The sequence below is a fragment of the Watersipora subatra genome, chromosome 4 (assembly GCF_963576615.1).
Source record: "Watersipora subatra chromosome 4, tzWatSuba1.1, whole genome shotgun sequence".
Lineage (NCBI taxonomy): Eukaryota > Metazoa > Bryozoa > Gymnolaemata > Cheilostomatida > Watersiporidae > Watersipora > Watersipora subatra.
In genome coordinates this window covers 2,079,656-2,223,834 of record NC_088711.1, presented here as the reverse complement: position 1 = coordinate 2,223,834, position 144,179 = coordinate 2,079,656, and the positions used below count along the sequence as shown (strand labels likewise).

General features: G+C 38.9%; 7 protein-coding genes across 7 annotated transcripts; 3 read left to right on the top strand and 4 right to left on the bottom strand.

Moving 5' to 3' along the window:
* Nucleotides 1-30,230: 30,230 nt before the first annotated feature.
* On the bottom strand, nt 30,231-42,116 carry LOC137394601 (leucine-rich repeat-containing protein 56-like). Its single transcript, XM_068081336.1, has 12 exons — nt 42,005-42,116; nt 40,647-40,822; nt 39,986-40,134; nt 39,472-39,651; nt 38,857-38,971; nt 36,481-36,682; nt 36,109-36,258; nt 35,422-35,573; nt 35,170-35,264; nt 34,456-34,676; nt 30,742-30,877; nt 30,231-30,580 (listed from the first exon to the last, which is right to left on the bottom strand). Exons 2-12 carry the CDS (start codon nt 40,788-40,790, stop codon nt 30,382-30,384), a joined length of 1,743 nt encoding a protein of 580 aa, XP_067937437.1. The 5' UTR covers nt 40,791-40,822; nt 42,005-42,116; the 3' UTR covers nt 30,231-30,381.
* A 204-nt stretch (nt 42,117-42,320) lies between these two features.
* On the top strand, nt 42,321-68,788 carry LOC137395178 (xylose isomerase-like). Its single transcript, XM_068082005.1, has 14 exons — nt 42,321-42,479; nt 51,496-51,572; nt 56,721-56,793; nt 58,727-58,868; nt 60,597-60,734; nt 61,745-61,854; nt 62,307-62,402; nt 63,924-64,007; nt 64,348-64,403; nt 64,716-64,786; nt 65,042-65,147; nt 66,893-66,995; nt 67,468-67,622; nt 68,648-68,788. The coding sequence occupies exons 1-14, from the start codon at nt 42,389-42,391 to the stop codon at nt 68,729-68,731; spliced, it is 1,386 nt and encodes a 461-aa protein (XP_067938106.1). The 5' UTR covers nt 42,321-42,388; the 3' UTR covers nt 68,732-68,788.
* A 91-nt stretch (nt 68,789-68,879) lies between these two features.
* On the bottom strand, nt 68,880-76,025 carry LOC137395179 (uncharacterized). Its single transcript, XM_068082006.1, has 6 exons — nt 75,873-76,025; nt 73,394-73,517; nt 71,830-71,915; nt 70,803-70,925; nt 70,507-70,678; nt 68,880-69,468 (listed from the first exon to the last, which is right to left on the bottom strand). The coding sequence occupies exons 1-6, from the start codon at nt 75,957-75,959 to the stop codon at nt 69,332-69,334; spliced, it is 729 nt and encodes a 242-aa protein (XP_067938107.1). The 5' UTR covers nt 75,960-76,025; the 3' UTR covers nt 68,880-69,331.
* A 2,442-nt stretch (nt 76,026-78,467) lies between these two features.
* On the top strand, nt 78,468-97,002 carry LOC137395172 (PH and SEC7 domain-containing protein 1-like). The gene is made up of 12 exons (XM_068082000.1): nt 78,468-78,734; nt 81,705-82,312; nt 84,868-85,079; nt 91,400-91,467; nt 92,470-92,603; nt 93,847-93,921; nt 94,047-94,131; nt 94,289-94,367; nt 94,614-94,830; nt 95,181-95,325; nt 95,446-95,589; nt 96,654-97,002. Exons 2-12 carry the CDS (start codon nt 81,735-81,737, stop codon nt 96,831-96,833), a joined length of 1,917 nt encoding a protein of 638 aa, XP_067938101.1. The 5' UTR covers nt 78,468-78,734; nt 81,705-81,734; the 3' UTR covers nt 96,834-97,002.
* Nucleotides 97,003-97,464: 462 nt separating this feature from the next.
* LOC137393416 (uncharacterized) lies at nt 97,465-106,507 on the bottom strand. Its single transcript, XM_068079965.1, has 5 exons — nt 106,437-106,507; nt 105,663-105,833; nt 105,313-105,474; nt 103,531-103,607; nt 97,465-97,622 (listed from the first exon to the last, which is right to left on the bottom strand). Exons 2-5 carry the CDS (start codon nt 105,809-105,811, stop codon nt 97,555-97,557), a joined length of 456 nt encoding a protein of 151 aa, XP_067936066.1. The 5' UTR covers nt 105,812-105,833; nt 106,437-106,507; the 3' UTR covers nt 97,465-97,554.
* Nucleotides 106,508-107,102: 595 nt separating this feature from the next.
* LOC137395003 (zinc finger SWIM domain-containing protein 8-like) lies at nt 107,103-140,540 on the top strand. The gene is made up of 29 exons (XM_068081786.1): nt 107,103-107,213; nt 107,322-107,474; nt 107,581-107,731; nt 108,577-108,671; nt 109,136-109,317; nt 111,998-112,190; nt 113,426-113,546; nt 116,744-116,939; nt 122,400-122,630; nt 123,237-123,476; nt 123,628-123,813; nt 125,794-126,075; nt 127,140-127,263; nt 127,371-127,555; nt 128,283-128,469; nt 128,594-128,844; nt 128,964-129,184; nt 129,627-129,727; nt 129,863-130,115; nt 130,788-130,923; nt 131,034-131,178; nt 133,717-133,961; nt 134,277-134,492; nt 135,535-135,786; nt 135,956-136,117; nt 136,338-136,503; nt 136,618-136,810; nt 136,899-136,986; nt 140,025-140,540. Exons 1-29 carry the CDS (start codon nt 107,186-107,188, stop codon nt 140,148-140,150), a joined length of 5,109 nt encoding a protein of 1,702 aa, XP_067937887.1. The 5' UTR covers nt 107,103-107,185; the 3' UTR covers nt 140,151-140,540.
* A 106-nt stretch (nt 140,541-140,646) lies between these two features.
* On the bottom strand, nt 140,647-143,580 carry LOC137395004 (UPAR/Ly6 domain-containing protein crok-like). The gene is made up of 4 exons (XM_068081787.1): nt 143,447-143,580; nt 142,250-142,411; nt 141,180-141,230; nt 140,647-140,988 (listed from the first exon to the last, which is right to left on the bottom strand). The coding sequence occupies exons 1-4, from the start codon at nt 143,496-143,498 to the stop codon at nt 140,825-140,827; spliced, it is 429 nt and encodes a 142-aa protein (XP_067937888.1). The 5' UTR covers nt 143,499-143,580; the 3' UTR covers nt 140,647-140,824.
* Nucleotides 143,581-144,179: the final 599 nt, after the last annotated feature.

Below are 144,179 nucleotides of genomic sequence, written 5' to 3'. Positions count from 1 at the left end.
CCAAGTCAGAACCACCTGGCCTAATCACACTTATGTGATGGAAAGACAAGGCCAAACCTCGACTCAACACGAGTTGAGGTTAATACCCTATCATGCTTGCCCGAAAAACCTTGGACGTGCTCTAGCAACGTTTGAGCCTCGAAAGGGGCCAAATATGAATGGGGCCAGGAGGACTCGGCTATCATGAAAATACCATATACCACAAATGAGTCCAGCTATTAAGCTCGACGAAATGGGAAAGGCAACTCCACAGGCCAACACAGAAAATGAAAACTTGCACGATGGTTCGAACTCCGAACCTTCTGCAACACACTCCCAAAGCAAAACTGGTGAGGAGATAAACCCCTCTTTCCTAGAAAGCTCCGATGAGTTAGATGCAGACCTGGACTCCGAACACCTAGCGATGTCCTCCCAGGCCAAAGAAATTCCCATCACTACCACATAAAAGCCAAGCCATCATCCATCCCGTATTAGATAGAAACCGGAACGATACGGTGATTGGATTTACCAAACAACAGAAGATGCAAGAGAATACAGAGTTCCAGCAATAACCGGAGCCACCCGCTTAAAAACAGACAAGCCACAAACCAGACGACCCAGGATCCTAGCCACTAGACCACTAGACCACTAGATCATCAGTTATCCGCTGCCAATATACAATCGATTAGTCAAGAAATTACCCGTCGTAAACATTATGTTGAGCAGCTTGAGGTGTGGGCCCACCTGGTTACTCCACCCTTTTGTTTTAATTAAACACAGTCTTTAATAGAGGGGAGTGTGTGGTAGACGCCGGGCCATGACTTTCTGTTTATGCATTATTCTTATAAGTACTCCTATATATCTTGCATGTCGTGTTTGCTTTTTTTATTGTATATCATATCGTTAATAATATGTTCGTTCATACTCTATCGCTATTGTGTTTTGCCTTCATTTATATTGTATCGCTATTGTATTGTTAGTTTATTATAATCATGCCAACGCACTAGCGACTCCATTTACTTTTATTGTTAGTCCGTTTTTCTTACTATTATCTGGAACGAGTAAACTAATGTACAGTATATAAAGAGAGCGCGCTCGATAAGAGAGCAGAGCAGTATTCGCAAGCTCCTCAACTAAAGGATTTTCTTTTTTTTTAAACGAATGAAAAACCATACTAGTTCTTTCTTCTTTATACAAAATTCTTGGTCGTGCCTAAGTAAAGGCTGGCAAATTCCTTTACAGAATGTCTTCAAGACCAAATGGTTTGTCAACAACATCACATAAATCAAGGTGAGCGAGGTCATGCGGTGAAAACCTGGCACGTGTTGGCTGTGTGGCGTCATCACGAGCATACGGAGATGCCAACAGCATGTCTTACAGCACTTCACCATCTTGGTGTGTCCCTGTCGATGGCAGCAAGTCCCACACAATCAGGTCATGTCACATCGGAGGGTACATATAAGTGGCGAGTGAAAAGGTGCCATCTACCTCGATGGCCAGTACAAATGAACGATCTTCTTGAAAGTGAGAAAATAGCTTGCCAACCTTCAGCTCAAGCCCTGTACCCCATCCTGACTATGGCTTGCTGGCTCTAAAAAGAGCCGGAAGTCAAATCGGTCAGAGTGGATAGGCGTGGGCCTAGGGCTTTGGCATAGCCAAAGCCAACTTGACGGTTTAGAGTCATCTATGTCTTCCCGCACCATTCTGGATGAATTGAGCAGCCGGATTGGCCCGTGCATAGCCCTGCTACCAAGCGTATCAGACAGGACCCTACTCCGACAAGGCCTGAGTCACGCTTGGACTGACTTATTCGAATATTAGGATAACCACCCGCTGGCCAGCCAGTGTAGCGCCGCTAGGAGGAGCTAGTCTGGCAGCTTTTGAAGATTAGGCGATGCTGGCAGGAGCTGGCCATGTGAACCTTTGCCCTGATCAGATTTAAGAGGCTGGGAGAAGGCAACCGAGTCTTTAAAAAATCAGCGGTTCGTTGCTTCGAGTACGAGCTCGGTGGCACCCCCTCTGGGCCTAGCTAATATCTCCTCCTAAAGGTGAGTGGGTGGCCCTCAGGGCCCTCACTGGGGGAAAGTGTGGGGGCTGATCGCCAGGCTCAGGGCCGAGTGAAGGAGGAAGACAGAAGATCCTGGGACCGATGCCAGGACCAAGCCAAACTCCGACTCAGCAGACAACACAGCCCTCGTTAGAGCCTCCGGTCGGCCAAATGGTCAGTTACTGAGTTGGCCCTACAACCAATGGGCGGGGCTTGCCTTCTCACAAAGACTATATAAGAGGATGCAGAAGCGACAGATGGGAGAGCACATGGAAGCCTCACATCGTACAGTTTACTGTTTGTTTATTGCATCTGCTAAATTGTACCCTAATATATATTTGAGAAATATATACTTATTGCTTTATACTCAAGTGGTTTGATTCTTGTGGAGCAGTTAAGAAACACGGCATTTTCCTTTACAATACTTCAGTATTTTGCAGGTTAATTTATAGGCATCCATTAATAGATCAGAGTGGCTCTGCTAGACTTGCTCAAAATCCAACTCATCCGCTTCTTAAATTGAGTGATAAGAGTGAAGAGTAACTCAGCTATTGTAGCTGACTTAGCAACTAACAAGCTATTGTCAGAGTTGGGGACACCTTTAAACATAATATGGAAACAGCAATACCTGACCTTCCATATGAATAGCTCTATTAGATGTTTGGAATTTCAGTATATAGTCTGAATACTTTATTCTATTGCATCACTTGTACTTAAAAAAACAGTTTTAAACCCATATAAACAAATCTCATTGTCTGCCTGTCTGTCCAGTTTTAGCGATAAAGTTTTGATAATGAAAATCCACTTCGCAGGAGATTTGATCATGAAACTTCCAGTTCTGTAAGCATCGAGCTTATTCATTAAACTATGGCGTTAAACTGAGCATAGCAAACGATAATGATGAAGATATTCATAACCTTGGTTAAATTAGTCATTAACAACATTGCCTCACACGTACCGACTACCAGCAGCTGGACTCACTAGGTGAATACTCGACGTTGCACGGGTAATAAAAGCACCTTACAAACAGCTGCATGTAATGTAGTGTGAAAGTGATGAGTAGGTAATGAAATGTAATGTTTATAAGTTGTGTTTTTATTGCCTGTTCAACGCAAAGCAGCTAGTACAAACACACAGAATGCCATCTGTGTTCAGCCATATCTGCAATTATCCATTTTACATTGACACTTAGCATCTTTCCATCCTTGCTCAAAGAACCTGTATTTTAAGGACCATTTTTTTTAACATTCTCAGAGATAGACCTGCATAAGTTACTTATAATATAAGCATGAAATTACTTTATCGAATCTCATCACTTACTGAATGAATCACGAGCTTTCAAACAGTCAAAGTAGAGATCGAGGCTTTGCAGAGGAGGCGGGTCCTCTCTATCCCATTGCGTGTAATTTCGAACTATCTCCATTAGGTCAAGGCTGCATCCTGATTCAACTGTGCACATCAAAGCGGTGATGGGTAAACTTTGTTGTAAGTGAGTCCATCGAGGTGGTATTTTTGCTAGCGCCTCGCAGTCAATGCGACAGCCATAGGATAGTATGATCAGACAACTGCTGAAGAGCAGCAACAACAGTGTGCGTATCATAGTTTTACAGATAAGTTGCTTCACAACAAGCACAAACCCTTCTCTCTTGCATTCGCCAAGCTTCTGATAGAAACTGATCAATAATAGTTATTATATTCACTGCCCCAACTGGTTTTAAAATGAAGTGCTTTGTTTGTGCTAATAACTTCTGTTCACATTTACACCCATTGAGCTCAGTCATTTGATACAGCCTAAATATACTTGGGGCGTACCTTCATTCTTCTAAGCTTGTGCTGGCTGATCATGTGCATTAGACATTTGTTCAGTTTGAAAAAGCTTTACAAAGATCATCAACTCCACTGACGCATCTCATTACTTGTACAGTCATAGTATAATTATCAATTTCTCTTATGTAAAATCATGTAAAAGTCGTACAACTTATTAAACCTTAGGACTAATCACAATACAAACCAGCCAAGTCAGGGCTATCTGCAGGGAATGAAACAGATAGAGAGAACTTGCCAAGAATAATTTATAATTATAAATCATTTTGCTACACACTATATTATACATTGAAGCACTGGCTCTGAATCTAGCATGTTTCTACATGTAATATACATGTATAAGCAATAGCCAAGCACAAACTTTTGTACCAGTCTCAAAAAATGCTAAGGGTATACACATACCTCTAGCAGTCTATATTTTAGCCCAAGTCTGCACATGTTACTAATGCAAGGCTTTCACTTGTCAGATCAGCAATTGTGTTACTCTCTTCAAATTCAATATTTTCTGTGCTAGCAGGAAGTATATTTTTTTCCGTTGTGGAAGCCAATACTGTAAGCGAGGCCAGAAGGTTCTTGAGCGCACAGAAACATAATAATTAGTGGAAATATATCTCTTGAATATTCCATTGCGATCTCCAAATTTAACTTTTTCCCGAAGTTTGATGAGCACAAGAAAGCGTTTCTGGGTAGCTGAGCGATCGTGGTTGTAAGCATGAAAGAAGTCGCTCATGGCATTCCTGTTGTCAACAAAACTCTGAGAGATCACGACGATGACACGGTGAGTTTTAGAGAAAGCTTGTGCCATCTCCTCAGCAGTTGATGCACCTATTGTAAAGTCTCGATCTGGTACGCATGTTCTGTAGCCTGATCTCTCAAGCCCCGCTAGCAAGGTGTTGATAACCCAACTCTCATCTTCTCGGCAGTACATCAAATACGCATCGTGTTCTTTTCCCTCATCTTCAATTTGCTTATCGAATGGATGCCAGTTGAGCTTTTCAAAGAGCAGTACTTTAATTTCAAACTCATAGATGTAGCACGCAATGGATACCATGATAACTGTAACTACTGTAAAACTCAGACCTAATATGGTACCGAGGTAGAATAGTATGCCTTGACACACGAAGTCCTTTTCCTCCATCTGGACAATGGGATAGACTGTAACATAAAAAACAATAGACAGCAAGTTGATGGAAATTATTACTAATGTCTATTGTGAAGTGTCGTAGTCAACAGGATGATACTATACTGACAGTTGTTCCACTTAAAATGATGCTATTAAGTTAGGAGTCATCCCAGACAATAAAATGCTGTTAAATTGGGAGTTATCTTATCCAATAAGATGCTATCACGTATTGAGATCCTAGCCAATATATGTCTAAGGTCTAAGAGAAGACAACCGGAGACATAATTTCATCAGATACATTAGATGCTTTGAAGTAAGTGGTTGTTGGGTGATGCTTCTGTCACCGACTTCATGTAATTCCTAGTTCATGCGCGGTCTTTACTTACGGCAACTCTGACAGGGGCAATAACAACAATAATGATCATATTGACAATGGGTGATTGTGATAGCTATAGTGACTGCAATAGTCATCACACAAATAACAACAATAATACCCGGAACAATGGCAGCAAAGATGTCAAAATAGTCACTGCTATAAAAATGGTTGCAAAGATGATAATAGATGAAAATATTGATGATCTAATATATTAAATGCCAGCAAAAGGGTTCTCGGGCTCCACGTTTGATGTCTAATAATAACTCTATTATAAAACCTTTTATTTAAAGATTAAGTGAATGCCCAGCGTTGCACGGTTAATAAAAATGTTGTTAGTGGCAGGTAATGTAGTTACCATTGACTACCATTCATGAGACGATAAAACTTACGTTGGTGCTGGCAATGCATAGTGATAGCATTTTGAATCACTTTGCTGTTCTTCTGCAGCCAAGACTTCATCCAGAATGCAGTGCAATCACATTTCAGCTTGTTGCCAGATATGGATAGATTTGTATATTTACGGTCTTGTATTGACATTGGCAGATATTCAATGTTGTTGTATGCCAGATACAAATGTGATACGTTTTTTAGACATCTCAAGAATGTATCAGTTTCAGAGGTATATTTAGCAGTCAGTTCATTGTGCTGTAGATTCAGCTTGTTGGTGTGTTGTAACCATTTATAACCTGGTTCATTGCAAGGAGGATATGATACAATTCGGTTCTGGTCAAGACTAACTATTAGCTGGCCCTCGTCACTTGGTACTGGAAGATACTTTGGGAAAGTCTTCATATGTCTATAAGTGCAATCAACAATTATATCTGAGGTAGAAGCGCCTCTGTAACAATTACAATCAGGATGGCAGGTTAGGCTCAAACTTAAGCATACAAAGTTTGTTGCTGGCATCGGCAGAAAAGGACTTATCGGGTAATCAGGGTCCAAAATATGGTTGACTTTACATGTCCAGGTTAAAAAGTTATTTGCACTCAGAAGAAGTACATGAGGGTAAGAGGAGTTTTTAATCAACGCCTTGGCTTCTTCTTTGCCAATAAATTCTCTGAGATAATAGAGGCTACAGTCACAGTCCATGGTATAGTCGAGATTTATTTGCAGAAAGCTAAGGAATGCAGCAAGTTGTCTTTTATTTTCCCTCTAAAAATATATTAGAGTTGGCCAGTAGTTACAGTTACATAAAGTGAAATAGTATAACCTCTTCACAGGATAAAATAATATCAAAAGAATTCTATGTAATTTAACATGAGTATTCTATAGCAAAAAAACCTAAGGCATGCATAAACAGACAGAATGAACCAACTGCTGTCCATTGATATATTTTACATGTACTTGATGGTACTTACGATGACCACGAGTTATTGAACTTAATTGTTTTCACTTTATTGCCCGCGAGACTAAAAGTGGTTTGAGCGGTTTGGTGCATGCCCCCAACTTTAATTCGGCTGTAGGGTTGACCATAGTAGGCCAGGGGCTCAACCATGGCCATCTTAATCGGATCGAATTGAGCGACAGTGTTCATAAGGTTTCTCAAAGATATCTCATTCATTCGACAATCGCATGCATATAAGTTGGGCAGAGTGAAACAGTCTGCTGGAAGATCCTTCAATCTGTTCCACCTAAGGTCAACCATAACCAAGCTGAGAGAATATATTGGCAAAGTCTGGTGTTCTATGTGGGAAATATTATTGTCATGAATATATAGTCACGCGATGTCTGAACCTCACTGATCAGCCTCTACACCTTCGAACTGGCGCCACAGTCAACACCTATATGATTATAGAGGCCCACCAAGTGGATAAGGAATCGCCCTTGTCTGGCCTTTGTTTTGTGACCCGAAGACAAAAACACCAGAGGTAGGTGTGCTAACCAGTTGGAGGATCTATTCTCGGCAGCTAAGAAAAATTGTACAGAGCTATGACAAGCTGAATGTCTAGCAAAGTTGCTGATGTGCTACCAGAGTACATTCAGCACAGGTGACGAAGATGTGGACTGGACTTCAGAAGTGGAACACTCTTCCACTGAAAAAGGGAACCTGGCCAATATGCCATCCCCCTCACTTGCTCGGACCAAGAAAGGCAAGGCAGAACAACAGGTTTCAAGGAATCTTCTTGACAGTGTTCTAATTGAACCCGCCAAAGGCGTGTGAAGTTTTTCGGTGGTGTTGAGATGAAAGAAATATGGGAAGTAGTGGTTCTGTGTTGGCTACCGCCAGCTAAACGTGGTCGGGGAACAAGATGCCTACCCCCTTGCCTGGATCAATGACAGCCTCGACACCTTCTCTAGCAGCACATTCTTCTGCACACTAGATTTGGCCAGTTACTACTGGCAGGTGCTGTTAGACGTCAATGTCAAAGAGAACTCAGCATTTGCTGCTGGCTGTGGTCTGTGGAAGTGGAAGGTTTCGCCATTTTGACTGACCTCCGCATCGGCCACCTTTCAGAGGCTGATGGAGTGTGTACTGTACAACTTATGGTGGCGGACACTATTGCTCGACTTAGATGATATAATATTCATCGCGCTGGATTTTGACACTCACCTACGCTGGCTGGAGGATGTGTTCTAGCAACTGAAGAGAGCCGGATTCAAACTCAAGCCAGCAAAGTGCAAGCTTGGCTGGCTTGAATTTGAGCAAGTGTAAGCTACTGACTTTGAGAAAACGAGAGTGGTCCAAGAATGGCGGACTCCTAAAGGGCTCATGGAGCTGCAAGGCTTCTTGGACACAGTAGACTACTGATTTTAGTACATTACGAGCTTTGCTGCTACAGCGCGGCCTTTGCGACGGTTGAAGGGAAAAGGCAAGAAGTAGAAGTGGGGTGAGAAGGAACAGATGGACTTTGCAAAACTGAAAGAACACATCTCTCCGGCACCTATTCTAGGATACCCCAGTCCTAGTCAGCCGTATATATTGAACACAAATGCGAGCGGATGTGGAGTGGGGACCGTGCTATCTCAGATTCAAGATGGAGCCAAGAGAGTGATTGCCTACTTCATTAAGACCTTGGCATCTACAAGGAGGAATTACTGCATCACCCGAAAAGAGTTGTTGGTGGTGGTCAAGGCTGTGAAACACTTTCGACCGAATCTCTACAGACGACAACTCCTGCTCTTCCCTGACCATGACTCACTCCGCTGGCTGTGCAGAAGAAAGGAGCCATCTAACCAGGTGGCCAGATGGCTGAAAATCTAAACCAAAGTCTAGTACACACTGGAACCCCAAAGCTGGTTGTACCATGGAAATGTTGATAAGCCATGCCGTGAGATTTGCAAGGACTGCCGGCAATGTGAGCTCATCGAGCTAAGAGACAGCGAACCAACCAAGAAAGAGCTTACCATGAAAAGTCAGGCCTTGTCGAGTAACCTTGAGAGAAACCCAACAGCAGTGTCAAGGGTCGCCAAAACCGAGCGTGAGGCAATCAATTGCATGGGCCAACCCACTGCTATTGTGGCAGCTTGGGGGTTGGCCCAGGACTGGCCAAGGCCATCCTGGGACTCCCTGACCCAAATTGGTTAAAGACTCGAGGTAAAGTTGATGAGGAACTAGCTCGAATGCAGGCTATGTGCTGGAGACCCGTGATCACCATGTACTGGGCATTCTCTTGGGCGGAGGAGCTAAATAAGGATCAACTAGAGCTGTGAGACCAGGAGCTCCGGCATTTACACAAGATCCGGCCATTTCTCCAAATATGACCAGATGGAGTGTTGGAAGCTGGGACATCTTTCCACAACCAGTCTCGAATGTGTGCAGGCAACAGCGACCATAACAATTTACAGCGACAGTAAGGAGACTGGTCTAGAGCTGCAAAGTTAGCTGTTAAGAGAAAGGCAGAGGCTGTAAATGGAGGCCCCTGGCAGAAGGTAGCAGTAGACTTAGTGGGGCCACTGCCAATCACACTTAAGAGTAACGGATGGATGTTGGTGCTGACTGGCCGCTTCATCCGATGACAAGATGCTTTGGCCCTTCCGGAAGCCAAAGCGCCATTGGTGGCTAGTGTCTTGGAAAAAATTTTTTCTGTTACATAGGCTTGCCAGAGCAGATCCACACAGACCAAGGGCACAGTTTGAGAGTTAGCTAATTACCAAACTGTGATAGCTCTGGTGTGTGGAGAAGTTGCACACTACCCCTATCATCTTAAGGCTTATGGGGTGATCAAATGCAACAACCGGCAGCTGAGTGACTTACTCCAAACACTGTTACTAACCAGAGGTCAAGAGGAGTGGACACACTGTTTCCCTAATTCATGAGAGTGTAAAGGGGCACACCCTTCTTGGCAGCAGAAAAAACAGCCAACAAGCTGACGCTCGGACAAGAATTACAACTATCTGACCATATGGTGTACCATCCCTTACCCAATAGTTCTCGACCGACCCATGAGTACATGGTGGAGCTGCTCAAGCGGTTGGAGGAGGTCTATGCCATTCTTAGAGAAAAACAGATTGTCATAAGACACAAGAGAACAAGGAAGCGCCCCTGTCCTATCCCCTCTCTGTGCTCTTGGAGACTGAGTATGGCTGGTAAACAAGCGATGGAAGAGAGGAAACAACCCCAAGCTACAAGCAAGGTTTAGTGAGGGCCATGCCAAATTGTAAAAGCTTGGCCTAATTGCATGTGCCTGATAGAATGCCAAGGGCAATCCTGTATTCAAACTGAGAGTAGGTTAAAACCATACCATACCTACTTAAAAAAGTTCAGACAAGTGCCAGCCACTATCGAATTTTGCCAAGGTTCCAACATGAAAGGGGCCAGGGCTAGAAAGGAGGAGGTAGAAACTGAGCTAAAAACAGGACCAAAGCTGACCAGCTCAAAACCAAAGACTACAAGAAATCCAGAATCTAACCAAAAAATTGAAAATCGGCTAAAGGAGCTTTGAAGAAAATTGGAAAACAAATGGCTCAGCTTCCGAAACAAGCAGTCTGGTTTTGAAGTCCAGATAAGCCAGCACCAAGAATCGTTTGGCACAACCCTCAACTAGCCCTGACCATTTGGCAGCCTGACCAATATCCAGAATGGGCATGGTTATCTACGATAACAGTCAATCTCAAGCGATCTTAAGCAATGCTAGCGGAGAAATACAGTGGCCAAGGATAAGAACAAGCCCCAACGATAAGTGGCAATAGGCGATTTGCACTCAGAAACAATAAAGAGCAAGTACTATTCGAAATGCTTATCGCGATTTATCAGTTGAAAATTTACAGCTTTTCTATGAACCTGTCCTCATGGCTCAGCAAGGTAAGACTAGCAATTCTCTTGAATATATGTTGAACTGTTTGGCGCCCTGGGGCACTTGGAGGCGGAATGTTTGGGGGCTATCTGGACTCGGATGAGGTGCCTGTGGCCATGTATCAGAGCACAGACATGGCAGATTCGAACGTGGCAGTGGGTCCTCCAACAACGGAAAAGAAGAGTGTCTTGGTCAGGCTGCTTTTGTAAGTGACCCTGTTCCTAGTGGCAGAGAGACTTATGCCGAGTCACACCTGGTTGGCACTCGACGTCTACTGACCAGCCAAGGACAGCCAAGATTATACCTTACAAGGTTTTAGCAAAAGCTACGAGCCAGCCAACTAAAAGTGAATCTTTTCCACTCGAGATAAACGTTTTTCCACTCCAACCTCAACTGGCCACAGGAATTCAACAAGGCCAAGCTCATTAAAATGGCTCGAATCTCTTGTATACTCGATGCCAGACCGACTAAGGAGCCGACCTTGACTTGAACTTTGGCTATGACTAAAATACTGATAGTAGAACTGAAAAGGATCCTTGAACAGTTGGCCAAGGAGAACTGTGGTGGATGCCGGGGCCATGACTTTCTGTTAACGCATTATTCTTATAAGTACTCCTATATATTGTGCATGTTGTGTTTGCTCTTTTTATTGTATATCGTACCGTTAATAATTTGTTCGTTTATACTGTATCGCTATTGTGTTTTGCCTTCGTTTATATTGCATCGCTATTGTACTGTTAATTTATTATAACCATGCCAACGCACTAGCGACTCCATTTATTCTTTTTGTTAGTCGGTTTTTTTACCCGGTTCCATTATCTGAAACAGGTAAAATTAATGCATATAAAGGGAGTGAGCTCGATAAGAGAGCAGAGCAGTAGTCGCAAGCTCCTTGACTAATGAATTTTTCTTCATCAATAAAACTAACAAAAAACCATACTTATTCTCTCTTCTTTGTGCAACATTTTAGATCATGCCTAAGTAAAGGCTGGCAAATTTCTTTACACTGGCAGCAATAGTAGGATTGTGCTGAACCCGGCAGGCACCATCTGAAAAGCTAGAAATCTGACTCCGGCAGACCTCTTGCCCTGCTTGCAAAAGCAGCCTCGGTAGAGGAAAACCGGAGTAGTACGGCAAACACCGGGGGTTCCAAATCTGGCCAAGGTAGCTTTATGGCTATCCCCCACATTCGTAGAGAAACCCACTGTTGTAGAGTGAGCAGGTGATCCAGCACTTCCAGAGAAAGGTTGATGACTGGCACTACGCCAACCGTCCCCCACTCTGTGAGATGCTCAATACTTCCAATAAAGGTTTAAGGACTCCGCGTCCAGCCACGACCGTCTATAATGGTCCTCCTCACTCAGGGAAAAACTCAAAGGCATGTCCTAAAGGAGAGCAAGGAGTGTAGACCGGGACTCGGACTGACTAGCTGATGCCATAGGGCAACTTAACAGATTAACTCGGAGCTCAGAACGGGCCTCCCAGTTCAAAACGCTGAGTATAATGACGTCTGAGACCCAGAGTACTTCATTAGCAGATTTAGAGAAATCGCGACTGCAAATAGATAGGCCGAGGGGGCCAGCACATTGCATTTCAGAGAAGCTTTGAAGGAAGAGACAGAGTCCTGCAAAAGGGCAGTCAGGGTGGCAACCATCTTTGAAGCTATCTGAGCCCGATTTGGACTATCTCCCGACAAGCCTGAGTAGAGTTGTGTAGTTTGAAAAAAGGAGCCCAAACCTCCCTACAGGAACACGCGACTGAAATTGAATGGCTAGTCCAAATAGCCTACACTGAGCTGCCCGATCCTTTCAGAAGCAACATCACCAAGGAGTACTTCTCAAACTCCCTAAACCACCCCGCCCTACAGCGGGACCTCCTAGCAGTACCCACGGAGACTATCGCAGATGCAGTACGGGCTGGAAGAGAATTTTTCCAGATCAAATCTGGAGAAAAACCGACCCTGGGCAGAGCCGTCCGAGCAGTGGCAGAAAATGTAGAAGACTTAGAAGCTAATAGGGAACACAGTGCAGTACGCGGTATCAAACAAGATTTCTTGAATGTACTTCTATCCACAGTAAAGCAGCTGGCAGAACAGATCAAGCATCTGCAGAACAAGCCAACAAGCCTCCAGAAAGTAAACCTGCTATCAGTTGGGGATGTGGAGGCACTGGACACCTTCAAAAGGAGTGCCCTAATGAAAAGAAAAAGAAATCGGGAAATGTATGAAAGCTGCAGCAGTAGCACCCACTACTAGCAGCAATAAGGCTCCTGCAGTAACCAGAAAGTAACACTTTCTAGCCACTGCGCCTAGAAGAGTCAGGCATGAGTCACGCCAAGATGAATACTATGCCTTTTCCTCAGGTCTCTTGGCGCCCTGTCCCGCAGAGGACAGCTTTCCACCACCACCCAAAGAAACCCGCCCACGCAGGTTCCTCTACCTGCATGAACGAAGCAACCTCAGGCAGCTTCCTTCAAGCACAGGGAACCTGCTAAAGCACGCTTGCTGGAACGCCCACATTCTACCAGTTACTTTCTCCTAAGAAAAATCAAAAGTCGAGGAGTGCACTTTTTGTTAGATACCGGATACACCACTAACCTGCTGGGAAAACAGGTGTTCGACCGACTTCTTCAGAGTGTAAGAGACCAACTGGAGAAGAGTGACACCCATGGCCTGCTCGCTGATTGAACCAGGTTGCTCGTTACGGCGTAATCCGGCTCCCTGTAAAGCTCCGCAAAGTGAAAACCGAAGTATTCATAGTCAGCCAGATTAGCAAAGACGCTATTCTTGGCATGCCCTTCTTTATGGCACACCAATGCTCGATGGAGTTTGAACGACCCATGGTGAAGGTAGATGGGAATCCATTAATTTGTACCGACCGAACAGGGAAACTCCTCTAGAACAAAGTCCAGGTGATTAGGGACCTGGTGGTGCCGGCTAGGGCAGAGGTTGCGGTCCGTTGTAGATTGACTACACAGAATTTCTGTTCACTAGGTATAATAGAAAGGTATCCCGAAGGCCCGTCTCTAGCCACAAGCCTGAATGAGCCCGGAGCAAACAAGAAGGTGTTGGTTAGGTGTTTCAACCCGAACTCCCAGCCCCTGACCCTCTATTCGGGAACCACCATGGGCACATACACCAGTGTAGAAGTACCTCCTTCCATTGCCGGCCTCCCTCCTTTCAAGAGAGGCGCTGCCGTGCCAATCACTCGAGCCGAGACAGAACCACGGATCCCCCTAGCATCTCTAGGAACTATACCATGCCGCAAGACTTTTGTGCCAGAACGCAAAGCAGGCTTAAGAAGCTGGCTACCTTACTGACCAAGTATGGATCGGTGTTTAGCACTGGAGACGGCGATATGGGTAAAACATCATTCGTGGAGCACTCCATACCCGTGAAAGACGGGACCCGACCTATTCATCAACCCCCTAATTGCCTAGGACCTGAAAAGGCAGCGTAGGCCAAGAAACAGGTACAGGACTTGTTGGCCAGAGAGTTGATTGAGCCAGCTAGAGGAGCATGGAGCTCTCCTATTGTGTTAGTGAAGAAAAAGGATGAAAAATGGCAGTTTTGTGCGGATTACCGAAGGCTCAATTTGGTAACGGAACAAGATGCTTATTCCCTTCCCAGGATAGACAAAAGTCTGGACCCTGTAGCCGAAAGCCGATATTTCAGTACCCTCGATCTCGTCAGCGGATACTGGCAGGTTCTGTTGGACGAAGATGCCAGGGAAAAATCGGTCCTCATCACTTGCTCTGGATTGTGGAAATGGAGAGTCCTTCCTTTCGGACTGACCTCCATCACAGCCACCTTTCAGCGATTGATGGAGAAAGTGTTGCAGGGGCTCCACTGGGGGACCTTACTATTATACCTGGATGACGTGATTGTTATCGCACCTGATTTTGAGACCCACCTAAAGCGACTGGAGGAAGTGTTCCAGTGACTATGGCAAGCCGGACTCAAGCTCAAGCCAATGAAGTGCGAACTGTTACAGTCCCAAGTAAGGTACCTGAGTCACATAGTAAGTAGGGAAGAGGTTGTGACAGACCCAGCCAAAGTAGAGGTGGTCGAGTGGTGACCCACCCCGTGTGGAGTCCGGGAACTGCAAGGTCTTTTGGGTACTGTCGAGTACTACCGGCAGTACATTCCGGGGTTTGCCACCAATGCGAAGCCCCTCCACTGGCTGGTGGGGAAGGAAGACCCCTGGCAATGGACGGGTAAGGAGCAGGCAGCGTTTGACACCCTTCGCTACAGCCTTACTACAGCACCCGTGCTGGGGTATCCTGATCCAGAGAACACCTGTATTCTGGACATGGTTGCCAGCAGGTGCGGCGTGGGAGCTGTGCTATCACTGCAACAGGGCGACCAAGAATAAGTGATTGCTTATTACAGCAAAACATTCAAATCCTTGGAGCGAAATTACTGCGTGACATGCAGAGAGCTGTTGGCAGTGGTCAAAGCGGTAAAACACTTCTGCTCCTACTTATACGGATAGGAATTTGGACTTCACACTAACTTTGCTTTCCTGTGATGGCTCTACCGCAAAGAGGAGCCTTCCCACCAGGTGGCACATTGGCTAGAGGGACTAGCTGAGTTCAAATACGTGCTGGAACACTGTGCGTGGTTGAAGTATGGTAACGCAGATAGCTTAAGCTGACAGGCCTGCAAAGACTGTCGACAGTGTGCCCAAATAGAGCACCGCGATGGGGGTCCAACTCAGCTGGAGTTTGCCACCAATGCGAAACATTGGTGGCAAACTCTTCTTGGTCCAACTCTTCTGTCTTCTAGGTCCAACTCAGCTGGAGTTGAACCAAAAAGACTCGAAGAAGGCTAGAGTGGTCAGGAGAAACTATGCTCTGTCAGAGATTGCCAGGCACGCACGCGAGGCGGCCGGTCAGCGGTGCGACACTCTGTCTCAACTGAGACAGCCAAGGTCAACCCGGGACCAGTCAAAGCCATCCTGGGTTTCCCTGATATCGAGCGGATGATGACCCCAGGCACTACTAGTCGCCACCAGGAACCACATAAGAGTTGGGCGGATGTCGCCAGGACTGCGCGCCAAATGACTGGCCAGACGAGCCAGCGCCCTGCCCCGCGAGGGCACGGGCAGGCCCGAGGTCGATCGAGACCACCCTGGGATCCGAGGCATCAGCTCAGCTAACCAACCAGTTGGCTCAGCTGTGAAGGGAGGGCAAGAGTACTGTGGCCATAATGTACCAAGCAATTCGGAGCCACATCGAAGTGCCTTTGGAACAACTGGAGTTGGAGAGCCTGGAGCTCAAGATTTTGCATAGCTGGAGAGAATCCCTGAGAATCAGGCAGGATGGCGTGATGAAAGCCAGAGTGGCCCCTTATGGTCAAGCCCGGTGGTGTGGTGTGGTGTGCCGTGTGCCCGCCGGCTATGAGGGAGCCGGTTACCTAGCAGACACACGTCATGACCCATTCTGGGGTGGGAAGGATGGCAGGACTCCGGCTCACATGGTACTGGCTCAGGCTGACACCTGCTGTCCGCACGTTGGTATACAGCTGTGAGGTGTGCCAGGCCGCCAAGCATGGTGGGACTAAATCTGCATGAAGCGGGCACCGGTTGTACGCTGGCCGACCCTGGCACAAGGTCGCCATCGACTTGGTGGGCTTCCTCCCCACCACTCTGAGAGGCAATTAGTAGATCTTAGTGCTCTTGGATCATTTTACTCGATGGCAGGGTGCCATTGCCATCCCGGAGGCCATGGCTACTGTGGTGGCCAGTAGCTTTGATGAAAGGGTGTTCTGCTACCTGGGGCTTCCAGAGCAAATCCATACAGACCAAAGCACTCAATTTGAGAGCCACCTGATCGAAGAACTCTGCCAGCTCTAGAAGGTGAGCAAGACGCGCACTACTTCCTACCATTCCCAGACAAATGAGATTATAGAAAGAAAAAATAGAGGCTTAGGCCATGAGAGCTATGTTGTTAGCACGAGGACAGGAGGAATTAAATGAACTTCTGCCCTAGCTCATGTGGGCATAGCAAGGCACCCCCACACCGTGACAGGTGAGACAGCAAATTTTATTATGTTTGGCAGGGAGTTGCGTCTGCCTGATCAGTTGGAATGCCAACCCCCTCCCATGGAGATTAAATCTGCCAGCGAATACGTGCTGCAGAGACAGCAGAGGCTGGAAAAGGAGCACGAGGCTCTCAGGGAGGCACAGATGGAAACTCGGCAAGCAGACCCAGAAGAATGACCGCTGTTCGCACCTGGGGATTGGGTGTGGTTTGCAAACAGGCTGCGGCGAAGGGGGCAAACGCTAAGCTACAAGCTAAATTCGTGAGCCCTTACCAAGTCAGAACTGCCTGGCCTAACCACACCTATGTGATGGAAAGACAAGGCCAGACCTTGACTCAACACGAGTCTAGGTTAAAACCCTATCATGCTTGCCCGAAAAACCTTGGACGTGCTCCAGCAACGTTTGAGCCTCGAAAGGGGCCAAATATGAAAGGGGCCAGGATGACTCGGCTATCATGAAAATACCAACTACCACAAATGAGTCCAGCTATTAAGCTCGATGAAATGGGAAAGGCAACTCCACAGGCCAACACAGAAAATGAAAACTTGCACGATGGTTCGAACTCCGAACCTCCTGCAACACACCCCAAAGCAAAACTGGAGAGGAGATAAACCCCTCTTCTCTAAAAAGCCCCGGGGAGTTAGATGCAGACCTTGACTCCGGACACCTAGCGATGTCCTTTCAGGCCAAAGAAAATCCCATCACTACCACAGAAAAGCCAAACAACCGTTCATCCCGTATTAGACAGAAGCCGGAACGATACGGTGATTGGATTTACCAAACAACAGAAGATGCAAGAGAATACGGAGTTCTAGTAATAACCGGAGCCACCCGCCTAAAAACAGACAAGCCACAAACCAGACGACCCAGGATCCTAGCCACTAGACCACTAGATCATCAGTTATCCGCTGCCAATATACAATCGATTAGTCAAGAAATTACCCGCCTTGAACGTTATGTTGAGCAGCTTGAGATGTGGGCTCGCCTGGTTACTCCACCCTTTTGTTTTAATTAAACACAGTCTCTAATAGAGAGGAGTGTGTGGTAGACGCCGGGCCATGACTTTCTGTTTACGCATTATTCTTATAAGTACTCCTACATATCTTGCATGTCATGTTTGCTCTTTTTATTGTATATTGTATCATTAATAATATGTTCGTTTATACTCTATCGCTATTGTGTTTTGCCTTTGTTTATATTGTATCGCTATTGTATTGTTAGTTTATTATAACCATGCCAACGTACTAGCGACTCCATTTATTTTTATTGTTAGTCGGTTTTTCTCACTCGGTTCCATTATCTGGAACGGGTAAACTAATGTATATAAAGGAAGAGTGCTTGATAAGAGAGCAGAGCAGTAGTTGCAAGCTCCTCAACTAAAAGACTTTCTTTTTTTTTAAACGAACGAAAAACCATACTAGTTCTTTCTTCTTTATACAACATTCTAGGTCGTGCCAAAGTAAAGGCCGGCAAATTCCTTTACAAAATGTCTTCAAGATCAAACGGTTTGTCAGCAATGCCACATAAATCAAGGTGAGCGAGGTCATGCGGTGAAAACCTGGCACGTGTTGGCTGTGTGGCACCATCACAAGCATACGGAGATGCTGACAGCATGTCTTACAGCACTTCACCAGCTTTGTGTGTCCCTGTCGGTGGCAGCAAGCCTCACACAATCAGGTCATGTCACATCGGAGGGCACATAGAAGTGGCGAGTGAAAAAGTGCCATCTACCTCGATGGCCAGTACAAATGAACGATCTTCTTGAAAGTGAGAAAATAGCTTGCCGACCTTCAGCTTAAGCCCTGTACCCCATCCTGACTATGGCTTGCTGGCTCCAAAAGGAGCCGGAAGTCAAATCGATCAGAGTGGATAAGCATGGGCCTAGGGCTTTGGCATAGCCAAAGCCAACTTGACGATTTAGAGTCATCTCTGTCTTCCCGTGCCATTCTGGATGAATTGAGCAGCCGGATTGGCCCGTGCATAGCCGTGCTACCAAGCGCATCAGACAGGACCCTACTCCGACAAGGCCTGAGTCACGCTTGGACCGACTTATTCGAATATTAGGATGCCCACCGCTGGCCAGCCAGTGCAACGCCGCCAGGAGGAGCTAGTCCAGCAGCTTTTGAAGATTAGGCGATGCTGGCAGGAGCTGGCCATGCGAACCTTTGCCCTGATCAGATTTAAGAGACTGGGAGAATGCAACCGAGTCTTTAAAAAATCGGAGGTTCGTCGCTTCGAGTACGGAGCTCGGTTGCACTAGGTAATATCTCCTTCTGAAGGTGAGTGGGTGGCCCTCAGGGCCCTCACTGGAGGAAAGTGTGGGGGCTGATCGTCAGGCTCAGGGCCGAGTGAAGGAGGAAGACAGAAAATTCTAGGACCAATGCCAGGACCAAGCCAAACTCCGACTCAGCAGACAACACGGCCCTTGTTAGAGCCTCCGGTCGGTCAAATGGTCAGTTACTGAGTTGGCTCTACAACCAATGAGCGAGGCTTGCCTTCTCACAAAGACTATATAAGAGGATGCAGAAGCGACAGATGGGAGAGCACATGGAAGCCTCACATCGTACAGTTTACTGTTTGTTTATTGCATCTGTTAAATTTTACTCTTATATATATTTGAGAAATATATACTTATTGCTTTATACTCAAGTGGTTTGATTCTTGTGGAGCAGTTAAGGAACACGGCATTTTCCTTTACAATACTTCAGTATTTTGCAGGTTAATTTATAGGCATCCATTAATAGATTAGAGCGGCTCTGCTAGACTTGCTCAAAATCCAACTCATCCGCTTCTTAAATTGAGTGATAAGAGTGTAGAGTAACTCAGCTATTGTAGCTGACTTAGCAACTAATAAGCTATTGTCAGAGTTGGGGACACCTTTAAACATAATATGGAAACAGCAATACCTGACCTTCCATATGAATAGCTCTATTAGATGTTTGGAATTTCAGTATATAGTCTGAACACTTTATTCTATTGCATCACTTGTACTTAAAAAAACATTTTTAAACCCACATAAACAAATCTCATTGTCTGCCTGTCTGTCCAGTTTTAGCAATAAAGTTTTGATAATGAAAATCCACTTCGCAGGAGATTTGATCGTGAAACTTCCAGCTCTGTAAGCATCGAGCTTATTCATTAAACTATGGCGTTAAACTGAGCATAGCAAACGATAATGATGAAGATATTCATAACCTTGGTTAAAATAGTCATTAACAACATTGCCTCACACGTACCGACTACCAGCAGCTGGACTCACTAGGTGAATACTCGACGTTGCACGGGTAATAAAAGCACCTTACAAACAGCTGCATGTAATGTAGTGTGAAAGTGATGAGTAGGTAATGAAATGTAATATTTATAAGTTGTGTTTTTATTGCCTGTTCAACGCAAGGCAGCTAGTACAAACACACAGAATGCCATCTGTGTTCAGCCATATCTGCAATTATCCATTTTACATTGACACTTAGCATCTTTCCATCCTTGCTCAAAGAACCTGTATTTTAAGGACCATTTTTTTTAACTTTCTGAGATAGACCTTCATAAGTTACTTACAATATAAGCATGGAATTAGTTTATTGAATCTCGTCACTTACTGAATGAATCACGAGCTTTCAAACAGTCAAAGTAGAGATCCAAATTTTGCAGAGGAGATGAGTCCTCTCTATCCCATTGCGTGTAATTTCGAACTATTTCCATTAGGTCGGGGGCTGCATCCTGATTTAACTGTGCACATCAAAGCGGCGATGGGTAAACTTTGTTGAAAGTGAGTCCATCGAGGTGGTATTTTTGCTAGCACCTTGCAGTCAATGTGACAGCCATAGGATAGTGCGATCAGACAACTGCTGAAGAGCAGCAACAACAGTGTGCGTGTCATAGCTTTACAGATAAGTTGCTTGACAACAATCACCAAGCCTTCTTTCTTGCATTCGCCAAACCTGATAGAAACCAATAATTTATTGTTATTATATTCACTACCTCCAACTGGTTTTAAAATGAAGTGCTTTGTTTGTGCTAATAACTTCTGTTCACATTTACACCCGTTGAGCTCAGTCATTTAATAGAACTTACAGGTAAATATACTTAGTGCATACCTTCATTCTTCTAAGCTTGTGCTGCTGATCATGTGCATTAGACATTTGTTCAGTTTGAAAAAGCTTTACAAACATTAACTCCACTGACGTATCTCATTACTTGTACAGTCATAGTATAATTATCAATTTCTCTTATGTAAAATCATGTGAAAATCATACAACTTATTAAGTCTTAAGACTAATCACAATATAAACCAGCCAAGTCAGGGCTATCTGCAGGGAATGAAATTGATAGAGAGAACTTGCCAATGATAAATTATAATTATAAATCATATTTTGCTACACACTATATTATACATTGAAGTGCTGGCTCTGAATCTAGCATGTTTCTACATATAACATACATGTATAAGCGACAACCAAGCACAAATTTTGGTACCTAGTCTAAGAGCATACACATGCCTCTAGCAGTCTATAGTTTAGTGCGTGTCTCCACGTGTTACTAATGCAAGGCTTTCACTTGTCAGATCAGCAATTGTGTTACTCTCTTCGGATTCAATATTTTCTGTGCTAGCAGGAAGTTGTATTTTCTTCAGTCGTGGAAGCCAATACTGTAAGCGAGGCCAAAAGGTTCTTGAGCGCACAGAAACGTAATAATTTGTGGAAATATATCTCTTGAATATTTCATTGCGATCTCCAAATTTAACCTTTTCCCGAAGTTTGATGAGCACAAGAAAGCGTTTCTGGGTAGCTGAGCGATCGTGGTTGTAGGCATGAAAAAAGTCGCTCATGGCATTCCTGTTGTCAACAAAACTCTGAGAGATCACGACGATGACACGGTGAGTTTTAGAGAAAGCTTGTGCCATCTCTTCAGCAGTTGATGCACCTATTGTAAAGTCTCGATCTGGTACGCATGTTCTGTAGCCTGATTTCTCGAGCCCCGCTAGCAAGGTGTTGATAACCCAACTCTCGTCTTCTCGGCTGTACATCAGATATGCATCATGTTCTTTTCCCTCATCTTCAATTTGTTTATCAAATGGATGCCAGTTGAGCTTTTCAAAGAGCAGTACTTTAATCTCAAACTCATAGATGTAGCAGGCAATGGACACCATGATAACTGCAACCACTGTAAAACCTAGACCTAATATGGTACCGAGGTAGAGTAGTATACCTTGACACACAAAGTCCTTTTCCTCCATCTGGACAATGGGATAGACTGTAACACAGAGAACAATTAACAGCAGAGTCATGGAAATTATTACTATTGTCTATTGGGAGGTGTCGCACTCAACAAGATGATACTATACTTGAAGTTGTCCCACCTAAAATGATGCTTTTAATTTGGGAGTCATCCCACCCAATAAAATGCTGTTAAATTGGGAGTTATCTTATCCAATAAGATGCTATCACGTAGTGAGATCCTAGCCAATATATGTCTAAGGTCTAAGAGAAGACAACCAGAAACATAATTTCATCGGATACATTAGATGCTTTGAAGTAAGTGGTTGTTGGGTGATGCTTCTGTCACCGACTTCATGTAATTCCTAGTTCATGCGCGGTCTTTACTTACGGCAACTCTGACAGGGGCAATAACAACAATAATGATCATATTGACAATGGGTGATTGTGATAGCTATAGTGACTGCAATAACCATCACACAAATAACAACAATAATACCCGGAACAATGGCAGCAAAGATGTCAAAATAGTCACTGCTATAAAAATGGTTGCAAAAATGATAATAAATGAAAATATTGATGATCTAAAATGATAAATGCCAGCAAAAGGGCTCAACGTTTGATGTCTAATAATAAACCTATTATAAAACCCTCTTTTATTTAAAGACTAGGTGAATGCCCAGTGTTGCACGGGTAATAAAAAAGTTGTTAGTGGCAGGTAATGTAGTTGCCATTGACTACCATTCATGAGACGAGAAAACTTACGTTGGTGCTGGCAATGCATAGAGATAGCATTTTGAATCACTTTGCTGTTCTTCTGCAGCCAAGACTTCATCCAGAATGCAGTGCAATCGCATTTCAGCTTGTTGCCAGATATGGATAGATTTGTATATTTACGGTCTTGTATTGACATTGGCAGATATTCGATGTTGTTGTATGCCAGATACAAATGTGATACGTTCTTGAGACATCTCAAGAATGTATCAGTTTCAGAGGTATATTTAGCAGTCAGTTCATTGTGTTGTAGATTCAGCTTGTTGGTGTGTTGTAACCATTTATAACCTGGTTCGTTGCAAGGAGGATATGATACAATTTGGTTCTGCTCAAGACTAACTATTAGCTGGCCCTCGTCACTTGGTACCGGAAGATACTTTGGGAAAGTCTTCATATGTCTATAAGTGCAATCAACAATTATGTCTGAGGTAGAAGCGCCTCTGTAACAATTACAATCAGGATGGCAGGTTAGGTTGGAACTAAAGCATACAAAGTTTTTTGCTGGCATATGCAGAAAAGGACGAATCGGGAAATCAGGGTCCAAAATATGGTTAACTTTACATGTCCAAGTTAAAAAGTTATTTGCACTCAGAAGAAGTACATGAGGGTAGGAGGAGTTCTTAATCATCGCCTTGGCTTCTTCTCTGCCAATAAATTCTTTGAGATAGAAGAGGCTACAGTCACAGTCCATGGCATAGTCAAGATTTATTTGCAGAAAGCTAAGGAATGCAGCAAGTTGTCTCTTATTTTCTCTAAGAATATATTAGAGTTGGCCAGTCGTTACAGCTACATAAAGTGAAATAGTGTAACCTCTTCACAGGATAAAATAATGTCAAATGAATTCTATGTAATTTAACATGAGTATTCTATAGCAAAAAAACCTAAGGCATGCATAAACAGACAGAATGAACCAACTGCTGTCCATTGATATATTTTACATGTACTTGATGGTACTTACGATGACCACGAGTTATTGAACTTAATTGTTTTCACTTTATTGCCCGCGAGACTAAAAGTGGTTTGAGCGGTTTGGTGCATGCCCCCAACTTTAATTCGGCTGTAGGGTTGACCATAGTAGGCCAGGGGCTCAACCATGGCCATCTTAATCGGATCAAATTGAGCGACAGTGTTCATAAGGTTTTTCAAAGATATCTCATTCATTCGACAATCGCATGCATATAAGTTGGGCAGAGTGAAACAGTCTGCTGGAAGATCCTTCAATCTGTTCCACCTAAGGTCAACCATAACCAAGCTGAGAGAATATATTGGCAAAGTCTGGTGTTCCATGTGGGAAATATTATTGTCATGAATATAACGTTTCTCAAGAGACTTGAGCTTGCTAAATAATCCGGCACCCAAACTTTGTATAGCATTTCTATCTAGGTCAAGAACCTTCAGTCTGACAAGGTCATCAAATAAGCCAGTTTGTACTTCCTTTAATTTGCAATCAGCCGCATGAAGAACTTCAAGAGACTCAAGCCTGTCAAAAATTCCATGTTGGAACTTTACGATGTCATTTCTAGAGAGGTCAAGTATCTGAAGAGTAGATAACTCTGTAGAAGAAGGTGTAAAACAGTCTGAGGGAATGTTTCGTAGTGCATTCCGACCAAGTATGATTACATTTAGTGGTCGATGGAATGGACAAAAGTTGCTTACATTTAGTCCAATGTTGTTGACAATTGCATATGAACGAGAAAATATTCCACGTAATTCCAGGTGATTTTTATCATTTGGAAGTTCCTGGTTGAGACGGGACTCTGACATATTCAGAGGTAGTTTCTTGTTTTTCTGGTCCCATGGGAAACTTAGATTTGACTCAGTATCTTGAGGGTAAACTCCTCCTAAGGAAAGAGTTTGAAGATGTGGAAAGATTAGTTGAAGCAGAGATGGTTGGTAAGTAATTGTACCATGGTCACAATAAACTCTATTCGCTGTGATACTTTCGCTGTAACACTGTACTTGTAAGCTTCCCACGCTCTTCATTGACACATTTTCATATGGCAGAATATTGTGTAAACTGAGTTTGATAGTAGAATTTAAAATATTGATCGATATGAACCCAACGTCAGACAAGCCGGGTAATGGATTGCTTGTTGTTTCTTGTACAAATAAAGGCTGTGAGGTGAGAATCATCTCTACTTCAAGGAGAGAGTATAACTCTCCGACATGGCTGATATCTGTCCAAGATGTGTTGCAGTCTCGTAGCCGTAGTGCAAGAATAATAGAAAGATTAGCAGAATTAGTGGCATCAAAATCTACAATGGTAAAAGGAAGTTTAGTCACGTATGTCTTCAGTTTTTTAGGTTATAACACTGATCCTACATAGGAAAAACAGCTATACGTGATAATGTAGTCGCGCCTTCCAATATTCAGCTCAACAGAGCAGAGGTTATCTTAAATCCGAAAAATTTAGTAGACATTAAATTGGTTAAGTAATAGACTGCCACTACTATTGCAACTAGTACACTGTTACTATAACAACTAGTACACTGTTACTATAGCTACTAGTATACTGCTACTATAACAACTAGTACACCGTTACTATAACAACTAGTACACTGTTACTATAACAACTAGTACGCTGTTACTATAACAACTAGTACACTGTTACTATAGCAACTTGTACACTGTTACTATAACAACTAGTACACTGTTACTATAACAACTAGTACACTGTTACTATAACAACTAGTACACTGATACTATAACAACTAGTACACTGTTACTATAACAACTAGTACACTGTTACTATAACAACTAGTATGCTGTTACTATAACAACTAGTGCACTGTTACTATAACAACCAGTACACTGATACTATAACAACTAGTACACTGTTACTATAACAACACATACACTGTTACTATAACAACTAGTACACTGTTACTATAACAACTAGTACGCTGTTACTATAACAACTAGTACACTGTTACTATAGCAACTTGTACACTGTTACTATAACAACTAGTACACTGTTACTATAACAACTAGTACACTGTTACTATAACAACTAGTACACTGATACTATAACAACTAGTACACTGTTACTATAACAACTAGTACACTGTTACTATAACAACTAGTATGCTGTTACTATAACAACTAGTACACTGTTACTATAGCAACTTGTACACTGTTACTATAACAACTAGTACACTGATACTATAACAACTAGTACACTGTTACTATAACAACTAGTGCACTGTTACTATAACAACCAGTACACTGATACTATAACAACTAGTACACTGTTACTATAACAACTAGTACACTGTTACTATAACAACTAGTACACTGATACTATAACAACTAGTACACTGATACTATAACAACTACTACACTGTTACTATAACAACGAGTACACTGTTACTATAACAACTAGTACACTGTTATTATAACAACTAGTACACTATTACTATAACAACTACTACGCTGTTACTATAACAACGAGTACACTGTTACTATAACAACTAGTACACTGTTACTATAACAACTACTACACTGTTACTATAACAACGAGTACACTGTTACTATAACAACTAGTACACTGTTACTATAACAACACATACACTGTTACTATAACAACACGTACACTGTTACTATAACAACTAGTACACTGTTACTATAACAACACGTACACTGTTACTATAACAACTAGTACGCTGTTACTATAACAACTATTACCGTTTGAATTCTTTGATTTTCAAGCCTCACTTGACGTTTACGCGACCCTTCCTTCACTATTACTCGACCCTTACTCAACAAACAGTGTTTTTATAGGGATTTTTTGCAAAGAAGCATTGACTAGCCTAAGCTCTCGAGAGACTCTGCTAGACTTAATCAAAATCCAACTCATCAGCTTCTATTGTAGCTGACTTATCAACTAACAAGCTCTTTTCAGGGTTGATGACACCTCTAAACGTAACATGAAAACGTCAATCACTGACCATCCATGCGATTAGCTCTATGAGTTGTTGTTTGACATTTTAGTACATGATCTAAACAATTTATTTCTGTTATTATCAACATTTCCTTGACACTCAGCACGTTTCCAACCCAAATAAGCTCAAATAACCTGTATTTTAAGGACCATTTTTTTAATTCTCAGAGATAGACCTGCCTAACTTGCCGAAAATATAAGCATAGAATTAGTTTATTGAATCTCGTCACTTACTGAATGAATCACGAGCTTTCAAACAGTCGAAGTAAAGATCCAAACTCTGCAGAGGAGACGAGTCATCCCGATCCCATCGCGTGTAATTTCGAACTATCTCCATTAGGTCAAGGCTGCATCCTGATTCAACTGTGCACATCAAAGCGGTGATAGGCACCCTTTGATTAGAGTGAGTCCAGCGGGGAGGTACTTTTGCCAGCGCCTCACAGTCAATGTGACCGCCATAGGATAGTGAGATCAGACAACTGCTGAGGAGCAGCAACAACAGATTTTGTATCATTCCACAACTCTATTGCAAGCTCATGTTGCTATCACTATTACTCTTTATAGAAGTACATCTCGTTGAAGTATTAGTAACACTAGTGATTGCAGTAAGGAAGCGTAGGCTGTCTGTGTGTCAATATCCAACCCTTAAAGATAAGGTCGCTTTTCTTACGATCACCAATCAAGTCTATCAGCGGTCATCTAGATGTATTTATTGCTACATCTTAGCAGGTTTTATCAAACACACTACAAGCGATACACAACAGATAACGCTGACACACTAGCTTGAAGAAAATGGTTGTAGAGTTGCTCTATTGGTACTTGCAAGGAACAAAGGAGACTTCCAAGTACCAGCTAGATGACATCAGTGCTGTATAAAGAGAGGGCACTAATAGGTAATAGCCGCAAAGAAGGCTCTATCTTTCTTTCCCCTTAATGATATACTATCGGTACTACCTATGCTCTTGGCTTCATCAACTTTTAGCAACTGCTGTGACCTCAGACATCAATGCAGCTTCGGGTCCACAACTCCCAACAACAAAAAGAGCTCGTTCACTGAAAATACGTACAATTGAGATCCTTTGCAAGCTGTGGACTGCCACTAATGATATTGGAGTTCACAGCGAAAGAGTCTAGTTCAGTTTCTAGCCCTAGTGGGGATATTTCATGACCCTATTACTATATTTTATGGCCCTAGATGAGATATTCTATTTTGTGAAACTAGGTGTCCAGTCATTAATAGATATTGTTTCTCATTCACCCTTAATCTTACTTGTCACACACAGACTTACACACACATGCACACGACAAACACGGTAACAAATAGTCACACAATATACATCTTTTTGGAGGCTAACAATCAACTAGTGCAGAGTTATATCATCTCTTCTTCTCGGTGTGTGATGAGAGAAGAAGATAAGAAGCCTACACAAGATTCTCCATTTTTGGTAACAAACTGCAGTGTGATTGCAGAATTTTTTGGGTGAAGTCTTGGCTACAGAAGAATAGCAAAATGATCGCAAGCGTTCTTACTACACACTGTCAGGATCAAGATGAGGTGTCTTCTCTCAACTTGTTAATTGACTCGCCCTTGAACTTTTTGCTTTCTCAACAACTACTATAACTAAAAAGAAAATCACTAGCTGTATTAGGGTATTGCTAGTGTATTGCCAGGATGATAAGAGTTTTGTAATCAGCACCTTTTTATCAGGGCTCGAGAGATCAAGCTACAAGCGTAAAACTTTACAATAGGTGCATCAGCTGCTGAAAAGATTACACTGGCTTTTTCTAAATCTCACCGTGTCATCGTTGTGATTTCTCAGTTTTGTCGACAACCCAAATGTCATGAGTGACGTCTTTCATGTCTACAACCACGATTGCTCAGCTAGCCAGAAACGCTTTCTTGTACACTAATGCTCCTAAATCTTATCAATTCATTCTGCTATGTGTATATCTGAATAGAAAACTTCTAGGTCTCACTGACCTTTGCAGGTCTCACTTACCTTTGCAGGTCTCACTTACCTTTGCAGGTCTCACTTACCTTTGAAGGTCTCACTTACCTTTGCAGGTCTCACTTACCTTTGCAGGTCTCACTTACCTTTGCAGGTCTCACTTACCTTTGCAGGTCTCACTTACCTTTGCATGTTTTTGTCAACCATGTAAGAAGCTGAACAATTGAGAGGCTTGTACAAGCCTCGCAATGGTATTACGCCTCATTCATTTAGTAAAACAGCAATGCAAAACCAACTTTAATTATATAGTACTGATGCCAGAAGGTGTCCTTTACGAGCACCGCTAAAAGCTTTAGAGACAGTTGTAATAAGGGGATCTCACACCATCCCTCAGACCTACAGGTAATAGCCTGAATACTGGAGAGAAAGAGAGGGAGAGAGTGAGAAAGAGAGTGAGAAAGAGAGTGAGAGTGGGAGAGAGAGTGGGAGAGAGAGTGGGAGAGAGAGTGGGAGAGAGAGAGTGGGAGAGAGAGTGGGAGAGAGAGTGGGAGAGAGAGAGTGGGAGAGAGAGAGTGGGAGAGAGAGAGTGGGAGAGAGAGAGTGGGAGAGAGAGAGAGTGGGAGAGAGAGAGTGGGAGAGAGAGAGTGGGAGAGAGAGAGTGGGAGAGAGAGAGTGGGAGAGAGAGAGTGGGAGAGAGAGTGGGACAGAGAGTGGGAGAGAGAGTGGGAGAGAGAGAGTGGGAGAGAGAGAGAGTGGGAGAGAGAGAGTGGGAGAGAGAGAGCGGGAGAGAAAGAGAGTGGGAGAAAGAGTGGGAGAGAGAGTGGGAGAGAGAGTGGGAGAGAGAGTGGGAGAGAGAGAGTGGGAGAGAGAGTGGGAGAGAGAGTGGGAGAGAGAGAGTGGGAGAGAGAGAGTGGGAGAGAGAGAGTGGGAGAGAGAGAGTGGGAGAGAGAGAGTGGGAGAGAGAGAGAGTGGGAGAGAGAGAGTGGGAGAGAGAGAGCGGGAGAGAAAGAGAGTGGGAGAAAGAGTGGGAGAGAGAGTGGGAGAGAGAGTGGGAGAGAGAGTGGGAGAGAGAGAGTGGGAGAGAGAGAGTGGGAGAGAGAGAGTGGGAGAGAGAGTGGGAGAGAGAGTGGGAGAGAGAGAGTGGGAGAGAGAGTGGGAGAGAGAGAGTGGGAGAGAGAGTGGGACAGAGAGTGGGAGAGAGAGTGGGAGAGAGAGAGTGGGAGAGAGAGAGAGTGGGAGAGAGAGAGTGGGAGAGAGAGTGGGACAGAGAGTGGGAGAGAGAGTGGGAGAGAGAGAGTGGGAGAGAGAGAGAGTGGGAGAGAGAGAGTGGGAGAGAGAGAGCGGGAGAGAAAGAGAGTGGGAGAGAGGAAAAGTGGGAGAGAGGGGGAGTGGGAGAGAGGGGGAGTGGGAGAGAGGGGGAGTGGGAGAGAGGAGGACTGGGAGAGAGGGGGAGTGGGAGAGAGGGAGAGAGAGAGACTAGACACACTCCGTGTTCCCAATTCTAGTCATCCAAATAGCGGATGAGCTTTATGGTTATGAACAATATAGTAACAACAGACTCACTCCTCTGTCCTGACACTCATTTATTTTTTGTGTTTTATAGTTTAAAATTAAATATATTAAATAGAGAAAAACTTTAAATAACAAATATTCCCATGCTAGGCCTGACAGTCACATTGTATGGCAAGGGAACCAAATTGAGCTTTCTGCTAAAGACGTGGCCTAGCTATAGATTCATACATGAGCGTAAAAAGTGGATACCAATTCCAGGCCTAAATTCAGAAGAGCCTATACATAATATGCTGTACACTTGGATGAAACATTTATCACAGCACTAAACTTCCTGTACAAAACAAGATTGCGAAGCGTCAAAAGATTTCACTTAGGAACTGTTGGTCTCGAGGGCAGGCAGCTTAGTTTGTGGTGCTTTAGGGCAGAGGATGAGAATACTGCTGCTCGCGCAGTTCTTGATGATCTGTCAATGACAGGCTTTTCAGGACTGTTAATGTCAGCACGCACTATGATTGGCTGGCCAGATGGAGGTAATGCTTTCGGCTCATTCTTATTCACAGGTGACCTACAATTAGTAAGGAATGCAATAGGCTTGTGAACATCTAGGGCATTCTAGGCGATTAACACGAAAGAACAATGAAAACACTTTCAACTGGTCAGAGGTGAAGAACACGATGTCCATTGTGACAGCTAGTAGTTTGTATTGCCAAGCAATGCAGATGCTACCTGAAACTCCTGGTGGCTGGCATCGGCCCTGAAATGGGACGAAACTCATCGTCTTCAGCAGTCACCGATGAGCCAGCTGTTTGAGACTCAGTGGGTATCTTATACCGTCTCATCCTAGAGCGTGAGGCTATTGCAACTACAACATGTCCGTCAAGACACTGATACTGCCCTTGGACAGCAACACCATGGTTGGTTGTACAGTATGGGTATACAGTACGGTGATGCAGTATAGTGATACAGTACAGCCATACAGTACAGTCATCAAGTACAGTCACACTGTGATACAGCTAGTTTATCAAGCGACATCGACTGCTAATAAAAGATAACAAAGATTTTATATACTCTAAGCAATACTATGTTGGAGCCAGTGAGAACTGTGAGTAGATGTTTTGTTCAGCAAGTTGATTATTATAAGTAGACAGCAATGATACTTCGTTACTATGCAAGCAGGAGGTTTCAAAAACTAAATGATAAAATTTAACAGAACAAATTTTTTCTATGGCAAGTTTAGGAAGTGATTCCCAGTTGGTCCAAGATTTGACCAGCTACATTTGTATCAAAAGAAACAATGACTAAATAGGCTGAATGAGTGTAAAAAATCTTGTGTGGCAATCATGCACCTGCAAGAACTTGTCAAGAGCCTTCAAGTAATAGTCACATTTCTGTAGAAACTAGTCACACATCTGCCAACATTTGTTACACCCCTGCAAGTGCATGTCATATGCTTACAGATGCTAGTTGCACCTGTAGGTACTAGTCAAAAATTCGTGGATACTAATCGTACACCTGCAGGTACTAGTCATACATTCGTGGATACTAATCGCACACCTGTGGGTACTAGTCATACATTCGTGGGTACTAATCGCACACCTGCCGGTACTAGTCATACATTCGTAGATACTAATCGCACACCTGCAGGTACTAGTCATACATTCGTGGATACTAATCGCACACCTTCAGGTACTAGTCATACATTCGTGGATACTAATCGCACACCTGCCGGTACTAGTCATACATTAGTGCAGGGGCGCTCAACAGGCGGCCCTGGGGCCGGATGCGGCCCTCAGCCTGATTTTATGCGGCCCCCCAGAGACTTTACCAATTTAAAATTTTTATACTGAATTTTCTGCCCAAGTTCAGGCCCTAACTTAGCAGAAATGTAGGCCAATTGTAACCACACTTTCTGACCATGTTAACAGCTATGCTATGACTCTTGGAAAACTCCTTCCCTTGCATCACTTTTTTCTTCCTGTCTGATATTACTGCACATGTGGGTAAAATCCCCAGTTTTTAGGGAATTTCCCTAACTGACCTGCTAACTGTTGGTTTATATATCGGTTCATTCATTTAAACACAAGCATGGCAAGTAAAAGGAAGATAGACAAAGAGGGCAGAGAATTTAATAACGATTGGAAATTAAGCTATTTTGTGAAACACCACTCTGTAAATCAGGCTGTCTGCGTAATTTGCAACCAAATTATAGCAGTTCTCAAAGAATATAATATTCGACGGCATTATACTACTCGCCATGCACAACAGTATGACCAGCGCAGTGGCCGAGAGAGAGCAGAGAAGTATGAAACACTGTCAAAAAATCTCGCATCACAGCAGCGCTTGTTCACCCGCTACACTGAAATCGGTGAAAAGGCTACAAAGTGTAGTTTGGTGATAGCTAACAAAATTGGCCAGAGGCAGCTGCCATTTCAACATGGAGAGTTTGCAAAAGAGGTAAGTTTATCTCTATTTCATCAATATGCTGAATATTACCGGTTCTTGTTTGGGTACCATTTATATGTGTATTATATTTGCATGCATTTTATGTTTTATTTAAATTTTATCAGCATATTCAACAGCACATGAAAGTATTGTTATTTACTATTGTATTGTAGGAACTGACAGCATTTGTGGAAGAGTTTTGCCCCGACAAGAAAGAAGCACTAGAGAGCATCTCTTTATCAAGACACACAGTAATTAGAAGGATTGAAACATTGAGTAAGGACATTGAGCGCAAACTCAAAGAGGTTGCAAGCAATTTTATCTACTTTAGCATTGCGCTTGATGAGAGTACAGATAATTCAGACATAGCATAACTTGCCATCATGGTCAGAGGTATTGATGATCAGTTCAGCATCACAGAGGATTTTCTCACAATGAGCAGCCTTCACGGCACCACAACTGGTCAAGACATATTCGACAACCTGCTCAAAGAACTTAAAGATTTCAATCTACCACCTGAGAAGTTATCAGGGATATGCACTGATGGTGCGCCGGCAATAACTGGAGAACACACAGGCTTAATTGGCTTGCTGTTGAAGTCCAGAGTGTGGAATGTCCCTCCTATCGTGTACCACTGCATCATTCACCAGGAAAATTTAGGAGCACAGCACCTTAAGATGGGACATGTCATGGAATTGGTTGTATCCAGAGTAAACTACATAAGGGCTCGAGCTTTGAGGCACCGCCAGTTCAAAGAGATGCTGAAGGAGATTGAAGCAGAATTTCAAGACGTGACATATTATTGTAAAGTGAGATGGCTCAGTAGTGCAAAAACACTTCGTCGGTTTCTCAGTCTTTCAGATCCCATCAATACTTTCATGAGAGGCAAAGGATGTAACCATGAAGAATTCAGAAATGTGGCATGGATAAATGATCTTGCTTTCCTGGCAGACATTACTGAGCATATGGCGGATCTCAACCGCAAACTGCAGGGAAAGCAGCAGCATGTATCATCTCTGTGGAGCCATATAACAGCTTTCCGGTGTAAATTAAATCTGTGGGTCGGTCAACTTCAAAATGGAAACTGCACACATTTTAAGAGCCTGCTGGAGCGACAACAGAGTGTTGAAAATCATGTCAGTGCAGAGCCATATGCAAAGCTCCTGTCTGGCCTTGCTGCTGAATTTGGCAGAAGGTTTGCTCAATTTGATGGCACTTGCATGAATATCAACATCTTTGAAGACCCATTCTCAGTCGACGCAGAAGAAGCACCTGCTCCTCTGCAAATGGAACTGATTGATATTCAAGCTGACAAAAGGCTGAGCCAGCATCACAACAGCCATGAACTTGTAGAATTTTACCGTGATTTTCTTCCAAAACAAAGATTTCCAGGCCTATACAAACATGCTTTACTCATGGGCAGTTTGTTTGGCTCGACTTATCTATGCGAGCAGTTCTTCAGCCGTATGAAGCATACCAAAAATAAATACAGGACAACTATCACTGATGAACACTTGACCCAGCAACTAAGACTGGCTTCCTCAGCTACCCAGCCTGACATTGATAGAATAGTCAGAGAAAAGCAATGCCAAGTATCACACTGAAATATCTAATTACATGTTTTAGTGTTTGTAACTGTCCATGAAATGTTCAATTTATGTACCTGTACATGTATATCTCATTTACTTTAGTTGTACAATTTATTTTACTAACCTAAATAAAGTTTACTGTAAATAGCACTGTAAATCTTAATTAATCAGTTCACGGAACTCTGTGTGCAAACAAGGAGTATAGCAACTTTGACCTAACTTATGTAGATGTAATCTCGGCCCCCTGCCTACAGATAATTTTTCATATTGGCCCTCACTATGAAAAGGTTGAGCACCCCTGCATTAGTGGATACTAATCGCACACTTGCAGGTACTAGTCATACACTCGTGGATACTAATCGCACACCTGCAGTTACTAGTCATACATTCGTGTATACTAATCGCACACCTGCAGGTACTAGTCTTGTAGCCTGAGGGTTTGCGGAGACACTAGTATCTGTTGGGGACAGTTGAGGCTCCTCATCACTAGGCTGAGTATCTTGCCGAGAGACAAAGCCTTGGTCCTCCTCATCCTGTTCTTCATTATCACTTGTTTCAGACACTGGGTCTTCATCATGGTCTATTGTCAGCACATTAGGGGCTCTTGACACCTCTAGTTTTTTGTGAACGCTGTCAATGGTATCCCACTTATCAGCAATTTATTTTCCCAGAATGCATAAATTAGAGTGAATTACTGGTTCATTGAAAACATTAGCTTTAAGTAGTTTAAAATCATTTTTATAGAAAGACAGCTCTATGAGTAAAAGAAAAAGAGGAAACTAATGCTACGCTATTTCAAATATTCCAAGTCGTTTCCTCGCTGCACATAAAAGAGCAAACAACTCAACCCTGTAAAAGCAATATATTCTAAGAGTTCATCTTCTGGAGCGGAAATGAGAGTTTATTTTTTCTGCTTTCGTCTAACTGGGCCTTGCCTTGACTAGTTCACCGTTGCATATAGGCCTCATCATCACCTCCTTTGTGTTGTTATATTTATTGTTCATTATTAGAAATTAAGTATACACTCTTATGTTAACAACCATGTGATGTGTTTATTACTTCAATTTGTTGTTCTACTTTCGTATTGATGAAATAAACAAACAAACAAGCGTTACTGGCATACCTTTCATTTCTCAGCCTCCATTCCTTCAATTCATCCAGCAGGCTATCTTCTTCATCTTCAGCTACTGGATATGAGTGCTCAGGCTTATGTTTAAACTAGGAAAAACCGATAACATGCTAAAAAGTGACTTAATTGTGGCAAGAGAATGCTATGGCAAGACAATGTAACGTTACCTTGTAACAAAGCCAATGCAAACTAATTGTAGCAATTAGGTTGACACCATTCAGTTGATGTATATCTAAAGTGACATACCTTTTCAAATATAGTATTTGTTTTGGAGTGATCATGCATCGGACCGGGAAGCCTTTTTCTTTGTCGAAGAGCACGTGCAGGGTTGCCACAAACAAGAGAGCCAGCAGTAAGATCTGACGCGTCGGTTACAGGATCAGCCACAGTTCCAGAATCTGATACAAAAACAGCGATTAAATACAAAGTCACAGTAGAAGCCTGTTGTTAGTCAAACATTGATCGGTTTAAAACGATAAGTTACGACAAATCTGCTCTGCCTATCAAGTTGACTTATAAATGACCATAAGACAAGTGGTCTAACTTATCCGCTACAACTCAACCTCAGCATTTCCTGGCTTCAGCAACTTTTGAATAAATAATCAATCGTAGGCTGAATAAAAAGTGGAAAGAATAATGAGAAATACTAGCAAAGTACACATGGGAGGGCAACTCACAGGATTAACAAATGGAAACTCGTACCTTACCTTGGCTTCCTTATAGCCTGCTTACACATTCATAGTACATATATATTTGCTTCCTGACCACAGCAATAAGCAGCCACAACCAATCACAGTACTCACACTAGCAACCACATCCAATCAGATTTTAATTATATGCAACCATAACAAAATAAAGGTAAAATATTTCTGCTGATGATCAGCCACAGTATGCTGTGACACGGGAAAGTTCAGCTCTACAAGTATGACTGACCAGAAGAAGCTGGTCTCTGTGAGGTCTTTGGTCGAGCCTCAGAAGATGTACCAATAATCCTAGCAGTGCCGAGACGTTTCATTGCTGAGGTAGGCCGGAGAGAGGTTCCTGGTCTATAACCAGTTGTAGGCCTGATCGGCACTGCTGTTGCTACAAGATGTGCAGTTAAATTCTATAACTCGGTGCGCATGTTAACTTCATGATCTGATATAAATCTCTGCATCTCGCAGATACTCACCACTTATACTAATTTAGTTGTGGCTTTGGCACACAGGCTACGTTAACTGAAGTTTTTTAATGCGGTTAATGCTAGGCTTGATGCGGTGATAAGAATGAAAACTAAACTGGTATGAATAAGAAGTAGAAGAAAGCCACCTATAGTCTCTGTATCCTCCGTGCTTTCCAGAGATCCTATTGTTCCATCTATTTGAAGTTCTTCTAGAAAATGCCAATCACTATCAAATGTTGCAGAGGGTGTGACAACCCTGCAGTCTTCAGCAACCATTGGCTGGTCATCTAATATTTGCAGGCTTGGTATTGTCTTTGATATGATCCTCCTGTAGTCATATCCTTGCTGAGAAAAAAATAAATGGGCCCTTAGTTATTTAAAGTTTCAACTACCGGTAATAAACACAGGATATGGTGAAGTTTTTGGAGTTTAATACTGTACAAGCAAGCACTTGCTCTGCTAAACAAACTATCACCATCTTCAAGAAAACATAGCATCCTGCCAAATGCTGGTAATTAAACCTGGAAGCAAATATATGAATAAAATCAAACAGCAGGTGAAATATGAGTCTTCACAAGAGGCAATTGCTCAACAATGGCAGTTTTATTTCTGCTGCAACACATTTCATATTCATAGCTGATACTCTGACTTGAGCTCACTTAAAAACTGTGCGTTAATTTTTAATCAGCTTATACATGTAAATATAATAAATGCCACTTTATATTTCAAAGGAATTACATTTATTGTGCTATGTATAAGCCTTAGCTCTCATTTTCAACCCATTTAACTCACTGTTCCATAGGATCAGAAACAGGAGCATTAACTAGAATTTTGGGTTAAAAATAAACAAAATTAGAGCGAATAACCAAACGACTGAGAGATTTGTTATGGCTAACCTAACGGCGCCGCATTGTCTATATTTTAGCTCGAGGGTGCTAGCTTTACATAATAACCACTAGAATACAGCAAATATATGGTATCTGCCCGTATAAGTTTTATAATTTGTTTTTGTCAGCGAGTTGCGTAAAGCCAAGGTGTATCCTGATGTGTACGCAAACCTCTACATTGATCAGGAGTGGTAAGAGGCAAAATATCTAGAATGCATGTGGTCATCGTTCATAATTGGACAAAGTGCTAGAATTATCTTCTCTATGCTGTTTCCATATCGATCTGTTTTTCATGTTTCATTTTATAACTCGCAAGAGGAGATTAAAACAAACTTAATCCTTAAATCCTTCAAACCCCTAATTTCAATTCAATGAACCACTTTCCAATTATTCTCTGTTGCTTCCTTATAAACTTTGAACTTGGTGAGTCTTTAATACTTGTTATAACTACAGATAAAGTTAATAGCTACATATTTATACATCTGTATGTCTAGTTGCCAATGCAGTGGTAAGTAGTGATAAGCCTTAATACTATGGCCAATAAGACAACAAGCGTGACAGCAAGCCAATACGATAACAAGCGTGTAACTAAAGACCAATAGAAGATTAAGGACAACAAAAAGTAATATTCAGCAAATTTGGCAGATTTATTTATGGGCCATCAGCATTTAGGAGGAGCACATGAGAGAAAGGAAAGGGGAGAACGAGGAGGAAGAGCGAGAAGAGAGAGCAAAGGGGAAAAGTGAGAAATGTAAATGAGAAGGGAGAGTGAGAAGGGAGAGTGAGAAGGGAGAGTGAGAAGGGAGAGTGAGAAGGAAGAGTGAGAAGGGAGAGTGAGAAGGGAGAGTGAGAAGGGAGAGTGAGAAGGGAGAGTGAGGAGAGCAACAAGGATATTAGCTAACCCTGTGTCAACAGTGGACTAAACAACGCTGAACAATTTTGGCTCATGGCTCCATATTCTGAATCCTGTGAAACTAAGAACACTGACGTTTCTATTTATACATAGTTTATGAAATCAATAATAAAATGTGAAAAGTAGCCCTGATCATCAAATGTTCTTGTTGTGTTTTCTCAGTTATTGACAAAGATATTTGACAGATCAATAGCGTAAACTGTATTACAGCCACAGCACTGGATACGTCAATCATGTATATTGCATATTTCGGCCATGTAGGCCTACATGTCATATGTCAGCATTGTATCATATATACTTTGATGATATACACTGTATATACCAGTCGAATACATTGTATATAACAGCAATGCATGCTGTGTAAATCAGTCATACACCATTACATACATTAGCCACATATACACATCACATATATCAACTATGTACATTTCATATATGTGTACCTTTTTAACCCTTACTGCTCTAGCAGCGCTCGTGAATATATGCTCAAATATTTATACGATGTACTGTGAAACTCTCATTTTGCAGTTTTCTTAATGAGTGTCACGAGGGGCAACCATCTTTGGAATTATCCTTTCCTTTCCTGAGTGACCCTAATCTTAGCTACATTTATTTAATGCTAGACAAAAATTGGATATATCAACAAAAAAATGGGCAGAGTTTAAAAAAGATTAAATTTAAAAGAGGTTTATCAGCGATTAAATAAATCTTATACTCACCGATGTTTGGCCTGGCTGAGGAGCCAGACATATTGGGTTTCCTTCCAAGGTAAGATTCTTCATATTTGAGCAAAGGGAGAGGAATTCAATCTGATACGCGTCACTAATATTGTTTCTACAAATACATAAGTCATTTTTTATTATTCATCATTAATAACTAATATCATTGAGTTTGGATTTTGGTTCTAGGTCTAGAAAATAAAGCATATGCAGCTTCAAAAACAATGATATAAATGTCAATTGGGCTGGAGATGACAATTCCACAAGTCTTTGTCAGATCCTTATTCAGACTAATAGCCCTGCTGTTAGAGGAATTATCTAGCAGCAATGAAGCACGTGCGAGTTACCAACCTAAATTTTGAGAGATAAAAACCACTCAAGAAATCAACTAGGTAACTTATAATGTCGTCACAGAAGATAAGCATGCAATATTGTTAAGAGGTCATTCACAGAAAATGACCCTACAAAAATAAACAAAAAATCATGCAACATTCACACAGCATTTACAGTTATAGATACTATTTATAATTATCCAACAACTTTAAACTATTCAAAGGTTTTTTAGAAAGCGTTTATTATAACATCAAGGCAAATGATGGCTAGTGGTATACCCACCCCTCTAGATCCAATATCTCTATACTGGTCATCATGCTAAGAGGGCTAAGCTCTGCAATATCATTATATGCTAAGTAGAGTTCCTTAAGATTTGGCATGGCAGTTACTCCATCCAGGTCTTCAAGATTGCACCGAGGCATCCATAAAATGCGCAAGACAGAAAAAGACGAGCCGATATCCCTGCATAAACCATAAACACTCAGAATGCTATTACAGAGATAACATTTGATGGAATTCATTGGATTGATTGGCTAGGTCAATTCATTCTGCATGCCTTGAATTCTACGGCTCTAGCTGATTGCCTTCTCCAGGTACAATATCTGATGAAAGACGAAGAATAAGGCTCTTTGTATGTAAACAATAACAAAATCCGCTCATTGCACTGATCAATCTTGTAAATTGTTGTTAGACCTTAAGTCCAGTAATACTAGTTATTAGGTAAATCACACAAGAGACTTGACCTTCACCGTGTAGTAGGTTAAGAGTCAGCAATGGATAGATCTTGGCAGCCTACCTTACAGAACTGATTATACTATTGTTCAATTTGAGTTGAGAAAGATTCGGAAGAAGAGCACCAAAATTGCCAAGGCTAGTTTCAGACGTATCAACCCTCATCTCCAGATATTTGACCTCTTCAAGATCCTCTATACCAGTCAGAGCTCGCTGAAATGAATGTGTCACAAGATCTAACATATCTACTGAATGCAATCAAACAAAATACACTTACCAGTATCTTAAGAGAATCGCTACAAATAGCCTGAGTTCTTGCATAACACTTGATTTTGCGTTAACATAAATTTTGGGTAGTTTGTTTAGCTAGTCGTAAATGTGTAAGCGTTTAGGTATACTCATACAGTGCGTGTGCCAGTATACTGCGAAAGGTAAGTTCATTAGATAACTTCATACAGATCATTATAAATGTGTATACTATTATAGATGTGTGTACTAGTATAGATGTGTGTACTAGTATAGATGTGTGTACCAGTATGAATGTGTGTACTAGTATAGATGAGTGTACCAGTATAGATGTGTGTACCAGTATGAATGTGTGTACTAGTATAGATGAGTGTACCAGTATAGATGTTTGTACCAGTATAGATGTTTGTACCAGTATAGATGTGAGTCCCAGTATAGATGTGCACCAGTATAAATGTACCAGGTAATTGTTCGCTTACAAGTTTTCTAGGAGAAAGAAATTCTTCAATAAGCAGTTCTGTCTCATCAACTGCAACTGGTGAAGGATTGATTTTGTCTAGATGATGCTCTGTGACATGCACACCAGCAGTGCTGGGTCGGTCTCTATATCTTGGCTCACTCATTACATCTTCAATGTTTAGCCACAGACGTGGAACTGCATAATAATAGGTATGCAATAAGGTGTGTATAAATAGCTATCTCTCTGAGTGTGGTAAAAGGAAAACCAAAAGTGCATGCTATGGAGGCAGTCATGCCGTGCTGCTAGTCAATAATGAAACTGATAGGTTTTTCAGTGCAAATAAAGCAAACCTGGTCAAAAGCTTTTGTTGTTGATAAATAATTAGAGATAAATAGTTTACTAAACATGAATAACCAATAAGAGTTGGAAAGCTTCATACCAATCAATCCTTCAGGAATGTCAGCTGTAGAATTACATAATTACTTCAAATGCTAACAGATCTAAAGGAATAATGTCTATATTTATGCTGTAGATAAATAGATTTTATCATGTCATGATAATTTTGTTTTATTTTTCTAAGGGTGCTTAATTAGTTTATCAAAATGTATTCAGGCCCAAATCATTTCTATGAAAATCTTATACTGACGCCGAAAGTGATAATCCAATTTCAAAATTAGCCCTGTCGAATGCCATATTAGAACAAATAAGCAGGTAGTTTAGGGGGTTAAAAAATGCTGTCATAAAATAGTGGTCTTTTCGTGGGATTAGACATGATTGCTAAACTTCAGCAAATAATAAAAGCAACAATAAAAAAGTACACATAACATTATTATTACATTTGACTAAAGTTTTGCATTACTTGACTATCATTGCGATAGTCAACACCCAGGCCTGCCAACCCAAGAGTGGGGCAATGCGTGAGATTTGGTTTTGGGGCAATTGATGTATGAATAATAGTATATATAAAATTGCGGAAATTGGGGCAAAAATCTCAAGCATTTTCATTTTTTCTTTGGGGTGATTGCGTGAGTCTCACGCCCAATGCGTGAGAGTTGGCAGGTATGTCAACACCTCAAAAAATTCGTTTTTGGTTCTGCATAGTAAGATTGGGTATGTAACAACTTAAATATTTCTAATTATTATACAAGGTTCCAATATACTATGCTAACTATTATAATTTAAATATTAGTAACTATTTACCAGTTGACCTTAAATTGTGTATATGTATATAAAATATACTCGAAGAGCAGCTAGTTACTCAAAGGCAGTGCCTACCTCAAAGGTATTTTGCCGTTTTAACAATTGAGCATTGATAATTTTGGTGTTAGAACTAGTTAAACTAAGTTGAAAATTATAAACATATCCTTTCCAACTCACTTTTATATTCCAGCTTTACAAAGGCTTTCCAACGCTGATAAAAGCGTCGGAAACTGCTGCAATATCTTACAGGTCTCAAGAAAAGGTTTCGTTAGCAACGCATGATGCCTTCGCCATATTTTGAGCGGTTCAGCAATATCCTGCTCCGCTAAGTAATATTAAAAACAATTAATAAAAAATAATTGAAAATTAAACAAAAAATTTGTTTGTATTAATTGTATAATATCTTTTCAGTAACAATCATTTTTTATTAAATCTCAATATATCAATACCGATAACAACACAAGACTCTACAGTTTTGTCTCGGCGTGCTTGAAGAAGTTTCTGCAACACGAACCGGATTCATATTAGTAATTGCGTTTCGTTTCTGCACTGTTGTAAACTATGGAAAGTCCTAGTAGTAAGAGACCTAAAAGAGGGTCTATTGCTATACCTACTGACGAAAACTCTTTAGCGTCTGCTGTGTTCTTTCCTGGTAAGCAATAATGTCTTAGTAAATCTTTTTGGATGAGCATTTTCGGTTATTTCTGACATTGAAGAAAGCAAGAGAGAAAAATCCAATGGCAAAGTTCAAGATATACATGTACATGAAACATGTAGTGAAAATAAATCTCTGAGATTGTTGTTAACAAATGCCAGATCTGTGAAAGGAAAGTTAAATGAGGTGCAAATTCTGGCTTCAGAGTGTGATATCTTATGCTTGACCGAAACCCATCTTGACCCCAGTTTTAATAACAACAGTTTTCATACAGATGTGATAGAGACAGACATGTGAGTGGAGTTATGATGGCTCTACTACCTAGTTTACAGCACCAACATGTGCAACTACGTTGGTCATTTTTCCTTATTGAATTTGTTTGTACTTATATCGAATGTTCTCTGAGTGGGTTCGTCTTTGTTGTTTTGTGTGTATATATTTTTCCTAGTTTAATTAAAGATGCAGTAGATTCACTCAATGAGCTATTGGATTTAATTTTTAATATTTTTGGACTTGAATTAATTTAATTAATAACAATAATCCGAAATCAACGAGTCAAGAGTTACCGGGGATCTTAATTTTCCATACATCAATTGGTCTGAGTACAGAGTTAAACTATCTTCTAACCAAAGATCGACTCACTATCATTTATAAACTGCATACTGCCCCATAACTTAAGTCAAATAGTAACTGAGCCTACCCATTACCTTGGTGATCCCTTGGCTTAATTTTAGCTGATAGGCCTAGTTTCATCTGTAACCTAAGCGTTGTAAATTCTGATCTCAGTAACTATTACATAGTAGAACTTAAACTGGAAGCACAATTCAGTTATCCGGGGAATGGAACTACCTCTTTTAGGATGTATAGTAAAGCTAACTTTCCTGCAATCAGTGAGGCCCTGAATCGCACCCTGAAAACAACAAAACAGGGGATTGAGGTAAAGCAAAACATTAATTTAATTAGGGATTTGTTTGAGAGTGATGTTAAACCTGCTATCAATCAGTTTATACCAACATGTAGATGCGTAGCAAAGAGTAAAATTTTGAATGAGCCTCCGTGGTTTAACAATCACACCAGAAAAGCAGTGAGATAACAGAGAAATATGTACGAGAAGTTTAAAAAATCGAAACTTGAAACCGATTTGGTTATATATAAAACTGCGAGGCTGAACAATAAGAAGCTATTTCGCAAATTAAAATTATTATTTTTATAAAGCTCTATATGAACCATTAAGCAGTGGGAATAGTAAATCCTTTTGAAAATTTTATAAGAGAAAGAGTGGTAAAAGCATTCAAAATTCAGTCACTTTTAAAAATATGTCTGCTATTCAATCATCAGAGATTTTTAACTCATACTTTCAAAGTGTTTTTTTCAAAGAACATTCAAGTGGATGTTCCAAGATCCAGTGGAATGTAGGGAGGATGCTAACCAAACAATACAAATTGCAAGAAAAGGAGTCAAAAATAGAGTTGAAATTTACCAGGCTTGAGGCCAAAATTGCTCGTTGGCTTCAAGCCTGGTAAAGTCCCAGGACCGGATCAACTGAAAAGGGAGGATTTGAATCTTGATGTTATAGTCACTGGTCAGATACTGGCTCTTATTTTTCAATAATGGAACGGATCAGGCAATTTTATGGTTCGTATAACGTAAAACTTTTTTAACATAAGCGTTCTCAGCACAAATTATTTATGTTGTAGGAGTGTCTACTGTAATAGTTTTTCTGTTCACTAGCAGTCTGAGAAACAGTGAAAAAACTTCATAGTTTTGATATAAATTTTAATTTTGCATAGCTTCTTCATAAGTTGAGTCCACAGCTCATTTGTCACTCACTAATTCGCACTAAAGGCGTTTTTTTCTATTATTACCAATGGCATCCTTCTGTAAAAGAGGTTTCATGCCATCACTGAGTTGCTCATGACCGGCATCACCGCATCCAGCTGCAACCTAACCATTTTCACCACAATTTCAAAACTTACGAGCCTGTTTTTTCATAACCTATTCACCTCACCATTGTCCAACATCAATAATGAAAATCAACCAAGTCAAGCACCATAGTTAACATATTTAGCCACACATGCGTTAGAACATCACAGAAAAAACTTTAGAAACAACATGGCACTGAACACGCTTAAACTATACACCACAAAGTTTAGAAAAGCACAAAATACAATCTAAAACACAATAACACAGCGCTTCCACAGAAGCGTAGTGGTGATCCTGCTGACTGCTCCATGTTCAATCAGTCATTACTTAGTGCAGCATACAAACACTGCCATCCATGTAATAACATATATATATCATATATATATCGTGGGGTGTCTAACACCTAGAACACGCATCCTGTAGTTCAGCATAAGCATGGCATCTCCAAAGATAACTTGTTGCTTGTATTCAAAAGTCCTACAATGCAGCCTGACACACAGACAGCCGGACACACAGACAGACGCATGCATATGGTAATGTTTGTTTTGGTAAAACTTTCCAATGTGAACCTTGACAGTGTCAAGCAAGTACCCGCAGGCAGGACATACAATATGTTGATAAATTCAAAGAGTTGATGGCTTTCAAAATGTTTGGAAATTTATTTTTAAGCAGGCAATCTATGTTTCAGCTATGTAATTGTTTTGCATTTTATATTATAGTTTACCAAAACTTAAATGGTTATACGCACAGCTTACAGGCAGGGTGCTATAAGTAAAGAAGGTAAAAATGCATCTAATATTTAAATGCGTGTTACAAATACAGTTCAACCTCAGTTCTCTAAAGTCTAAGATCTCGAACTTATTAAATTTTAACAAAAAATTTGAAACTGCTTGGATTGCAGGAAAACCCGATGGCCCGGCTCAACTGCTGACCAATGCTCTCTTTATCTAATCTTTAGTGGTCAACTGTTGGCTAGTTTTCAATATGTTAATGCTTCGATTTTATAATTGGAAAAGGTAAAAAATATTTTTTGTGTGTTTTTTTTTTCGGTCTTTCATGTGATATCTTATATTAGAATAAAGTACTTGCTATTGCTATTCTGCACAAAGTTTTAAGGAGACAGGCTGGGTTTGGAGTTGCTACAGTTATGGCAATGCAGTCTCTCTCCCACACTTCACTGTTAATATAGTCGATGAGGAATTGAGTGCTTCTTTCATATTACCTGTTCTTTAAATACACAGTTTATGGCGTAAATTTTATAAAAATGCTTGAAATTTTTAGTCTTGAAATTATTTACATTAGTAATGATGGGAAAGTCATTTTGGAATTCAAACATATTGTTCTTTGAACCGTCTTATTTGGAAGCTTGTAGTTGAAAAGCTAACTTGAATGTCTATCATATGAACACGAGGCATTGTGACGACCTTCACCTAGGCAAACCTTACTCTGAGTCTGTTATAGACGGAGTTTAGATTAGTGCTAAAACTAGACAGTCTTGTGTGTGAATATAACATTCAGATAGCGGAGAGAACCGTGTAGTTTGAAGGCCTTTGAAGTCATCCAGTATGAGACAGGCTTTACGCTTGGTTCCCTTATCGAATGCGAGACCCTGGTGGTAATCTCCGTGCAACAAAACACCTGCGGCGCTAGGCTCGGCTGCTAATGTTCACATAAAGCTGGTAATCGCATAAAAATGGCTGCTAGCCATGTCGGATCAAAAGTGCTGACCTTCACTTGTACAGTGCGTTTTGGGAAGGCTTTGTCTGCGGCTCTTCGCGAATGTTGAACAGCGCTGAACGCTTGCGTTGACCGCCGGCAACTACTCACAGTACTCGGCGTAGGTTCACATTTCACCGCTGATAGCCCTGCTGCGCTGTCGCCGGTGCTTACAGCGTATATGGGAACCAGTTTGCTTTAGGGATTGGCCTGATTTACCTGCAATGGTTTGTTTGTAAATGTAACGAGAGGCAAGTAGTGATAAGTAATAAAAACAGGTGATAACAGCTGCTTTCTGCCAAAATCATTAGCAGCTGTATTCCTTATTCCTCGAAGGTGCTACTCAATACTCTAGATAGGAGATGACCTTTTTGACATCGAAATTCATGGAGCGTATTAGTGGCATGATGTTAGCAACAAGTATAATGTAGAGTCATTTAGTATTGACAGTTCTGTGAATGTCTTGTAGCTAGCAGGGTCCTGCGGGATTTATATAATTGTGAATATGTTAAAGCCTTCCAGCCTTGTTAATTTTAAACCATATGGATGGACACTGGTCATCTTTCATAATTAAGAAAGCCCATGGATATGTTTTGTACAAGATCCCCCTGTTATATGCTGTCTTCTTCTCTCTCACTTTGCACCAGGACATAAATACTAGGACATAATTACTAGGAAATAATTACTAAGACATAATAACCAGGACATAATAATCAGGACATAGCAGGGTAAAACACTTTGTTGTTATACTATCGGCTGTAACACGCTCGGAACTTTCAAATTTTCAAGACGTAATTTCTGCCTAATTGAAGTCATTAGTCTTTAAAGTACATTTGTCCTTTTATTGTATTGCTCAATAACTCTTGATTGAACATAGACTACTTACCAATTTTCAGCTGACGTTAAGGCAAGTATGACAGAGTCGGTGTCTACATTCAAAATTTCGTGAACATTCTTCAACCAGACGACTTTGCCTTAGTCAAGAGTAACTTTTTTGTGAAGTGATTTATAGTCGTTTAGCACTCAAGCTACATGTACACTGTATAACTTAGTTCAATAAGAAACACCAAGTTTTGTCATTATTCTAAAGTCAACTTTCTGCTAGACTAAAAAATTTAATCCTTTTTGCAATGCATTATTACTGCACCGGTGTCTACAATGCATTAATACTGCACCAGTGTCTACAATGCATTAATACTGCACCGGTGTCCGCAATGAATTATTACTGCACCGGTGTCTACAATGCATTATTACTGCACCGGTGTATGCAATGCATTAATACTGCACCAGCGTCTGCAATGCATTATTACTGCACCGGTGTCTGCAATGCATTATTACTGCATCGGTGTCTGCAATGCATTATTACTGCTCCGGTGTCTGCAATGCATTATTACTGCACCGGTGTCGGTAATAAAATGTTGTCATTTCACTTAATTTTTTACTTATGCACTGCTAAAAAATTTAAGGGTATTCTCGTACTCCCTACGCATACCTCTTAACATATCGGCAAATACCTGCTGTTGAATGAGGTATACCGTAATCAATTCTGCCATGATTCTTCCATAATTAGTCCTACACGTATCTATAAACTTGGAGTTATCCCCCACTTGCGCCTTTAAATGATATGTGACCATCGCAGCAGTTACATTTTTATCAATGACCCTTGCACAAACCTAATACCTAGACCCATTCTTTCTAAAGGTAAGCGTTCAGTTACTATAATTGTCTACAAACATTACTGTTTGTTTATAAGGTCTCATCAAATCACGCCATACGTTTATGTTGCATCGATACTCGTGCACTTATCCGTTGTCAAAGTATTCTTTCTCCATTCACTTATCGCATACCCCAATCAAGTTACTAAACAAATACCTTTTTAGTGGTTATGATCTGCAATAAAATGTAACATTACTATGTACAGTATTGTACAGAGTTCTTACCTTCGAGACAGACATAGTGGCTAACGGTGGTGGTAGGAGAGAGACTTGACAGCAACGCATTCGGTACACTAGACTTTTGTGACGATACAAAACATTACATAAACTTTGAATTGAACTTAAATGATTTTAGCTTACTAAACACACATAAAGTTAAGTTTTAATCTTTTACAAATCTTAACTTTAGTTTTATCATTGTTTTAATTTAATATCATCTGTTTCCAGTTTTATGTTTTTGCCTCGCTTTCATTGTAACTTTTAACCAAACTTATTAAAAATAGTTTTAAACTGATTCTACGAAAAAGATCGAGCTATACTATTCCTGAAAGCTACATTTTGCAGACTTAGTGGCCGCATCAAAGTATTTCAAAATGGCATATCTCACTTTCAATTGTCAAGGTTACAAGATCGGAATCTGGATGCGTCATCTTATATGTAACATATGGTTGTCAGTGCCTCAAGTCTATTACGTGCTACTGTCTATCAATACAAACAATAGCATATCACTATTGCAATAGCTCATGTCAGCAAGGGTTAATATTATTTTACTTTTGTGTTATTATTATTTTATGAAACTTGTTCCAATATTACAGAAATAGCACTTCAAAATGTACCGTTTTTAGGTGCACTAAAGATATGATTCTGCCCAATTTTTTGTTATCCCACAGCCAAACACGAGCGAAGCGATTGTTTGAGAGCTTTATGATAAATGCATATGTGCACACAACTCACGAAAATTATTCATCAACACCATCACAAACCCTTGTACCGAAATCTCATCAACACATTTAAACCATAACTGTCACGAACAACTTTTATTCAATTCACTAGGTAAATCAGACACGCTAATTCCGATTTTGTACTCAAAATAAAGATTAGTCCACTAACATTTAAAGTCATTTAGGCTTTTTTAAAGCGTTTCAATATCCGTTTCGAAAACAACACAATCGGCATTACAAGTTCCACCCATAAATATGTGACGAAACCTAGCTTTTTCAGGAACGGAAGTTAAGAATGTTTAGTCCGGTTTAGAATAATAGAGATGGGTGTCTTAAAACCCATTATTATCTAAATCCAGCCTGTAAAATAATTTCAGTTTTTTATGAAACGTATATAAAATATTTAAAATTGCTCGTAGCTTGTTACATGACGTTTAAATAGGCTGGACGCCGAAAAAAATGAGCTCAAAAAGCGCGGTTTTATCACAAGCTAGCGTTGTTATCGCGCTTTTTTAAATATGCAATGTTAAATAGCTCATCTACCTTTCAGAAAATACTGATATTATTTTTAAGGCTGAATTTAGATATTAATGGATTTTAAAACACCCATCTCTATTATTCTAAATCGGTCTAAACATACCTACGTAACTTCTGTTCCTAAAAAGCTAGGTTACGTCACGTATTTATGGGCGGAGCTTGTTATGCCGATCGCGTTGTTTTCGAGACCGATATTAAAACGCTGTCAAAAAGCCTTCATTACTCTGAAAGTTAGTGGACTAATCTTTATTATGAATACAAAATTGAAATCAGCGTGTCTGATTTACTTAGTAAATACGATAAAAGTTGTTCGTGACAGTTATGGTTTAAATATTTTTCAATGGAGTCATTTAAGTATAATAACGATACAAAACACGTATAAACCTATTTAAATATTTTACCAAGTGTTTGAAATTTGTAGACAATATTCTAAACTTTACCCATCTGATCAGATAATACATAACTAGACAGATTAATTTGGCATAAAATCGATATTAAAACCTGACAAGCCTTTTTAAATCAAAATTAAGACCGGCCAACGAAACGCCGATAAAGCCTTGCAACCGAGAATAGAACCATTAAATCGTGCGTATTTCACGAGAAAAACGTGCACATTTCACCAGTCTATGACATTGTCTAATTGCCAAAGGTTTCTAATATCTTTCCATTTTTAATATCTTGCCAAAATATTTAATTATAAGAATAATTATTCGATTTTATAAAATTATAAGATTTAATTATAAAAATAATCATTCGAATTTATTTATCTGAAGGTTTCTGTAATAAATGAGACCATTTGAGGCGTAGACCGGTTTACAGATACGAAATTGCGGTACACAGTTTATCAGCCTATGTTTTTTTGTCCAATTACCGAAGGTTTCATTAAATTATTTAGAGCGTTAGCCAAAATTCTTTACATCTTATGTACAAGCTAGGGCCGAACTACAATGCCCCTTTATGACGAGAACATTTTTTTTATTTTGCTCCAGTTTGCATAAAACTTCCAGACACGTGGATTCTGATGCTCGCTTTTTGTGACAGATCGCTATCAAAACCATTCTACATTCAGCACAACCAACTTTCAAACAGTGTATATTACACAGCAGCTTGCCATTTTACTTCTAATATTGCATTTCAGAGATATAATAAAGATATTTCATTATTGATGTTGTTAAATTACATACAGTACAGTAGGTTAGGCCTACAGCTTTAATTAATATTTATTTTATTGTTGTAAAACATAGGTTTGAGATAGTAATAGATTAGGTGTGATTTTTATACAACCTTTTGTTTTGCATAATTGACTTTTTGAATTTAATTTCGAAACAACTTGTCAACTACCATGGACATACAACTTCCCAGAACACCACGTCGACGCAGTGGCCGTCCACGTGTCTCCCAATTATTACAGCTCAATAGGAGGATAAATAGAAGGTCCTCACAACAACCATCAACATCAAATGCTGATGTTCAACAACACGCTACTCAAATTAATAACAACTCATCTGATTCAGAGAATTCTTTAGTAGATGTTGTAGGCGATGTAAATGACATGGACTTACTTGGCAGCCCCTTTGTTTCCAGATGATGATGCTCCCTCAAATTTATTTTATATCATCTCGAATAACTCTCATTTACACTATACTATTTCTGCTGACAACTACTTTTTCAACAACCAGCACTACCCTTTCTTTTTTCCATTATCACTTTGGTCGTGGGCTGTATGACGGGAATTTCTAGTATATATAATATATGTCTTTATTAAGTATTGTGTACTCAGCTATTGAATCATATTATTGTTATCATTGCAACATTTTCTCAGAATAAGCACTGGCCAAGGGAGGCAAATCTATAATTGGTTTTGGCATAAATCCAAACATGGAAAAGCTTTGACTGTATAAAGTTTGAAAATTTTTGTATCACACTTTGTTCAACGTTTAATGTCACAGCAGAGCTGTTTATACTAACTGTGCCGACTTATTAGCCAAGTTCTGACAGTATTAAACTACGAAGCTAATGGACAGTATAGGCTATGAGCTTAGCCTGTTGCATCAATGATGTAGTGCTGCAAAATCGCGCAGTTTACCCTCTTTTACTAGTGCTGTCAGTGTTTTTAGCCTCAAATCTCTATTTGTAAGTTATGATTACGATGCTTACATAATGTAATAATTATGTTTGCAGATGTTTCCAAGATTAGTTACAAGCCTCAGGCGGCTGCCGCTGAGACTATGGTCTTTAAACACTACAACGCAGATGAGGTGGGTCCTGTTAGCCACAGGTTGAGCCTGGGTCACACTGAGCACCCTTTGAACCACAGTCAAACTATGCCAATGAGCAGCACCGACACAGGGGGGGGATCGCGGTCTCCTTATTACTGCCTAGTTTTAGCGCTCGTCCAGTCTCAGTCTGTAATGACAGGCTCAGTCTGTAATGACAGGCTCAGCATAAAGCGTGAGAGTTTAGAACTTTAGATAATCACAATGACGCTTGTTTAGGAATTGATAATTTGTGTTCGTAACCAGAATTTCTCTTTACATTTCATAGATCGTAGGTGCTACCTTTGTACCAAAACAGATCACTGCACTAACAGGGTCATTCAACTCATTCATTTCATAGATAGTAGGTGCTACCTTTGTACCAAAACAGATCACTGCACTAACAGGATCATTCAACTCATTCATTTCATAGATAGTAGGTGCTACCTTTGTACCAAAACCAATCACTGCACTAACGGGATCATTCAACTCATTCATTTCATAGATAGTAGGTGCTACCTTTGTACCAAAACAGATCACTGCACTAACAGGATCATTCAACTCATTCATTTCATAGATAGTAGGTGCTACCTTTGTACCAAAACCGATCACTGCACTAACAGGATCATTCAACTCATTCATTTCATAGATAGTAGGTGCTACCTTTGTGCCAAAACAGATCACTGCACTAACAGGATCATTCAACTCATTCATTTCATAGATAATAGGTGCTACCTTTGTACCAAAACAGATCACTGCACTAACAGGATCATTCAACTCATTCATTTCATAGATAGTAGGTGCTACCTTTGTACCAAAACAGATCACTGCACTAACGGGATCATTCAACTCATTCATTTCATAGATAGTAGGTGCTACCTTTGTGCCAAAACAGATCACTGCACTAACAGGATCATTCAACTCATTCATTTCATAGATAGTAGGTGCTACCTTTGTACCAAAACAGATCACTGCACTAACAGGATCATTCAACTCATTCATTTCATAGATAGTAGGTGCTACCTTTGTACCAAAACAGATCACTGCACTAACAGGATCATTCAACTCATTCATTTCATAGATAGTAGGTGCTACCTTTGTGCCAAAACAGATCACTGCACTAACAGGATCATTCAACTCATTCATTTCATAGATAGTAGGTGCTACCTTTGTACCAAAACAGATCACTGCACTAACAGGATCATTCAACTCATTCATTTCATAGATAGTAGGTGCTACCTTTGTACCAAAACCGATCACTGCACTAACGGGATCATTCAACTCATTCATTTCATAGATAGTAGGTGCTACCTTTGTGCCAAAACAGATCACTGCACTAACCGGATCATTCAACTCATTCATTTCATAGATAGTAGGTGCTACCTTTGTACCAAAACAGATCACTGCACTAACAGGATCATTCAACTCATTCATTTCATAGATAGTAGGTGCTACCTTTGTACCAAAACAGATCACTGCACTAACAGGATCATTCAACTCATTCATTTCATAGATAGTAGGTGCTACCTTTGTACCAAAACAGATCACTGCACTAACAGGATCATTCAACTCATTCATTTCATAGATAGTAGGTGCTACCTTTGTACCAAAACAGATCACTGCATTAACAGGATCATTCAACTCATTCATTTCATAGATAGTAGGTGCTACCTTTGTACCAAAACAGATCACTGCACTAACAGGATCATTCAACTCATTCATTTCATAGATAGTAGGTGCTACCTTTGTACCAAAACAGATCACTGCACTAACAGGATCATTCAACTCATTCATTTCATAGATAGTAGGTGCTACCTTTGTACCAAAACAGATCACTGCACTAACAGGATCATTCAACTCATTCATTTCATAGATAGTAGGTGCTACCTTTGTACCAAAACAGATCACTGCACTAACAGGATCATTCAACTCATTCATTTCATAGATAGTAGGTGCTACCTTTGTACCAAAACAGATCACTGCACTAACAGGATCATTCAACTCATTCATTTCATAGATAGTAGGTGCTACCTTTGTACCAAAACAGATCACTGCACTAACAGGATCATTCAACTCATTCATTTCATAGATAGTAGGTGCTACCTTTGTACCAAAACAGATCACTGCATTAACAGGATCATTCAACTCATTCATTTCATAGATAGTAGGTGCTACCTTTGTACCAAAACAGATCACTGCACTAACAGGATCATTCAACTCATTCATTTCATAGATAGTAGGTGCTACCTTTGTACCAAAACAGATCACTGCACTAACCGGATCATTCAACTCATTCATTTCATAGATAGTAGGTGCTACCTTTGTGCCAAAACAGATCACTGCACTAACAGGCAGAGCTGCTTTCAAATGACTTTTTTATGACTCAAATCATATCCGGCAAACTACAAATCAAATCAAATCCCCTACCGTTGTCGGCAGATTCAAAGCAAATCAAATCGAATCAGCTCAATAACGAATTCAAATCCTGAATCATTTGAGAATGATTTGAAATACTCTTTCAAATTGTTTGCTCAATTATTGCATAGTATGATCAATCTACAGTGTAGCTGTAGCGGCATAGTCTGTACTCTTCCTATCCATTGGACCTGAACCAGGGGGAAAGGGTAGGGGATTTGCCCCGTGCCCGTTTTGGGTTCTATGGATAGGAATAGTATAGCTGTATCTCTGTACCACTATATGTGTTATGTATGCTAAAATCATCACTAGATAAGGTTTTTTTCTGTGTTCTTCGAGGTATATTAAAACATCATGGCAAAGCACATCATACCATTGGCTGGATACATCAATGAATGAGTGGAGGGTTATGTAACAGTTTGTGGTCATGGCTGTGACTGCTTTTATTGAAGCTTTTAAGCAAGAATGTACAAATGTAAAAAAAACAACTTTCGATACTTTTTTAAAGTTACAAAATATAAGATACAAGTATAAGATAAAACCTGAAAATATTGGCAAGTGAAACACAGTTACTGAGGCTTGAACTTGAAGGAAATGAAACTAAGCATTGAGCCTATAATCAACAGTTACATTATATTAACACATTTACTTAAATACACTTGTTGCATTTTAGAAAAACTAGCTTGCGCAAGTTTTCAGATGTCAAGGAGCTCCTGTGTGGCCTCATGATGAAGCCACTTTTACTAAAAACCCGTTCTATGGGAGCTGATGAAGCTGGTACTAAAAGGACCCTCAGCGCCAGCTTGCTAAGCCTCAGTAACTGTGTCTCACCTTGCCAATAGCTTAGAGTGTTACAAGAAAATCTGCTTTTCGCCATATACTTTTCAATCTCCTGATGTACTGAATCTAGGTTACTTGTACTAGCTAAAGGTGCTCTATTCAAAAAATCAGCGAACGTATCTTCATTAACACATGTTTGTATTTGCTGAGTGCATGTGACTTCCTCTTTCTGTACATCGTCCTTTTTAATCGAAATCCCGTTTTAAGTATTATACTTCACTTAGTAAGTAAGTGACTGTGTATAAAATATTATTAATTATATTATTATACATATAATATAATTAATTATATAATAATAATGTATAGATAAATGTTAAAACTATGTATGATATATAAATATTACATTTATTATACTTACTTGGATAGAATGTTATTGTTATGCTATTTTTTTATAATTTAAAATAATAAATTAAATCAAAATGTTATTTAATATTATTCTAATAAATTTGATATAACAAATAAAATTTTAATTTATTTTATAAATTAAATCCTACCCAATTATAATATAATGCATATTTATATTCATGAACATTGTCATTACTGTGAATATTGAATGTGTCGGCGGCATGGAATAGTATTGTATAGAATATTATATATTATAATACTATATTCATTCATTCATGCCGTAGGCACAGCACAAGTAATTTTTATTTTGGCTAGTGATTGTGAGGTTAGAGTGGGATAGTCACAACCAATTACTAGCAATCAAATAATTGACATCAAAGTATTCAATGCCAGCACCACAACTACAAACATGCCTTTTCCACAACTTACCAGAGCTGCTCATGTTGATTTCTTTTACACACACGACACGCGGTCCTTTTCTTTTTTCTGTAGAGAGACACACACACGCGGTTGCTTAGCCTCGGTACTGATGGTGTGCATTTCTTGCCAAAGTTTGGGCTAACTTCGCAAATGTCGTGAAAATGTTTCGATCGGTTACAGAAGACAAGGCTATCAATAGCGATGTGATTTGAATTATTTTTCAAATCAAGTCTTCAAATCAGCCCGAAACTTCAAATCAACTCAAGTTACTTCCAAAGCTTTTCAAATCGAATCAAATCATCATTTGTGTCAAATCAGTACAAAATGATTTGCTTCAAATATTCAAATATTCAAATCACCATGATTTGAGAGCAGCTCTGCTAACAGGATCATTCAACTCATTCATTTCATAGATAGTAGGTGCTATCTTTGTGCCAAAACAGATCACTGCACTAACAGGATCATTCAACTCATTCTGCTATTAGTGTTTAGCACTAGGGAGACTTTTTATGATACATTTGTGAGATTTGCATGAATATTATCCAGTCAGTTTTACTCTTTTATGCCTAGTACTTTGTGCATCTACAGACCCATCATCAGACAGTCAACGTTCACATTGGTCAACTAGGGAAAGGTTTGACCAATTCCTATTGGTATCATTTGGTAGGAGTCAGTATATCCATCGTTTTTTTGACGTCATCACCCTGTTTGCACATGCACTCGTCCACGAAAAAGCCGCTATTTTTGTAGAAAACGATCGTCATTCTCTTGAATAATATTATTTTTCGGTGTTGTTTTGATACTAAAATAAAAAATTTGCAAGCAAAAGCATTGTTTGCAATAATTAATTGCGGAAGCTTCGTGTTTTTAACGATAAAAGCTGTCCATAAAGACAAAGCTGGACAAAGCCAATACTCGGGTTGAAGTCAAGTCAGTGGAGAGAGTTCATGGTGTACCAGGCTTTATAGACAGTTGGTTTGAGGAGGGGCTGGAGGTCTAGGGTTTGCTGATGATCCGCTTGCTGTTTCAGATTTTAAAAAAGGATGTAGTCTGCGCTTTGTTAATTCTTCAAATATGGCTTACTCTGTCAAAGTTATCAGCACTAGAAGAGTATCCTTTCTCTTTTGGTAGGTGATAAATGGCAAAACGATGGCTGAATGGCTAAGGTTTAGCGTCTGCTACTGGCACACATTCAGGGGCCAGGGTAAGTATAACACACCATTCAGGGGCCGGGGTAAGTCTAACACAACATTCAGAGGCCAGGGTAAGGCTAACACAACATTCAGAGGCCAGGGTGTCTAACAAACCGTTTAAGGGCCAGGGTAAGTCTAACACATCTAGGGATGGCGTTTGTGGTTTGGAGAGGTGTTATCGACTATCGTTGGAGTTGTCCCAGCGATAGCTATCGAATTATCAATGAGCAGACAGAGTTCACCGATAGTTATCGCGTGACTTGGCAGCTGGGAAAACTATCGTATTATCGTGCCTGAAAAGATCGAGGATTGTGGGAAGGGATAGGAAGGGCTGCAGAAAAAAATTTGCAGAAAAAATAAAAACTACAAGCAAAGTCGGATACCTCTAACTTCACGGGACCGAACAAAAGTGTTCGAGTTATCAGAGCACTGTCACAAGTTAATGTATTTATTAGTAGATAAATGTACACATATATACAAACTATATATAAATTAAATGCATAGATGGCTTGTTGCAAATTAAAAGGCTTCTACTCTAAAGTTTAAAAAACACGTCATCAGAAAGTATAGAGACTTTTTATCACTTGAGATTGGTTTGTTGCTTTAGGTGATGTGATTGCCAGGACGTTTTCAGATTAAAATTGGCTAAACTTGATCCGCTGTTGACATGCTCAAAAGAAAAGAAATCTTTTTGTTTTGAGCGTTTTAACCAAGATCAAGCTTGCCGATTTTTCTTAAAGTTGATTCGAAGGTTAGCTCACTTTTCCTTGCTTTCGGAGGGCCAGCGCTAAAGGGATAGCTGGTAAAATTTGATTTTTTGCAAACCTTTAGAAAAGTTGTTAATAAAAATATTTTGCCGATGGTGGTAATAATGATGCTTAAGAACTACTAAAAGTTGAGGTTTATCTCTATGGCCAGGAATAAAGTGATATTTTAAAGCGATAACAACCGTTGCAGTAGCCGTTGGGCAAAAAACTGTTCGAGTTAACCATGTGTTCGAGCTATCCGAGGGCGAGTTATCCGAGTTTGATTTTATCTGCAAAACTATCGGGTTATATTCTGTTTTATTATTCGATAACGATATATAAGTTTCGGATGTTTTGATAGGCTAAAAATAAGCAACATATTCATATCGAGAAGACAACTACCGACTATCGCAGTCGACTATTTAGCTATTGTGCAACCCTAAACACATTCCTTTAGTGGCCAGGGTAAGTCTAACACATCCTTTTAGTGGCCAGGCTAAGTCTAACACACCATTCACGGCCAGGGTAAGTCTAACACATCCCTATAGTGGCCAGGGTGAGTCTAAAACATCCCTAAAATGGTCAGGGTAAGTCTAAAACATCCCTATAGTGGTCAGGGTGAGTCTAAAACATCCCTATAGTGGTCAGGGTAAGTCTAACACATCCTTTTAGTGGCCAGGCTAAGTCTAGCACACCATTCACGGCCAGGGTAAGTCTAACACATCCCTATAGTGGCCAGGGTGAGTCTAAAACATCCCTAAAGTGGTCAGGGTGAGTCTAAAACATCCCTAAAGTGGTCAGGGTAAGTCTAACACAGCATTTAAGGGCCAGAGTAAGTTTAACACATTTTTGGGGCAGGTGAGTGCAACACATGACATTCAGATGCTAGGGTTAGTCTACGACAAGACATTCAAAGTGACAGGCTAAGGCAAGTGACAAGCTACATAAGTGTCACACATTTCCTGGTTTATCTAAAGCTATCACCCTAATTCTATCCTCACTCCAATACAATTATCAACATGGCTGAACATTATACATACGTAGGTATTTTCGGTTTCATAGTCAATGTTATACATGTTAGTTGGCTGATTGTATCTCAACTTTAAGAAGCATCTGTTCATTCGACATTTTTGTAAAGCTTTCCTTCTTTTATGGCAGAATAGTTTACAATGATTTTATTGGCTCTGCATGGTTGCAGGAGCTGACCCTTTTGGGCTTCCGACTATCTCACGGCCTTGGGATGATGGCTCCGACTCTTTGTTCAATGCCAAAAGGAGGATGCACGCTGCCTTTGAGTTTATGAGTAAGCTAGGAGTGAAGTACTGGTCCTTCCATGACAGGTAAATATCCACCCAGAATCTAGTACTAGCTCGTCTATAGCAGGTAAATATCTACTCTGAGTAAGGTTAATATTAGTTTTTCCTGTCCTATTCAACACCAAACACAAATGATTGTCATTTTAGCCATGTAATGGAATATAAAGTTGGCTAACTAGAACCTACCAGCATCCTACTAGCATGCATAAAACAGAAGTCAAAGTGTGCATTTTTGTTCGATGCATTTGTAGAGTCTTGCTGATGATGGCCTAATATTGATGACAAAAGTGAGTCCTACTGTCAACGTAATCAAATGAGTAATATTTTATGGGAGAAGTCAACAAGGTCTTTTGTTTTATCGTACCCGTTCAAATATTACAAAACAGCTCATACAAAATCTCTTATTTTACTGCAGCAAAAATATAAAGACAGCTCATGTTTTTAATTTTTTGGTAAAATTTGTGACTTATGTAGATTTTTTTGGACAGCAGTAAAAAAGGTCAGTCAGCAGTATTTTCGTGCGTGGCCACCTAAAGTACAGACCAAGAAAGGCAAATCTGAAATTCATTATGGCAAATGTAACAATGCTAAAGCAGATAATTACAGTAAAACCTCGGTTCTCGACCATAATCCGTTCCAAAACCCTGTTCGAAAAGCGATTTGTTCGAACACCGAAATCATTTTTCCCATTACAAATAATGTAAATCGTTTTAATCCGTTCCAACACCCTGAATGTTTACCTTTTTAGTATTTTATACGTTATTTTATGCATGAAATTGCACATTAAAATGCTGACCAACACATAAAAAGCAATGTATATCTCAGAAAATGTTAAGCAAAATGGCAAAGACACAAATAACATAAACATAAATGTAACCCAGGCTAATCGTACGTTCGCGTTATCGTAATCTTCCATACGAAAGATTACGCTAATATGAACATATAAAAATAAAAAAAGGATAAAGTAAAGAATTATGAATAGGACTTTTTAGGATACTGGATGTTCTTTTCTCTTAAAATATCTATCCAATGACACTTGCTTCTGCCTTCTTTTTAGCACTTTTCGGAAGTGGTTCATGATAGTGTCGTTTAAGTCATTGATGACTCTGGTGGCTTGCACTGACTTTCTTTGGAGGCATGATTAAGGGCTAAAACACTTCGTACACCTATATAAAACGTGAGAGCAAAACGCAGCACGTCCGCGTGCGACAACAGTTGGTCACGGAGAGAGCGATCTACACCCGTACGCCGCTCAGCATCCCACCCTCACGTACGCACTCACGCGTCGTACCGGCATTCGAACTCCGATTTTTGTTCGAACTACGAAGCAAGAATTTCTTGAATTTTTTGTTCGGACTCCGATTTGTTCGAACTGCGAGTCGTTCGAAAACCGAGGTTCCACTGTACTCTATAAAATTCTCATGTCACTCCTTTGATGCCATCTAGTATGGCAGCTACACACTTAGTTACGAGTGTGTAGCCACGCTACATTTACAGTTTAGTCTTATTCCTTCCTCCTTTCTGTGATACCGTGGTGATTCGTACCGTGTCCAACATTGGAGGGTCATGGTTGAGTATCTGATCTATACCTGAAATGGTCAGTGCCACCTACTCGATATGACACAGAAACAGGAGCCAATGCATGCTACTTTTGTTGGGAAAGCTACTGCTTGCAGTTATGGAATTTTCGCATGATCTGAATATTAAGCTGCTGTCAGCAGATGCCTTCTAGACTTTGCATGAATGTTACAGAGATATTGCTCCAGAGGGCTCCAGCCTTGAGGCCACCAACAAAAACTTAGATGAATTAGTAGATCTTGCTGAAGAGCTGATGGCCAGATACAACATAAAGTTGTTATGGAATACGTGTAACCTGTTTGCTCACCCAAGGTGAGTGCTGTAGAGCATCTGTAACCTGTTTGCTCACTCAAGGTGAGTGCTGTAGGAGCACCTGTAACCTGTTTGCTCACCCAAGGTGAGTGCTGTAGAGCATCTGTAACCTGTTTGCTCACCCAAGGTGAGTGCTGTAGAGCATCTGTAGCCTGTTTGCTCACCCAAGGTGAGTGCTGTAGAGCATCTGTAACCTGTTTGCTCACTCAAGGTGAGTGCTGTAGGAGCACCTGTAACCTGTTTGCTCACCCAAGGTGAGTGCTGTAGAGCATCTGTAACCTGTTTGCTCACCCAAGGTGAGTGCTGTAGAGCATCTGTAACCTGTTTGCTCACCCAAGGTGAGTGCTGTAGAGCACCTGTAACCTGTTTGTTCACTCAAGGTGAGCGCTGTAGAGCACCTGTAACCTGTTTGTTCACCCAAGGTGAGTGCTGTAGGAGCACCTGTAACCTGTTTGCTCACTCAAGGTGAGTGCTGTAGAGCACCTATAATCTGTTTGTTCACCCAAGGTGAGTGCTGTAGGAGCACCTGTAACCTGTTTGCTCACCCAAGGTGAGTGCTGTAGAGCATCTGTAACCTGTTTGCTCACCCAAGGTGAGTGCTGTAGAGCATCTGTAACCTGTTTGCTCACTCAAGGTGAGCGCTGTAGAGCACCTATAATCTGTTTGTTCACTCAAGGTGAGTGCTGTAGAGCACCTGTAACCTGTTTGTTCACCGAATTGAGCATTGTGAAACACATGCAACATCTTTAGCAAACAGATGAAAATATGAGTGTCTGGGTTCTTTGCTTTTACTCCTAGCCAACCGCTACCCCCTGACTATCTTACTAGTGTCAATATTGGTATTAGCACTGGTTTTAGTGTGTTTAGCACATGTCCTTTCATGGCGTAGGCATGCCATGTATTAATATGTGTCCTTCTCGAGTTGTCTGCTTATACATGTTTGTTAGCTTACCCGCTGAACCCCCATGCTCGTCTGCGCTTCAGCTGAGGTTTGCTGCCATTGGTTTCAGGTACATGAATGGTGCTTTGACAAATCCTGATGCGCATGTATTTGCTTATGCTGCTGCGCAGGTAAAGAAAGGCCTTGATGTAGCAAAGCGGCTAGGAGCAAAGAACTTTGGTTAGTGGTGTATATCGCTTGCCTTTCAGCTTGTCTATCGTAGCATCATAGCTGGTCACAGCAGCTAACCAAGGGATAAGATAAAGTTAACCAAAGAATAAGATAGAATTAACCAAGGGATAAGATAAAGCTAATCAAGGGATAAAATAGAGTTAACCAAAGGATAAGATAGAATTAACCAAGGGATAAGATAGAGCTAGCCAAGGGATAAAATAGAGCTAACCGAGGGATGAGATAGAGCTAAACAAAGGATAAGATAGAGCTAACCGAGGGATAAGATAGAGCTAACCAAGGAATAAGATAGAGAGGAATAAGACTGATAGAGAATTTTTTCTTTTAAGAAGTTGGATGAGCCTAACATATCACCTTTCTCGAAACTCATAGAATGAGGTCTGAGGTCATTGTCTGGTTTCTTTAAAAGTTTGCAACATCAGTCGTTAAATATTTGACAGTGTTTTGGGGAGGTAGGGAGGGCTACAGCACCCTCCTCAATACTGATATAAGGAAGGAGCTGGATCACATGGCTAACTTCTTCAAGATGGTTATTAGTAAGTATCAATCATTTCATTCCTTTTTATTCATTTTTCATGCAAAGAGTGTTATTGATGTTTAGAGTTTTCCAAGCTCTACTCTTTTCTACTTCATTGGTAGAACAATTAGCAAAGAATCGCTAGTCCTCCAGCATGGTTTATAGGTGCATGGTAACGGTATCACTAATCATTGCCATGAGGAGATCATTTTATTTGCAAGATAAACTGAACCGACAAGCCTTCATACCAAGAATCTTAAATATAACAGACAATTTTTTCAGCGTGTACATGAACTCTATGTATATGTGTTGAGCTATGTGCAAATGACAACAAGTGTGCACAACTCAAAACATAAACTCTGTGTATATGTGATGATTGGTGAAGTTAAATATGAGAGTATGAAGATGATTGGTGAAGTTAAATATGAGACTATGAAGATGATTGGTGAAGTTAAATATGAGAGTATGAAGATGATTGGTGAAGTTAAATATGAGAATATGAAGATGATTGGTGAAGTTAAATATGAGAGTATGAAGATGATTGGTGAAGTTAAATATGAGAGTATGAAGATGATTGGTGAAGTTAAATACAGTATGAAGATGATTGGTGAAGTTAAACATGAGAGTATGAAGATGATTGGTGAAGTTAAATATGAGACTATGAAGATGATTGGTGAAATTAAATATGGGACTATGAAGATGATTGGTGAAGTTAAATATGAGAGTATGAAGATGATTGGTGAAGTTAAATATGAGAGTATGAAGATGATTGGTGAAGTTAAATATGAGAGTATGAAGATGATTGGTGAAGTTAAATATGAGACTATGAAGATGATTGGTGAAGTTAAACATGAGAGTATGAAGATGATTGGTGAAGTTAAATATGAGACTATGAAGATGATTGGTGAAGTTAAATATGAGAGTATGAAGATGATTGGTGAAGTTAAATATGAGAGTATGAAGATGATTGGTGAAGTTAAATATGAGACTATGAAGATGATTGGTGAAGTTAAACATGAGAGTATGAAGATGATTGGTGAAGTTAAATATGAGACTATGAAGATGATTGGTGAAGTTAAATATGAGAGTATGAAGATGATTGGTGAAGTTAAATATGAGACTATGAAGATGATTGGTGAAGTTAAATATGAGACTATGAAGATGATTGGTGTAGTTAAATATGAGACTGAAGATGATTGGTGAAGTTAAACATGAGAGTATGAAGATGATTGGTGAAGTTAAACATGAGAGTATGAAGATGATTGGTGAAGTTAAATATGAGACTATGAAGATGATTGGTGAAGTTAAATACAGTATGAAAATATGAAGATTGCTGGTATATTCTGCCTTGACTGCTATATGCATGTGTGCAGGTAGATTATTTTCTGATTATCGTACGAGAGTACGCGGACGTACGAGAGTACGCGGACGTACGAGAGTATGCGGACGTACTTTCGTCCGCTGGATTTTGTCATACTGAGTTTAACTAAAAGTGAGGCGAAATTGTCAGATATCATTTCATCTCTGCTTTCCTGTTTAGGTTACAAGACCCAGATTGGCTTCGATGGGCAGCTGCTTATTGAGCCCAAAGCGAAGGAACCTACTAGACATCAGTATGATTATGGTATGCATTGTTCTGTTTTACAAAACATCTCTCACACTTTTATCATCTAGACCCATCAGTAGTTCAGTCTTGATTAGCATGTATTTGTGTGTGAGTCATATTGTAAAGTTTGTGTGCTGTTCATCACTGCCTCTTCGTGTGAGTGTCTTTCTGTTTCACACATTTTGTTGAGTTGAACTCTACCTGTTACTAAACGATCAATTGTACACATGAGTTAGTGTGCGGCACCAAGCAAGAACTAATATCTGTTAGCGTGTGTTGTTTGCCTCTTGACTTTGTTTGCTCCTGTCTTTTCTAATACTGCGTGCCCTTCTATACGTTAACATCTTATGTTCCTTAGATGCCATGACTGTTATTGCTTTTCTCAAAACCTACAACCTGGAAAAACACTTTAAGGTAAAATTATATTTCTATTCCATATGATATCTATTATGTTATTAGTTAGAGTGTGTGTAAACTAGTGATGATCTAGTGTAAATTAATATAGTGTAAATTAAACTAGTGTAATCTCTCTGATGTTTGTGGCTCTATTTCCTACCTTAGTCGTACGACATCTTGCATCTCTAAGTGTACACTGAAGGACTGTTGCAGAAACCTTGTATTTATCGAGCAATGATGTTCTTTGCTGACATAGAAGCTACCTAAAATAATCATAAGAGTTTTTTACCAGTGCCAAGCTTCCCCATATGTTAGAGTCAAATCTTTTAGATTAACGTGGAGCCAAATCACACAACCTTGGCAGGACATCCATTTGAGCACGACATCGCCTTTGCTGCTGCGTATGTATTTACAATAGCGTGACATTTGAATGTAATTTGTGCAACAATTGAATTGCAATGGTTAGTCAGGTGAATTCACTTGTTTGGTATCTACCTTCTCCGCCTCTTTATTGGCCTGTGAGGCTGTTTGAAAGGCATTGTATCAATAATCTCTTTAGCCATAGTAGTATATTTTCATTTATGCGATCTTAAAAGGGTCATAGTAAGCTTACAAGTTCTTGGTTATATTCTCTCTATTTTGTGGGATTCTTACAGATACAACATGCTTGGTTCTATCGATTCTAACACTGGCTCAGCTGATATGGGCTGGGATACTGACCAGTTTCCCATGGACATCCGAGCTACAACCGCAGTCATGCAGGTAACATAGCTTGGTACCTCTGCCTTAGTTTTTCTGCCTTAGTGTCTCTGCCTTAGTGTCTCTGCCTTAGTGTCTCTGCCCTGATCAGATTTACGCAGCTTTCAGTCTAACGTTTCACATGAATAAACTCTTTTTACTGCTTTCTTATTTAAAGTAATTCTTCACCGCTTGGCAGGTCAGCTTTTGGGGTTTCCAAACTTCAGAATGGAAACAGTTTTCATTAAAGAAATTTAATATAAATCAAAATAAAAGACTAAAATAAAAAAAATACATAAATCTGTCTCATACTCTGACCCAGTGAGATCCCTTCATGAGCATCATTGTGGGCATCACTGAGGCAGGTGTCATATGTCTATACCATTGCTAACTGAGGCAGGTGTCATATATGTCTGTACCATTTCTAATTGAGGCAGGTGTCATATATCTATACCATTGCTAATTGAGGCAGGTGTCATACATGGCTGTACTCTTGCTTAGTGAAGCAGGTGTCATATGTTTATACCATTACTAATTGAGGCAGGTATTTTAGAATATAGCGTTTACTAGCCTTCTAAAAATATTTAAGAATAAAGCTAGGTTTTAAATATTGGTTATTCGGTTTTGGTTGTAGTCGTTTTCTTAAATGTGAGCAATTTGTAATGTTAAATTTTAATATAAAATGATTCCAACTCATTAAATAGTGCTGCCTGTCAAAAAGGTTCCTATCAGCTGTATCCAACTACAGTCACATGAGGTGAATTATACAATAGTGCTGCCTGTCTAAAAGGTTCCTATCAGCTGTATCTAACTGCAGTCACATGAGGTGAATTATACAATAGTGCTCCCTGGTCACACTTGAACTTAACTGGAGTAGTCATGTATGCTGTCTGAGACAGCTGGCATCATCCTTTTTGTATCTCTGACCAGTGTAAAGTGTAATGACCAGTGTAATGCTGGAATCTTTTCAGAGACTGTCCTTCGAGGTGTGTCAGATGAATGCAACGGAATAATATATTCTTTTTGTGTCATCATCATCACCATCACACACTGTAACAGTCTGCATGTGGCTGTTTTCATTTTAGTCTAACCCAGCATCTCCAGCTCTCTTTCTTATCTATGTCATTAGTTCGTGTTCATATTCAATGTGTTCATACTTCTCCTGAAGGTGTCTTTAATTCCCAGTATAGTCCTTTGATTGCGCTTTCTTCTTTATATTGGGGGAAGAACAGCTCTTGGGCATTTCATCACTATCCATTCTCTCAACATATCTCAACCACCTCATATTTGTTCAGGTTACGTTGGTTATAAATGACCATCTTCCTGGTCTTTTGTCAATATTTCCGTATTAGCGATCTTATCCTTCTTTGACATACCTGTGATTGATCATAAATAATATATCGTGACACATACGTATAATTTGTGAGCTTTAGACATGTGTCCGCTATACAAAGCAGAACTGCCAGCACCGTAGACCGATACAGCTGCCTTGATCCACTTGTAAATGGTCATCAGCCTTCCACCTGCCTGCTTATGAATTTAACAAGTATTTCATAACTGATAAATGCTCAAGGATGGCAAGAAAGACACAAGCTGCTCTTTTGTTTGTAACCTATTACTTTATCATCTCCCCTAACATTTACAGGTCTTCCTTATTATTCTCTCGTCTGATAATCTCCTTTAGCCTGAGTTATGCCCACTGAATCACTCTGTGCACCTACAATCTATGTTTTTTCTTGTGTCATCTGAGCCATGTTTTATATTTTCAGACTGTCCTGGACATGAAAGGAATTGCTCCCGGAGGTCTGAACTTTGATGCAAAAGTGAGGCGCGAGTCAATAGCTATCAATGACATGTTCATAGCTCATATAGGTACGGTATGTTTTTCATACGGGTACCACACATTCATCACACATACTAGCATTCAATGTTCTCAACTCATAAAAGTATTGTGTGTTCTTTTCATAGATATGGTTCTCTTATAGCTCACATAAATAGGACGTTATCAGTATTCTCATATGTATTGCATATTCATTATAGATACTACACACTCATCGCTTATATGCTTATAGTATACCCTGGTAGGTGTAATATTGGCTCCGTATGTTTTACTGTTGTAATTCTCGCCATTCAAAGATCTCTCTATCCAACTGCAAAAAGTATTTTAATATGACTGGTTGGTGCAGGCTTTTATCATGCTGTACCTTTAGTAATCCTTCCTGTCCTTCCAGTTTGGTCACAAGATACTGTATGTATAACTATGGGTGCAAATTCTACGAAACCTTTTGCATGAATCTATCTTTTGAGGTGTGCATCCACCTTGTTTCTGTTACTCTGCATGTAGGTGCTATGGATGCATTTGCTCGGGGACTCCGCAATGCTGCTCGAATGCAGCATGAGGCTGTGCTGAGCAAAGCTAAGGCAGAGAGGTACAACTCCTTCAAGTCAGGAATTGGTGCCAAGATAGAGGCTGGTACAACAAGTCTCGAGGAACTGGCGGTATGTAGCTGTTAATTTTGTATTTTATGCAATTTAAATGCATTATAAATCAAATAGGTACTAGTTAAATGCAGTTACATTGTGATTGCAGATACTGTGACAGATTTAGATGTTTCAAAAACACTAGTATAAAAGTTGAGCAACTGTCGGGATATGTCAACTTGGTCTGATAGTTGTAATAGTTGATAAAATTGTTACGGCATTTTAGTGATGGCGGCTACTAACCATTCATTTTTTAGCTTTCAAGAGCCTGTAATCACATTTTCTCACGGCTGATTTAATAACCTGGTAAAAGCAAGCAATCTAATTTTACTTATGCAAGCTTTAAAGCCTAGAGTGAAGAGTAATACAAGGTCAAGCAATGTTTAATCATGTTGGTCTAACCAAGCGTGATAGCCATGTATAATAATAGATGTTTAGCTATAAAAAGGCTTCGAATAAAAGTTAGGAACGTTCTGACCTCTAGCCATGAATTTGTTAAGCAAATTTATGCACCACTATTTCACCAGTAAACCGCAACACGCATTCTAAAAGAGCTATGACTACTTTCTCAAGGGCAAAGCATTTCGATGCAGTTGAAATAACGAGTCATGAATGCGAGACCGTCATCAACTGTTGTAAGTTACATGTATTAGCTGGTGGGTCACTCGATTAGTGGGAATATCATTATTTATTGCCTTGTAAAAATAGAATCTTATTATGCCACACTTTAACATTGCTAAGTGATGCTATGCCAGAAATGTCTGTAGAAACAATAGTATAAGGATACGTTTCATTTCTAGCGTAGATCAACAGCACAAAAGTCACATTAGATCTGTGCTCAGCGGGTAAAACAGTATACCAATGTGTAAGCGTGTCAAGGCTTATGTGTAAGCGTGTCAAGGCTTATGTGTAGCAAAAATTGGTTAAGGACCTTTGTCATGTCAAAGTAGTGTGATAAAGTTAAGAGAGTATAGGATAGTTGTTTCTACTGACAGCGTGTCAGTGTAGATGCAATCAAACGGCTCTGAATACGTACCTTGTAGGACTATGTTACCAAGACTGGTGAACCTGAGCAGCGATCGGCAGCACAGGAGCACTACGAGGGAGTCTTCAATTATTACATATAGTCTGGAAACTAAAAGCCCCACGCTTCCTAACTTTTTTGGTGAAATCACCTTCGTGTATTGTTCAAATTTTCAATTAATTTTTGGTTTGGTTGTATGCAGTATTTTCTGACAAAACCAATATTTGATTCCGTAGAATTGTAGACATTAGTTAAAAAGTATAACTTGTATTTGATAGTCCAATAAAATACAAAATAAATGTCATAAGCAATGCTATACAGTACAAATGTAACTAATTCTGGAATGTTCTTGCGGCCAGGGTAAAATGTGTAACACAGTGCTACTAAGGCAACATTAATCTCAAACGAATGTGCATATTATGTAGTTAAGATAAAAAAATAGTATTTAATTCTTTGCTTTACCTTCGAGAAAGGAAGATATGAACCCTGAACAGAAGCGACACACTCAAACACTAAATATAAATTAGAAAGCATAGCAGATATCAGCAGTGGTTTAATAAAACACCTGTGAGTCAAAGCAGTGTGATAGCAGCATTTATGTACATGTAGCCACGTCGTTGTGTTCTACCCAACATAGAAGTACATATATGGAATTGACTTGGACTGGAATGTTTGACACTACGTCTGCGTAAGAGGGCATAACTTAGACTGAGCTGCTGTTCACCCCGTAAGAATCGAGAGGTAACGGTCTCGGTTTATTGTCCACTGCCAGAGATTCAAAGGAATAGGCTGTTGAGGGAGGCCGAGATGTCCCGATGCTGCCCGAGCGCACAGTCAAGCCTATAAAAAAGGAAGAATTTCAAAAAGTCCTAGGAAAGCCAGCACTAACACAAGATGGTTGTGTAACACTCATGCACAAGCAAGGATGGTGCTAGTCCTACTGAACGGATGTTAGGAACGAATTGCACTAAAGTTGGAGAAATTGATTGTGTCAGTTGCATAGTTACAGTAGCATTAAAAGAGTTTGCATGCAGATGATATAACTTTTAAGGTGAGGCACGAGTACATACGAAATAATTATATACAAGGCAACTGACCAATAACGGCACACGCAATTTCGGCACAAATATATTGGCCATCTTGCAAATTGCTGCAATAATCACTACTGCTTGGATTTCATCATACACCTGAGAGGTTTTACCTGACATCTAGTGAAGCATTGGTAAATGCAGTAGCTTGTTTCTGATCATAACAATTGTCTGATTAGAGAAATCTTTTTTCACAAACCTACAAAACTTGGGTGGTAGCCACCCAGAGAGCATGCATTTCAGAGCAAGCAAAATTTTTTAGGAAGGACATATTGCTAATGGACCCGCGACTACAATGACATGCGTTGCAGTAACAACAAGCAAATGATTAAAACAACGCATTCATAGTTTAGCCATTTGGATATATTCCCATTATCTTTGTGTCATGTTACAAAGAATTTCACTTAGGATCCTACCTTGTATTACAAAAGTATTATTTCTAGCTGAATACAACCTATTGAATCTTTTTATTAATTTGTGTATGTTTCCTTTGTATCTACACGCAATTGGTCACGTACTCGCTCCTAGTGTAACTATTACGGTGATATCAGCAAAACTTACTTTTTGCCAGTGGATTAATATATGACTTAGCACCTAACTGAATATATCCACCAAGCGGCTACATATTTGAGACTTGAACATAGGCTTATCATTTGAGAGCCACACCAACACCGTCAACACGGACCATCAACATGAAATGTCTTGAATACCAGCAACACATTAAATAATAGAACTCGAAAATTTAAAACCTGCTATTTTTAAAAGTGAAACTTGGGCCTTCAACACTTACCAAGGTCAAAACCCCAAAGTGCACGTTTGGTCTTCCTGAACATTCTAAACTCGTGCTCTTCGAGTTGCTGATAAAAAGAGAAGACACAGATAAGAGCCCAGAAGACAACTCCGTAGTCTAGCACACCGAACCATACACCGATTACCAGTCCTCGGCTCATGAAATAAATGTCCTGAAAATAAACGAAGACATGAGTCAGACATGCTTGTTTAGTATGAGAGGATGATTCTCAGAAAACTTGATGTACATCAACAGGACAGCTAAGGATGAGCAAAGACTGGTTAGATAATACTCACATATAATCTATAGAACTGCAGGAACCCGCAGACATAAGTAACAACCACAACTATGTATAGTTGGAATGTGAGATTGGTGATGAGCCAGGCCTTTATATAATTCTTTGACTTGATGTATTGGCCCTGCAGCGGATAGCAAAGGAACTTGAGATAGACAGCTGGTACATATACAACCATATATCAATGTTGAATGAATTATGCTACCTAACAAGCACCTGGGGCCGTCTGTCATGATAGATCATTAATCAATCAGATTTTAATCATCAGAAGAACACAAAAATGGTCATCATGGATGTTGACACTCTGCTATCATTTAGTCATATACTATAGTTCACCTCCATCTTACTAGCTTTACAAACTCTCCTACATTCCTGGGCACTCAACAGGAAAAAAACATGCATGGCTAAATATATAAACCTTGTCACAGTGGATCTAATGCTCTAAAGCTTAACACAATTATAGACACCAGACATCAACAAGGAGACGGAAGTAGCATACAGTATTACAAGTATTAAAGTTTATTATGCTAAATAATAGCGCAAACCTTTATTACTCTGAAGAAATGTTACTGATGAAAGAAGCAACGATTACAAAATAAAATTGAAGCTGAAAACAAAAACATGAGAGGACTTGAAGATGAGCCATATTGAAACCAGGCTGGCTGTCAATCCAAAATATTTAGTCATTTCATTATTTAAATATCTCATCTCTTTCCATCTCTTTGTTGATGGCTTTTATATTCTTATTGTTATTACTTTTATAAAGACTTACAAACTGAAGATTTATTTCTGGAGGATCTGATGCACAAAATCAACAACGATTACTCACTTAATCTTACACTTTTGCAAAAGCAACCATAAAAATACTTTAAACAAGTAGCAGCTTTAATATTTTTATTGCACTTGCACTAATCCCTTGCACCATCCATGCAACAGTGTGTAGCCTACATTTCTGCTGTGAACCGATGGACAACAAGGGCTGAAACTCATGTAAGAATCTGTGTAGAAGCTAATCAAGGAAAACAAACCCTTTGGATTCCACTCCAGAGCAAGATGCCAACGACCAACTTGGCTATTACAAAGATGAACGCCATATAGAGGAAGCCATCCGATCCTAAAATATGGAGAACGTCATAAACTCACCTCGTAGTTATATATGCATCTCACTTGGTTGATTTCTAGAATGTCAATATACAGCGATGCCTCGGCTAATGTATTTTTTTAAATAAATCATAATAAATGATTAACATTGGCCAAAAACCGATGTCTACAGAAACCTTTAATCAACCAGAGAAAATTTTACATAATAGAAAAATTTTACAATAGTCAGGTTTAGCATGAGCATATCAAGTCTATAAAACACTATTGTAATTATGGAAATTACAAATACTAGTATACATGCCCCATGACAGATAGAACTTTACAAGTACTAGTATATATGCACCCATGACAGATAGAACTTTACAAGTACTAGTATATATGACTCATGAAAAATAGAACTTTACAAGTACTAGTATATATGACTCATGACAGATAGAACTTTACAAGTACTAGTATATATGACTCATGAAAAATAGAACTTTACAAGTACTAGTATATATGACTCATGACAGATAGAACTTTACAAGTATTAGTATATATGACTCATGACAGATAGAACTTTACAAGTACTAGTATATATGACTCATGACAGATAGAACTTTACAAGTACTAGTATATATGCCTCATGACAGATAGAACTTTACAAGTACTAGTATATATGACTCATGACAGATAGAACTTTACAAGTACTAGTATATATGACTCATGAAAAATAGAACTTTACAAGTATTAGTATATATGCCTCATGACAGATAGAACTTTACAAGTACTAGTATACATGCCTCATGACAGATAGAACTTTACAAGTACTAGTATATATGCCTCATGACAGATAGAACTTTACAAGTACTAGTATATATGACTCATGACAGATAGAACTTTACAAGTACTAGTATATATGCCTCATGACAGATAGAACTTTACAAGTACTAGTATATATGACTCATGACAGATAGAACTTTACAAGTACTAGTATATATGCCCCATGACATATAGAACTTTACAAGTACTACTATATATGCCTCATGACAGATAGAACTTTACAAGTACTAGTATATATGCCTCATGACAGATAGAACTTTACAAGTACTACTATACATGACTCATGAAGCATGCAGCAGAATACATTATTGAATTTCATTTTTGTAGCTTCAAAAGCGAGCCTTGCCTTGAAAATTAAGCTACACAAAGTTTCACTGATTGCAAAACTACTAGAATCCCAGAGCAGTTAGGTTTGATCATTGGTTATAAATGTTATTGCTTGTCATTTTACCATACTTGCAAAGTTTAGAGATTGTGAAAATGAGGCAAACATTCAATATAAAATTATTAAAAAAGACAACAATTTATAGGAATTTCTACACAACAATTTTATAAAGCTTAACCAAAACACCATTGTTTTAACGATATGAAATTAGCAAAGACTTATCTGCAAGCGGATGATAAAACAGCTCCTCGCTGATATAAATATAAACACAAACATATTTTCACCTGGGGGAAACCAGTTGGCTATTTCATTTGGCTGCCATCGCTTGTTGAGGTCAGGAGCGTAGCGAATCCAAAGAGTTGTGTATATTGCCCAGCCGCAGAGGCATAGCTGAAATGCTGCTACAATCTACAGTACAATATTAAAAAGTTTAATAGGACTGCTTGTTAACGCATGTTGACCTGTAAGAAGCGGGGCACAGGAATAAATAGATCGATAGAAATTCTTACATTCTATACATTCTTGAATAAAGAGATAATATTAGGTGATAAATTTGTTCACAGAGAGATGATTAATGGGAAGCCCCACAGTTCCTTTCTCTAACTAAAGCACACGCTTATTTTTATATGTATGACCCGGTTTATTTCTATACATATGATTCCTGTTCGTTTCTATATATATTATTCCTGTTTATTTCTATATATATTATTCCTGTTTGTTTCTATATATATTATTCCTGTTTATTTCTATATATATTATTCCTGTTTATTTCTATACATATGATTCCTGTTCGTTTCTATATATATTATTCCTGTTTATTTCTATATATATTATTCCTGTTTGTTTCTATATATATTATTCCTGTTTATTTCTATATATATTATTCCTGTTTATTTCTATACATATGATTCCTGTTCGTTTCTATATATATTATTCCTGTTTATTTCTATATATATTATTCCTGTTTGTTTCTATATATATTATTCCTGTTTATTTCTATATATATTATTCCTGTTTATTTCTATACATATGATTCCTGTTTATTTTTATGTATATGGCTCCTGTTTAGTTTTATGTATATGACTTCTATTTATTTTTATACATACGACTCCTGTTTATTTTTATACATGTATATAATACACATGTTCATCTACATATTTAAAGTATCGGTTTGTTTAAATACATTTGATTCATGTTTACGTCTACATTTATTTGTGTTTATTGCTACGTTTATAACACATTTATGTCTCCAGGCATAGTTCATACTTACTTCTATGTATACAACTCGTATTTATTTCCATATGTACAAGACATTTTTTATTTATATAGCACATGCATCTATATATATATTTCTCGTTTGTGTCTGTGTGTGTCCTTCAGTATGTCCAGCTATAGCTATTAAAATCTTGGAACTAAAATTTCGCATTCTGCTGAACTCGAACTCTCGAGTATTGCAACCGCAGATTACCGATCCGATTCTCTATCTCAGAGAGCCCTTATAATTCATAGCTCTTACTATATACACCCTTTTCTCGATTGCACGCGCTAAATGATGAATCAATTGAAATTCTATTAACTCTATTAACTTGATGAAACACGATGCTTTTTCGTGTTTTCATGAACTGCTATTTCCAGTTTTTCGCAAGGTTCAATCGCTAAATCCCGGACAAGGCCAATTCTTTTCACGTGGACAATTGTGCTATCTTGAGTAGGAATAGCGTTTACATTCTCTCTCCGTACAATCAGACAAAGACAGTACGATATCTCATTTTTACATTTGTACCAGTATGAAAAGGTACCAGTATCGTCATAATTCAATGTTTTAATAGATAGTTTCTGCTGGAACAGTAACTTTTTTTATACACACACTTTTATGCACAAATTGTTATTATTAATTAAACATATTCAGGATTTTTATTTTGTTTTCTCAGTTCGTGTTAATTGTATCATTACCAAATCATCTTTTATTGCAATCGTAGCAAAACAGATATAATTTAGCTATTAGGCCTACTTGCTAATTATTTCACTTTTACATTTAAACCCTTTTATAATTGTTTTACTTTTTTTTAATTTATTTGACCTGCACAAAACATTTACTTCATGATATGGAGTTTGAAAGTTACAGCTATTTGACAAAGTTTGAAAACCTTTACAGTTGTTTTGCTTTTTTCTCTTTAATTTATTTAAACTGCAAGAAACACTTTTCTCATGATATGAAGTTTGAAAGTTAGAATGGTAACTGTTGTAATATGTTAAATAAAAATAAGTTTTATTTGCAAAGACTTTTATTCACCTAGTATTTATATATACATGTATTTAATAAAATTGCATAGCCATTGGCGTATGAGAAACGAGATTAGCAGAAGGCCGTTTTATAATTTCTAAAACTCAATTTTTTGTTCATTATTAAAAAAACAAAAACTACCTAATGAGCAAAGTAATAACAGAGAAATAGCATGGCATAGTAAAAACTTGACCTTCGTAAAATGTATCCTAACACGTAAGTAGGTCAGCTGGCTATAACACATGCAACTGGGTACTGGCCAGCTATGGCAATGACCAACACTAATAAAACATTTTGGTCTTTATACATTTTTTAACCTGATAGTGTACGTTTAGCAACGCCTTCAAAAATACACTACCAAATAATATCGTTCACGACATTTATTAAGCACCAACGCTAGCTAAATCTATACCAACCTTTGGGCAAAAGACTTCTAGCTTCGCAGGAAAATCAATTAAAGTTATAGCAATAAAACTTACTGTTGAATAAATACACGATGCATAACTTCCTCGTTTTAAAGAATCATTATGTTCCCACCAGCAACAGCAACTTCTTAGCAATACCATGTTTGTTTACACAAAATCATTCGTTATCGGAAGGCCATATTTATTTGACGTCGGTCAAGGTAGTGAACCTTTCAACCTATTGCAGACAGGCTTTGTGACTAAAGTGATCGAGAACCGTGATTGGTAAAGGCGATATTGTGGCGGAGAGCGCAACTCTCAATTATTGATACAACTGGCGTATTGGAGCCTTTTCGTTCCAGGACGTATTATTTTACATGAAGCAGCACAAAAATGGCCAAAAATAGTGAGTTGTTTTGCTGGAGTATGAGCTTGCATCTTTTCATGTATTTAAAATGTTTACGCTGTAAACACTGAGCAGTCAGCTATGTCAAAAGAATCCTGTTGTTCTTTATTAATCCTGGAGTAAGACACTGTTGGGATCAGTATAAAAATGTGTATCAGGTTTTTCAAAATAATAAAAAACCCTTTACATACTAAACAATTAGAACAGGTTCATTAGTATTTTTATACACTGCACTAATGGGACTAGAAAGCTCTAACTTAATTCATGTATGAAAGTGACCTTGGCGGACGTGACCTGGGTGGTCAAAGGCATATTCTATTTCAGTTATATATTTAATTAAACGCATCAATCTGAGAATTTAAAAATAAATTTTAACATCTTTTTTATGAGATTCTTGAACCCTATATAGATAAAATACAGTATTGTTTACAAAAAATGTATAGACACAATTAATGTTATAAGTTTTAGGCCCGTTATCATTTTTTCAAAGTCAATGGTGTGTCAACCTGTGCAAAATTGAGTCTGATAATGTCACAACCAAAGAGGCTTTTACCACTTGTTTTGCCCAAGGTCCAAAAATACATCTGCTGGTACACAATTGTAGATTCTAATGTGGAGCAGACAACTTCATGCTTCAAAAGGTTATTTTACCAAGTAAGTTGTTTTTGCCCCTTCTCCAGTCTACGTCCAGTATGTTTAACAAATGAGAACCAGAAGACAACTCCTGTCAGTAGTAACACCTTTTAACGCTCTGTCCGCTACATTTAATATCAGACCTTCAACTCTATATTACTATAAGAGAACAAAAACAGAGAATAGTTGTTGCTGATTGGTGAGACCTTGCCACACTATGTTTGTTGTGTGGCACATGCTTGTGTCTATGCTTTGTCAGTACAGGGTACAGTAGGTACAGGTTCAATCAACTAAGCTACCGCATATATTTGATCTGTTACAATAACAACACTTATTCAACAAATTTTAAACAGCTTATTCAGTATATGGTGATATGGCATTTGTACTTTACATAAACTAGGATGTGTCAACTTGATGGTGTTAAAAGGGCAAACAACTTCAAATTATCATTATCATAAAACTTAAACCAAGATTTAAACTTGCTTGTACAAAAGGCTAGTTTAGCAACAACAGCACCCATAGATGGTTCTCTGAGACCTTTTCTGCGGTACAACTCAAAACAGCTTGTTGGTTTTATAAATATTTACGGGCACGTGTCAGTAACACAGTCAATGTCAACACTCAGGCTTTCATTTGATTATAACGAACCAACTGATAGACTTACTACTGCTCCTTCTTCTTGTTATCGATACTCACCTAGTATACTTGCTATGGTTTATTAGTCTGTAGATGTCAACACCTTTTGATGTAGCATATCGTGGTATGCCTTGCAAGTGTTTATAACCGATGCCATATTGCCATATAATGTGGGTTTCTGTTAAATATAGCTTTCTAGCTGCCCAACTATTATATTAAACCTAACATTTGGCTGTTTGCTTGTGTTTTCCACTGTGAGTATTTAATTAGTTGAACTAGTGGAAAGCAGCATCAACTTAGGGTATAGCGGTATTCAGGCCTCTTTGGTCTCAAATAATACTGTGTCAAGCTTCTGATATGATGCCTTGTTTCTCACTCCAATTTCACACTATAAAATGCAAAGATGAAAATATACCTTGTCACTGACCGCTTTTCATCTAAGATATCGAGGCCTAACTTGCAGTAACATGCTTGTAGGTGTTTTAGTATGTTAGAACATCAGAACTTAGATGTCTACTAACATGTCAGCATGTTGGTATGTTAGTCTGTCAGCATGTTGCTATTTTAGTCTGTCAGCATGTTTGTATGTTAGTCTATCATCATGTTGGTATGTTAATCTGTCAGCATGTTGGTATGTTAGTCTGGCAGCATGTTAGTATGTTAGTCTATCAGCATGTTGGTATGTTAGTCTATCAGCATGTTGGTATGTTAGTCTGTCAGCATGTTGATATGTTAAAGTACCAGGATTTCAGCACATTGGTATGTTTGTGTATTAGCCTGCCACTGTCAAGTCAAAGACTCAGCATGTAAGCAGTTGCTGTGGTGCATAAGAGTTATGTATGGGCCAAGATTACCCAAAGCATCATGAGCAACCAATAATAGAAAGAACACAAAATCTATATACATTGTTGTGATAATGCTTGTGTGTAGCTATAATATAAACAAGAGATTGAAATATTTCTATTCTGCATGTAAGCAGTTGATTACAATACGGAGTCACTCGCAGTAGGTACAATTATAGAGTATCTTTCCTTTCATTAGTAGCGTCACAGCGATGAAACCGTCTAAATTTTATTGACTGTGTTTGCACAACTAGAGTATCCACCTGTGCGGCACTACGCGTGGTCGATAGCTCATAGGACGGCTGACCTCTGGAGTGGTCAGATTAGCGCGAGACTGTGTGTCAGCCACTCACTCACGCTCTCTCTCTCTCTCTCCAGATGTTAGCGGACAACACCGGAAGAAAGCAACCAGCTTGCTAGGTAAGGGTACACTATTCACCTTAGTTGAGTTGTGAGGACAAAAAGTAGAACACAACCTATAAAGTCGACTAACTTGTGATAGATACCGAATGTTTAGAGGGTTTTGATGACAGACTCACCAGCCGCCTGCAATCATTCAATATCTAGACAATTGTGCACTCTTTCTTGATAAACTGCTGTGGCCAAATTCAGTTTTGGTTCATTTATAATTTGGCATCCATTCGTTTAGTTTCAAAAAGTTTACTCTGTTCAACCCTTCGGGTTACGTATTTGCTTAAAAGCTAGGTTTACTATATTTCAACTAACGGATGAAGGCTTGTTTATCATAACTACTATAGCATATGATTTAAGACTCAAACCTTATAAGTAGCGTGGAGTCCTACTACAACCCAATGGATGCTTTATATAACAAAGTAAGATCACAGCTTTATTCAATAAACAAACAAGTAAAACGAAATAAAAACAAAGATACCTGAGATATGGAGATTTTTAACATTAACATAGTTTTAAACAAATGAACCAATTCCTTCTTATGGTTCTAGTCATTGGATGAGGGGTGCCCAGGGGTACTCCAAACGGTTTCACAAACATCACTTCAGAACCACAGGCTAGCTACCTACACATACCAACATTCATGTTTTGGGAAGAAATTGTTTACGATGAGTTTACATAGTCTTAGATTTGTGTTGGCTGTTTGTATCGCCCACCCGTAGCGAAGGATTGAGAGGAAAGGAGCTAAGGTGAAGCCGGAGCATGAGATGACATTCGCTGCAACTAAACTTATTGTTAACACGCAGCATATTTAGTTAATTGTGAGGCAGGCAGATGTCTCTGGCTCCCTCAAACAAAAATCAATCCTTGAGTCAGCACTCGGTATGAACGCTGACTAGGACACACGCTGCCGGCAACCTCTGGGGAGAAGGTAGAGCTAGACGCGAGTCATTATTCTCACCAACCTGCCCCCACCCGTCCTTCATTTATCAATACAGTGGCCTATGGGGAGAGGGCTAAAAAAAAGGTGTTGCGCTATGAGAAGGGGAGGTGGGTAAGCGAGTTTTAGAACTGATAGGCTGCCATTGCAACTTGATCTCGACTAACTGCAAAAGGGTTGAGTTTCGCTAGTCCTAACACACAAAGTTACATAAAACAAATATGACATTCGAAATTGCGAATCTAACAAAAAACTTTTACTGGACTAATATAACCCGTCTGCTTCATTGCTATGCAGTAAAACTTTGTTGTGCTCAGTGTCTCCTACGCTGCCAGTGCTTTTCTCAGTCAGGTCACTCTGTAGAGACTAGAGGTTAAGTTGAAGAATTCACAAAAGAATCTGCCATCGCGATAGCACCTGATTGCTACAATGCCTTGATTAATTATAAACATCATTACAGGTTTATTGTGTGCGCTGGCTGTCAGTGGTTGGTCTGCAGTATTAGCAGATGGGTGCTTGAGATGTCGGGGAAGCTCCTTGCGTGCCACAGTTGCTCATCAAGCCTGTAACTACGACTGGCAGCACCCAGTGCAGTTCTACACTTCCAAACAACTCTCCGTATCAGTTTCCTGTATCCCCCTTCCAGTAGTGATAGTTAGCCAGTACAATCCGTCTGCCTAACTTCCCTCTTGCGAATATGACCTTAAATGAGACCATATGCTGGGTATTTGGTAGATACAATGGTCCACCACCACTCCCCTCTTTTGCTAGAAAGTGTAAAATTTGTACTTGTACCAGATGTCAAATGGCGTCTATGGCGCTGCCACTGCGTAGCGCATTGATTGGCTGTAGGTTCAAATATTGCAGATGTGAACATACTCCCATACTCCATTCACTTATTATAATGTTACATATTGTTTAGCCATTCCTGCATAATACGGAGACCCTTCAGGGATCATTTGTACTGGCGGGGAGATATTCCTTGAACAGCCATATTTGCCACTTGAGATCCTATCAATCAGCGCTAAGAGGCCATCAAATAAACATTACAACATTAGTACCAGCTGAGGGCGTGCAGGCTAGTGCAGACCTGAGGAAAATCTAACAGCTACATCTGCTCCTTATATTACTCTCCATTGATTGCTCCTTACCAGGGGCAACCCCTTGCACCTCAGCGATCGCTGATAACTGAGGCCCTGACACTTTGCAGCATGTAAAAATGACAAATGCTTACTAGCTACAACACTTAGACACGAGAAAACTGAAGGTATACTAGCCTTGACAGCAGTCAGTGTGGTAGTTGGCATCGCTAACCATGGAGCTGCGGATGGATGTCTTGGGCAGTGGTGCCGTCTCTCAACACTGATGAAATAACAAATTTTTAACAAAATTCTAGGTGAATCATTTGATATAATTAAGCGATGACCGTTGTCTTTGGCAGATAAATCCAACCATAAAATCTCAGAAAAACAAACCGTTCCACCATGTCATCTCGATCACTAACAGCCAGGGGTATTTAATACAGTAGACAGTAGAAGGCAACTTACTTAGAGGTTGCTGCAGCTCCATTCATTTATGCTCTACTATTAGGTATAGACGGCAAGTTCATTTGTTTATGCTTCAAAGGTCAAGGTCAAGTCTCAAGAAATTATGAAGGAGCTCAGTAATGACCGCCATCTACTGACTTTGATAGGTTTGTAGGAGATACACATGAGCAAAGGAATGAATTTATGAGGGTTTCAGCTTTCAGTTTTTCTGGTTGAAATCATTACAGCTCACTTATACCAGATACCATCCATTGTATAAGCCCTGTCTATGTGTGACTGCCTACAGCCAGAGGCAACACAGCTGAAAGCTGCACGTGTTGAGGAGTTGAATAATCAGATCGATTCACTTGTTTTACCTCTTTATTCCTAGTTTATTCTGCTGTAAACAGGCAGTGATTGGAGAATAAATGTTAGTGCACTTAGCTACTAACCTGTGCTGCCCAAGAGCTCTGCTTTTCTCTTGTTAACCTGTTTATTGATTGTGTATTGCAGTCTGGAGGAGGCAGAACTGAAGCACCGGCTATGGACATTGTTTGTACTGAAATGGCTGGTCTTGAACAACAACGCAAAGGGTTTGATACATTTGTGATGACAGGAGACGCTATTATTAGGACCAACTTCAATCCGTTCAAACCTACGAGGCAGTTATCACATGACCCTCCTGTAGTCGAATTCAGGGATCAACCGAAGGCTGAATTCGGTGTTAGCAATGACCAAAGAAATAATAATAGAGATAATAATGAGCCAGAAGAGAAGTTTGGCGCTGTTGTATCACCCTACACATGCTCACAAAACAAGGAGTTTATTCCAGGCTTCATGCGTGTGAGCGAAACAAGCGATGCTAAGCCACACATACTGGATGAGACAACATTTAGTGCCGAGGATAGTGGCATCGATGTCAGACTGAGCCTGGAGTTAGATGAGACTATGTCTGCCACACGACACGCTGCTGCAGAGTACCAAACCTATCAGTCACAAGTAACTGAGCCATCTGGTGACCTGACAACAGTAGACGAGCCGTCTGCCAAACGCTTCGCAATGCGTCTCTACCAACTAGATGGTTTTAAGCTAACAGACGTCTCTCACTACCTGAGCAAAAGGTGAGAAGTGCTTATGTCTGTCCTCTCCCGGTCAAGTCTTTTCTATCATCTTATTTGAGTAGCCTAATGCTTGCTCTTCAGTGAATTATCATTTATACATATGTAAGTGGTTGTAGGCATCAGTAGGGTACCAGTGCTTTGCAAAAATTGGTCCCCTTTTTTCAGCCATTGCCTAGAGGGTGGGGACCCCAGGCAGATAAGGTAATCTAATAAATAGCCTACACCACCTAATCTAACTAGGGGTGGATCGGGCTAATCACAGTTACCAATCCTAACAATACACAACCCTTGCCTCACTTTATAAGCCAGCTGGTGATTCACAGGGTGATAACCTGATGAGCACTATAGTCCTCATCCCATCTCCGTAACATAATTGATAGCCTCTCCTCCTTTATCTAAAGGTTAGCACGAGGTGTTAGGGCAGAGGGCCATCAGTTCTATGCTCATCTTCAGCTAATCAACTAAGTAAGCCGTTTGAGCAATTCCTTATCGGTCTTTATTTCTGACCACAGATCTTTTGAAGATAATTAGCGAAGCATCTATACTGAGGTCGTGCTGCGGTATTGCCTTATTGTAACAATTACGTTTCGCCTAATCAAATATGATTAGTGATCAGTGCATACATAAATCCGTAACCAATGGCTAGAAAATGGGAGAGTCAGCCAGACAGAGTAGAGTTCCTCTTTTTCATCCCTGACTGGAATTAAATGTCAATGCTTTTGGTTATAATGGTTATAATAGTGCAGAAGTAATACTTAAAAAAATACTTAAAAGCTAGCATTTAGAGAGCAAAAATCTCTTAGCATAACTCATCCTCATGTTTGAAGTTTCCAACAAACATCATGCACCAGATACTCCACTAAGGACTTTCCTTGTCACTGTGTAGGAAAGTCATTCAAAGGGCACGCAATCTATAAGGTTTTGATTCTGCCGTTGAGTTCTTATCATTTACCAATAGAAGATAACGTTGGTTAACACATTTGTCTCACATTCACTCTCTCAGATAACTATCAAGTTAGTGATTTACCTTGTTCAGCTTCTCGAGTTTTGATAAGAAAACTTGGTCTGAAATGCTTATCGAGGATGCCAAAACTTTAAGTTTTTAGACAACCTATTAATTGCCTTGACACCAACAGCTAAACTATGAACTATACTTTGGCCAGCAAATGGAGCTAGATGTCACTTTTACCTTATTGTTGCGAGATCAGAAGTTTGACTGCAGCAGTGTAGAGCTGTTAGCATGCACCGCTGTCTCTGGTCAGTACTGATGACCTTTTAAAGCTTAAGCATTGTTTTTCTTATGAGCTGTTTGCAACAGATTTGGAGAGGATGTTGCCATAAAAGAGGGTCTTATTATTGAAACTTATTGTTTTACAATCTCTAATTAGCTGCCAAACCACTCTATGCTGCTGTGCCACTCTATGCTGCTGTGCCACTCTATGCTGCCATACCACTCTATGCTGCCATACCACTCTATGCTGCCATACCACTCTATGCTGCCATACCACTCTATGCTGCCATATCACTCTATGCTGCCATACCACTCTATGCTGCCATACCACTCTGTGCTGCCATACCACTCTATGCTGTCATACCACTCTTTGCCGCCGTACCACTCTATGCTGTCATACCACTCTATGCTGCCATACCACTCTATGCTGTCATACCACTCTTTGATGCCATACCACTCTATGCTGCCATACCACTCTATGCTGCCATACCACTCTATGCTGCCATACCACTCTGTGCTGCCATACCACTCTATGCTGTCATACCACTCTATGCTGCCGTACCACTCTATGCTGCCATACCACTCTATGCTGCCATGCCACTCTGCGCTGTCATACCACTCTATGCTACCGTGCCACTCTATGCTGCTGTGCCACTCTATGCTGCCGTGCCACTCTACGCTGCTGTGCCACTCTATGCTGCCATACCACACTATGCTGCCATACCACTCTATGCTGCCATACCACTCTATGCTGCCATACCACTCTATGCTGCCATACCACTCTATGCTGCCGTGCCACTCTACGCTGTGATGCTGCACTATGCTGCTATACTGCGCTATAATGTCAAGCTTCACTATGCCTCCTTCCTGCACTACGCTGCCATGCTGCTTATTAATGCTCTTGAAATATTACAAAGATTCAAACAAAATTCCTGAAATATAAGATATTCAAATATTTTATTTTAGATAACTTGAGACAATAAAATAAACTTTAATGAATAAAATATTGTATGTTTAGTTAGTATGTAAAGCTAAGTGGACTCAACCAGGTTATATATCAACAATTTGTAGAATATTATGGTTGAATAAATACTCTACAATTGTGTGGACAACTCCGTGCATAAATACTCAGCTGGTAAAGTATCCATTAAAAAAAGCCGATATCAAACGCATACCAAAAATTTTAAAGAATATTTAAAGAACTCCAACTCAGAGAGACTAAAAAATATGGTAACGATTTGGTCTACTCTTTGAGTGAGCAGTCCATGGAGCAGTCCATGGCAAAGGTCTTTCCTTGCTAAAATTCCCACATTATTGTTTGTAGCGATGAGTTTACAAAGAAAGTGGTAGAGGAGTTTATGAGTTTTTTCGATTTCACTGGTTATTCTTTGACGGAGAGCCTGAGAACATTTCTCAAACAGATTTCGCTAGCAGGAGAAGTGATGAAAGAACAGGAAACAGTTCTACTGCACTTTGCGCGGCGATACCTTGAATGCAATAAATTAACAGAGTTCTCCCAGACATTCCATTCAGAAGGTAATAAAACAGAAATCATATTTTGTTTCTATTCTTGTGTGAGTTGCACTCTATACATGTTATCATTCTATAGAGTTACCTAATTAATATGACAATTCCTAATGTTCCCCAAAAATATTCTTCCTTTATAATATCCGTGGAATAATAGAGCTATATGACATAATATGGCTAATCTCAGGTTTGTCATTACTCACCTGTACAAAGGGTCATCAGACTCATCACTTATAGCAAGATAATGGGTATGATAAAGGTGATTGTAAGGGAGTTCCTTAGTCTTCAGATTAACCCTTTGAACCCTGGGCGTTCTTGTCAATGCATGTCAGTAACCCTGGGCAATTTGTCCAACGATTGGAAGTTTTTGAACTTTAATTAAATGTACATGTATATAAATGGGCCCCTAATACAATGATATTTAATAAAACACTAGTAAAAAAAGTCGGGCAACCCACAGCGAATGTCATCAAACAGAAAAAAAAAGTTCTTCACTATTATTTGTGCTGAAACTATAAAAGTTCATACAATTTCAAAAACTCGTAAAAATATTTACAGTAGCATCCTATCCATTGAGCTCATGTTTATCATCTATTCATGACTCAAAATATACTGGAAAATTATAGTTAGTATCATAAAATTTTTTATTTGCATCACAAGCATTTATGACCTACCATCAAAAAAGTCGTATGGATTTTTTGCGATATTGTTCTAATAAAATTTATTACTATAACGAAGGAAGTAGATGAAGATGCTTGCAAGAGTAATCCTTGAGGTGAAAGGAACGCAACTGCATAATCTATTTCGAGCTTGCGTGAAGCACACAAGGTTGTTTTACAAAGCAGTTGAGGTTTTTCAAACAATCAATTCTTTGGAGAACATACCATACAGCCTTCAGTCTGTGTAATGGTGTTTAAAATGTCACTCTTTGCTGGATGGTGAAGGAATACTAGCAACATCAGTTGTACCCTTATAACGTCTCCATGCTACCCTTCTTGCAAATAAAGGACTGAAAACTCCAACCTTACCGAGTAAATCTTTAAACTTAATTTTGCCAGCCATGCTTGAGCAAAGCTAGACATGATTGGATAACTGTTAATGAGCAGATTAAATTATGTCTGAGACAAGCTTACAATTATCTGTTTATTCCAATACAATTAACGCATCTTACACAATAGCTCCATTTGACTATCCTGCTAAGTGGAAAATTTCCTGTATCTCTTTTTGGGCATTAAGGTATTAAGGTACACGTTTCTGAAGAGCTCATTATGAGTTTTAAGTTATTTTCAGTATAATGTTCTAAACGTGCTGGCACAGGCATTAAAGAGCAAAATTACAATATTGTACATAATTGCAATAGTATAGAAGCAGTGAATGACTCATCCATCATTACTCATCTGTAAGGGTCATTACCACGAGGAAGACAATCTATATATATATATATATATATATATATATATATATTTCTCAAAGGTTGGGTGTGGATATACCTGTGTGTCATTTCGGCTATAGCTATTATTAGAATAGCATAACTGGACAACAACACTGATGCAACGTCATGGCCTACCGTCTTTAGAAGCCTAGCACTTATTAACTAGCTTACTGGAATTTTTCATTGGCAATGTGCCAGGCTAATAGCAGGTGGCAGGCAACTCTCATTACTTCTCATTGTTTACAAGTTGATTTTTAATACTACTTTCCATTGGCAATGTGCCAGACTAATAGCAAGTGGTGGGCAACTCTCATCACTTCTCATTGTTTATAAGATAATTTTTAATACCATTTTCCATTGGCAATGCGCCAGGTTAATAGCAAGTAATAGGCAACTCTCATCACTTCTCATTGCTTATAAGCTGATTTTTAATACCCGGGCAACGCCGGGAGGTACAGCTATTAGTTATTATAAAGGTAATTGTAATGGAATTTTTGAATCTTCAGTTCAAATGGCAAGATGGTTTCCTACAGAAAATCTAACAATCTCTATTTAGCACTGGAACAAGTATATAAATACTAGCTGTGCTACCCTGCGTTGCCCCGGTAATAAAAAAGTCTTTGGTCAGAAAATTGACTTGTATTTAACATATAACAACATTTGCCATTCTAACTAAAAACAACTGTAAAGGTTTTCAAACTTTGTCAAACAACTTTTAAAACTTTATATCATAAGAAAAAATTTTCATGCAGATAAACTAAATTAAAAAAAGTAAAACGACTATAAAAAGGTTTGGAAGAAAATGTGAAATAATTAGCGAGTAATAGCTAAATTAAGTCGGTTTTACTACAATTACAATAGAAGATGACTCTGTAATAATACAATTAATACAAACTGAAACAACAAAATGAAAATCCTGAATATGTTGAATTAATAACAACAACTCTTGCATATAAGTGCGTGCGTATAAAAAAGGTTACTGTTCCACCAGAAGCTATCCATCAAAACTTTAAATACGACGATACTGGTACCTCTCGATACTAGTGCAAATGTAAAAATGAGATATGGTACTGTCTTTGTCTGACCGAACGGAGAGATAATGTCGAGGCTTTCTCACGGAGACGATATAATGTCTGCATGAAAAGAATTGGCCTTGACCCCAGATATAGTAATTGATCCTTACGAAAAATATTTCTTAATAGGGGCATCGTAACGCGTATCCGCATTGGTAAAATAATCAGCGTGCGCTATAGCTATATCTATAGCCGGAATGACAGACATAATTTGAGAAATATAATATATTTCATATATATAGGCCTACTATATATAGACTAGCTGTGCTACCCGGCGTTGTTCAGGTAATAAAAAAGTATTTAGACAGAAAATTGATTTGTATTTAACATATAACAACATTTCCCATTCTTACTTTCAAACGACAGATGAGAGAAGTGTTTTGTGTAGTTGAAATAAATTAAGAGAAAAATAAAAACAACTGTAAAGGTTTCAAAACTTTGTCAAACAACTTTAACTTTCAAACTTCATATCATGAGGAAATTATTTTGTGCAGGACAGATTCTTTTCTTTGGAGGCATTAGACAATGTGTAACTTCTGATAATACATGTATTTAACAGATAAATAAAAATATATGACAGAATATGGTAGTATTTTGTAGTTGAAATTTTATTTGAACAGTGCCTGCCAAAAATGGTTGAATGCAAAATTAATATTAATAATAAAGATGGGAAACTAACTAAGTAATAATAAGAGTGATAGGAAAATGAATAATGTTTAAACTTCAAACGCGATACTCAAATTAAATTTCAAAAATGGAAGTTGAAATAACGATAATGAAACAAACTTTAAAAACTTATATTATAAATTTCCAAAGTTATAAGAATTTTATGAATGTAATAAGAGAATGTAAATCTAAAAATATATTATTCAAAGCGAACACTGGTAGGAACTTTTGTGAAGCGCGTGTTTAGCGAACTTCGCCTTATTCATCTGTTGAGAAAAGGAAATTGCGTTTGTTAATATACTATATCGCTATTAAAATATACGTTAAATAACAAACTAAAAAATATTCATACAAACCAAGATGTTCAATTTTAACTAAAGGAAATAACGTAAGATTTTTTAAATGAACAAAGATTTTGTTCGTATTTAATGATTGTGGAACGCAAGGTATGAAATCAGAATCCAAAAAACATAATATAGCTGGGAAAAAGTCTTCTGAGCAGCTGGAATAAATTAGTAGCGAACTAAATGTAGATGTAAAATAAATAGCAAGTATGTAAACTACGAAATGTCGATTCAACATATATATTTTGGTAACGTATATAATCAGTACAAAAATCGCCAAATTTTAAGTTTAAAATAAATTAGCTTTAATGAAAAAAGACGAATAAGCATCGCGTTGCATATACTTGGGTCCCAAAATATTTCTGAACAGGAGCATCGTAACTCGTGGACGTAAGGCTAAAATAATTAGTGCGTGCATGGTTTATCTGTTATATGATAACATATATGATCACTATGGTGTTCTAGCTCAGGCGTAGAGTGTCCGGATAAGAACCTGTCGATGTTTTCAAAATTCGTTGTGTGTTCAAACCCATCTAAACACCATTCTAAATGCGGTAGTTTAATATCAAGATTTTAAGATCTATAGTCGGAATGCAGACATACGACGACGACACACGGAGTTTGAGAAATATATATATAGTTTAGCACTACCATTGATCAACCAAAACCTGCATAGCCGAAGGTCTTGCATTGTTCCTCTGAGATATTGGGATAGATGTTGCCTATGGTAAAACTAGATTAGAACATAATATCCTGATCTGAAACCCCTTAAAATTAGCCTCAAGATAGCTATGACCAGCATTCATTTGAGCCTAATTTGGCTGGTCGATGTTAGCCTAGCATTTTGGTATGTTGATTTGTTATAAAATAATGCTTCATAAGAGTTTGTTTTCTTAACATGACGAAACTGTATTTGAGCAGTGGTGCTTATGAGAGTTACAGCAAGGCAAGCTTTGTGTATTTCATTTAGGCTTAATAAGCCAATTGTCTTACTAGCCAACTCGTGTTCTACTGCAGTAATATAACAAGTGGAGACAGACATATACGTAACTGGTGTGAACTAACATGTTCTACTAAATATAAGCATCTAGGAATTTGCTAGTGATAGTAGATTAGTGAACTAAATTTCATGTACGAAGTAGCTGTACTTCAGCTAACAGCTCCCTTGCTGAGCTAGGCCTTGCATCTCAAGTCAATCTCCAGATGCAAGGCCTTTAATATATATTTTAAAGGCTTGCTTTAATATATTTTAAACGAGCCGTGTGACGGACACACAGCTAACCTCATTGTAAATGTCGGGTTTTGCTTTTTTCTATTCCGTTATGCAGTGTCAATCTTTGTGTATTTTTTGTTTCGGCTACACTATGGATGAGGAAAACCTGCAAAAAAATCTTAATTTTTACTAAAAATGATCTGTCTTATGAACTAAAAAGCAATGATGTGGATCTTTTTTTATAAAGAACAGCCCATGAATAATGAGCTTGTGCGAGGAGAGCCTGACAGCGGCTCCAAAATAGTTTCTTCTCACTCGACACACTCAATGGCTTCCTATGGTGTGAGCTTGTAAGAACAATATGATCCAGGTTTTAGATCAGCCACTCTTTGCCGGAAGACTGTCAAGTGTTAGAATAGTAGTTAAAAAAGAATTTAGTAGGCAGCATATTATAGTACTAATGGTAAAATATTTGCATTTGGTACAACAAACAATGAAACCTTGCTTCTCAATAGATAGTACACTAAACTGGTCAAGACACATAGAACTATTGAGGAAACAACTGCGACAAAGCTTGGGACTTATTTACCAGGCCTCGTTGATCTTACCAGAAATGCCTCTTTTGCTTTTATATAATATTCTAATTACCAGTAAAATAGTTTATTGCTTGGAAGCATGGGGAAATGCTCCAATGAGCTACTTAACCAAAATTTTAGTCATCCAGAAGCGATTGCTGAGAATAATATATCATAAAAACTCTTATTTTCCATCAACTCCTTTGTTTAAAAGATCTGTGTTTTGCCTATACAGGAACTTTACCAACTAAGAATATGTTTTTTAGCCTTCACACAATTTAAATCTCAAACTAACTTGTCAACACATTATAACACTCGTCATTCCTTACATTCATTACCTCTTCCACCATCCTCCTCTACTGGTGGCAATAGACGGGTTGCTTATCGTGTGTCATCAGCATGGAACCCGTTGCCAATTTGGCCAAGGAAAATTGGTAGTCATGATGGTTTTAGAGCTGCTTTAAAGCAGTACTTATTTAGATTGATTAGATTGATTAGATTTGTTCCGATTTCTATTACTTAGACAACCTTGTTTTTTTCATTAACAATCTCATCTGCTAAATCTGCACCTCGAATAGCCATGCTACTGCGCATATGGGACCACATTGCACCTTAATTTACTATAATCTTATTTTATCATGATTTAATGTGAAATAAAACTAACAAACAAATCAAATATAATACTTTGGTGCTAAATGTAGCTCTGCTACTCGATAGTATATACCTAAGTGATACTGACCACACCTGATAGTATATACCTGGCTGATACTGACCATACCTGATAGTATATAACTGGGTGATACTGACCACACCTGATAGTATATACCTGGGTGGTAATGACCATCCCTTACAATATAAACCTAGGTGATACTGATCACACCTTACAATATATACCTGGGTGATACTGACCACACCTGATAGTATATACTTGGATGGTGATGACCACCCCTTACATTATAACCATAGGTGATAGTGACCACATCTGATACTGTATATGTGGGTGATACTGATCACCTCGTTTTGTAGACTCATGCCACACATTAGTGTGTGCACTGGTTCTTCTCAACACAGACCTACATGGTTCCACAGAGACGGTAGGAGATTTCATAATTTCTACCTTCAAACATTTGCACATTACCAATTACTGTATACTGTACTACCAGCCAAAGTGTTCTCTTCTCAAACTCCACCTACTTGCTTAACTGGAGTTGGTGTAATGAACATTCTGCACTTTTTCCAGCCTCTCAAACTTTTCATGATGGTGTTTTGTAACTGAAATATAAGACGTGACTAAACAATTAGTCAAGTGTCATTATTGAATTTAGCAAATAAAGAGCTGTCACAGGTTGTGGGAGTGAATACTACAAAACAAATGATTCTTTTTATTTTAGCGTGAAGAATGTAACATTACTATTACAGTCTAGCCTCTATATACAAAGTAAATACTTTTCAAACCATTGTATGTTGGAGCAAGTATTCTTACGAGAATACATTGCAATTTAATCAATCTGTTCCCAAGGGCGAATACAACAAAACTACAATAAAGCCTGAATGAATAATGCTTATAATCACATAGAGTATTAAAAGAAATATATTATATGAAACTGCGCAAAAACTAAGTAGAAAAGTTTTATATAGCAAAGGAAATGTAATTAATACAAGAAGGTTTTTATTATTACTTACCTTAGAGATATTTAAACAGAGATGTACGCTTATCGTTGTGTAAGTTTTAAGTCAAACGTCTGACAGAAATATAAAGTGTAACTTTTATTGGGAAAAGTTATTATTGTTTTTAAACTTCTCTACGTTTGAGTTTAAAATTTTACTGTTTTCTTTACTTTCACCTCCAAAACTGTAACATCTGGTGGAAATTACTTCGAGTCTATCTATTTATCTAACTTAATAGTCAAATATTTTCCTCTAGTTTTACATCATGCATTGAGAAATCGTATGTTGAGGTTATTGTGACTTGTGGTGTAATCGTGATAAAGAAGTTTCATTATATAGAAAAGCTGCTTTCACAGAAGACCTTTCTGAGAAAGTAAACACACATAAAGAGAATGACGCTAGTAACACAGCCTTTGTACTCTTTGCAGGACAATCGACAGGTCACCCAGAGGCTATTTACTGAAAGTCTTAGCAAGCTAAACAATGGTGTCGACTTTCCGAAGCAATATTTAACTGTTCTTTACAGAGACATTAGTGGGCAGCCTCTCTTTTCAACAATGGGGTAAGTTGCAGCTGGTAGGTGCTAGAAAAGGTGATGACATCTGACTAGTGGTAGGTCAAGTGTGAATGTTAGATATCCGAGTCAAGATACCTTCACACTAGACTATGATGTATGCAATGTGGCAATTGCTAATCACATGTCTCTAAGGCTACTCATCTACTGACTGCACAAGTAATTGTATCTTAATACCGAATTGTCATGGCCAGTCGATCAGTAGTTTTTTTTTTTTTTTTATGACAAACCACAACCATAGGTTTGTCATTTATTGACCTTGCTGACTGACAACTTAGTGCAACTCGCTAATGATTAGTTTTAAATAGTTAGAATTAGTAGGTTGCTACCATTATCTGTTCTATTGGCCAATAGGAAAAGAGAATATGACGCGTTTCATGTATTACATATGACATTATACTATAATATGTAATATGTATTGACGTATGACATTTATTATTGACCATTTTCATATATTATATTTTTATATGATTATACTATGAATTATGGAAACTAATTTGATAAAAAGCCAGATTTACCAAAAACTAGTTTGTTAGTAACACTAATTATTGCGTTATCGATTTTATTGGTGAGCTATTGTACTATATCAATTGGCCTCAATTGTTACTGTAAAGAGGCGTACCACAGTCGAAGTTGTACAGTCAAACCTCCACATATGATATTGGTTTGTTCCAAATCCGCTTCATATGTTAAGACACGTTACAACAAACAGCATTATTTGAATACACTGATTTATTTAATTTCCTTTTCATCCCAAAACCCTACAATAATTCTTTAAGAAATACTTGGTGGAGTTCAACCCAACTTACCTTTATATAGTTTTTTATTTTGCTGTTAACTTTTACTAGTCCCATCATAAAACTACACTATTTAAAATTTTTTATTTTAACGCAGTATGCTGAAAATTACTTTGAGTGTAGATGCCAACATTTGTCAACATGTTATTTGTAAGAAATTCCATGTTGAAGTAAATATGTGTGGAGGTTGGACTGTGCTATATTTTTTATCAGAGGCTTAATGCAAAGGTTGTGTATTGTGATTGCTTAGTATAAACACCACAGAAAAATGCAATTTTGTATTCAAAGTTGACCTGACAATCGGTTCCAAAAATGACAAGTCTCAAAAACTACTCAATAGAAGCATAGATTTTCATAAGTTGATTTATGTGTTTGATGACATACTAATACTGTTGGTATGATCCTAAGTATATGTTGCTTGGTTTAAATTACAGAGATGAAGACATACAAAAGAGACTCTCAGATGCAATAAACTATGGAGTCGAGCCCATAGACACCAAACTTCCACAGTAGGAGCACCCTTCTCAACTCTATCATTCCCTTAATGCTACCTTACAGTACAAGATGTCTCAACTTTTCGGCTTATTTACTGTGCAAAAACTATTTCAAATACAGTTTTTTTTATATTTTGCAGACGCGACACAAGTGCTACACAACGGTGCTATTCTAATTCAGAGTTGTCTGCTCCCTCCGGAAAATCTTTTCTCAATCAATTTTCAGTAAGGATTCATAACCTAAATTAATACTTCTTTTGCAAAATAGCATGTTTATTGTGATTGCAATGATTGTGTACTAAACGGTGAGTAGTAAAGTGCCTAGTCACTCCTGAATTATAAAATATCAAATCAAATGGATTATATAAAATTGTTCTTGCAGCCTGGGTGTCAAATGGATGATGAAATGATGACAGGATATTTGCTGAAGAAACATTGCAAAGGTTCTAATGGAATTAAAAGTAAGTGACTGTCTACTGAAAAACTTCAGTTTCACATCTTTTCTAAAAATGTTGAACCAAAAACAAATTACTAATTTTTAGCGTTTCTGTTAGAGCATTGACTTTGAATATACATTGATGAGTCAGTTAGGCATTCTCAAGTTATGCGAAGTCTTTAAGTGGTGAACGCTTTAAGAAAAAATGAGCACTTTCAGATTACACAGGCTATTGCAGATACACTGATATAATCGCACAAATTTCTTGTAGCGGCATCAGGAAAACGAGGCTGGAAACGACATTTTGTCATACTACAAGGCCTGCAGTTGAAACTTCTAAAGTCTGATAAGCGCAGCCACAGCCATAAGGCTTGTAAATCAATAGATTTGAACAATGCGTATGCTACTGTAGCGTCCTACTACACAAAGAGGAAATACGGCTTTTCTCTCATCACATCTGATGGGTCTGAGTTTCTCTTCATCGCCGGGTGAGAATATGCTCAATTGCTCAAGCTAAAAATTTAGTAACTCCGAGCATATAACAAACTAGAAACTCCTAAGAGGATAGTATTACATTGTTCTTCTAACTCTCACACCACAACAGTGACTACTATCACAAGATCACTAGTTTCGACAATACCTTACCAACTTCGCTCTGAGCAATTCTAAACAACTTGATAAGGAGCCCATAATAGGCAGGGCAAACTATGTTTAGGAAAAAGGATCTATGATTAATTTATCTTAGCCACTCTTTTTGAATGTAAATAGCAGAAAAGTGCATCGCTGTTGTAATTCATCTAGAGTTAAGCTTTTCTCAGTGCCTCATTTTCTCTGACAGGAACTGTGAAATAAGACAAGAGTGGATTGACAGCATCAACCTTACAAGTGCGAGCTATTCCAGTGAAGATGTACTGGACAATTCAATCGCTGTCCAAGAGGAAAGTTCATTACAAACCTCTACGACAGGCACACCGAGCCACATGGTAAATCCTGCATATTGTTTCATAATGGATCAAAAGTCCTGTCATCTAAATGGAGGGAATGCTGAAATTTGGCCAGTTGACCGGGTACATATGTAAATTCTTTTACTCAATCGCTTGTAGAGAGAAAAACTGAGACGCTACAAGTTGTATGTCAAAGACATCGGTGACCAGCTCATCACTGACCAGGATCACTTCCTGAAGGATGATGAGAGCAAGAAACACATGAAAGAAGTCTCTAAGCAGAGATTGTTACAAGAACACCTCGTGAGTATACAGTACTACTTGTTTGAAGTGCGGTGGATCCTAAATGCAAGCATGCCTCAATATACGAAATTTAGAAAACTTTTTGTGTTTCAAGAGTCGCTTTGCAAAATAAGAAGGTTATTACACTTCTAAGCTGTCTTTGTTGTATAAAACATATTGACAGTTGCAATCTTACATTTATTATAACATCAAAATCAGTTCAATTTTAACAATCAACGTTTTTTCAGTATCGAGCTCGATATTTAGAATTAATGATAGCGCAAGAAATTTAGCCTAACTCAACTTTCCATCTATAGCTACTAGCACACTAATACTTTTGGTTGTACTATACTCACCCAAAGGAAGCGTCTTCGCAGAGCATTTTAGGATGGCTCATTTATTTGAAACTGAACAAATATGGGAATGTCACACTAATTTCAGCACAAGTGACAGTGAATAAATTGGACAATAAATCTTTTTCCATAAGCTCACTACACCACAACATATGTAACAACGGCTATAAAGAACATCACGAGAAAACGTACTCAATACCGAAGCTATATATAAGCGAATATACTCAAACCGGTAGTTTCTTTGCGAACTTTCAAAATGAATGAGAAAACAATAAAAATTGTTCTATTAGTGACAATCCATTTGTAATACCGTGTGACATGGTGATAACTAATAATTAACCACCAACAATTTATATATTAGTTTTGTGGAAGCTACATGTAGTTGCGAGTAGCTATGCTTTATGGCATTATAACACACCCATTCTCAGGAACTGTGGGAACCATTCTTTCACTAAGCATGCATTAGCTTTTTATCAATCTGATGATCTCATGAATACTGTCATATACATATTATAATGAAGTATGCTCAGGTGCACCACCCAATAACTAAAATGATCTTATCACCAGATACAGCATTATGATAATAAAAAGTTCAAGAGACCAATTTAACGCAGCGCTGTTCTTAAAGGTTGGATTTTAAATTATTTTAGATTGCTCAACATTAAGATTTGATACAAAATACCGACATTTTTTGCCAAACATGACGTCATTTATTTCCCTTTTGTGTTCTAGATGCAGAAGTATACAACCTATGTCAATGTATTAACCAAGCGCTTGAACCTCACACGTGGGAGCAACTCTTCAAAACAACATCTTGCTATAAAACCAACTGATATCACCAAATCCGAGCAGTTGTACCTGGCTGGCAGTCGATTAAGCTATAGGTTAGCCGTCTATGATGAGAGGCTCTGATGATACACCAGTCAGGATTGGAGGCTGCTGACATTACAATGAATACTGCAGTTTCTGCAAAGCTAATCATGACAATCTTCCACAGCTTTATGGAATTTTTTTATAGCCATGATCTATTTCTAGTCGGATTCGATGCATCTTTTATGGAATACATGAGAAATGTGCAGTACACCGTTGAAATCATCAATTAGCCAGTTTATTCCTCGTTTCAAATGATACAAGCAAACAAGGAGTTATGGCACCTGCACTGTGAGCAATGTTAAATACAGATGCATACATAGTCAGTCACTTTTCTTGATCTATATCTTGACTCAAATGAGTAACGACCCAAAACAATGTTTACAATTGCAGCGATGTTTGTTCTCTTTTTGATAAGCTTTACTGCACAATCGACATGAGTACCATTCATGAGTGTAAAAATGGTGCGGAATGAAATTATATGAAACAGCCGTAACCATCAGACAAGACAGTACCGCCAAACATGTGATGGCAATTTCACTTACTTTATGTGCTTTGTGGTTTAGGAATCTGACTAGATCAATTTTACATGCAAATAGATTTCAGAATTCCCAAATACAAGAATATAAGCTGTACTAGCTTCCAAACAAAATTTCAGCGAAGGATGACAAGCTCGGAGACCTGCAGTTTATTGGCCCATCAAGCACAGTGTACAGAAAACTGAATTGGTAGTTTGGCAGATGTATCTAACTTCAATTAAGTTCTATAGACGACGTCCTCTACGTCCACCTTTTTTGCGGGTGCTATCTGTTGGAATAGGCGTAACATCCTCTACAAGAAGCCATATAGATCCACAAAATGGCAATAGGTAACCATAACATAGATGGTTCTGTACACTTAAAAGTAAACAATCCATTCACACTACTTTAACGAAGACAAAGTGCATCTGACTGCTGTTACTCAGGGCTTCTTAGAGAGATCTGCCAGCTGACACAGGACTAGCTGTCCAGATCATACAGCTCAAAATTTGTCATCACTGCAACTAACAGCAAGATGCACTCATCTGGTTTCTATCAGATATTGATGGCGGATAGAGATTATTAGATTTTCACAAAAGTACTGCAGTCAAACCTCAACTTACTTTATCCTACACATTTTTATATGTTTGCGTAAATTTTTGACTCGACACCTGCATGTCAACACCAACGCTTAACACCTATCTGACCAAAATGACGTCTCTCGAAATAATAGTTTCATAAATTGACCTTTTCCGTACAAAAACCGATGAACGTCGGGATAATAGCATTGCCTCAACGTACTAATCCCATAAATTCTCGACATAATTCAGTCTTCGATAGGCTTTTTTTTTTAATATATATATTTTATATATTTATTTAAAAGTAGCATTAAAATTTACAATTAATAATTTGAGCAATTTTGGTAGGCTTTGTAGGGGAGAAGTGGGTAATGCGGACAGTTAAATTATTAGCTAAAGTTTATAACCAATTCCACTTGTTTCATATTATAAAAGTTTTCCTTTTCCTGTTGGAAGAAGCCACATGCTAATTTGGAAGTCTCTATCCATTATACGTTAATCTGTAAGCATCGTAAGATTTATCATTCAAACAGTAATCTTTAATTTAATTTTACTACCTGGGTTACGTGGTGTGAGTGTTGTTGGAACTTTTGGGGCAATATGTACACAAAGCATATTGTGCTGTTTATTTCTATTGATTGTTAGAAGGCAACTCCTGATTATGACTGAGGTTTATCAAAATTTGTAATAATATATAAGATGGGGTAATGTGGACATGTTCACATTACCCTTATGCCATGTTCACATTACCCTTATGCCATGTCCAAATTATCCTGTGCTGCAAGGCATATGATAGAAACTGCTTAATTTGCTAGTTTTAATGTTAAGTCTTAATTGTTACTACTAGGCTTACTAGTAAATTTACTAATATGCATACATGTAAATTTTTCAGTTCAACAATTATTTGCTAATAACTATGAATGCAAATGTGAATGTTGTTTTGCACAATCTATTGATTGTGATTAGTAGACGCGAGCTTTTTAAAATGTCCTAAGCCTAATTTACCTAAGCCACTGTCACAGGGAAATACAGAAAGAACCATAAGTGGACTCATATTTGGTTTTAAGCCATCAGCATTCATTTTAAGATAGACATTTGTTATACCAACAACACAAAGACAATCCGAGTTATTACCATGACTTATTTGAATTATTCCTGAACAGTTTACGTTAAATTAATATAACCATATGCATATATTACTTGTAGTTACTTAAATATCTGTGAAATTTTTACTTTTAATGAAAAAAATGACGTTAACATTACCAATGTACCTGTCCACATTACCCACTGATGGTGGGTAATGTGGACAATCTTGTAGTTTACAATATGGTGGATTCTGCAAAAACTTGCTTGTATTACTAAGCATGCAATTTAGGAAAGAGAGCCAACAAACTCTGCAAGCTAAAGAAAGCATTTAGAGTATGCTAAAGCGAATAGAATAGAAGTAACTGTAACGAAAAACTCCACATTACCCTCTTCTTCCCTACTACTATTTTAGGCTATAAATAATTCCTAATACGCGCATGCAAAGATTTTATCCTTTTTCATAGAAAGCTATTCATCATGAACTGCGCGATTGTTCGAGCTCTGCTAAAAAAAGATTCGTTTAGAAGACATCAACTAGTTTGAAGGTGAAGAAAAGGATTTCAGGTCAAAAGAATGTGGGGAAGATGATGGAAGTATGGAAGTGCGAGTGGAACGACTGGCGTTGAAACAGGGAATGACGGATTTCAAAGAGGAGCTGATTTAAAACCGAAACAATTACATTTTGATGACAGCTTGACAGGAGTGCAAGTTCGAATTATTAAACAGGTATGTTTTTATTAATTAAAGCCTTTTATAACATTGGCCATAATAAATGTTATATTCAACAAAACCAATAGACATGGCCTTTAAAAACATTGTGATGCTTCGGAGTCTGTTTGTTGATGATGAACTTATTTGGAGTTATTGGTTTAGTCTTACATATGGGTATTCTCAAAAAGCCTACTCTGTTGTCTTAGTGGTCCACAATCCTTTATTATCTACACCGATATTTAATAGAATGATTTCAAGATGCGGGATTACTTTGCATTTTACTGACAATTTTGAAGACCCTGCTAGTAATAAATCGTTCAAACTAGGAAATATATTAACCATGCTGTATGACTATTTATTTTCTGTTTTGCTCCCTAGTAAATTTATATCTATAGATGAAAGCTTGCCGGGTTAAAAAGGTCGACTCTGCTTCAGACAGTATACTCCATTTAAAATATTTATATTTGAAATAAAGTTATTCGCTCTTTATGATGCTGTCTCTGGCTATGTGCAAGCTGAAGGCACTGGCAGAGGAGCCACCCACAATATTTGCAAAATTCATTTTAGCGTCTTTAAATGCTTAATATTGCTAGCTGTTGTACATCCATTTGCTGAAATGTTACTATCTAACATTAGTATTGTATGGTTGCACATTAGTATTCGTACACAACAAGTCAATTTTTGATGTAAACTGCAGCGAACATGAATCTTTGCTATGAGTTTATATGCAATCGTTACATAAATCTAAAGCTTGAATGCATAAAAACTTGATAGCAAAAAACTACAAATATTTAGAACTCGGACTGTCAAGCTTTCACAAGTTGACTGGAGAAGGAATTTTCAACCTGAAGAAAAATTTCTCAACTTCACAATGCATATTCATTCGTAGCTTCACGCCAATTTGCTTGTAAGTTATAGCATAGTTATAGCACAACCTTGACCTGGTCATTGACAAGGCGTTACAAGCACTTTGAAGATGCGCGATACATCGGAGCTCTTAACTTCACTTTCAATGCACTTGGACCACAGATTTCTTTGGCACATGACAACGTATCAATTCATGCAATTACTTCATGCTGCGTTTTCAGGGAGTTGTTGTTTTTAAAAATGTATTAGTTATTTATATTTAATGATAAAAAAGTTATAGCTTCAACGAGTCGAAATTTTGACTGAAATATTCACAGGCAATTTGCAAAGATTGAATGGCTGGCTGCCTTTAGAGAAATCTCTAAGCTTTCCAATGCATATTTATTTATAGCTTGATGCCAATATTCATGTAAGCTATAGCAAAGTTTCAGCGTAGCATCCATGGTCAGGCATCCGTTTTGTACTGCTAATTGGTGTCAGACTGCTAACTGTGCTAAATCCACAGTTAGCATTTCAGAGGATGCGCCGGCAATGCCCAGAAAAAATATCAGCTTGTAGAGAAATTTCTCAGCTTTCCTATCCATGCTAATTTATGTATTTACAACAATTTTGATGTGTTACTGCAGTTTTTATGCAGTGTCGAAGGCTCAAATGGCCCTAGTAATTGGCTCAGTACGCTGAGGATTTCCCAGGCGTAAGCGCTCAGTAGTGAAAGGGTTAAAAACATACAAGCATGTATGCAGATCGTTTCATGGTCGAGTTCTCATATTATTAACCCTTTCACTGCCAACCATGTACACATTCGAGTATCTGCCAAGTGCCAGCCCTTTTACCGAAAATTGCCGATATTGCTTCATGATATGTAAATAGTATTTTTTCCAATTTCAATCTAGAACATTTTTGTTACATATTTTAATTTGCCAACATTTTAACCAACATTGCTATGCAAAAATTCAATGTATCTATACTTTGTGCGATGATAAAGCTATGTGAAGCTACGATCAATGCGAAGCTAAAACGATCTTCCATAATGTTCCTTACTCTTACAAAATAATTACATTCACCACTATCAGAGACAGTGCTGCTGCTTTAATCATCTGTATAATCACGAAAATCTGAATTGGCTATAATGCCATCAACATAACTAATAACCTGTTTTCTGACCAGCGCGCGGTAATTAATGAACTCACAAAAAAAAATGTTTGTTATAAAATTAGAAATTCTCAAACAAAAGTTTAAAATTGCTTCATTATTTTAGGCTAATTTTAAACAAATCTTCGGCAACACTGTCAATTTCATAAGCCTTAAAGACCGTGGGTTATGCTGTCAACGAAAAATAAAATTAGGTAACTACGCAATTGCTGGGAAAGTCGCAATAATGCGTCTACGGCAGTGAAAGGGTTAAATAACGTTAATATGCTGAATATGCTCTTCATGAAAAAGAGAGAACGATTTGAAGAGCAAAAAGCATGAAGTGAGTGAAAATGTAGAGACTACACATATGAAGAGAAAATGTAAAGAATAATTATAATCATAACAACAGAGGCATACTATATTACTCTGATTAATTTTCATTTAGTCAAGTTCTATCGGCTCTGTATCACCGCATCTACGTACACATGGTCTGTCAACTGTATGGCCATACACGCTTTGAACATAAAAACGAAATGACACCAAAACTAGATTTTGGTAACAGTTATTTAATGTTCTTCTCACAAAATTTTATATAGCTTTATACCGTGAATGTGTTTATACGCTGTATATAATCTATGTAGCATAGTGCTGGGCACGGGTAGTAATACTCGTTGAACTCGCGGGTTTATCTTCTCTCGAGTATCGGGTAATAGAGATTTCGGGTATTCCGGTCCTTTGGGTTCGGGTTTTGACTTTCAAGTTCGGGTTTTGGTACACGGATCCGTCGGGTAGTGTTAACAAAAACTCGGTCTATTGCACCCTGCGCTCTTAGTCTGGGACCACAGGGCATTTCTGTGTCATTTTTGCTAAGGAGGCATGACAATGGGGTTTAACGAGTCTTTAATTTAATAGATAGAATAAAATATATCATACCTTATTTACTATGCCTACTAGAAATATTGTAGTCAAGCAGTGATTACTTGTCATTAAAAGGTGAGAAGAAATACTTACGTCAAATTTTATTTGCGCAATTAGCCAAATCGGCTTCGTAAACAAATCTATGCCATTTTTAATACGGCGCGTGTTCGCTATCACCGATAATGTATAGGCCCTTAGTCTGTTTCCGCTATCGCCTTGTTAGAAACAGCTATCAGCGTTGATAGTAGCAGTAAAAATTTAATAACTCTGTTAAAATTGATTACCACAGCTAGCTATTATGGATTACATAATTCATTATAACCAAGTTTTACTAAGCCAACAAGCCTTACTAACAGAAAAAGCCGATAATGTAAAGTTTTTTATGATATTTGGAGCACCATCTACAAAAAGTCAGAGAGGTACATAGAACATGCTTAAGTATTAAGCTACCATAGACCCTATCTTCTGCCGCCTGTTGACACGAAAATGCCCTGTAGCCCCAGACTATCTTGACTGTTTAACAATCCACCTGTTAACGCTGCGAGTACGAATGTCAGTCAATAAAAACTGTGAAAAATGATAAATAAATTGAAAAGAAATATAATTGCTTTGTAAATTTGAAGATATATCTGTTTAGAAAATTTAAACATAAAATCCATATCAACAAACCCGATACCCGAAAAACCCGCAGGCAAAGAAATACCCGAGCCTAGCACTACTAGCTACCCGTTGCTCGAAAAACCCGAACAGAAGGGGGCGGGTCTAAACCCGTTGACCAAGAAGTACTCGTGCCCAGCACTAATGTAGTATGTAATGTAATATCATAAAAACATTTGGCACAAGGTAGGCCAGTTTGACATAAAAAGCAAATTTTGAAACAACCCAATTTTGAGTGCCGAGGTTTGTTTACCTTTGAAAAAAACTTACCAATGCGTCCAATTTTCATGCCAGATCTGGCCAGAGCACGGAGAGCAGATTGTGCTCCTGGTCCTGGAGTTTTTGTCCTAGAACAGAAGCTATGTATTACAAAAGTAACAACGAATCACAACAGGAACTAGCTGATCATTAATCTGTCAGGGCTTCTTAGAGACGACATCATACACTGCATGATCAACATAACAGTGTTCAGATTGATTCATCATCATCATCCAGATCAGTAGTTGCAAAGCAATTGCTGTACCAAATTATATATATGACACGGATGAAGTCTTGAAGACAAACCGCTGAAACTTTACACTAACATCTAATGATAAACAAAAAAGCACACTATTTAGTTTTTGTATGGGCTGCGTAACAGAAAGCTACGGATACTGTCCACTCCAACATAACCAACTAAAAGACTGCCAATGCAAAATACGAAAACAAAGTCATCTTGCAAAGGGTCTGAATGCAGTACTCATGGGCCTCTGATGAGGCCCATGAGTACTGCACATTTCCAAATGGTTAAAATGTTTTATATTGATAGCCAGATTTCTGAAGCTCCTATTAAAATTTAACTGAAAATATACGTTAACATGTAATTTTACAAAAAGTGTTCTTTTCGTATTCTCCACATTTTATCAACTGTACATTATAATTAATATTACGATAAAAATGAATTCAAAATAATTATTTTACTAGAAATTCCACTGTCATACAGCCCACGACCAAAGAGATATTGGAAAAAAGAAAGGGTACTTATGGTTGAGAAATGCAATATTAGCAGTCAAATGGCACTGCAGTGCAATAGGATAACTGCAATGTACTGGGTGTGGGTGTTATTATATACCACAAATAGCAATAATGAAAGGAAAAGGTTATATGTTTATATCTCTTCCCCTGCAATAGGAGAAATGCAATATTGGCCAATTATTAATATAGTCATAATATAAAACCAATGCACAATTTTGTTTACATTTCAAAAATCTCATAGCTAGTAATATCAAGAAGTTGTGATATTTATATAGATTTTTAAAAAATCTGTACTACGTAGTCATTGTTCCGTAGTCATCCAAACTAATAATTAAATATTGTAACAATCTAATAAGAATCGTTAGAAAAAATATCCTCGTCATTTCCTATCTAATCAATTCCTATCTAATATTCACTTCAACAAAACAATCACTGGTGATGAAGTAAAAATAGAGCATTTGAGTTCTAGCAAAAAAAGGAATTAATGAATTGAAATTTGTATGAACTTTTGTCAATCGCAGACAACTTTTTAAAAGTTTTGGATTAATAACTGCAAAATCATCTTTTAAAATCCATGGCAGATATCCAGATAACTACAATGTTATTGCAAGTCAAATGTATTGTTGACGATGACTAAAGCAGTGGCACAAATGTGATGAACATGAGACTTAACGAAAGCACCCAATAACACTGTCAACATGCTTAAATAGTTCTATGTGCTTCTGAGTGACTTCTAATGGGTCTTTTTTTAGAGATGACAGGAAAAAATTTGGTGTGTTGTTATACTAGTCGTAACTCTTATAATTATTACACTAATAACATTCCAATGGAACGATTTAGTTTTTAATAACGTTTTATTTATTATTCAATTATATTTATAACTAGGTTACGACATTAATTAAAACTGCAAATGAAAATGCAAAAACGGCCATGGCAGTCAATTGCAGGCATATGCCAAAAGACATCAATCATAGCTTATAGTTTTCGACATCTACACTAGGAAAATTTATACCAAAAAAGTAAGAGTGTCAGACTAACCTGTTCCCACCAGTGGCTCTCAGTTTAATATGTAGTGCAGTTATGCCCAGTTGTTTACATCGCTCGGCAACATCTTGTGCAGCCAACATGGCAGCATATGGGGATGATTCATCTCTATCAGCTTTGACTTTCATTCCACCTGTGATGCGAACAATGGTTTCTCTGCAACAGAGACAACATTTCCAAATAGAAATTATGCAAAACCCACAAATAATAAGAATCAACAAACATTTATCCTCAGACTGACGTGCAAATGATTTGAGTTCTTCATGTAGGTAACAGATCTGCGAACTTAGCATCACTGGAAGTACATATGCAATAGAATATGTAAGACTAAAATTGTACTTTACCTGCCTGAAAGATCTGTGATGTGAACAAATGTGTCGTTGAAACTAGCAAAGATGTGAGCTACTCCAAAAACATTCTCGCCTTCTAGAACTTGAGGACCTAACGTCACTTGTTCTTGGGGTTGCGCGGTTCCCTTTCGCTTTGGGGGCATATTGAAGACCTCCTAGGCTGGGCTACACGCATAAAAAGTAGTAATCAACTATTTCTTACGAGAGTAATAATACTAGATAGTTGTCAGATATGACCACAGTAGACTAGAACCAAAATGATATTTTAAATTCTGCTGCAGATAAGGCAAAAAGAAACTCGAAAATACAAAACTACAAAAATTATTTTCAACTACTGCACACTTTACGAGATGAGCAGAGCTAATTAGACAGTCCTTTCCGGTAGCCTAGTACTGCTTAATTCAACCGACTTCTACTTCTCTACTTTTGATCGTGCATAAACTCAACGTAGTCGCTCGTAAAATTGCTTTCTCATCATTTGACTATTAAGCACAATTTAATAAAAAATGGTTTGATTGAGTCGTTTCATTGCTATCACACACCACTAACATGCGGTCCAGCATCTTACTCGATCTAACAATAAGCATTTGAAACGCAGGTGTATTTTCACTAGAAACCCACACAGCAACTACAACAACAGTAAAAATAAAAAGCAAGCGAATATAACATATCCTGAATCTTCGTGCAAGTTATAACTTTTTTGCTATTATTTATGAACACATGATACAGATGAACGCGAATAAAATAATTGTAGCCAAAAATACTTACCACTAGTGCCACAGGAAGTGTAAAAGAGAAGGAGTCTCGCAAAACGATTCACGCATTATGCGAGATATGGGCCAGCCGTGTGTTGAACTTTTGTCCTTGGGGGTTCAGTGCTATTAGTGTGTGTGTGATGTGTAAGTAGCTAGTATTGTTCTTGACATTGTTGATAATGAAGCTGTGATACGCGGAATAGATGTAGTCGTGTCTATTATTTATAGAACTGAAAAGTATATGTGTTTTGAGATAAATTAAAACGATTCAGTTTTATATTAGCGGGTTTACTTTACTAGTAATATTAAATTTCTACTATGCTTAGACACGCCAATGATATACAGCCCCCCATGGGGGGCTTTATATCATTGGACACGCGTTAGAGCATTATGATTTTATGGTGTAAAAATTATTTAAGTGTAGCATGTCTTTCTTTTAGTGCTTGAAGTTTATATGGTGCCGTTGTGGCCGTGTTGCATTACTCTTGTAGTATGGAAGTTAAGAGTATTGCTTGCATTTAATTAATGCAGTGGCTTCATGAAGATGGTTCAAGGTTTAAGGACTAGCTGTATAGGTTCTTGTCAATGGCACTTTAGACGTGTTGTATTTGCAGTAGTTGTCGACAACTGCTTGGTTTCATTCTAAAGCCATAAATAATGGAACACTTGTTTTTTTTAGTCTTTGCTATTTGGGGGTGTTGTGAACGGCTCGAACTGTTTGCTGTCAAGCACCTAAATTTTCCATCTATTCTGTTCTGATTCATGGATAATTTTTTCCATGGGGCTGAAGGTGAGTGAAGTTGTCAGTGTCAGTTTTTCTTGAATGATTTCTATGAAGCGCTTCGTCTAAATGACCACATAGTACTTGATATAATGTAGACAAGTCACTATGTTTTAGGGGATGGAGACAGATGCTCATTTGACAGTGATGGTTACTATGAGGAGTCTTTAGGCTCAGAGACAAGCGAGCCTGAGTGTAATGTCTGGAGAGGATGGACATGGAAGAGTCGTAACCAGGGCTATGTAAATACAGCACAGCGTTCATCCAATGGTATACCCTTGTTTTCTATAATAGTTTAATTTTTCATTCAAGGTGACGCGATTAAATTTGTAACTGTGTGTGCCAGAAAACATCTATTATTTTTGGCTTGTGACAGGCAATGCAAGCTCTCTAATAGAGATAGCGGCGAAAGCAGTAGCTGCATCCATTCCGTTTGCTGTGGTTGAGAGTTATTCAGAGCCAATACCTGAGGATTTACAGCTGAAGATAGCTTTTTGGAGTTTTCCCAACAGTGAAGAGGATATTCGGTGAGTTAACACTTGCCAATATAGCCAACAAATAAATACTTGGAATACTGATCGTGAAATGTGGATTATTTCACTGGACTAGTAGGCTACCTAATCTATTATTTTTTTGAAGCGTTCTAAGTAAGATATGTCCATTAATACAGTTTTTAATGAATTTGACCCACAAATTGGAAGTGATAATGAAGATCTAGCCAAAGTTATCTGTGTGACAGTGTACCGCTTGCAGCTAGTACTGTCAATAGTGTTATAGTTATCATTTAACTGTTTGAAATTTCTTTTACAGAAGTTTCTAAACCTTTTTTTGAAGCATTCTCCTATACAGTAGAGTTACCTTACATGACATAGATGTCATGTGAGGTAACTAACTACAACCTCTCGTCTTAGAAATATTTTTCTCAATTCTCCAGGTTGTTGTGCGTACCTTTTAACAAGCTCTTGTCCTCTGTCTGTTTTTTATTCACCTGGCTGTATGCTTTTCTTTGGCATTTCAATGTAACTGAAGCTGTAAGTGTCAACTAAATTGAACTTATTAAATCATTTTGAAAAATAACAAATCATATAATAAATAATACTAGGTAGTATGAGGTATGAAAAACACATTATATTCAGAGGCATGGTAAGGTTATGCCCACAATGCTCGCCATGATAATAACTTTGGCTTAATAAAATTTGTCATCTAGTAGTGACTTACGGCTTGAATATATTTGACTTGTTAACCTATCAGCAGTGAATCTTTTACACTTCCAAAGTAGAGCCAAACAGGATGATCTCTGATTCCATAATTGATGGTATGGAATATGTCTTGTTTAACAGAATGGTACATGTGATCACTCTATATGTTCCAGGCTGTACTCTTGTCTAGCTAATGGCAGCCCTGAGGAATATGCAAAAGGAGAGGCCTTGCACAAGGCTGAGGCTGTTAAGGATGCCATACAGATAGGTAAGTCCTTATCATGCCTTGGAGTTGCATTTGAGCACACAGCCATTGTCGCTTTTATTGTTATATTTATGCTGTGTTACTTGCGAGACAGTTTTGTGTTCATTTCAACCAAATTAGTTGGTTGTGTAGTTTCTCATTGCGCCATAAACCTGGGTATATTGCTGTGACAGCCTTTGCAAGTGCTTGATTCATCGACTAGTTACATGAGACTTTTTGCCTTTAGTAACTCTTATGAAAAATTATAAACTAGTACCATTGCTTAATTTTTAAAATATGCTAGCTTGTGAATAGCTGAACAACGATTTTAGCTGTTTTTCCTTGAAAATAGATTAGTAGTAATATATCTAGCTGTTTTGGAAATTGTTTGAATATAAATAAATAATTAGTTTATAATGTCCAAATAATCTAAGTCAAACCTCGCAGCTAAAACACCTAGAGAAAAAATGATTACTATGTTTGACCAGGTTTTCATCTGAGCGGAATGGTTTGTCCTCCGCAGACATCTCAGTCTAATCGGCTACTTAAAGATGGCTATAGAACGAGTGTAGTTTTTGACCGGCAGCGTATCACTGCCAACAACTGTACTTGCGAGCAATCAGCTTGGTGTCAGCATATAGTCGCTCTCTGCCTCCACCGTATTAATAAGGTCAGTCCTAATGTGTCCTCTTTTTTCCCTCTTTTACCCTCGGCTTGTCACTGACCTAACTTCTGCAGTCGTCTTGTGATAGCCATCTAGTGGTCCTATGTTTTCTGTGTTCTGTTGTTCATATATTTGCTCAGTATAAACTTGAAAGTCCCAGAGGGCTTGAGCCAGAAAAATCTAAGTTTGCTTTGCGAGCCCTCCGTGGTTTAAATTGAATTAGTAATTCACCAGTTTGTAGCATTATTTGGTGAGATATTCTCTTGAGCGAATCCATATAATTTGTACTTACTAAATAGGCACTACCCTCCTGTATTAACCCTACCCTCCTCTATTAGCACTACCCTCCTCTATTAGCACTACCCTCTTCTATTAGCACTACCCTCCTGTATTAGCACTACCCTCCTCTATTAACCCTACCCTCCTCTATTAGCACTACCCTCCTCTATTAGCACTACCCTCCTCTATTAGCACTACCCTCCTCTATTAGCACTACCCTCCTCTATTAGCACTACCCTCCTCTATTAGCACTACCCTCCTATATTAGCACTACCCTCCTCTATTAGCACTACCTTCCTATATTAGCACTACCCTCCTCTATTAGCACTACCCTCCTCTATTAGCACTACCCTCCTGTATTAGCACTACCCTCCTCTATTAGCACTACCTTCCTATATTAGCACTACCCTCCTCTATTAGCACTACCCTCCTCTATTAGCACTACCTTCCTATATTAGCACTACCCTCCTCTATTAGCACTACCTTCCTCTATTAGCACTACCCTCCTCTATTAGCACTACCCTCCTCTATTAGCACTACCCTCCTCTATTAGCACTACCCTCCTCTATTAGCACTACCCTCCTCTATTAGCACTACCCTCCTCTATTAGCACTACCCTCCTCTATTAGCACTACCCTCCTCTATTAGCACTACCCTCCTCTATTAGCACTACCCTCCTCTATTAGCACTACCCTCTTCTATTAGCACTACCCTCTTCTATTAGCACTACCCTCCTGTATTAGCACTACCCTCCTCTATTAGCACTACCCTCCTATATTAGCACTACCCTCCTATATTAGCACTACCCTCCTCTATTAGCACTACCCTCCTCTATTAGCACTACCCTCCTATATTAGCACTACCCTCCTATATTAGCACTACCCTCCTCTATTAGCACTACCCTCCTATATTAGCACTACCCTCCTATATTAGCACTACCCTCCTCTATTAGCACTACCCTCCTCTATTAGCACTACCCTCCTATATTAGCACTACCCTCTTCTATTAGCACTACCCTCCTGTATTAGCACTACCCTCCTCTATTAGCACTACCTTCCTATATTAGCACTACCCTCCTCTATTAGCACTACCTTCCTCTATTAGCACTACCCTCCTCTATTAGCACTACCCTCCTCTATTAGCACTACCCTCCTCTATTAGCACTACCCTCCTCTATTAGCACTACCCTCCTCTATTAGCACTACCCTCCTCTATTAGCACTACCCTCCTCTATTAGCACTACCCTCCTCTATTAGCACTACCCTCCTCTATTAGCACTACCCTCCTCTATTAGCACTACCCTCTTCTATTAGCACTACCCTCTTCTATTAGCACTACCCTCCTGTATTAGCACTACCCTCCTCTATTAGCACTACCCTCCTATATTAGCACTACCCTCCTATATTAGCACTACCCTCCTCTATTAGCACTACCCTCCTCTATTAGCACTACCCTCCTATATTAGCACTACCCTCCTATATTAGCACTACCCTCCTCTATTAGCACTACCCTCCTATATTAGCACTACCCTCCTATATTAGCACTACCCTCCTCTATTAGCACTACCCTCCTCTATTAGCACTACCCTCCTATATTAGCACTACCCTCTTCTATTAGCACTACCCTCCTGTATTAGCACTACCCTCCTCTATTAGCACTACCTTCCTATATTAGCACTACCCTCCTGTATTAGCACTACTCTCCTCTATTAGCACTACCCTCCTGTATCAGCACTACCCTCCTCTATTAACACTACCCTCCTATATTAGCACTACACTCCTCTATTAGCACTACCCTCCTCTATTAGCACTACCCTCCTCTATTAGCACTACCCTCCTGTATTAGCACTACCCGCCTCTATTAGCACTACCCTCCTATATTAGCACTACCCTCCTCTATTAGCACTGCCCTCCTATATTAGCACTACCCTCCTGTATTAACACTACCCTCCTATATTAGCACTACCCTCCTCTATTAGCACTACCCTCCTGTATTAGCACTACCCTCCTCTATTAGCACTACACTCCTCTATTAGCACTACCCTCCTATATTAGCACTACCCTCCTATATTAGCACTACCCTCCTGTATTAGCACTACCCTCCTCTATTAGCACTACCCTCCTGTATTAGCACTACCCTCCTGTATTAGCCCTACCCTCCTCTATTAGCCCTACCCTCCTCTATTAGCACTACCCTCCTCTATTAGCACTACCCTCCTCTATTAGCACTACCCTCCTCTATTAGCACTACCCTCCTCTATTAGTATATATTAGTAACCAAGCTCTATTAGTACTAGCTAGTTTTTAGCTAGTTGTTATTTCTTAGCATTACAGAACAGATACATACAATGGGGAGATGCTACAAGCAAATACTAGCACTTGATAACTGTTATTATCTTGAAATACAGGCATCACAGGTGAAGCTGAGGGCGCCTATATCGGAAAGCCTCGGTAGGCTGGGCAGGTCTCAGCTGCAGAAGTTCGCTCAGTACCTGATACATGAATTGCAAGACAGACAGATTTTACCGACGGCGCAGCGACTGCTTGATGAGCTCCTCGCTACCGTTCCTTCAGCCATCAACAACCTAGATGGTGCACCAGGTATAGCGACTGCTTTTACTAGTTCCAATATTTTGTCTTTTCTCCTTGTAAGAGAACAGCAATTATACACCTGCCTATAAAAGGCAAGTCTTCAATGCGTTCTGCTCATTAAATTTGGGAATCTTCATCACTTTTTAGACTAAAGATGTCAATGTAGAAAGATGAATAATGAGGTTTCATGGTTACGCAGTTATGATGCTGTGACTGGACATGAATATCTTGAGTGGCATGCAATGAAGATATTCAGGCTGCGCGTAGAATGGAAGTAAAATGCATGAACAACATGTATGTAAGGTGGTTGCATGATGTTAGAGGACGACTCGAGTCGCATGCTCTGTGTGGCCCTCTCATGGGCTACCTACATACCCATCTGTACATTTATATTTTGAGTTGTTTAAGCTGTGGTAATTCGTTTACGAGGCAAGGTCTGGATCACACATCACATTGCCTCATCACTTGTGCGTGTTTATCGCTGGTGGTCGATGCTAGTGGCTCATCAGGGCAACAGTCACCACCCAGTATCTTCAGCTACCGTGTCTGGCTCAGTGTCATTAAGACTCATTTGGATTCGTGTTATTACATATTTTACTGTCCATCGTGAATCAGCAGCCCGCTTGCACTTTGTTATTGACTGGGTCTTTGTCTCTTCGTGTCTGGCCACTCAGCCTCTAGGACCTAGTGACTAATTGTTAGCAGGCTGCTCTTTTGTTGTTATACGTTGGTTTGTCAGCTGGTCGATACAGAGCTTTGTCCTGAATGTCTATTTTATTCACCTGGTTGCCCACTCACTTTCATTTATGTGCAGATTTTAGAGATTTGTGAATCAATTTGTTGAGTACGTGTGTATCAGTGCATCAGAGATGTTGTAACTACCTCTAAATCGGCTCTATCTGTACTTATTGCATGGATACTCTCAGAGTTCTACCATCTTGTTCTGAGGTGTAGGCCTTCTGTGTAGTTTGAGGGCCTGCGCTTCTTGGTCTTGTGTAGACTGAGGGCCATGCGTTTCTTGGTCTTATGTAGTCTGAGGGCCATACACCTCTTGGTCTTTTGTAGTCCGAGTTAGCACTATTAAGTATTTACCTATTATAGTAGTCAGTCACAGCAATGCTACTCTACTGGTTCAATCAGCTGACCATCTGCTGGTTACGTGTTCCGGCCCATTAGCTCCACACAGAGCAGCTTTATGTTCAAGTACTTGCTTTGATTTTACATTGTATCATCTTGTTTCACAGACCCCACCGCTGGCCCTGATGGCGACTCACATGCTGCATGGTACATGGATCAGAGAATTCTGCACGAAAATATCAAAAAGACTCTGGTACGCTTCTGCGTGCCGTCACCAGTTGTTTACAGGTAATTGGAATAGAGTAAGGCTTTACTGATACTTCGAATAGAGTAAAGGGGTGGTCACACGAGAGCCGAAACAAACTAAATGACGCAAAACGACGTCGCTGTCAGCTGTAAACTGTTCGGCCGAAGACATTTCTGGCCGAAACGAATCATTTCAGTCCTGCTCGAAATTTCTTGACTGAACCCTTGCTCTTATTGGCTGGTTAAAATTCCAGCGAACACGCGTCACATTTCTCCTTACGTGCGTGTGAGCAAAGTTAAAAAAGAAATGGGACGATACTTTTATTTCGTTAAATGAACAACATGAAGCAATTTACGACAAGGCTCACCCGGACTTGTGATTGTGTTGCATAAATGTAAGATGCTGCACTTAAGTTTTGCATAAATGTAAGAGAATGGTTGTGATTTTCTTTTGTGTAGAATATAAGGAATGTGTCATACTCATCCTGATGAAGAATCGTTGACTGATTTATTTATGTAAAACCACAGTACTATGATAAAGACTGTTTTTGTCTGTTATGTACTCAGCATAGAAAAACATTCATATACAGTCAAACATGGATAACTCGTCCACGGATAGCTCGAACACATGGTTAATTCGAACATTTCCTTTGGTCCGTTCCCACGTAATAATAAATTGCTATAGATAACTCGAACTCAACACTGTTAATTCGAACTGTTTTTTTGCCCAACGGCTACCGAAACGGTTGTTATCGCTTTAGAAAATCACTTTATTCAAAGCCATAGAGGTAAACCTCATCTTTTCGTAATTCATAAGCGTTGTTATTACCACCATCGGCAAAATATTTTTGTCAACGACTTTTCTGAAGGTTTGGTCAAATTTGATTTATACTGCTATACGATGAATAGCACGGGCTTGCCGGGTCACGCGCGCAAGGATTTTCGCCACGCACATACCAAACAAAAACAGCATGTTGTTTTGTATGTGCGTGGCGAAAATCCTTGAGTGCGTGATCCGGCTAGCCCGTGACGAATAGTTTTCCGACGTTGATTCCGTGTTGAATCAACGTCGGAATGTTGAATGTTTAAAACGTCTTAAAAATTGTTGTAATTAAACGTATACGTTGTCTTAGCTAAAAAAAAACTATTCATCATTTGACCTAAACACAGAATACATGTGTACATTCAATAAGTATCCATTCAAAAAGCGTGAGTGATATACAATGTACCGTAAAACCTCGTAAAACTTTTAATTGAACTGCCTCGGAGTGTTGCTCTTAACGAATCCCAGGTAAAGTGAGGTAATCTTTGCATAAACTTCAAGAAAAATCGGCAAAATTGATCGTGGGTAAAACGCTCAAAAGAAAAAGATGTCTTTTCTTTTGAGCATTGCAACAACGATCAAGTTTTGCCAATGTCAATCTAAAAAACGTCCTGGCAATAACATCACCTCAAACAACAAACCAATCTCAAGTGATAGAAAAATCTCTATACTTTTTGATAAAAACGTTTTAAACTTTACATTAAAAGCATTTAATTTGAAACAAGCCATTTGTGCTTTTGATTTATATTATAGTTTGCATACGTACATGTATCTATTAATAAATAAGTAAATACATGGATTTGTGACAGTGCTCTGATAACTTGAACGCTCTGATAATTCGAACACTTTTGCTCGGTCCCGTGAAGTTCGAGTTATCCATGTTTGACTGTATTAATAAAAAAATATGATTATGTTGATGGAAAGGGTTGGCAAAATCTTTGTATCGAGTGATTTATTTTGAGCAGCTGAACGATCTTCTGATAAATCTGCTGCGTAATTATAATTTATAATTGTTCTTCAAAGTTTTTTGTTTACAATAGAAATATTTAACTCCAATACATAAAAACTACTAATGAAACAGTGTCCTGTCTCCATGCGTATGGTATCTAGGAAGCGAAGTGACTTCGGATGCCGTGTGACATGTGCCACGAACCGAACCAGCCTCCGAACCGAATCTACGTCGGTGCGGTGCTCGTGTGACCACGCCTTAAGGCTTTACAGGTAGTTGGAATAGAGTGAGGCGTTTGTGCAAGAACCATTTATTCAAATAGTTTTTACCCAGTGGACAGCCTCAGCAAACCTTTGTACTTACATTCTGGTGCAGTTTTCATGTAGTCATGTGATGTTATTTTATTTTTCCACAAATTGCCATAGTCTAGGTAGTTCTATGATGCCCATAGTAGCTGTTCGAAGTTGCAGTACACTAGTACACTGTGTTGGTGCTTGTCCAAGAGTAAGCAGCTGATGATTGCCCATGTTATTGTCGTAGGTCGGTCGTTGTCCTTGCATCTACTTACTAAGGTCAAATGGCCGAGGCAAATAGCCGAGTGGATGACGACATCTGACTTAGTACACGGCCTTTGTTTAGTTCTTTGTCTCATTCTTCTCCATATCCCAATCATACGCCTATTCAATGTTGAGCTTGCACCATGCTTCGAAGCACTGCGGCTATCGTTTACTTGTATCTTTATAGGAAGCCATGATAAATAGCTTATACTAGGCTAATAAATATTGGGATGTGGCCGTAGATGATTAGACCTGACCAGCTATCCTATTCGATATACCATTCATGTGATACTCCTCTTAGTAGGCTGCCTGCCCGATGATGTTGTCATACGCAGTCCTAAAGCCTGCATTCGTTTTTGTTTGACACTAGAAGTTTATTTTGTGTCTGCATCTTATCGTTGGTCTGAATATCAGAAGTAATGAATGAATGGATTCTAGTAATTGCTCTCATTTCTTTTACTCATATACGCAATAAGTAATGTGCTAATCTTGCTTTACCACAGATAAGAAGTTCTACCTAGTATTAGGCATTACAATCACTGCATGATTGTTGCAAGGCGTAGTCCTACAGTTTGTGTAGTCCTACCGTTTGTGTAGTCCAACCGTTTGTATTGCTTTCTTGATGCTCTATAGTCTCTACCTGCTTACCGTTTGTATTGCTTTCTTAATGCTCTATGGTCTTTACCTGCGCTGTAATATTCCTGATTCTACGCTCCTGGTTAAAAATGTTTTCCACAAGCTCAAATAATTTTAGCGGTATGATTAGAACTGGTAGAGGGAGTGGCTAGGTTGACAAACTGTGGGTGGGGCTAGAGCACAATTCATGGAATATGTGTTCAACAATCATCTACTGCTGGAGTGATACTTTGAGCTCAAAAACAATTTTCAATTGAAATGTTTTTCATTACAGTGACCTAAACTGTCTTTCTTCGAGTGCTCCTCCAGCAGCTGCTGAATACCAGAGCCTTCTGCGGCCTCTCAGGGGTAGGGAACCGGAGGGCATTTGGAACCTTCTCTCTATAGTCAAGGAGCTGCTTCACCGGCGAGACAGTAATGCTGTACCGCTGCTTGAAATTCTCACTGATGAAATGCTGCAATGCGAACAGGTTAGAATTGTACTTCAATTGCTCTAGTCTAGCTGAATGGTGAGCCGCAGAGCATCCCAATCTAGTGGTATTCAACTGTCATTGGAAAATTCTGATAACATTAGTTTCTCAGAGTTGAAGTAGCCAAGACGTCTTCTAGATGACCACAGACTATTATGGACTGATTCCTAGCAACCCTTAGGAGAGTTTTATGAACTCCTCCACCTTAATGGTTACATAGAGCATACCAGCATTCTTAGCTTGTCTGATAGGGTAGTAGTCATGTCATAGCTGGAATAAGAATGTAGTCCTCGATTTAGGATCACCGCAGATAAATGTTTGACATACGACATAAAGTTGGAGCAAATAATTGTTACACCAGATGATTTAGTTTCCAATATATGAACTTTGAAGTTTCCAGTAATTTTGCTAGGAAAAGGGACAATAGCTGATAAAACATGGGCATGGAATGAAACATATGAAAATGCAGCTAATTTACACTCTATTGAACGTACTGTATGTTATAGTAATGTGTGCCGCCGTGTTTTTATCACTCATTTTACCATAGAACCTACTCGTAGCGAGCTTGCGTTTCTGTCCACATTTTTATGGTAAATTAACAAGTGCATCTTTTATTATTAAAGGTTAATTGACAGCATTTTAAAATTACGCTTATTTATAATAAGATAATCAAGATATTTCATTTTTTCGCAATGATTTTGATGTTAGAAGAACAAAAACCAGTTGTGAAGTAAAAAATGCTCGTAATGCAAGCTCTAAGCTATAATATAAAAATATCATGTTTTGGCAAAACATAGACGTCCGAATTGCGATGTCCAAACTGATCATTTGTAAATGCGTGAATCCGAGATCAGAGCACTTTTGTTGGCCGCCATTTTTATACATTTTTCCATTTGAATTTAGCACTTCAGCTTTTTTTACTTCATATATAAACTGCTCTTGTTATTTTCTTCGCTTTTCTTTCTTCCACTTGATATACTATAACTTGATATACTATAACTTGATATACTATAACTTGATTGCTATAACTTGATATACTGTAACTTGATACACTATAACTTGATATACTATAACTTGATATACTATAACTTGATATCCTATTACTTGATATACTATAACTTGATTGCTATAACTTGATATACTGTAACTTGATGCGCTATGACTTAATATACTATAACTTGATATACTATAACTTGATATACTATAACTTGATATACTATAACTTGATATACTATAACTTGATATACTGTAACTTGATATACTATTACTTGATATACTATTACTTGATATACTATTACTTGATATATACTATAACTTGATATACTATTACCCTACAGGATGAATTTATTCGCGGAGTTATATTTCGCGGAAATTGTCTTTTTATGCATATTCGCGGATGGATTTATTCGCGGCTGAAAACTGCCACTCTCTAGGGAAAGTTAACTCTATTGCGGCTAGTAATAGAGTTATTCCTACGCATGCCCACACCGCGTGTTCCGGTTATATTTAGCTTACAACTGCGAGGCGATCATGCTAAGCTACGGTGAACAATTTTTGCTGCGTCCAGAGGTTTTCACGAATATTCATCGCTTAGGAGGCCTTTGATAAGCCAACAACTTGTGGTAAGTAATGAGTTTTTTCATTTACTGAATTAGTTGAATTTTACTTTGGTTCTTTGGTAAAACGCAATACTTATTTTTTCCATCCCTACCGCTTCATTATTTGTTTTAGTGTGAGAGAGAGATTTTTCATCATACACCGAAGAACAATGATTGCCAGGGTGGTAGATGTCATTCTTAGAAGATCACCAATCATTCAGGGAGGTCTGGAAATTGAGGTTGAAGTGACCGCAGCTACTTACGAGAATAATATATCTGTTTTTAAAAAAGGAACAAAAACGCCTTTACGAGCACAAATCTTTGGCCAACCGGCACTGTTGTGTCCGTCAGTAGTTAGTAATTATCATTTACTAACAGGATCAGACATAGATTAGATTGCTGTTTATTTGGTTTATTATCTCTTATGAAATGCAGGTGTGTACTCTGCGATGTCCACGAGGTAAGAGCAAGAAGTATTCATCCAGGTCGGCAACCTGGTTACATAACGTGTTGATGCGCAGTATAAAATGCAATAGTATCACTACGCAACATCCCTTCCCATCTTTCTTAATTCGCTATGAATATATAATATAATGTTATGTGGTACACTATAATATTGTGTTGCTATTTCTGAATTATTTGATTGTCAATAGTCGATTGTTGGAACATGTATAATGGTTCATGCGTGGTGTTGTTTCAGTCCGTTTTCTATTCGTGATCTTGTTGCAGTCGATTATCGCTTCATATCATAGTCTTTAAATTTCTGTGGAGTTTTCCGCTCTCGTTCAGACTGTCTGATTTTCGGGGTATTGGACGTCTCGGTGTTTACTGGACTTGCCCTATTGGTTGGTATGTTGTCATCATTGTCCTTTTCTAGCTAGTCACTATTTGATATTCTCTCTTTTTCTTCATCGTCTACAACAGAAATCACAGGTGGTAGTATATATGGTTTAAAATGAGTGATGTTACGCTCAACCCTACGGCCATCGCTGCATTCGACGGTTACGTGGTTACCTGTTTTACCCGTTACAGTGACTGGTTCCTTGTGAAAAGGTGTGTCAGCTTTCAATGAAAATTCTTGTCTCATTAATACTCGGTCACCAGGGTATATTTTGGAAAATTCGGCCTGAGACTTTTCGTCGAAATACTCTTTAGACTTAGCTTTGTATTGGCTATCACGATCTGCTACCTCCTGATCAATTACACTAGAGGTCCATTGGGGTAATTTAGTTTGGATTTTCCTACCAAATAAAAGTTCAGCCGGGGTTTTTCCTGTACTTGGATGTGGGACATTACGGTACGCCCTCATGTATCGCTTGATCTCAGATTTGTAATCCCCACCTTCGCTATATGCTATCTTGATACGTTTTAAAAGTGAGGCATTCTGCCTTTCTACCTCCCCGTTAGCCTGGGGATACCTCGGCGTAACACGTTTATTGACTATACCATAATGGTCACAGTATTTGGCAAACTCGTGAGAAATGAATTGCGGGCCATTATCGGTTTTAAGTGATTCTGGAAAGCCATGAGTAAAAAATATGTTGTCTAGCGCTTAGATAGTTTTGTCTGCGGTAATTGATTTCATGTATGCAACTTCGTAGAACCTACTGTAGTAGTCTATGACGACTAGTATGTATTCTCCTGAAGGGAGTGGTCCAAGAAAATCGGCTGAAATTTCTTGCCAGGGCGCAATTGGTAAAGGAGTGGAACGCAGCGGTTCAGGATTTAAGCCTCGCCCTGTGATCTGGCAACCATGACAGGATTTGCAATGCTTTTTGGCTTCAGCCTCCATACCAGGCCACCAAACTTTAGTTCTGAGATTTTGTTTAGTTCCTACTATATCCAGGTGACCTTCATGAGCAAGACATATGATTTGATTTCTCAGGGTTTTCGGAATTACGATTCTATCCCCTCTCAAAAGCACCCGCCCCACGACGCACAATTCGTCTTTCAAGGTTTTAAAAAGGGGAGGATCTTTAAAGTCGTGCCAATTTCCGAATTCGAGGCATTTCATCACCTCTGTTAATTCACCGTCCTTATCGGCGGCTCGCTCAATCTGCCTAGCAGTTAAAGCACGCGGGGTGGAATCAATCACTACTCTACGAACTGCCAAGTCTTCTAACTGTGTCCTAGTGAGAGTTTTACTGGTGTCTACAGTCATTAACCTAGACAAGGGGTCAGCAATATTGTTTCTTCCCCTAACATAAACGACATTGAAGTCAAAAGGTTGTAATCTTAGCACCCATCTTTCAATACGAGCGCTGGGTTTGGATTTCTTACTATAAATACTGAGGAGAGGTTGGTGGTCAGTAACCAAATCGAACTTCAACCCCAGCAAATAACATTGAAACCTTTCGCAGGCCCACACTAACCCGAGACCCTCTTTTTCAGTCTGGCTATACCTACGTTCAACATCAGTGAGCGATCTACTAGCAAAGCTAATAATTCTAGGAACCCCATCTTGAACCTGTACCAAAACTGCCCCTAAACCCACAGGCCCTGCGTCAGCTATGACCGTTGTTTTTGCTTTAACATCAAAGAATCCCAATGTTACATGACTCGCTATGGCCTTTTTGAGAAGATTGAACGCTTGGATCTGGTCAACCCCGTAATCAAATGGAACGTTTTTACAAGTAAGCCTTCTGAGAAGTTCACTGATTTCGGCTAGGTTAGGAATGAATTTTCCACAGTAATTAACAAGGCCCATAAAAGATCTAACTTCGGAAACATCCCTTGGAGGTGCGGCATTCAGGATGTCTCTAACTTTATTTTCACTCGGGGCCACCCCATTGCTGGAGAGTTTATGGCCTAAAAACTCCATCTCGCTTACACCGAACTTGCACTTCTCTTTATTTAGAGTGAGTCCACAGTTTGACAGACGTTTGAAAACGTCGTTTAGCCTTTGGTCGTGTTCATTCTTTGACGAGCCATGTACAACCAAGTCATCGCTCATATTAGCGACTCCCGGATACCAGCAACGATCTTATGGATTTCGCTCTGATAAACCTCCGGCGCAGCGTTAATGCCGAACATAAGGCGTTTGTATCGGTACAAGCCGATATGCGTGTTAAATGTAGTTATGTCTCGACTGTTTTCGTGTAGCTGAATTTGATGGAATCCCCACTTTAGGTCTAGTTTACTGAACACTTTGGATTGATTCATATCCAAAAGCATCTCATCTATAGTGGGGATAGGGTGTATCTGCCTCTTTATTGCAGTATTTGCCTGGCGCATGTCAACACAAGCGGATGTCTCCGTTCGGTTTAGGTACTATAACCGCCGGACTAACCCAATCAGATGGCTTATCTACCCTCTCAATTATTCCGCTGTCAACTAATTCTTGGAGTTTGTGTTCAACCTTCTCTCGTAGGCCAAAGGGGACCCTCCTATAGGGCTGAATGACAGGTTTAACTGATTTGTCTATGCTTAGCTTTAGTTCATAGTCTTTGAGTAGGCCTACCCCATCAAACACTTCTGGGTATTTGTTGCACAGTTCTGAATAAACAAGATCAACACAGTTGTTAACATGTAGGCCTATTTTTAGGCACTGGCAATGGTGTTAGCTCAAAGCTCAGGCAATGATTTTTAAAATGTTTTGGAACTCAATTACGTTTAGTATTTACATTAAAAACTAGGCTAGCGACTAGTTTTCAATTTGATGCAGTAGTTATTCTCTCTTGTGATTAAAAATAGAACTAATTATTCACTGAATTTAATAATTCGCGGAGTTGACTGTTCGCGAAATCGCGAATTTTTATTACCAACGAATATTTTCATCCTGTAGGGTACTTGATATACTGTTACTTGATATGCTGTAACCGATCAGACACGCCGTTTGATAAAATTACCTGCTTCATTTCAGCTCCTCGTCTGGTGGTTTACTACCAAAATCTCATCAGCCCACAATAGCGTTGTCACAATCTCCAAGAACGGGAGCAGCAATGGTAACACAACTCAAAATGCTGCTTCTAGCCTTTGCGATGAGATAGTGACTTTATGGAGATTAGTAGCTCTAAACCCTCGACTCTCACCTTTGCAGCGGGATGACCTGAGGTCACAGCTCGAGACTTGGCACATTATGTCCGTCGATAAGGTTAGTGAGGAATGTATGAGAAATACAGATGCGATTAAACATTTAGTGTGTTCTGTTTCCTTACAGCAAGGGACTGTTTGTCTCTCATAGCTTTTGGGTTCATATTGTTTTATCATCAGCAGACAACTCCTTGCTAAACATGAGTGACACAAGCTATTCATCATGCACATTGTTGAAGGAACACTAAATCACTATTTTAAAGAAGTTAAAAGTAGAGCAACCAGGAGTAGATAACTCTAGTTTAGTTCACTTTGCTTTATCCCTGCTGGTTTGTGCTAACTGTCAAATTTACACTCACCAGAATTCCAGATTGGAATGAACATAGCCGTCGTATATATACGGTCAACCAAATCCAAACCTGTGCAGACACCGGGCTCTTAGAGGTTCATTTAATTGGAGGCGTGACCTTCCAATGCCGATACAGCCACTGTAGCCTGAGTTCCAACAAGACAACTAGGCGCACACGGATACATGCAAATATAACGTTAACAACTTGAAAAGGCCACTCATTCTAGAGCAATTTGTCTTGCTACTGGCCAATTTCAAAGAGATGACTTATAATATTTTGTCTATTGATTTTGATACAACTTTTCTGTGCTTTTGTAGGTTCGTAATGCTAAGTGTAACAACTCATCTAAAAAGGATGACATCGAGTTGTTCCCAGGGTTTAAACCAGCATTTGAGGTGACTCACATAGACTGGACTGACTACAGCATAGATGGAGTGACATACAGTGAGACGCAGCGTACCATCTATGAGAGCGCTTCAGCAGTACCCGGCCAGACTTGCCTCACTAGCGATGGGGCATGCGCTGCCAGCAAGATCTCTCCAGTTACAAACTATAAGGTTTAATCTCAATGTCTGGTTGTATTGGAAAACTTCTTAACTTTGATAAGCGGAATATCTGTTTCTTGCTTTGCACTCTAGTGCCAGGATTTGGCAGAGCAATTGTCATATAATCGAAGCTTGGGTTGGGATATGCATAATTCTTTTTTAGGTTGACAACAGTAAGTACTCCTTTGCCAATGAGCAGGGCTTTCGTCGGCCTGGAGATGCAGCGGAAGCCGCAGAGCAGCACCATGAAGAAAGCTCAGGCTCTGAGGGTTTCTGTGAAGAAAGAGGAGCCGAAGCTGAACTCGGTGATCCTGAAGGTGCTTCAGACTGGAGCGATGAAGGCATTCGGGTGAGTCTGGGCCTTTCTCTTCTCTTAAAAAGAATTATCATCTCAACAACTAGTCTCTCATTAGTAGCAACTTCTTTCTGCGTTCACATGTTCGTTGTCATTCAGGTTTTCTTGTTCAGTAGCAGTACAGTGGAACCTCAGTTCTCGAATGCTTCAGTTCTTGACCAACTTGGTTTTCGACCAAAAAAGTTGAGATTTGTTTGCCTCGGATCTCGACCATAAATTCGGTTCTCGACCAAACCGGAACATGCGCATTTGAATTAAATGTTCGGAACAGCTCTGGAAACAGCGTTTTTATACGGTTAACGACGTTGTTATTAGAGTTGCCCCGATTCTAATATCGGTATTGGTGCCGATATGGTTGTTAAGTAACTGAATCGGTATCGGCCGATCTTTTCAGACCCACTATTTAGCAGAAAAGCGTATTTCAGCCTGCTACACTAATAAAAAATTCATCAGCTGTAAGTTTCTTATTTTTACCTAATGAATTCCAGTCCTGTCACACAATCTATTTCAGGGCTATAGTCTGATAAAAATTCACACAGCTGAGGAATTTTTTGGCTTTAGTCAGGACGTAATCACAAAGTGCGGTATTTCCCAATTACAGCGATATGATTTATTGCAACCAATCACGAACAAGGGAACAATGATGAGAAACAAGAATGTGGTGTAATATTTCTATTTACTAGCATTACGAAAGTAATTTGAGCAGTCGATGCTTAAAGTTATCTATCTCTCTTTTGATCCTGACGATATATTGTGTCGTTTGTATGGCATAAAATAACCTCAGTGGCTTATCGGTATTTAGCCTGTCTTCCATCATCTCTGGCGAGTGAGTGCTTTTTCAGTTTGACTGGCTACATCAATAGTGATAGAAAATAAAGACATCTCACTGAGAGAATTGAATCACTAACGGTAATTAAAAGAAGCATTGATCTGCTCTAAACTTGTACAGGTGCAGAAGTTCGTTCAGCAATAGAAGAGAGACTTCATTATCACAAAGAAAACTGTACCACTAACAGTAATTACCATTATTAATAACAAATTACTAGAAACATGGACTGTTTTGTTACTAGATGCACGGTATGTCAGTATGTGAATATCTTTTTTCCATAAATACAAACAAATAACTACATCAAAATTTATATTTTCTTTGTATTATATTTATATTTGCATAATAAAACTAACAATTATCGATGCAACACAACAGATCTTAATCGGATTATTTTTCAATTAGAATCGGTATATTGGATCGGTATTTGAATCGGCTGGTGAAATTAGAATCAGGGCATCTCTAGTTGTTATGAGCTTGTCGGAAAGTTCTCAAACAAAAGGAGAAGTGTCACGTCATATATTATTTACATAAAGAAGGAGCCATCTGGGAGGATGTCGTCTCTACCGAAGAGGTTTACTAGGAACACAACTCCTCCGATCGAGTTACCCTATATTGTTTTGGAGGAGGATTATTCTTCAAAGATGTGAAGTAAATGTGCCATTGCTGTTTCTATTTTCTTTTTCACACGATTTTTGATGTAACTGATCTTTTGCATTTTCTTGCTGTTTCATTATCAATTTCTGCGACAATTTTTGGTACTGTATCGTTACCTTTAACGTTTTAAGAGCAAAGCATACGAAATAATTACTTTTTTTTTCATCATAAATGGAAAATATTTTATTAAAGTTAAATACGATCTCTATCTACCCGTTTTTATTTATAGTATGCAGTATACAGTACAGTTTATGGTGTAAAGTGTTGAAAATACTTTACCGAAGTTGTTAAATCGACTTGGAACGGATTAAAACTTACATATATTAATTCTAATGGGAAAACCTGTTTCGGATCTCGAACAACTCGGTTTTCGACCAACCTTTTGGAACGGATTGTGTTCGAGAACTGAGGTTCCACTGTAGTTCCGAGGTTTCACTGTAGTTCGTCATGAAATATGCGTCTTGGTAAACTTCGTCACTTTTATCTCACAGGTGAACATAAACAGAGATGGTTACACGGCTGCCGATGATGACAGTGACCTTGACATGTCAGCGCCTCTCATGTCTGCCACCAACAGCCCTCCATCTGCGGCAACAGTGGAAGGCAGTCAACTGGGGGCAGCAGCGGCGTTACCTCTCAGACCTCTTGCCGCTGACGCTTATAATGTCTACCAGTATGACCCAAGTTTACGCATTGACCTGCCTCTTCTCGGCACTGGCACCGAGGAGCCCAACTATTTTGCTGGCATCAAGAAATGGGATGACGAGAAGGAGGTCAGTTGAAAGTCAACTGACAGCATTTTAAAATTTATCTATTCCTACCAAATATGTATTTATAATCATGATCTTTCATTTTTTAGCTATAATTTTGATGCTAGAACAACAAAAACCGGTTTTGGTGACAAAAAACCCTCGTTATGTAAACACCAAGCTGTGACATAAGGAGGTCATATTTTGGCAAAACATAGACGTATGATAACAATGCTAGCGATTAGCCAATGTCGAGACAAAACATTTCTGTTAGTCACCTTTCTAATACATTTCTCCATCTAGTCACCAAGCTACATGTTTTCGTTACCCAGCATGGCATGTAATTAAACATACGGCTGAAGCAGATTCCACAAATGCTAAAAAAGTCTGTGCCGTATTTATGTGCCCCGCATTAACTTTCGAACATTGGTTATAGAATTACACCAATCGGCTTGTGCATGCTTCTCGTGGAGTGTACTAGCAAAAAATTCTTCCTTCATACTAATAGCAAATAAAATAATTGTTTGTATAACTTAGTTGTAAAAACCGTCGATAAAAAATCGGAAATCATTTGTTTAATACCTATTAATGCACGGTCTCCTTTCATGAGTAAGGGTTTTAAATGGACAATTTTTAGATATGCGAGTTGAAAAAACGCTTTATTTTAAAATAATTATATACTGTTGCAGCTGTTTCCGTTTAATATTTTGCTAGATCACAAATCTTTCTGTTTATTTTCATAGCTTGAAAGTGTGTATATAACCTTGTATTTGGTTAAAATTATACAAAAATGTTATTCAAACACCAATCTAATGTTATGTGCACTTGTGCAGATGCAATGAATGCATCTTTATGCTTGCATTGCATGCAATGAAAATGGATGCTGTCAATTATTCCTCAAGATGATTGTCTTACATCAGACCAAGTGAGATGATGACTCATTCTAAACTAGTTTTACGTTTGTGTGGTGATATTAAATATATTATTTATAAAGATATCTCTCGTTGGTGAAGCTGTGATCAATTTATGTTCATAGGCTTTCTATGACTCACCTCAATCTCCGCAGTCCATTTTATTTTGCTTTATAGGTGTTGTTTGCTAGAGCAGAAGCTTTGCACGCACACGGCTACATTACTCAGAGCTGTGAGCTCGCCTCTACTCTCGCCTTGGACATGCTAGCAGAAGCAGACGATCCTCTTGATGGCAAAACGGGTAAACTACATATCTGTCGTATTTGTGACGTTCATCTGCGCTGATTGTTAGCCATTCCATTCGTTGATCTCAAGACCTTTAATCAAGCGTGTGACTGTGTGTTATAGTGAAAAGGCGCAGATCAAGTCCTGTTCTTTCCTCTTCGATCTGCTTTAACAACACTCCTTTGGCCAAAACAGCCTTTCTTTGCACAGTTCTTCTCGAGGATACTAACTACCAACACCTCGCTTTCAAGATAGGCATGTATGGACTTGAAATGCATCGAGACCCCGCTGCCAGCAAGGCTCTTGAGGTAAGATAATCGCTCAGTATTGAGCTTTTATAGTTGTCTCTTATGAACCAGAATTAATTAAATTATTTAGTATCTCACTGTGTGCGAATGCATGTTTGCTTACTTTGTGCAATTTTCATGGCGAAGGATTGTTTGAGTGAATTTGAAATGCTTCTTACTGCAAGGACTTCGAGCTCAAAAAAGACAAAAAATTTGTTTTGAATACTATGTGAAGGTGACTGTCGGCCCAAAGTTGATGAAAACAATTTTTGCATTATTATGTTCTTCCATTTGGATCTCTTCGGCTATCCACGTGGTCCACTTACTGTACCTTTTTACCCAATACACCCACGAATAATCCTCCTACCCAATACTTATGCTAATAACAATACGAATGCTAATCCTTCTACACATCCCACCCCTTCTACAAATAGCTTTCACTCCATTACAGTGTCAGTTTCATAGCTTGAACGTCTCTCTGATTCCCTCTGACAAGTTCTGGGCTTCTGGCCAACTCCTCAACCATCCCTAACCTTATTAGCACCCACCCCAATCCACAAGTCACCTACCTTTTATTAGTAACAAGTACTGTATATCTTACAGCTGGGTCAATGCATATGAACAGACCAGTGGCTTATTGTATATAGGGATTGACCTAGCATGCCTTATTTGGCTTTGATAAGGAGTATTATGGCAAGCTATTGGCTAGTCCACTTGATGTTTGGCAAATGGCTGACTTGTTTTTCAGGTGAAATTAGCCAACCAAGAAAGTGAGTTGGTGGGCCTTCTCAAGCGTATTCCTCTCGGTCCTGCAGAGCTGGGTGTGCTTCGTGAGAGAGCTGAACAGATTCGTGATGGTAACCTCATGTCTCGCGGAGAAGCATACCTGCCGCTTATGCTTACCACTTTCATATTTGAGTCGCTATCACTACCTGGTATGGCATGGCCACTAGCTGTTGTTCGAACTGCAGTGCGTCGTTTTTCTCATGTTCACTCCGTGTCATTTCATACTGTGTATGTAGCTAATGCTGGTTAATCTTTATCCTGTGATGATTACAGCTCAGAGCAATGGTGGTGGAGCCTCGGCTGTCAACAGTAGACCTCCTAGCCGGTCTGTTCAGGTTTACAGTTCCAGACTGCCTACTGATGAACAGCTTGGGTTTGACGCCGCTGTCGCTGCACTCGGGCTCAAAGCGAACATATCGGAGGCGCAGCATCCCCTCATATGTGAGGGAACAAGGCGGCAAAAAGGTGACCTGGCCATCTCCTTGCTGGTCCAATATAAAGAGGATCAGTATAAACTAGACAAGGTCAGTCTGATTCATCTGCATGTAGTTGAACATTTGACCGCACAACTCATTCAGCCATTTATTCCAGCAGCCCTTAATTAGTGCTTTTCTATATTACATGTATCATAGTATTCTTTTAGATTCTAGAGAAGCTGCTGGACAAAAGCATACATCAGTTGTTCAAGGCACCACCCATTAGCAGCTATCTGACACCAGGTGCGGGTGTCAGCTCCGGAAGAGCTAGCAGCAGACAGGCAGACATCACAGCAGTAAGCAGCGGTTTTGTGAGCATGACCTTGGGTGAGCTAAGGGGAGACAACGTGGTGAGGCCCAGAGTCTATCGTGCCACGCGTCCAACCAGGTATGTAAACCATTATCGGTATTGGACGAGGGATGTGAAAGAGGGAGTACTTACATCGCATGTCAAAAACTCACTAACTAATATTTAGTTTGTTAGTACAATGATCATCCAATATGTTTGTTCGGCCAATGCTTTTTTAATAAGGTTGCTGTGGAGTTTTTACTATATGTAATTTTTTAAGGACAATTTTTGATGATTTTACTTTGCATGTTTTGTTGTGTGGATAACTCTGTTATACAGGTAGCTTTGTCACACAGATAGCTTCTTCTTACAGATACATGCTCTCTCTTATAGGTAGCTTGCTTTTGTAAATAGCTTTTTTATACAAGTTATGTGTGATTTCAGCATCGGCTTCAAGTTGTTTTCTATGTATTGCTATCACTAAACTAGATTAAAGTAGTACTATTCAACTGGGGTTCAGCTCGGTATTCATTTGTGGCAGCAATTCACTGGAGGAAAGGCGAGAAGATGACTTGGACTGCAAGATGCTCGAGGCCAAGTTGAGGTGTGGCCTCTATGGCCGGTCAAAGCGGCCTTCTGTAGGTAGGTGCCAACTCTAAGCCTGTCTAATAGCATCTTCCGAATGTAATTATTAATTTTGTAGCTTGAGAATTAATCTCTATAGCCCGAGTGTTAATCTCTATAGCCTGAATGTTAACAGCTATGTATTCTGTCTAGGCATGGCAGCTGTTGACAGCAGCGCCCCCGAAACAACTTCGAGTGACAACTCTCCAACTGTTGTGAGGCGTTCATTTGCCAAGCACATGTCTGGTGGGGCGGGTAGTGACAGCGAGAGCAGCGGCCGAAGTAGTGACTCTGTTGGTTCGGGTAGTTCTATGCCGAGACCGCAACGAACCCGCAACACTGATAGCCCATCTCTTAGATATCAATACAATGTAGAACCTAGGTCTATGAAGAGCTACCCATTCCGGTTGGTATCCCCTTTCCTTTTCCTTCTTTAATAAATGAATGACTACGGAACTCACTTGTGTTCCCTTGTATCAGTACATGCTAGCAGCTGTCTGTTGTAGAGAGTTCCCTTGTATCAGTACATGCTAACAGCTGTCTGTTGTAGGGAGTTCCCTTGCATCAGTACATTCTAACAGCTGTCTGTTGTAGGGAGTTCCCTTGTATCAGTACACGCTAACAGCTGTCTGTTGTAGAGAGTCCCCTTGTATCAGTACACGCTAACAGCTGTCTGTTGTAGAGAGTTCCCTTGTATCAGTACATGCTAGCAGCTGTCTGTTGTAGAGAGTTCCTTTGTATCAGTACACGCTAGCAGCTGTCTGTTGTAGAGAGTCCCCTTGTATCAGTACATGCTAACAGCTGTCTGTTGTAGAGAGTTCCCTTGTATCAGTACACGCTAGCAGCTGTCTGTTGTAGAGAGTTCCCTTGTATCAGTACATGCTAGCAGCTGTCTGTTGTAGAGAGTTCCTTTGTATCAGTACATGCTAGCAGCTGTCTGTTGTAGAGAGTCCCCTTGTATCAGTACACGCTAGCAGCTGTCTGTTGTAGGGAGTTCCCTTGTATCAGTACACGCTAGCAGCTGTCTGTTGTAGAGAGTTCCCTTGTATCAGTACATGCTAACAGCTGTCTGTTGTAGAGGGAAGGGGAAGACTAAAATGACTCCCACTGAGCCCAACCAACCTAGTGAAGCATTTGCTCATTTTATGTTCGAATTAGCCAAGACCCTACTTCAAAAGGCAGGGGGTACCAGCTCTACTTCCCTTTTCACTCATGTGGGTTTTATTCTCATTTATACTAAACAATGAATTTGCGTTCACTTACATACATCGCTTTTCTTCTAGCGTATCATCAAGAGTTTTGCAGCGCTGTGTTTTGATTGTAGAGAGAAAACACGGCCCAAACAGGTACTCATCGACTTCTACATCTCTGCGCCTTCCAGGTCGGCTTATACGCTCTCGGAATAAACAACTGTGTCAGCAAAAACTGGCTCTCTCGAACCTACTCCTCTCATGTGTCTTGGATAACTGGTAAGTATTGCTTCTGAACTCTTCCTTTTTGTGACTTTGATACCAAACCTGTACCTTGAGACAGTCACATACTCAACACTAGTAACTAGTAAATCAAATCCCTGAAGTTATCTTCTGCTAATAATGGTGTGCTAACTTATAAGTTACATTTATCTCTAGCTCATTTACATTTGATATTAAAAGTTGACTTGCAACAAAATTTACATTAAAGTTACCGTACTTTTCAGACTATTAGCAGCTACTTTTTTCTGATGATTTGAGCCATGCGGCTTATATAAGGGTGTGGCTATTCTGGGCTTTTTCTTTGACCACTAGGTTAACCAGAATCTCCAGTTAGTGCGCCTTTAGCGGTGAAAGAAAATACAAACAACGCCTAACGGTACTGTTCCGTTAGGCACTAGGTTAACAAGCGTCGCTTAATACGAAACAGTGCCGTTAGATACTGTTCCATTTTAACTCTTTCGCTACCGTAAGCCGATATATCGGCTTACGTGGTAATTTAAGTACAGACCGTAAGCCGATATATCGGCTTTTCAATATGGTTTCACTTTTCTTTTAATTACGAAGCCTATACAATAGCTAGACCAATAAAACATTGTCTCCAGTGAAACAACCTTGTTGCCAATCACTTGCTATCAATAAAAAAAATTTTGGCTAAACATTTTCATTAATTCGCGGTGATAAAAGTACCAACCATAAAACGATATATCAGCTTATCAATGGGGTTTCTCTTTTCTTTTCATTATGAAGCCCACACATTAGCTAAACCAAGCAAGTATTGTCTCCAGTGAAACTACGTTGTTGCCAATCACGTGCACCTAAAAGAAAATTTTTTGGTTTAACGATTCCATTTCCAATTATTTTTCAAAACGACAAAACCAGATCGCTATCGTTATCGTAAGGTAAAACTCACGCGTTCGTTCAATGCAAATAAAACATTGGAGATTGTATGAGAGTGGAATTCACTTTATACTTAGCTTGTAGAGAATTTTGTTTTGAATAATATGCATTTTACAGTAATACGATATCTGCTTTTATTCTTGAGATATTGCTTAATACGAGCGCTATATCAGTTTTTCGAAAATTTCGTTTTATTAGTTTGGGCAGAATATTCATTTGGTAAGATTTTTAAATGCGGTAGTGAAAGAGTTAAACAGCAAAGTTGCTGCCGCATTAAAAAGCACCGTCGTGAGTTCTGCGGCCTATACAAAGGTGCGGCCTATGTATTGTTTTATTATCGTTTTTGGAAAATAAAGTAGATGCGGCTTATATAGGGGTGTGGTTTATAGTCCGAAAAGTACGGTATTTGGTATTACAAGGTTCACCATGTCTTACTCTGCTGTGTTGTAGGTTCAAAATATGTGGAAATGTGATTACACGCTTTTAAAAGCTAAAAAATGAACAGTTAATCGCAGCCATCACGAAAATGCTTTAGAAAAAAGGTTACAATCCTTCTCTAAAACGGCTCAAATGAGACGTAGTTGAACACGATGTGCTTCTGTTTACACTTTCATGCAACCTCATTCATCGAAATATTTCACAAATATGCTTCCCGCATTCAATAAAATCATGTCTATTGTCCTTGCACGTCTTTTTCATTATCATTGTAATGTTGTCACTTTGAGCACTGATATCTCAAAACTTAGCCTAAAAATCAGCTCAATTTATTACCCTTAGCTCGACGAGGTGCATATCATAATCTGATAAACATGAGGGCCTGTTGGTCACCTGTGATGGTCGAAAAATGCTGCAGAAATTGTTCGCGTCATATGGCGGGAAATATGGGTCACATGATCAGATTATGACTACATGATTAGACTAAGCTGAAACGAAACTGTAAAGTAGCGAGCATCTATATTTGATAATGGTTTTTCAGTAGAACCCGAACTGTTCGTCGTAAACTAATGCTACAAGACGGTTTATATTGAGCCTTTTATTGGCCTTTCATTTCATGTGATAACATCAGGTGTCAAAACAATAACCACTTCGAGTTGAATACGTCATCAAAATAAGGAATTCCAACCTACTGCCATAACTGTTCATTTTTGAGCTTTCAAGAGCTTTTAATAACATTTCCACATATTTTGAACCTACAACACAGCAGAGTAAGACATGCTGAACCTTTTGATACGAAATAACTGTAATGTGAATTTTATTGCAAGTCAACTTTTAAAGACACCTGATAATCTTATCGTTTATTTTCACTGGTATAAACTAAGTATTTCTATTAGGTCAGAAAATTGCTTTTGAGATTGTTTAAGCATTTGATGCCTCTTGATGTCTTCTGAATCTTATGAAATGTTTTAATTGCTGCATGTTTATTTTGACTTGAGATCGGTTATCACCGATATGCTCCACCCATGTTTATTCTGACTTGAGATCGATTATCAATGATATGCTCAACCCATGTTTATTTTGACTTTAGATCGGTTATCACCGATATGCTCCACCCATGCGGACCACAGAACGTTTTCACCTTCAGATTAACTGTATCTTGTTTGCATTAGACCTTACCCTCATACTTTTGGGTATTTCAAGGTCAAGCTATGGAACTAGGAACTGTGGCTATCAATATCCTTTTGGACACGTGGGAGGGCCATCTCACTCCAACAGAAGTAGCAACTCTCACAGATAGGGCATCAAGAGGACGCGACCCGAACATGGTACGAGCAGCAGCAGAACTTGCTTTATCCTGTCTCGCTCATGCTCAAGCACTAAATCCTCAAGAGACTCGAAGGGCTCTAGTTCAGTGCAAAGAGCAAAGCAACAGCATGATGGAGAAGGTAAGTGGCATACATCTCATCTATCATATATGTTACATACTGACAACACATCGCATGTGCTCACAAGTGTTTTAAATAGCTGTATACGTTTATATCTCGACCTTGATCTTTTTGGGTTTTGCTATTTCGTCAAGAGCCGAAAATCTTTGTATGTTGTTTATCTCAGTTTAGCCTTTAATTTCTCTTTCACCGGCGATGGTTGTTGGTTCGGCTGCTATTCTTCGTTGTAGCGATCTTGGATTTTTACGACTGGCATCAACTTCGGCTGCAGCTCTTCGATGGTTGCTAGCTATTCAGTTCATGTATTTACTGTAGGCATGCCTAGCTGTAGAGAGTGCGGCCAAGGATGGGGGTGTATCTCCAGAGGTTCTCTTTGATGTGGCAAGGAGGTGGTATACCTTGCATGAGGAAACTCGTCAAGGAGGTGCTGACTCTGACGTTCCAGTGACAGTTCAACAGCCAGTTGTCTGCAACAACTTGACTCGGCAGAACACGAGCAGCCCTCGCATGCAAATGGCAAGCAATACTGAGGTATGTTATAATCAATTCCTGTTTTTTCCTTAAAGCACCAAAATTACATAATTTTTTAATTGTATATTTCAATACATCAGAGTCTTGGCTTTCGAATGAGCTATTGTTTGCCATGGTGAGACAGACATTGGTTGGTGTTTATAGGATTTCCCCAGAGCTCTACCGCGAAAAGGTTTACTGGCATAGTCTCGAAAATTGTGACATCACAATTCTCATATTCGTTGTTGTGTGCTCTTACCGCTTATTTATCAACTACGAAAGTGACGATAATGACGCTAGTGGCAGGCGAATGTAGGACAACTCCAGAGAATGAATTAAGATGACAAAGGAATCAGTGTCATTAGTTCTCCATGTACATATTATTTCTATGATAAGTACCTCAGACTCCAAGAACCGTACTATATTTTTCGATGATATTATGCACTAGCTCTTTATTTTTAATACGTTGTTAAGGGTGACGACTGAGACTAATTAACTTCAAGCATTGCGTGATCTCGCGAAAGTGCGATTGATATTTAGTCCTAGGGCCACGCAACCGCAGGTCATAATTTAATCGATGTGATTTCATTACCTTTATCAACGACAGTACATTTATTGAAGCATAATTAATTAACCCAGAACATGTGTTTGTATTGGTCGGGCATTACGATCGCGGGCATTGTTGATTATCTAGAATCTTAGTTTATTATTAGCGCTCTCCGGGTTTAACAGCACCGATTGTCACAGAAAAACGCAGCCTCAATGGCAGCGAAAGGGATCGACGACCTAAGGCTAAATGAGAATTAGGACGTCACATTTTGAGTACCTGAACCAAGTGTTTTTTTGCAGGACGTACTTTTGACACCCCGTTTTTCATAGTTCTATTATTCTTTGTGTATTGAATATAGGCTCATTCGAAAGGCAAGACTGATGTATCGAAATATATAATAAAAAAATTATGTAATTTATGTGCTTTAACTATGTTAGTCTATTATTCAGATTCGCTCTAGTCTGGGAGAAGAGTATTTTACCATCAGTGGTATTTGCTGATATTCTGTTGTAGCAACATTCAATCAGTCCACAGGCTAATTCTTTGCCCACCATGAATAGAGGCTTTCCAGGAGCGATGCAGGCCAATGCGAACTATACAGTATACAACTCGAGTCCAACCTATAATCTATCATGTTACCCTGTAGCCCCGTCGCAGTATCTCAGCTATACCTATCCTCCTGGTCAGGTGCCAGTCACAGCTCCTGGGAGTCTCCCACTCGCTTCCTTCCCTTATAACCAGCATCCTGCATTTCAAGTACCACAGGTTAGTTACAGTCAAACTAGTTGGCTCTAGTTAGCTTCAATTGCATTCATTGGTGGTTGTTGCACAGGCTAGTCAATCTCGAGTACAGAAGCAAGTTAGTTTCAAGTGCGGTAGTGGGTTAGTCTGAGATTTATAGGCCGTATGTATTCATTGTAGCCTTCTATTTTAGATGGCCGTACAGATGCAGCCTCCTAGTGGAGTGTACCCATTGTACAACGCACACGGTCAGCCTTCGGTAGCCTCCAACATGCTCCCTGTTGGTCAGCAAGGTCTGACAGCAGGTCAAATGGTCCCACAACATGGTGGAGCAACTTTGCATGCGCATCACATGGTTTGTCCGCTAATATGTTAAAGTTGTCGATTACATCATACAACTTTTATTATTGTTTCAACTTTTAAATTTCTTCATATAAATTAGCGCTTATGCATGCCGTCTGCAAGTTCTTTTTTATTTTTGTGGCATCGCTGATACTCATTTACATTCCTTCATCATGTTCTTAAGGTCATTGCTATAATCATCAGTACACTTTTCTGGTTTTTAATGTGCACAGGTGCCAGATCAAGTGAACTATGTGCTTGCCGCCTTCAGAGTTGGCACCTTGGCTATGGAGACATACGGGCGTAGGGTAGTGGATGACAGAACCCCAGCCAAGTACAACAGAAACCCTCCTTGTAAAGATGACATCAAATGGCTGCTCAGTTTAGCCATAAAATTAGGTAGTTATTCTCTCCGTCTTCTCAGGTCCACATATAACTGTGTCTTCCATATCCTTCCTGAGTGCGCATTATTACAGTTACTGGCAGTATTTGCCATGACATGTTTTGCTGTAGGGAACACGTACAATGGTCCAAGCTACCTCCAACAGTTCTGCCAGATTGCTGTCAATTCCCTCTTCAGTCCGTTTATTCTCTATGACATCGCTGTGGAAGTTGCCAGCTACCAGACCCGAAACAATCCCGCGCAGTACCAGTCTGTGTTTAGGACTCCTGTGCTCAGCTCCCTTATGCAAAAATGCCTTCAAATGTAGGTTACCCACATTTTCTCTGATGCTTATACCACATGCTATTCCATGTAATCAAGCAACGGTAGCTTTTCATTGTCTTTTGTGCAGGTATATACAGTGTGCTCATCACAGAATTCATCACATACAGAGCAGCGATTATGATGAATTTGTTGGCATCGTTTGCGCTGCCAGAAAGGTGAGTTGTAGCAACAGATTTGGTGTTGTCATAAGTCAAGTTACTCTTTTCTACTTTTACGGATATCTAGTTTACAAATCTAACCGCTTTGCTAATGCTAACTAACTCTGTTTCGCTATGCAAGTCATACAAAGAACTGTTGTGTAATGGTCAATATTATATTTGGAAAGAGAGGATTAAAAGTTACCATGACATGGCCGATGGAGCAGTAAAAAAGATACAAACAAATAGCAAATCTACAAAGTGCTTGTTTTTGGCAGCTGCCATTGCCTTAAATACAAGTTGGCCATGTATGGAATATTTATAGCGCATTTGGGTACAAAACTACTCAAGACTAGCACTCAGATCAAAGAGCATTTATTTTTACCTTAGTATAGAATATAGCCATTAAGAATAGAACGTTTTGCGTTTGGGTTTATTGCGCTATAATAAGGTGATATGTCAGAGTATAAAAAAAACATAATACAGTCAAACATGGATAACTCGTCCACGGATAGCTCGAACACATGGTTAATTCGAACATTTCCTTTGGTCCGTTCCCACGTAATGATAAATTGCTATAGATAACTCGAACTCAACACTGTTAATTCGAACTGTTTTTTGCCCAACAGCTACCGAAACGGTTGTTTTCGCTTTAGAAAATCACTTTATTCAAAGCCATAGAGGTAAACTTCATCTTTTCGTAATTCATAAGCGTCGTTATTACCACCGTCAGCAAAATATTTTTGTCAACGACTTTTCTAAAAGTTTGGTGAAATTTGATTTATACTGCGATACGATGAATAGCACGGGCTAGCCGGGTCGCGCGCGCAAGAATTTTCGCCACGCACATACAAAACAAAAATCGCATGTTGTTTTGTATGTGCGTGGCGAAAATCCTTGAGTGCGTGACTCGGCTAGCCCGTGATGAATAGTTTTCCGACGTTGATTCCGTGTTGAATCAACGTCGGAATGTTGAATGTTTAAAACGTCTTAAAAAATGTTGTAATTAAACGTATACGTTGTCTGAGCTACAAAAAAACTATTCATCGTTTGACCTAAACACAGAATACGTGTGTACATTCAATAAGTATCTATTAAAAAAGCGTGAGTGATATAGAATGTACCGTAAAACCTCGTGAAACTTCTAATTGAACTGCCTCGGAGTGTTGCTCTTAACGAATCCCAGGTAAAGTAAGGTAATCTGCATAAACTTCAAGAAAAAACGGCAAAATTGATCGTGGGTAAAACCCCAAAAGAAAAAAATGTCTTTTCTTTTGAGCATTTCAACAACGATCAAGTTTTGCCAATGTCAATCTGAAAAACGTCCTGGCAATAACATCACCTCAAACAACAAACCAATCTCAAGTGATAGAAAAATCTCTATACTTTTTCATGAAAACGTTTTAAACTTTACATTAGAAGCATTTAATTTGAAACAAGCCATTTGTGCTTTTGATTTATATTATAGTTTGTATATGTACATGTATCTAGTAATAAATAAGTAAATATATGGACTTGTGACAGTGCTCTGATAACTTGAATGCTCTGATAATTCGAACACTTTTGCTCGGTCCCTTGAAGTTCGAGTTATCCATGTTTGACTGTATTAGCAAAAGGAACTGCCAGATAGTTTAAAACTAGAGACAAGGTAGCCCAGTAGCATTTAAAAATGCAAAACTAAAAAAATACTGCTCCCTCCATCTAATCACCCCATAGGCATTAGGTTAGTCTAATCTTCAAAGCACCCAGAGTCAAATCTGTCAAATATTCAAGTTACTTATACACAGTGCCGCAGTTGAATACAACATTTATCTCTGCCCTTTGTTTGTCTTAAATTTGTTTATATGTAAAGCATTGCTTTTCTTTAGCCCAGTGTTATGTTCATCATCAATAGCCATATCTCTCAAATCATCAGTTGTGCGAGTTTAAATCAAATATATCAAAGAAAAATATTCAAATATTCCAATTGGCATAATACATAAAATTGCAAAATTTTCAGAGTCGTCGCAAAATTCATTGTTTTCATGCAATAAATAATTCTAAAGGCTTTTTTAGGTATCTATAAAACATTGCTCAACTCCTGTGGTCAAAGTTGTTCAACTTTGTATCCATATGGAACAACTGCAGTTGAAAGATTTTTATATTGTCTTACATTCAAAATACAATCAGAGTGCTGTGAAATGGCTGCATAGTAGCCACTGTAACAGACCATAATGGAAAGAATTTCTTGTAGTTTTACTTTTTCTTTAATGTGAAGAAAGGTACATCAATTAATATAAAATCCTTTTTGTAAATGAATAATTCTTGCAAAACACCTTTCTGCTTTCCCTAAATCTGTTTCTCTTTTATTTTGGGCACGAGCAACAGTTGATTTACCTTCAATGTTGTTTATTTTCACATTTGACACTGTCCTTTGTGCTGTTTATTTGTATAATCCATCTGCATCTAGAAGCAATCTTTTGAGTTCAGCTTATTTAAATGTGAAGTTAGTCTGATCAAATATATTCTCATATAAAGCATGTATTGTGTTGCAAGATTCACACAACAAAAAACTCGGCCGCATTTCGAAGTTCACATAGTTAACATTTTGTTAGTAAAACATGTAAAGAACGATACTGTGAATCTTTAGAGAGAACCAGTCCTGATCTGCCTGTCTGAGCACCAGCAGCTTCGAGAGCTTCTTTTAAAAAGTCGGGAGTCAGTGTAGGGCATGCTAAACAGTACCTGGACTCGGTGTAGGGCATGCTAAGCAGTATCTGGACTCCGTGTAGGGCATGCTAAACAGTATCTGGACTCGGTGTAGGGCATTCTAAAAAGTCCTCAGAACGCAGCAGTTTTAAGACTGATCTCATCTGAACAACTTTAGCTCGTAATTTCTGTTTGTTTATTCATTGCTGGCATGTTAGCCAGTGTGTTGCTGATTAGAAGCATTAGGTAAGCATAGCTTTAAGGAAACTGAGTTGATGATCTATAATCAGTCTTGATCTCAAAGCCTTGCTGAAAGCTTGGTTTACTAGTAGTTTGGGCATGTATGCCATTGTGCTGACTGTTTGCAGGCATTCAGCACACAACCGTCAGGGATGGTTCAATTCCAGGAGATGCTGCAGGGCTTGAGGAGAAACAAGTCCTGCAAAAAGGAGCTTTGGTCAAGGATGATGAGTGGCCTCGCATTGCCTTCCTAGCACCTCATTACCTGTATATAGGTCCCCATAGCTTGTATAGCCAGATTATCTAAGCCCATTATTTTGTTATGGATTATAACAGCGAGTGTATTTTGTTACTGCTGTACCTCTTTCTGTACTTAACCATGACCGGTATTGCAACTTGCTTTTTTCTCGGTCTAACAATGCCATCCATGATGACTCATTTCTTATTTATTAAATACGTTATAGACTGTAGTTATATTAGTTGATCCACTTTCCCTCAAATACAAATGTTACATTGGTTTTAGTTTTGAGCCTCTACACAAAATATCAAACTTGATTTTAGCCAAAAGAACTTCTATTTTTTAGGTTCAATTTGACATAATATACAATAAAACATTAATTCCTGCCTCTAAAGATCTCGAATTTTTATGAGCAGCACGTAAACATCCATCTTATCACTTCAAGCGAATATACAGCACACATATGGTGACGGCGCGACATCATTGCAAGCAAATTTTTGATTATCTTACAGTACACTTTAATATACTATATTTGTTATCTTCAGTGAATATGAACATAATTGTCAATAAAATTGAGAGCAGAGATGTATAGTGTGTTACCAGTTACTTTGGCAACACATAATTGGAATGTAATTACTGTAAAATGTATCAAATATAAAATAATGAAATAGAAAGTGCCAACAACGGCAATCAATGCATATTGAAAAGCAGTGTGTATAGAAGGAATGCGCACGTTATAAATATATTAGCTGCTGGTGTAGGAGCAGAATTACAGCCTTCTGTATTACAATTGCATTCTCTCACATAAACTCCTCGGTCTTCAAGCCTTCCCCAGAAACATGTGCTTGTACTGCCTGCAGACAAAAGGTGACTACTGTTTAGTACAGAAACTCCTTAACTACCTAGAGCTAATTAAACTCTCCACACTTGATGCAGTACAAGTCAGTTACAACCACAAACTATTACGCATTAATGACATTGTAAATATCATGAATGAAAAGACAAAAGTTTGAAGAGCCAGTACATGCGGCAGAAGAACACGTACCCAAACCTGTAGAGGAACCGCATCTTCGAGTAACTTTGTGCCATCCCCACCCTGTGAAAGGACATCACACAAATGACAACAACACCATTAAAAACCACTCCTATATAGCAGTTCAAGTTAAATAGATGTAAAACCGATAAAGCAATCATAAATGTTACCAAAAGATAAAAACGTACATTCCAGTGAAAGTGACTGGTTAGAATTTTTCTAACAATCTTGCGAGTACTACGGTATTTTGGGCTAAAGGCACAAAAGGTCATTGAGGTGTGCGTATGTGATAAATACAAACATCATCGCTATAACGTTATCTTGGTTTGGATTAATTGCCAACTTGGTAACTTTAGCTTTTGTTGTTGGAGAGAGATACAATAATCCCTCCTACTTTGTGGTTTAAACTATTACAGCTTCGTGAGTTTTTCAGTGACCTTCATTTAGATAAGCCTAAAAAATACTCATAGCAATACATGATTTGCTTCATTGCTAAGGACTAAATGCAGGGCACACAGTCTATTGATATGAGTCCTTCAGCAAAAAGCTGGCTAATGCCAACCATAAAAATGAAATTTACCTTGTTGACTCTAACCCGTCCCAGTTATGGTCTCATTAATCTCTTATGAATTTTAGTTTTTTATATATATGATGTCTATAAAATTTACCATAAAAGTACGCCTGCCGCAAGTATAAGGAGAGGTACATGGACTTACATGTATAGCAGTCGCAAAAGTTTAGAAAGCAATTCAGGTGTTCTGAAGTGTTAAAATTATGGCTCATACTTTAAAAAAATCTACTTTGAATTATACTTTTGCATATGCAGCTCCTTTTAAAAATTATCTGTTCTTGGACTATGAAAAATAAATATGTGATCGCTCAAAAACAACCGCTGTTTGCTGTTCATCATGAATTGACAAACTGACTTCAACCCAGGACACAACTGAGATTCTGACTTCTTTGACAATACGGTCTAGTGTACTAATCTATTTATAAACAATAATACAAACAGATAATAATTTGAGAGCTTTAATTAATCATGAACAGTAGAAACTCTTTTCTAAAATTATTTGCATACTAACATCCAGGACTTCTATATTCCTTTTTCACGCAATAGGTGCCAGGAACGTTAGCTTCATCGCTAAGACAGTCGACTAGTGCATTTATCTTGTCATCAAAGGGCTTGTCTGGTCGGCAGTTCTCATCAAAATCGCTATCACACTGATAGCACTGTATGGCTAAACCTAAGAGAGCATACATGCAAAATTAAATGTACAGAACACTATGGTAGATCAATCCGGCCTACAACGAAGGAAGAATTACAGTACAACAACGTCGCCAAATCAATATATAATTTAGTAACATCAATAACAAGTGATCTTTCAAAGTGTTTACGCCTTAATCAACATACATTAAACTAACACTAGCTCCAATAAAGCTTTTATGAGAATAGTCGAAATGGCAATTGCTCCAAATTATCTTAAATAATGAGTTTTAATTTTACTCGTTCGTCTGTAATAACTTTGTAAAATTTCATGCCGAGTGTAACTGATCTTCAACTCACGAAATACAGCTCAATGTGAAAATTACAAAAACATCCATACCTATGCTAAAAGATAATTAACTCTTAAATAGTTAGGATGCAACAAAAGCAGTTTAGCACAAAAATCGCAAAATATTTTAGTTTGATAATGTGAATCAATGCTTATGAATAACGACATACAGTCATACTCGTCTAAATCGTTTGTTATAACCAACAAATCAACTTGTACATCCAGTCATTTAACAACAATAAGTACAAGATGTAAAAAATAGACTACCTAATGTGTACTTTCGGCGGTTTTTTCTTGAATATAGTAAAGTTGCAAGGACATAAGATTTGTAAGTCAACCCACACAACTGGTGTGCGCTTTGTATTGATGAAGTAATATTGGAAAACATACAAAAATGACTTTTAGGAAAGATTCATGTTTATAAGACTTAATAAAGGGTAGTACACATTTCACGCCAATGTAATATTCTATTTAGAGACTTAAGACTTAAATCTCAGACTGAAACATCACTCAGCCTAATGCTGGAATTTAGGTGAACAAAAGTCTTAATCGAATTTTTACTTCCGAGGCACTTTCTCAAGGCCCCTGGGGTTAATTACAAGTGTACTATTACTATCGAGTAAGTATATTTAACGCACGGTACGCCACTTCGCAAACGTATCGTGTGTTCTATAGAACACGATATCTACGGGTAATCCACAAAAAAACAATGTAAATGATACATACATGTAGATGTAATGGACAAAACCAGTAAGACTATTAAACCTGAATTGAGCATAATGCTAACACAGGAGTAGATCAGACTTGATCGTTCGTGCAAACACTGGAATCCGACCTACTTAACAAAAACATAAGTACTGTGATCGCTGCGACTTCATTTGTGCACCGTGCTACTAAATGGTTTTGCAATAAAGTATAAAAGCATTTAACAATTCAATGTTCCGTAGGATGCAAGGCTATATTTCATACGGTTACATACGTATCGTTGACAAACTGGTAAGACAACTCCTTTCGAATGGTTTGTTTGGTTAATTAATACATGTACGTACATGCATTTGGTGATTATTAATGCTATTGAATTTTCTCAATGATTAAATCATTTAAATATAATTTGAAAATCATATTTAATATATATCGTATAAATTTATCATTTAAAATATACAGAAATATCATTTAAAAATCATTGGCACTCAATGATTAAACCAGAAAATCTGGTTGAATCATTGAGTGCCAAACTCTTGGACAAAAAATTCACTGCAGCTGGGTATAACGCAATGTATTGTACAGATATTGTACTTTCTTTATCATTCTTAATGTTAACTAGTTATTCTGCTTTATAGGGGAAAATATTCTAAAATTCCAACCTATTTCCAATGAAAAGCTTTTATTTGCAGACAATATAATTTGAACAACATGTAAATAGAGTTATGTACCATTTCTTGTGGCCCGCAACAGCATC

Coding starts and splice junctions, on each gene's coding strand:
- LOC137394601 (XM_068081336.1), bottom strand. CDS start 40,790: ATGAGTGAGCCAAGATATAGAGACCGACCCAGCACTGCTGGTGTGCAT. Junction 38,972..39,471: donor GAGATATTGGATCTAGAGGG/GTGGGTATACCA, acceptor ATGTATTTGTAG/AAACAATATTAGTGACGCGT. Junction 30,878..34,455: donor TACAAGACTAGTACCTGCAG/GTGTGCGATTAG, acceptor GACATGTTGTAG/TTGCAATAGCCTCACGCTCT.
- LOC137395178 (XM_068082005.1), top strand. CDS start 42,389: ATGGAAAGTCCTAGTAGTAAGAGACCTAAAAGAGGGTCTATTGCTATA. Junction 56,794..58,726: donor GCACACATTCAGGGGCCAGG/GTAAGTATAACA, acceptor GCATGGTTGCAG/GAGCTGACCCTTTTGGGCTT. Junction 60,735..61,744: donor AACCTGTTTGCTCACCCAAG/GTGAGTGCTGTA, acceptor CATTGGTTTCAG/GTACATGAATGGTGCTTTGA.
- LOC137395179 (XM_068082006.1), bottom strand. CDS start 75,959: ATGGTATTGCTAAGAAGTTGCTGTTGCTGGTGGGAACATAATGATTCT. Junction 70,926..71,829: donor TCTGGAGTGGAATCCAAAGG/GTTTGTTTTCCT, acceptor TATCCGCTGCAG/GGCCAATACATCAAGTCAAA. Junction 70,679..70,802: donor TGCAGTTCTATAGATTATAT/GTGAGTATTATC, acceptor GTTTATTTTCAG/GACATTTATTTCATGAGCCG.
- LOC137395172 (XM_068082000.1), top strand. CDS start 81,735: ATGGACATTGTTTGTACTGAAATGGCTGGTCTTGAACAACAACGCAAA. Junction 91,468..92,469: donor TACATGGTTCCACAGAGACG/GTAGGAGATTTC, acceptor TACTCTTTGCAG/GACAATCGACAGGTCACCCA. Junction 94,368..94,613: donor AGGTTCTAATGGAATTAAAA/GTAAGTGACTGT, acceptor AATTTCTTGTAG/CGGCATCAGGAAAACGAGGC.
- LOC137393416 (XM_068079965.1), bottom strand. CDS start 105,811: ATGCCCCCAAAGCGAAAGGGAACCGCGCAACCCCAAGAACAAGTGACG. Junction 105,475..105,662: donor ATCACAGATCTTTCAGGCAG/GTAAAGTACAAT, acceptor TCTCTGTTGCAG/AGAAACCATTGTTCGCATCA. Junction 103,608..105,312: donor AGAGCCACTGGTGGGAACAG/GTTAGTCTGACA, acceptor CTTCTGTTCTAG/GACAAAAACTCCAGGACCAG.
- LOC137395003 (XM_068081786.1), top strand. CDS start 107,186: ATGGATAATTTTTTCCATGGGGCTGAAG. Junction 122,631..123,236: donor ACATTATGTCCGTCGATAAG/GTTAGTGAGGAA, acceptor GTGCTTTTGTAG/GTTCGTAATGCTAAGTGTAA. Junction 130,116..130,787: donor ATGAAGAGCTACCCATTCCG/GTTGGTATCCCC, acceptor TGTCTGTTGTAG/AGGGAAGGGGAAGACTAAAA.
- LOC137395004 (XM_068081787.1), bottom strand. CDS start 143,498: ATGCTCAATTCAGGTTTAATAGTCTTACTGGTTTTGTCCATTACATCT. Junction 141,231..142,249: donor GGAATATAGAAGTCCTGGAT/GTTAGTATGCAA, acceptor GTCCTTTCACAG/GGTGGGGATGGCACAAAGTT. Junction 140,989..141,179: donor CGGTTCCTCTACAGGTTTGG/GTACGTGTTCTT, acceptor TTTTGTCTGCAG/GCAGTACAAGCACATGTTTC.